At 44.6% G+C, this 144179-nt stretch overlaps 1 protein-coding gene and 11 non-coding genes across 13 annotated transcripts; 11 read left to right on the top strand and 1 right to left on the bottom strand.

The window, feature by feature from the left end:
- The first annotated feature begins 2598 nt into the window (after positions 1-2598).
- Positions 2599-2670, top strand: TRNAC-GCA (transfer RNA cysteine (anticodon GCA)). The gene has a single exon. It is a non-coding gene; the product is annotated as a tRNA-Cys (tRNA).
- A 4848-nt stretch (positions 2671-7518) lies between these two features.
- TRNAC-GCA (transfer RNA cysteine (anticodon GCA)) lies at positions 7519-7590 on the top strand. Its single transcript has one exon. It is a non-coding gene; the product is annotated as a tRNA-Cys (tRNA).
- Positions 7591-8119: 529 nt separating this feature from the next.
- TRNAC-GCA (transfer RNA cysteine (anticodon GCA)) lies at positions 8120-8191 on the top strand. Its single transcript has one exon. It is a non-coding gene; the product is annotated as a tRNA-Cys (tRNA).
- A 3254-nt stretch (positions 8192-11445) lies between these two features.
- On the top strand, positions 11446-11517 carry TRNAC-GCA (transfer RNA cysteine (anticodon GCA)). The gene has a single exon. It is a non-coding gene; the product is annotated as a tRNA-Cys (tRNA).
- A 237-nt stretch (positions 11518-11754) lies between these two features.
- On the top strand, positions 11755-11826 carry TRNAC-GCA (transfer RNA cysteine (anticodon GCA)). Its single transcript has one exon. It is a non-coding gene; the product is annotated as a tRNA-Cys (tRNA).
- Positions 11827-14472: 2646 nt separating this feature from the next.
- On the top strand, positions 14473-14544 carry TRNAC-GCA (transfer RNA cysteine (anticodon GCA)). Its single transcript has one exon. It is a non-coding gene; the product is annotated as a tRNA-Cys (tRNA).
- Positions 14545-16885: 2341 nt separating this feature from the next.
- Positions 16886-16957, top strand: TRNAC-GCA (transfer RNA cysteine (anticodon GCA)). The gene has a single exon. It is a non-coding gene; the product is annotated as a tRNA-Cys (tRNA).
- A 228-nt stretch (positions 16958-17185) lies between these two features.
- Positions 17186-17257, top strand: TRNAC-GCA (transfer RNA cysteine (anticodon GCA)). Its single transcript has one exon. It is a non-coding gene; the product is annotated as a tRNA-Cys (tRNA).
- Positions 17258-17488: 231 nt separating this feature from the next.
- On the top strand, positions 17489-17560 carry TRNAC-GCA (transfer RNA cysteine (anticodon GCA)). The gene has a single exon. It is a non-coding gene; the product is annotated as a tRNA-Cys (tRNA).
- Positions 17561-18084: 524 nt separating this feature from the next.
- Positions 18085-18156, top strand: TRNAC-GCA (transfer RNA cysteine (anticodon GCA)). The gene has a single exon. It is a non-coding gene; the product is annotated as a tRNA-Cys (tRNA).
- An 843-nt stretch (positions 18157-18999) lies between these two features.
- On the top strand, positions 19000-19071 carry TRNAC-GCA (transfer RNA cysteine (anticodon GCA)). Its single transcript has one exon. It is a non-coding gene; the product is annotated as a tRNA-Cys (tRNA).
- Positions 19072-57339: 38268 nt separating this feature from the next.
- ABHD3 (abhydrolase domain containing 3, phospholipase) lies at positions 57340-121864 on the bottom strand. Of its 2 annotated transcripts, XM_066579635.1 has the most exons (10): positions 121642-121864; positions 121406-121569; positions 110821-111003; positions 101531-101576; positions 89645-89757; positions 68110-68283; positions 63827-63875; positions 59851-60016; positions 58100-58274; positions 57340-57742 (listed from the first exon to the last, which is right to left on the bottom strand). In XM_066579635.1, the coding sequence occupies exons 1-10, from the start codon at positions 121798-121800 to the stop codon at positions 57571-57573; spliced, it is 1401 nt and encodes a 466-aa protein (XP_066435732.1). In that variant the 5' UTR covers positions 121801-121864; the 3' UTR covers positions 57340-57570. The 2 variants fall into 2 exon arrangements, with proteins under 2 accessions (XP_066435732.1, XP_066435731.1); XM_066579634.1 differs by having other exon boundaries at positions 57662-58274.
- Between the last annotated feature and the right edge of the window lie 22315 nt (positions 121865-144179).

The following is a 144179-nucleotide window of genomic DNA, read 5'->3' as shown; positions in this document are numbered from 1 at the left end:
TGCTTACCTTTCCAAGAAAGCTCTTCTTCAACTTGTCACCCTTGAGCACATTTCTGATGCAGAACTAAACAGGAACTGGTCGTCCACTCTCTCACTGGCCATCTTCATTGGTAGGGATTTCAACAAGCATCCTACCTTTTGAGAAATTGGTTTCCTCAGAACATTACTTTTTAAGAACCAGTGAGGACATTCATAAGCCAGGGGGGGCATAGCTCAGTGGAAGAGCATTCGACTGCAGATCAAGAAGTCCCTGGTTCATAATCCGGGTGCCCCCTTCAAGTGCCAGCTTTACTCATGCTATTCAACAATATGCTTACCTTTCCAAGAAAGCTCTTCTTCAACTTGTTACCCTTGAGCACATTTCTCATGCACAACTGGTCATCCACTCTCTCGCTGGTAATCTTCATTGGTAGGGATTTCAACAAGCATCCTTACTTTTGAGAAATTGGTTTCCTCAGAACATTACTTTTTAAGAACCAGTGAGGACAATCATAAGCCAAGGGGGCATAGCTCAGTGGAAGACTGCAGATCGAGAGGTCCCTGGTTCAAATCCGGGTGCCCCCTTCAAGTGCCAGCTTTACTCATGCTATTCAACGAGATGCTTACCTTTCCAAGAAAGCTCTTCTTCAACTTGTCACCCTTGAGCACATTTCTCATGCAGAACTAAACAGGAACTGGTCATCCACTCTTTTACTGGCAATCTTCATTGGTAGGGATTTCAACAAGTATCCTTACTTTTGAGAAATTGGTTTCCTCAGAACATTACTTTTTAAGAACCAGTGAGCACAGTTATAAGCCAGGGGGGGCATAGCTCAGTGGAAGAGCATTCGACTGCAGATCAAGAAGTCCCTGGTTCATAATCCGGGTGCCCCCTTCAAGTGCCAGCTTTACTCATGCTATTCTACGAGATGGTTACCTTTCCAAGAAAGCTTTTCTTCAAATTGTTACCCTTGAGCACATTTCTCATGCAGAACTAAACAGGAACTGGTCGTCCACTCTCACACTGGCAATCTTCATTGGTAGGGATTTCAACAAGCATCCTTACTTTTGAGAAATTGGTTTCCTCAGAACATTACTTTTTAAGAACCAGTGAGGACAATAATAAGCCAAGCGGGCATAGCTCAGTGGAAGAGCATTCGACTGCAGATCGAGAGGTCCCTGGTTCAAATCCGGGTGCCCCCTTCAAGTGCCAGCTTTACGCATGCTATTCAACGAGATGCTTACCTTTCCAAGAAAGCTCTTCTTCAACTTGTCACCCTTGAGCACATTTCTGATGCAGAACTAAACAGGAACTGGTCGTCCACTGGCCATCTTCATTGGTAGGGATTTCAACAAGCATCCTACCATTTGAGAAATTGGTTTCCTCAGAACATTACTTTTTAAGAACCAGTGAGGACAATCATAAGCCAAGGGGGATAGCTCAGTGGAAGAGCATTCGACTGCAGATCGAGAGGTCCCTGGTTCAAATCCGGGTGCCCCCTTCAAGTACTATTCAACGAGATGCTTACCTTTCCAAGAAAGCTCTTCTTCAACTTGTCACCCTTGAGCACATTTCTGATGCAGAACTAAACAGGAACTGGTCATCCACTGGCCATCTTCATTGGTAGGGATTTCAACAAGCATCCTACCTTCTGAGAAATTGGTTTCCTCAGAACATTACTTTTTAAGAACCAGTGAGGACAATCATAAGCCAAGGGGGCATAGCTCAGTGGAAGAGCATTCGACTGCAGATCAAGAAGTCCCTGGTTCATAATCCGGGTGCCCCCTTCAAGTGCCAGCTTTACTCATGCTATTCAACGAGATGCTTACCTTTCCAAGAAAGCTCTTCTACAAATTGTCACCCTTGAGCACATTTCTCATGCAGAACTGAACTGGTCGTCCACTCTCTCACTGGGAATCTTCATTGGTAGGGATTTCAACAAGCATCCTACCATTTGAGAAATTGGTTTCCTCAGAACATTACTTTTTAAGAACCAGTGAGGACAATCATAAGCCAAGGGGGCATAGCTCTGTGGAAGAGCATTCGACTGCAGATCGAGAGATCCCTGGTTCAAATCCGGGTGCCCCCTTCAAGTGCCAGCTTTACTCATGCTATTCAACGAGATGCTTACCTTTCCAAGAAAGCTCTTCTTCAAATTGTCATCCTTGAGCACATTTCTCATGCAGAACTGAACTGGTCGTCCACTCTCTCACTGGGAGTCTTCATTGGTAGGGATTTCAACAAGCATCCTACCTTTTTAGAAATTGGTTTCCTCAGAACATTACTTTTTAAGAACCAGTGAGGACATTCATAAGCCAGGGGGGGCATAGCTCAGTGGAAGAGCATTCGACTGCAGATCAAGAAGTCCCTGGTTCATAATCCGGGTGCCCCCTTCAAGTGCCAGCTTTACTCATGCTATTCAACAAGATGCTTACCTTTCCAAGAAAGCTCTTCTTCAACTTGTTACCCTTGAGCACATTTCTCATGCACAACTGGTCATCCACTCTCTCGCTGGTAATCTTCATTGGTAGGGATTTCAACAAGCATCCTTACTTTTGAGAAATTGGTTTCCTCAGAACATTACTTTTTAAGAACCAGTGAGGACAATCATAAGCCAAGGGGGCATAGCTCAGTGGAAGAGCATTCGACTGCAGATCGAGAGGTCCCTGGTTCAAATCCGGGTGCCCCCTTCAAGTGCCAGCTTTACTCATGCTATTCAACGAGATGCTTACCTTTCCAAGAAAGCTCTTCTTCAAATTGTCACCCTTGAGCACATTTCTCATGCAGAACTGAACTGGTTGTCCACTCTCTCACTGGCCATCTTCATTGGTAGGGATTTCAACAAGCATCCTTACTTTTGAGAAATTGGTTTCCTCAGAACATTACTTTTTAAGAACCAGTGAGCACAGTTATAAGCCAGGGGTGGCATAGCTCAGTGGAAGAGCATTTGACTGCAGATCGAGAAGTCTCTGGTTCATGAATCCGGGTGCCCCCTTCAAGTGCCAGCTTTACTCATGCTATTCAACAAGATGCTTACCTTTCCAAGAAAGCTCTTCTTCAACTTGTTAGCCTTGAGCACATTTCTCATACTGAACTGGTCGTCCACTCTCTCACTGGGAATCTTCATTGGTAGGGATTTCAACAAGCATCCTTACTTTTGAGAAATTGGTTTCCTCAGAACATTACTTTTTAAGAACCAGTGAGGACAATCATAAGCCAGGGGGGCATAGCTCAGTGGAAGAGCATTCGACTGCAGATCGAGAGGTCCCTGGTTCATAATCCGGGTGCCCCCTTCAAGTGCCAGCTTTACGCATGCTATTCAACGATATGCTTACCTTTCCAAGAAAGCTCTTCTTCAACTTGTCACCCTTGAGCACATTTCTGATGCAGAACTAAACAGGAACTGGTCGTCCACTGGCCATCTTCATTGGTAGGGATTTCAACAAGCATCCTACCTTTTGAGAAATTGGTTTCCTCAGAACATTACTTTTTAAGAACCAGTGAGGACAATCATAAGCCAAGGGGGCATAGCTCAGTGGAAGAGCATTCGACTGCAGATCAAGAAGTCCCTGGTTCATAATCCGGGTGCCCCCTTCAAGTGCCAGCTTTACTCATGCTATTCAACGAGATGCTTACCTTTCCAAGAAAGCTCTTCTACAAATTGTCACCCTTGAGCACACTTCTCATGCAGAACTGAACTGGTCGTCCACTCTCTCACTGGGAATCTTCATTGGTAGGGATTTCAACAAGCATCCTTACTTTTGAGAAATTGGTTTCCTCAGAACATTACTTTTTAAGAACCAGTGAGGACAATAATAAGCCAAGCGGGCATAGCTCAGTGGAAGAGCATTCGACTGCAGATCGAGGGGTCCCTGGTTCAAATCCGGGTGCCCCCTTCAAGTGCCCTCTTCAAGTGCCAGCTTTACTCATGCTATTCAACGAGATGCTTACCTTTCCAAGAAAGCTCTTCTTCAAATTGTCATCCTTGAGCACATTTCTCATGCAGAACTGAACTGGTCGTCCACTCTCTCACTGGGAATCTTCATTGGTAGGGATTTCAACAAGCATCCTACCTTTTTAGAAATTGGTTTCCTCAGAACATTACTTTTTAAGAACCAGTGAGGACATTCATAAGCCAGGGGGGGCATAGCTCAGTGGAAGAGCATTCGACTGCAGATCAAGAAGTCCCTGGTTCATTATCCGGGTGCCCCCTTCAAGTGCCAGCCTTACTCATGCTATTCAACAAGATGCTTACCTTTCCAAGAAAGCTCTTCTTCAACTTGTTACCCTTGAGCACATTTCTCATGCACAACTGGTCATCCACTCTCTCGCTGGTAATCTTCATTGGTAGGGATTTCAACAAGCATCCTTACTTTTGAGAAATTGGTTTCCTCAGAACCTTACTTTTTAAGAACCAGTGAGGACAATCATAAGCAAAGGGGGCATAGCTCAGTGAAAGAGCATTCGACTGCAGATCGAGAGGTCCCTGGCCTTTCCTCAGAACATTACTTTTTAAGAACCAGTGAGGACAATCATAAGCAAAGGGGGCATAGCTCAGTGGAAGAGCATTAGACTGCAGATAGCGAGGTGCCTAGTTCAAATCCGGGTGCCCCCTTCAAGTGCCAGCTTTACTCATGCTATTCAACGAGATGGTTACCTTTCCAAGAAAGCTCTTCTTCAACTTTTTATCCTTGAGCACATTTCTCATGTAGAACTGGTCATCCACTCTCTCACTGGCAATCTTCATTGGTAGGGATTTCAACAAGCATCCTTACCTTTGAGAAATTGGTTTCCTCAGAACATTACTTTTTAAGAACCAGTGAGCACAATCACAAGCCAAGGGTGTATAGCTCAGTGGAAGAGCATTCGAATGCAGATCGAGAGGTCCCTGGCTCACGTCCAGGTGCCCCCCTCAAGCGCCAGCTCTACTCATGCTATTCAACGAGATGGTTACCTTTCCTAGAAAGCTCTTCTTCAACTTGTTACCCTTGAGCATATTTCTCATGCAGAACTGGTCATCCACTCTCTCACTGGCAATCTTCATTGGTAGGGATTTCAACAAGCATCCTTATTTTTGAGAAATTGGTTTCCTCAGAACATTACTTTTTAAGAACCAGTGAGCACAATCACAAGCTAAGGGTGTATAGCTCAGTGGAAGAGCATTCGACTGCAGATCGAGAGGTCCCTGGTTCAAATCCGGGTGGCCCCTTCAAGTGCCAGCTTTACTCATGCTATTCAACGAGATGCTTACCTTTCCAAGAAAGCTCTCCTTCAACTTGTTACCCTTGAGCACATTTCTTACGCAGAACTGGTTATCCACTCTCTCACTGACAATCTTCATTGGTAGGGATTTCAACAAGCATCCTTATTTTTGAGAAATTGGTTTCCTCAGAACATTACTTTTTAAGAACCAGTGAGCACAATCACAAGCTAAGGGTGTATAGCTCAGTGGAAGAGCATTCGACTGCAGATCGAGAGGTCCCTGGTTCAAATCCGGGTGCCCCCTTCAAGTGCCATCTTTACTCATGCTATTCAACGAGATGCTTACCTTTCCAAGAAAGCTCTTCTTCAACTTGTCACCCTTGAGCACATTTCTGATGCAGAACTAAACAGGAACTGGTCGTCCACTCTCTCACTGGCCATCTTCATTGGTAGGGATTTCAACAAGCATCCTACCTTTTGAGAAATTGGTTTCCTCAGAACATTACTTTTTAAGAACCAGTGAGGACATTCATAAGCCAGGGGGGGCATAGCTCAGTGGAAGAGCATTCGACTGCAGATCAAGAAGTCCCTGGTTCATAATCCGGGTGCCCCCTTCAAGTGCCAGCTTTACTCATGCTATTCAACAATATGCTTACCTTTCCAAGAAAGCTCTTCTTCAACTTGTTACCCTTGAGCACATTTCTCATGCACAACTGGTCATCCACTCTCTCGCTGGTAATCTTCATTGGTAGGGATTTCAACAAGCATCCTTACTTTTGAGAAATTGGTTTCCTCAGAACATTACTTTTTAAGAACCAGTGAGGACAATCATAAGCCAAGGGGGCATAGCTCAGTGGAAGACTGCAGATCGAGAGGTCCCTGGTTCAAATCCGGGTGCCCCCTTCAAGTGCCAGCTTTACTCATGCTATTCAACGAGATGCTTACCTTTCCAAGAAAGCTCTTCTTCAACTTGTCACCCTTGAGCACATTTCTCATGCAGAACTAAACAGGAACTGGTCATCCACTCTTTTACTGGCAATCTTCATTGGTAGGGATTTCAACAAGTATCCTTACTTTTGAGAAATTGGTTTCCTCAGAACATTACTTTTTAAGAACCAGTGAGCACAGTTATAAGCCAGGGGGGGCATAGCTCAGTGGAAGAGCATTCGACTGCAGATCAAGAAGTCCCTGGTTCATAATCCGGGTGCCCCCTTCAAGTGCCAGCTTTACTCATGCTATTCTACGAGATGGTTACCTTTCCAAGAAAGCTTTTCTTCAAATTGTTACCCTTGAGCACATTTCTCATGCAGAACTAAACAGGAACTGGTCGTCCACTCTCACACTGGCAATCTTCATTGGTAGGGATTTCAACAAGCATCCTTACTTTTGAGAAATTGGTTTCCTCAGAACATTACTTTTTAAGAACCAGTGAGGACAATAATAAGCCAAGCGGGCATAGCTCAGTGGAAGAGCATTCGACTGCAGATCGAGAGGTCCCTGGTTCAAATCCGGGTGCCCCCTTCAAGTGCCAGCTTTACGCATGCTATTCAACGAGATGCTTACCTTTCCAAGAAAGCTCTTCTTCAACTTGTCACCCTTGAGCACATTTCTGATGCAGAACTAAACAGGAACTGGTCGTCCACTGGCCATCTTCATTGGTAGGGATTTCAACAAGCATCCTACCATTTGAGAAATTGGTTTCCTCAGAACATTACTTTTTAAGAACCAGTGAGGACAATCATAAGCCAAGGGGGATAGCTCAGTGGAAGAGCATTCGACTGCAGATCGAGAGGTCCCTGGTTCAAATCCGGGTGCCCCCTTCAAGTACTATTCAACGAGATGCTTACCTTTCCAAGAAAGCTCTTCTTCAACTTGTCACCCTTGAGCACATTTCTGATGCAGAACTAAACAGGAACTGGTCATCCACTGGCCATCTTCATTGGTAGGGATTTCAACAAGCATCCTACCTTCTGAGAAATTGGTTTCCTCAGAACATTACTTTTTAAGAACCAGTGAGGACAATCATAAGCCAAGGGGGCATAGCTCAGTGGAAGAGCATTCGACTGCAGATCAAGAAGTCCCTGGTTCATAATCCGGGTGCCCCCTTCAAGTGCCAGCTTTACTCATGCTATTCAACGAGATGCTTACCTTTCCAAGAAAGCTCTTCTACAAATTGTCACCCTTGAGCACATTTCTCATGCAGAACTGAACTGGTCGTCCACTCTCTCACTGGGAATCTTCATTGGTAGGGATTTCAACAAGCATCCTACCATTTGAGAAATTGGTTTCCTCAGAACATTACTTTTTAAGAACCAGTGAGGACAATCATAAGCCAAGGGGGCATAGCTCAGTGGAAGAGCATTCGACTGCAGATCGAGAGGTCCCTGGTTCAAATCCGGGTGCCCCCTTCAAGTGCCAGCTTTACTCATGCTTTTCAACGAGATGCTTACCTTTCCAAGAAAGCTCTTCTTCAAATTGTCATCCTTGAGCACATTTCTCATGCAGAACTGAACTGGTCGTCCACTCTCTCACTGGGAGTCTTCATTGGTAGGGATTTCAACAAGCATCCTACCTTTTTAGAAATTGGTTTCCTCAGAACATTACTTTTTAAGAACCAGTGAGGACATTCATAAGCCAGGGGGGGCATAGCTCAGTGGAAGAGCATTCGACTGCAGATCAAGAAGTCCCTGGTTCATAATCCGGGTGCCCCCTTCAAGTGCCAGCTTTACTCATGCTATTCAACAAGATGCTTACCTTTCCAAGAAAGCTCTTCTTCAACTTGTTACCCTTGAGCACATTTCTCATGCACAACTGGTCATCCACTCTCTCGCTGGTAATCTTCATTGGTAGGGATTTCAACAAGCATCCTTACTTTTGAGAAATTGGTTTCCTCAGAACATTACTTTTTAAGAACCAGTGAGGACAATCATAAGCCAAGGGGGCATAGCTCAGTGGAAGAGCATTCGACTGCAGATCGAGAGGTCCCTGGTTCAAATCCGGGTGCCTCCTTCAAGTGCCAGCTTTACTCATGCTATTCAACGAGATGCTTACCTTTCCAAGAAAGCTCTTCTTCAACTTGTCACCCTTGAGCACATTTCTCATGCAGAACTGAACTGGTTGTCCACTCTCTCACTGGCCATCTTCATTGGTAGGGATTTCAACAAGCATCCTTACTTTTGAGAAATTGGTTTCCTCAGAACATTACTTTTTAAGAACCAGTGAGCACAGTTATAAGCCAGGGGTGGCATAGCTCAGTGGAAGAGCATTTGACTGCAGATCGAGAAGTCTCTGGTTCATGAATCCGGGTGCCCCCTTCAAGTGCCAGCTTTACTCATGCTATTCAACAAGATGCTTACCTTTCCAAGAAAGCTCTTCTTCAACTTGTTAGCCTTGAGCACATTTCTCATACTGAACTGGTCGTCCACTCTCTCACTGGGAATCTTCATTGGTAGGGATTTCAACAAGCATCCTTACTTTTGAGAAATTGGTTTCCTCAGAACATTACTTTTTAAGAACCAGTGAGGACAATCATAAGCCAGGGGGGCATAGCTCAGTGGAAGAGCATTCGACTGCAGATCGAGAGGTCCCTGGTTCATAATCCGGGTGCCCCCTTCAAGTGCCAGCTTTACGCATGCTATTCAACGATATGCTTACCTTTCCAAGAAAGCTCTTCTTCAACTTGTCACCCTTGAGCACATTTCTGATGCAGAACTAAACAGGAACAGGTCGTCCACTGGCCATCTTCATTGGTAGGGATTTCAACAAGCATCCTACCTTTTGAGAAATTGGTTTCCTCAGAACATTACTTTTTAAGAACCAGTGAGGACAATCATAAGCCAAGGGGGCATAGCTCAGTGGAAGAGCATTCGACTGCAGGTCAAGAAGTCCCTGGTTCATAATCCGGTTGCCCCCTTCAAGTGCCAGCTTTACTCATGCTATTCAACGAGATGCTTACCTTTCCAAGAAAGCTCTTCTACAAATTGTCACCCTTGAGCACATTTCTCATGCGGAACTGAACTGGTCGTCCACTCTCTCACTGGGAATCTTCATTGGTAGTGATTTCAACAAGCATCCTTACTTTTGAGAAATTGGTTTCCTCAGAACATTACTTTTTAAGAACCAGTGAGCACAGTTATAAGCCAGGGGTGGCATAGCTCAGTGGAAGAGCATTTGACTGCAGATCGAGAAGTCTCTGGTTCATGAATCCGGGTGCCCCCTTCAAGTGCCAGCTTTACTCATGCTATTCAACAAGATGCTTACCTTTCCAAGAAAGCTCTTCTTCAACTTGTTAGCCTTGAGCACATTTCTCATACTGAACTGGTCGTCCACTCTCTCACTGGGAATCTTCATTGGTAGGGATTTCAACAAGCATCCTTACTTTTGAGAAATTGGTTTCCTCAGAACATTACTTTTTAAGAACCAGTGAGGACAATAATAAGCCAAGCGGGCATAGCTCAGTGGAAGAGCATTCGACTGCAGATCGAGAGGTCCCTGGTTCAAATCCGGGTGCCCCCTTCAAGTGCCAGCTTTACTCATGCTATTCAACGAGATGCTTACCTTTCCAAGAAAGCTCTTCTTCAAATTGTCACCCTTGAGCACATTTCTCATGCAGAACTGAACTGGTTGTCCACTCTCTCACTGGCCATCTTCATTGGTAGGGATTTCAACAAGCATCCTTACTTTTGAGAAATTGGTTTCCTCAGAACATTACTTTTTAAGAACCAGTGAGCACAGTTATAAGCCAGGGGTGGCATAGCTCAGTGGAAGAGCATTTGACTGCAGATCGAGAAGTCTCTGGTTCATGAATCCGGGTGCCCCCTTCAAGTGCCAGCTTTACTCATGCTATTCAACAAGATGCTTACCTTTCCAAGAAAGCTCTTCTTCAACTTGTTAGCCTTGAGCACATTTCTCATACTGAACTGGTCGTCCACTCTCTCACTGGGAATCTTCATTGGTAGGGATTTCAACAAGCATCCTTACTTTTGAGAAATTGGTTTCCTCAGAACATTACTTTTTAAGAACCAGTGAGGACAATCATAAGCCAGGGGGGCATAGCTCAGTGGAAGAGCATTCGACTGCAGATCGAGAGGTCCCTGGTTCATAATCCGGGTGCCCCCTTCAAGTGCCAGCTTTACGCATGCTATTCAACGATATGCTTACCTTTCCAAGAAAGCTCTTCTTCAACTTGTCACCCTTGAGCACATTTCTGATGCAGAACTAAACAGGAACTGGTCGTCCACTGGCCATCTTCATTGGTAGGGATTTCAACAAGCATCCTACCTTTTGAGAAATTGGTTTCCTCAGAACATTACTTTTTAAGAACCAGTGAGGACAATCATAAGCCAAGGGGGCATAGCTCAGTGGAAGAGCATTCGACTGCAGATCAAGAAGTCCCTGGTTCATAATCCGGGTGCCCCCTTCAAGTGCCAGCTTTACTCATGCTATTCAACGAGATGCTTACCTTTCCAAGAAAGCTCTTCTACAAATTGTCACCCTTGAGCACACTTCTCATGCAGAACTGAACTGGTCGTCCACTCTCTCACTGGGAATCTTCATTGGTAGGGATTTCAACAAGCATCCTTACTTTTGAGAAATTGGTTTCCTCAGAACATTACTTTTTAAGAACCAGTGAGGACAATAATAAGCCAAGCGGGCATAGCTCAGTGGAAGAGCATTCGACTGCAGATCGAGGGGTCCCTGGTTCAAATCCGGGTGCCCCCTTCAAGTGCCCTCTTCAAGTGCCAGCTTTACTCATGCTATTCAACGAGATGCTTACCTTTCCAAGAAAGCTCTTCTTCAAATTGTCATCCTTGAGCACATTTCTCATGCAGAACTGAACTGGTCGTCCACTCTCTCACTGGGAATCTTCATTGGTAGGGATTTCAACAAGCATCCTACCTTTTTAGAAATTGGTTTCCTCAGAACATTACTTTTTAAGAACCAGTGAGGACATTCATAAGCCAGGGGGGGCATAGCTCAGTGGAAGAGCATTCGACTGCAGATCAAGAAGTCCCTGGTTCATTATCCGGGTGCCCCCTTCAAGTGCCAGCCTTACTCATGCTATTCAACAAGATGCTTACCTTTCCAAGAAAGCTCTTCTTCAACTTGTTACCCTTGAGCACATTTCTCATGCACAACTGGTCATCCACTCTCTCGCTGGTAATCTTCATTGGTAGGGATTTCAACAAGCATCCTTACTTTTGAGAAATTGGTTTCCTCAGAACCTTACTTTTTAAGAACCAGTGAGGACAATCATAAGCCAAGGGGGCATAGCTCAGTGGAAGAGCATTCGACTGCAGATCGAGAGGTCCCTGGTTCAAATCCGGGTGCCCCCTTCAAGTGCCAGCTTTACTCATGCTATTCAACGAGATGCTTACCTTTCCAAGAAAGCTCTTCTTCAACTTGTCACCCTTGAGCACATTTCTCATGCAGAACTAAACAGGAACTGGTCATCCACTCTTTTACTGGCAATCTTCATTGGTAGGGATTTCAACAAGTATCCTTACTTTTGAGAAATTGGTTTCCTCAGAACATTACTTTTTAAGAACAAGTGAGCACAGTTATAAGCCAGGGGGGGCATAGCTCAGTGGAAGAGCATTCGACTGCAGATCGAGAGGTCCCTGGTTCAAATCCGGGTGCCCCCTTCAAGTGCCAGCTTTACTCATGCTATTCAACGAGATGCTTACCTTTCCAAGAAAGCTCTTCTTCAAATTGTCACCCTTGAGCACATTTCTCATGCAGAACTGAACTGGTTGTCCACTCTCTCACTGGCCATCTTCATTGGTAGGGATTTCAACAAGCATCCTTACTTTTGAGAAATTGGTTTCCTCAGAACATTACTTTTTAAGAACCAGTGAGCACAGTTATAAGCCAGGGGTGGCATAGCTCAGTGGAAGAGCATTTGACTGCAGATCGAGAAGTCTCTGGTTCATGAATCCGGGTGCCCCCTTCAAGTGCCAGCTTTACTCATGCTATTCAACGAGATGCTTACCTTTCCAAGAAAGCTCTTCTTCAAATTGTCATCCTTGAGCACATTTCTCATGCAGAACTGAACTGGTCGTCCACTCTCTCACTGGGAACCTTCATTTGTAGGGATTTCAACAAGCATCCTACCTTTTTAGAAATTGGTTTCCTCAGAACATTACTTTTTAAGAACCAGTGAGGACATTCATAAGCCAGGGGGGGCATAGCTCAGTGGAAGAGCATTCGACTGCAGATCAAGAAGTCCCTGGTTCATAATCCGGGTGCCCCCTTCAAGTGCCAGCTTTACTCATGCTATTCAACAAGATGCTTACCTTTCCAAGAAAGCTCTTCTTCAACTTGTTACCCTTGAGCACATTTCTCATGCACAACTCGTCATCCACTCTCTCACTGGTAATCTTCATTGGTAGGGATTTCAACAAGCATCCTTACTTTTGAGAAATTGGTTTCCTCAGAACATTACTTTTTAAGAACCAGTGAGGACAATCCTAAGCCAAGGGGGCATAGCTCAGTGGAAGAGCATTCGACTGCAGATCAAGAAGTCCCTGGTTCATAATCCGGGTGCCCCCTTCAAGTGCCAGCTTTACTCATGCTATTCAACAAGATGCTTACCTTTCCAAGAAAGCTCTTCTTCAACTTGTTACCCTTGAGCACATTTCTCATGCAGAACTGAACTGGTTGTCCACTCTCTCACTGGCCATCTTCATTGGTAGGGATTTCAACAAGCATCCTTACTTTTGAGAAATTGGTTTCCTCAGAACATTACGTTTTAAGAACCAGTGAGCACAGTTATAAGCCAGGGGTGGCATAGCTCAGTGGAAGAGCATTTGACTGCAGATCGAGAAGTCTCTGGTTCATGAATCCGGGTGCCCCCTTCAAGTGCCAGCTTTACTCATGCTATTCAACGAGATGCTTACCTTTCCAAGAAAGCTCTTCTTCAAATTGTCATCCTTGAGCACATTTCTCATGCAGAACTGAACTGGTCGTCCACTCTCTCACTGGGAATCTTCATTTGTAGGGATTTCAACAAGCATCCTACCTTTTTAGAAATTGGTTTCCTCAGAACATTACTTTTTAAGAACCAGTGAGGACATTCATAAGCCAGGGGGGGCATAGCTCAGTGGAAGAGCATTCGACTGCAGATCAAGAAGTCCCTGGTTCATAATCCGGGTGCCCCCTTCAAGTGCCAGCTTTACTCATGCTATTCAACAAGATGCTTACCTTTCCAAGAAAGCTCTTCTTCAACTTGTTACCCTTGAGCACATTTCTCATGCACAACTCGTCATCCACTCTCTCACTGGTAATCTTCATTGGTAGGGATTTCAACAAGCATCCTTACTTTTGAGAAATTGGTTTCCTCAGAACATTACTTTTTAAGAACCAGTGAGGACAATCCTAAGCCAAGGGGGCATAGCTCAGTGGAAGAGCATTCGACTGCAGATCAAGAAGTCCCTGGTTCATAATCCGGGTGCCCCCTTCAAGTGCCAGCTTTACTCATGCTATTCAACAAGATGCTTACCTTTCCAAGAAAGCTCTTCTTCAACTTGTTACCCTTGAGCACATTTCTCATGCAGAACTGAACTGGTTGTCCACTCTCTCACTGGCCATCTTCATTGGTAGGGATTTCAACAAGCATCCTTACTTTTGAGAAATTGGTTTCCTCAGAACATTACTTTTTAAGAACCAGTGAGCACAGTTATAAGCCAGGGGTGGCATAGCTCAGTGGAAGAGCATTTGACTGCAGATCGAGAAGTCTCTGGTTCATGAATCCGGGTGCCCCCTTCAAGTGCCAGCTTTACTCATGCTATTCAACGAGATGCTTACCTTTCCAAGAAAGCTCTTCTTCAACTTGTTACCCTTGAGCACATTTCTCATGCACAACTCGTCATCCACTCTCTCACTGGTAATCTTCATTGGTAGGGATTTCAACAAGCATCCTTACTTTTGAGAAATTGGTTTCCTCAGAACATTACTTTTTAAGAACCAGTGAGGACAGTCATAAGCCAAGGGGGCATAGCTCAGTGGAAGAGCATTCGACTGCAGATCGAGAGGTCCCTGGTTCAAATCCGGGTACCCCCTTCAAGTGCCAGCTTTACTCATGCTATTCAACGAGATGCTTACCTTTCCAAGAAAGCTCTTCTTCAAATTGTCATCCTTGAGCACATTTCTCATGCAGAACTGAACTGGTCGTCCACTCTCTCACTGGGAATCTTCATTGGTAGGGATTTCAACAAGCATCCTACCTTTTGAGAAATTGGTTTCCTCAGAACATTACTTTTTAAGAACCAGTGAGGACAATCATAAGCCAAGGGGGCATAGCTCAGTGGAAGAGCATTCGACTGCAGATCGAGAGGTCCCTGGTTCAAATCCGGGTGCCCCCTTCAAGTGCCAGCTTTACGCATGCTATTCAACGAGATGCTTACCTTTCCAAGAAAGCTCTTCTTCAACTTGTCACCCTTGAGCACATTTCTGATGCAGAACTAAACAGGAACTGGTCGTCCACTGGCCATCTTCATTGGTAGGGATTTCAACAAGCATCCTACCATTTGAGAAATTGGTTTCCTCAGAACATTACTTTTTAAGAACCAGTGAGGACAATCATAAGCCAAGGGGGCATAGCTCAGTGGAAGAGCATTCGACTGCAGATTGAGAGGTCCCTGGTTCAAATCCGGGTGCCCCCTTCAAGTGCCCCCTTCAAGTGCCAGCTTTACTCATGCTATTCAACGAGATGCTTACCTTTCCAAGAAAGCTCTTCTTCAAATTGTCATCCTTGAGCACATTTCTCATGCAGAACTGAACTGGTCGTCCACTCTCTCACTGGGAATCTTCATTTGTAGGGATTTCAACAAGCATCCTACCTTTTTAGAAATTGGTTTCCTCAGAACATTACTTTTTAAGAACCAGTGAGGACATTCATAAGCCAGGGGGGGCATAGCTCAGTGGAAGAGCATTCGACTGCAGATCAAGAAGTCCCTGGTTCATAATCCGGGTGCCCCCTTCAAGTGCCAGCTTTACTCATGCTATTCAACAAGATGCTTACCTTTCCAAGAAAGCTCTTCTTCAACTTGTTACCCTTGAGCACATTTCTCATGCACAACTCGTCATCCACTCTCTCACTGGTAATCTTCATTGGTAGGGATTTCAACAAGCATCCTTACTTTTGAGAAATTGGTTTCCTCAGAACATTACTTTTTAAGAACCAGTGAGGACAATCCTAAGCCAAGGGGGCATAGCTCAGTGGAAGAGCATTCGACTGCAGATCAAGAAGTCCCTGGTTCATAATCCGGGTGCCCCCTTCAAGTGCCAGCTTTACTCATGCTATTCAACAAGATGCTTACCTTTCCAAGAAAGCTCTTCTTCAACTTGTTACCCTTGAGCACATTTCTCATGCAGAACTGAACTGGTTGTCCACTCTCTCACTGGCCATCTTCATTGGTAGGGATTTCAACAAGCATCCTTACTTTTGAGAAATTGGTTTCCTCAGAACATTACTTTTTAAGAACCAGTGAGCACAGTTATAAGCCAGGGGTGGCATAGCTCAGTGGAAGAGCATTTGACTGCAGATCGAGAAGTCTCTGGTTCATGAATCCGGGTGCCCCCTTCAAGTGCCAGCTTTACTCATGCTATTCAACGAGATGCTTACCTTTCCAAGAAAGCTCTTCTTCAAATTGTCATCCTTGAGCACATTTGTCATGCAGAACTGAACTGGTCGTCCACTCTCTCACTGGGAATCTTCATTTGTAGGGATTTCAACAAGCATCCTACCTTTTTAGAAATTGGTTTCCTCAGAACATTACTTTTTAAGAACCAGTGAGGACATTCATAAGCCAGGGGGGGCATAGCTCAGTGGAAGAGCATTCGACTGCAGATCAAGAAGTCCCTGGTTCATAATCCGGGTGCCCCCTTCAAGTGCCAGCTTTACTCATGCTATTCAACAAGATGCTTACCTTTCCAAGAAAGCTCTTCTTCAACTTGTTACCCTTGAGCACATTTCTCATGCACAACTCGTCATCCACTCTCTCACTGGTAATCTTCATTGGTAGGGATTTCAACAAGCATCCTTACTTTTGAGAAATTGGTTTCCTCAGAACATTACTTTTTAAGAACCAGTGAGGACAATCCTAAGCCAAGGGGGCATAGCTCAGTGGAAGAGCATTCAACTGCAGATCAAGAAGTCCCTGGTTCATAATCCGGGTGCCCCCTTCAAGTGCCAGCTTTACTCATGCTATTCAACAAGATGCTTACTTTTCCAAGAAAGCTCTTCTTCAACTTGTTACCCTTGAGCACATTTCTCATGCACAACTGGTCATCCACTCTCTCGCTGGTAATCTTCATTGGTAGGGATTTCAACAAGCATCCTTACTTTTGAGAAATTGGTTTCCTCAGAACATTACTTTTTAAGAACCAGTGAGGACAGTCATAAGCCAAGGGGGCATAGCTCAGTGGAAGAGCATTCGACTGCAGATCGAGAGGTCCCTGGTTCAAATCCGGGTACCCCCTTCAAGTGCCAGCTTTACTCATGCTATTCAACGAGATGCTTACCTTTCCAAGAAAGCTCTTCTTCAAATTGTCATCCTTGAGCACATTTCTCATGCAGAACTGAACTGGTCGTCCACTGGCCATCTTCATTGGTAGGGATTTCAACAAGCATCCTACCTTTTGAGAAATTGGTTTCCTCAGAACATTACTTTTTAAGAACCAGTGAGGACAATCATAAGCCAAGGGGGCATAGCTCAGTGGAAGAGCATTCGACTGCAGATCGAGAGGTCCCTGGTTCAAATCCGGGTGCCCCCTTCAAGTGCCAGCTTTACGCATGCTATTCAACGAGATGCTTACCTTTCCAAGAAAGCTCTTCTTCAACTTGTCACCCTTGAGCACATTTCTGATGCAGAACTAAACAGGAACTGGTCGTCCACTGGCCATCTTCATTGGTAGGGATTTCAACAAGCATCCTACAATTTGAGAAATTGGTTTCCTCAGAACATTACTTTTTAAGAACCAGTGAGGACAATCATAAGCCAAGGGGGCATAGCTCAGTGGAAGAGCATTCGACTGCAGATCGAGAGGTCCCTGGTTCAAATCCGGGTGCCCCCTTCAAGTGCCAGCTTTACTCATGCTATTCAACGAGATGCTTACCTTTCCAAGAAAGCTCTTCTTCAAATTGTCATCCTTGAGCACATTTCTCATGCAGAACTGAACTGGTCGTCCACTCTCTCACTGGGAATCTTCATTGGTAGGGATTTCAACAAGCATCCTACCTTTTTAGAAATTGGTTTCCTCAGAACATTACTTTTTAAGAACCAGTGAGGACATTCATAAGCCAGGGGGGGCATAGCTCAGTGGAAGAGCATTCGACTGCAGATCGAGAGGTCCCTGGTTCAAATCCGGGTGCCCCCTTCAAGTGCCAGCTTTACTCATGCTATTCAACAAGATGCTTACCTTTCCAAGAAAGCTCTTCTTCAACTTGTTACCCTTGAGCACATTTCTCATGCACAACTGGTCATCCACTCTCTCACTGGTAATCTTCATTGATAGGGATTTCAACAAGCCTCCTACCTTTTTAGAAATTGGTTTCCTCAGAACATTACTTTTTAAGAACCAGTGAGGACATTCATAAGCCAGGGGGGGCATAGCTCAGTGGAAGAGCATTCGACTGCAGATCAAGAAGTCCCTGGTTCATAATCCGGGTGCCCCCTTCAAGTGCCAGCTTTACTCAAGCTATTTAACAAGATGCTTACCTTTCCAAGAAAGCTCTTCTTCAACTTGTTACCCTTGAGCACATTTCTCATGCACAACTGGTCATCCACTCTCTCGCTGGTAATCTTCATTGGTAGGGATTTCAACAAGCATCCTTACTTTTGAGAAATTGGTTTCCTCAGAACATTACTTTTTAAGAACCAGTGAGGACAATCATAAGCCAAGGGGGCATAGCTCAGTGGAAGAGCATTCGACTGCAGATCGAGAGGTCCCTGGTTCAAATCCGGGTGCCCCCTTCAAGTGCCAGCTTTACTCATGCTATTCAACAAGATGCTTACCTTTCCAAGAAAGCTCTTCTTCAACTTGTCACCCTTGAGCACATTTCTCATGCAGAACTAAACAGGAACTGGTCGTCCACTCTCTCACTGGCAATCTTCACCGGTAGGGATTTCAACAAGCATGCTTACTTTTGAGAAATTGGTTTCCTCAGAACATTACTTTTTAAGAACCAGTGAGCACAGTTATAAGCCAAGGGGGCATAGCTCAGTGGAAGAGCATTCGACTTCAGATCGAGAGGTCCCTGGTTCAAATCCGGGTGCCCCCTTCAAGTGCCAGCTTTACTCATGCTATTCAACGAGATGCTTACCTTTCCAAGAAAGCTCTTCTTCAACTTGTCACCCTTGAGCACATTTCTGATGCAGAACTAAACAGGAACTGGTCGTCCACTCTCTCACTGGCCATCTTCATTGGTAGGGATTTCAACAAGCATCCTACCTTTTGAGAAATTGGTTTCCTCAGAACATTACTTTTTAAGAACCAGTGAGGACATTCATAAGCCAGGGGGGGCATAGCTCAGTGGAAGAGCATTCGACTGCAGATCAAGAAGTCCCTGGTTCATAATCCGGGTGCCCCCTTCAAGTGCCAGCTTTACTCATGCTATTCAACGATATGCTTACCTTTCCAAGAAAGCTCTTCTTCAACTTGTTACCATTGAGCACATTTCTCATGCACAACTGGTCATCCACTCTCTCGCTGGTAATCTTCATTGGTAGGGATTTCAACAAGCATCCTTACTTTTGAGAAATTGGTTTCCTCAGAACATTACTTTTTAAGAACCAGTGAGGACAATCATAAGCCAAGGGGGCATAGCTCAGTGGAAGAGCATTCGACTGCAGATCGAGAGGTCCCTGGTTCAAATCCGGGTGCCCCCTTCAAGTGCCAGCTTTACTCATGCTATTCAACGAGATGCTTACCTTTCCAAGAAAGCTCTTCTTCAACTTGTCACCCTTGAGCACATTTCTCATGCAGAACTAAACAGGAACTGGTCATCCACTCTTTTACTGGCAATCTTCATTGGTAGGGATTTCAACAAGTATCCTTACTTTTGAGAAATTGGTTTCCTCAGAACATTACTTTTTAAGAACCAGTGAGCACAGTTATAAGCCAGGGGGGGCATAGCTCAGTGGAAGAGCATTCGACTGCAGATCAAGAAGTCCCTGGTTCATAATCCGGGTGCCCCCTTCAAGTGCCAGCTTTACTCATGCTATTCAACGAGATGCTTACCTTTCCAAGAAAGCTCTTCTTCAACTTGTTACCCTTGAGCACATTTCTCATGTAGAACTGGTCATCGACTCTCTCACTGGCAATCTTCATTGGTAGGGATTTCAACAAGCATCCATACCTTTGAGAAATTGGTTTCCTCAGAACATTACTTTTTAAGAACCAGTGAGCACAATCACAAGCAATGGGTGTATGACTCAGTGGAAAAGAATTTGACTGCAGATCGAGAGGTCCCTGGTTCAAATCCGGGTGCCCCCTTCAAGTGCCAGCTTGTCTCATGCTATTCAACGAGATGCTTACTTTTCCAAGAAAGCTCTTCTTCAACTTGTTACCCTTGAGCACATTTCTCATGCAGAACTAAACAGGAAATGGTCGTCCACTCTCTCTCTGGCAATCTTCATTGGTAGGCATTTCAACAAGCATCCTTACTTTTGAGAAATTGGTTTCCTCAGAACATTACTTTTTAGGAACCAGTGAGCACAATCACAAGCCAAGGGTGTATAGCTCAGTGGAAGAGCATTCGACTGCAGATCGAGAGGTCCCTGGCTCACATCCAGGTGCCCCCCTCAAGCGCCAGCTCTATTCATGCTATTCAACGAGATGGTTACCTTTCCAAGAAAGCTCTTCTTCAACTTGTCACCCTTGAGCACATTTCTCATGCAGAACTAAACAGGAACTGGTCGTCCACTCTCTCGCTGGTAATCTTCATTGGTAGGGATTTCAACAAGCATCCTTACTTTTGAGAAATTGGTTTCCTCAGAACATTACTTTTTAAGAACCAGTGAGGACAATCATAAGCCAAGGGGGCATAGCTCAGTGGAAGAGCATTCGACTGCAGATCAAGAAGTCCCTGGTTCATAATCCGGGTGCCCCCTTCAAGTGCCAGCTTTACTCATGCTATTCAACGAGATGCTTACCTTTCCAAGAAAGCTCTTCTTCAACTTGTCACCCTTGAGCACATTTCTCATGCAGAACTAAACAGGAACTGGTCATCCACTCTTTTACTGGCAATCTTCATTGGTAGGGATTTCAACAAGTATCCTTACTTTTGAGAAATTGGTTTCCTCAGAACATTACTTTTTAAGAACCAGTGAGCACAGTTATAAGCCAGGGGGGGCATAGCTCAGTGGAAGAGCATTCGACTGCAGATCAAGAAGTCCCTGGTTCATAATCCGGGTGCCCCCTTCAAGTGCCAGCTTTACTCATGCTATTCAACGAGATGCTTACCTTTCCAAGAAAGCTCTTCTTCAACTTGTTACCCTTGAGCACATTTCTCATGTAGAACTGGTCATCGACTCTCTCACTGGCAATCTTCATTGGTAGGGATTTCAACAAGCATCCATACCTTTGAGAAATTGGTTTCCTCAGAACATTACTTTTTAAGAACCAGTGAGCACAATCACAAGCAATGGGTGTATGACTCAGTGGAAAAGAATTTGACTGCAGATCGAGAGGTCCCTGGTTCAAATCCGGGTGCCCCCTTCAAGTGCCAGCTTGTCTCATGCTATTCAACGAGATGCTTACTTTTCCAAGAAAGCTCTTCTTCAACTTGTTACCCTTGAGCACATTTCTCATGCAGAACTAAACAGGAAATGGTCGTCCACTCTCTCTCTGGCAATCTTCATTGGTAGGCATTTCAACAAGCATCCTTACTTTTGAGAAATTGGTTTCCTCAGAACATTACTTTTTAGGAACCAGTGAGCACAATCACAAGCCAAGGGTGTATAGCTCAGTGGAAGAGCATTCGACTGCAGATCGAGAGGTCCCTGGCTCACATCCAGGTGCCCCCCTCAAGCGCCAGCTCTATTCATGCTATTCAACGAGATGGTTACCTTTCCAAGAAAGCTCTTCTTCAACTTGTCACCCTTGAGCACATTTCTCATGCAGAACTAAACAGGAACTGGTCGTCCACTCTCTCGCTGGTAATCTTCATTGGTAGGGATTTCAACAAGCATCCTTACTTTTGAGAAATTGGTTTCCTCAGAACATTACTTTTTAAGAACCAGTGAGGACAATCATAAGCCAAGGGGGCATAGCTCAGTGGAAGAGCATTCGACTGCAGATCAAGAAGTCCCTGGTTCATAATCCGGGTGCCCCCTTCAAGTGCCAGCTTTACTCATGCTATTCAACGAGATGCTTACCTTTCCAAGAAAGCTCTTCTTCAACTTGTCACCCTTGAGCACATTTCTCATGCAGAACTAAACAGGAACTGGTCATCCACTCTTTTACTGGCAATCTTCATTGGTAGGGATTTCAACAAGTATCCTTACTTTTGAGAAATTGGTTTCCTCAGAACATTACTTTTTAAGAACCAGTGAGCACAGTTATAAGCCAGGGGGGGCATAGCTCAGTGGAAGAGCATTCGACTGCAGATCAAGAAGTCCCTGGTTCATAATCCGGGTGCCCCCTTCAAGTGCCAGCTTTACTCATGCTATTCAACAATATGCTTACCTTTCCAAGAAAGCTCTTCTTCAACTTGTTACCCTTGAGCACATTTCTCATGCACAACTGGTCATCCACTCTCTCGCTGGTAATCTTCATTGGTAGGCATTTCAACAAGCATCCTTACTTTTGAGAAATTGGTTTCCTCAGAACATTACTTTTTAGGAACCAGTGAGCACAATCACAAGCCAAGGGTGTATAGCTCAGTGGAAGAGCATTCGACTGCAGATCGAGAGGTCCCTGGCTCACATCCAGGTGCCCCCCTCAAGCGCCAGCTCTATTCATGCTATTCTACGAGATGGTTACCTTTCCTAGAAAGCTCTTCTTCAACTTGTTACCCTTGAGCATATTTCTCATGCAGAACTGGTCATCCACTCTCTCACTGGCAATCTTCATTGGTAGGGATTTCAACAAGCATCCTTACTTTTGAGAAATTGGTTTCCTCAGAACATTACTTTTTAAGAAACAGTGAGCACAATTATCAGCCAGGGGGGCATAGCTCAGTGAAAGAGCATTCGACTGCAGATCGAGAGGTCCCTGGCCTTTCCTCAGAACATTACTTTTTAAGAACCAGTGAGGACAATCATAAGCAAAGGGGGCATAGCTCAGTGGAAGAGCATTAGACTGCAGATAGCGAGGTGCCTAGTTCAAATCCGGGTGCCCCCTTCAAGTGCCAGCTTTACTCATGCTATTCAACGAGATGGTTACCTTTCCAAGAAAGCTCTTCTTCAACTTGTTATCCTTGAGCACATTTCTCATGTAGAACTGGTCATCCACTCTCTCACTGGCAATCTTCATTGGTAGGGATTTCAACAAGCATCCTTACCTTTGAGAAATTGGATTCCTCAGAACATTACTTTTTAAGAACCAGTGAGCACAATCACAAGCCAAGGGTGTATAGCTCAGTGGAAGAGCATTCGAATGCAGATCGAGAGGTCCCTGGCTCACGTCCAGGTGCCCCCCTCAAGCGCCAGCTCTACTCATGCTATTCAACGAGATGGTTACCTTTCCTAGAAAGCTCTTCTTCAACTTGTTACCCTTGAGCATATTTCTCATGCAGAACTGGTCATCCACTCTCTCACTGGCAATCTTCATTGGTAGGGATTTCAACAAGCATCCTTATTTTTGAGAAATTGGTTTCCTCAGAACATTACTTTTTAAGAACCAGTGAGCACAATCACAAGCTAAGGGTGTATAGCTCAGTGGAAGAGCATTCGACTGCAGATCGAGAGGTCCCTGGTTCAAATCCGGGTGGCCCCTTCAAGTGCCAGCTTTACTCATGCTATTCAACGAGATGCTTACCTTTCCAAGAAAGCTCTCCTTCAACTTGTTACCCTTGAGCACATTTCTTACGCAGAACTGGTTATCCACTCTCTCACTGACAATCTTCATTGGTAGGGATTTCAACAAGCATCCTTATTTTTGAGAAATTGGTTTCCTCAGAACATTACTTTTTAAGAACCAGTGAGCACAATCACAAGCTGAGGGTGCGGGCAGACGAGCGTAGGCGTATTTACGTTCGCACGAGCGCAACGTATAATCGCCCGAGCGATCGTTTTTCACCGATCACGACCAGAGCTAGAAAGCGTATTTTCGTTTGTTCCTACTTTGCAAACGGTCTTTTCGGCGATCGAATATGCGTTGGCGTGTATTTCGGTCGCATATGTTCCGTTTTTTTTCGAATTGCCGTTTTTACGCGCCGTAAAATCGCCCATGTGAACGAATACATTCGAAACCATTGCCTCAGATGGTCACGTATATACGTTTGGTCGCAAAAACGCGCCGTTTATGCGCTCGTCTGCCCGCACCCTAAGGGTGTATAGCTCAGTGGAAGAGCATTCGACTGCAGATCGAGAGGTCCCTGGTTCAAATCCGGGTGCCCCCTTCAAGTGCCATCTTTACTCATGCTATTCAACGAGATGCTTACCTTTCCAAGAAAGCTCTTCTTCAACTTGTCACCCTTGAGCACATTTCTGATGCAGAACTAAACAGGAACTGGTCGTCCACTCTCTCACTGGCCATCTTCATTGGTAGGGATTTCAACAAGCATCCTACCTTTTGAGAAATTGGTTTCCTCAGAACATTACTTTTTAAGAACCAGTGAGGACATTCATAAGCCAGGGGGGGCATAGCTCAGTGGAAGAGCATTCGACTGCAGATCAAGAAGTCCCTGGTTCATAATCCGGGTGCCCCCTTCAAGTGCCAGCTTTACTCATGCTATTCAACAATATGCTTACCTTTCCAAGAAAGCTCTTCTTCAACTTGTTACCCTTGAGCACATTTCTCATGCACAACTGGTCATCCACTCTCTCGCTGGTAATCTTCATTGGTAGGGATTTCAACAAGCATCCTTACTTTTGAGAAATTGGTTTCCTCAGAACATTACTTTTTAAGAACCAGTGAGGACAATCATAAGCCAAGGGGGCATAGCTCAGTGGAAGACTGCAGATCGAGAGGTCCCTGGTTCAAATCCGGGTGCCCCCTTCAAGTGCCAGCTTTACTCATGCTATTCAACGAGATGCTTACCTTTCCAAGAAAGCTCTTCTTCAACTTGTCACCCTTGAGCACATTTCTCATGCAGAACTAAACAGGAACTGGTCATCCACTCTTTTACTGGCAATCTTCATTGGTAGGGATTTCAACAAGTATCCTTACTTTTGAGAAATTGGTTTCCTCAGAACATTACTTTTTAAGAACCAGTGAGCACAGTTATAAGCCAGGGGGGGCATAGCTCAGTGGAAGAGCATTCGACTGCAGATCAAGAAGTCCCTGGTTCATAATCCGGGTGCCCCCTTCAAGTGCCAGCTTTACTCATGCTATTCTACGAGATGGTTACCTTTCCAAGAAAGCTTTTCTTCAAATTGTTACCCTTGAGCACATTTCTCATGCAGAACTAAACAGGAACTGGTCGTCCACTCTCACACTGGCAATCTTCATTGGTAGGGATTTCAACAAGCATCCTTACTTTTGAGAAATTGGTTTCCTCAGAACATTACTTTTTAAGAAACAGTGAGCACAATTATCAGCCAGGGGGGCATAGCTCAGTGAAAGAGCATTCGACTGCAGATCGAGAGGTCCCTGGCCTTTCCTCAGAACATTACTTTTTAAGAACCAGTGAGGACAATCATAAGCAAAGGGGGCATAGCTCAGTGGAAGAGCATTAGACTGCAGATAGCGAGGTGCCTAGTTCAAATCCGGGTGCCCCCTTCAAGTGCCAGCTTTACTCATGCTATTCAACGAGATGGTTACCTTTCCAAGAAAGCTCTTCTTCAACTTGTTACCCTTGAGCACATTTCTCATGTAGAACTGGTCATCCACTCTCTCACTGGCAATCTTCATTGGTAGGGATTTCAACAAGCATCCTTACCTTTGAGAAATTGGTTTCCTCAGAACATTACTTTTTAAGAACCAGTGAGCACGATCACAAGCAATGGGTGTATGACTCAGTGGAAGAGCATTCGACTGCAGATCGAGAGGTCCCTGGCTCACATCCAGGTGCCCCTTTCAAGTGCCAGCTTTATTCATGCTATTCAACGAGATGCTTACCTTTCCAAGAAAGCTCTTCTTCAACTTGTTACCCTTGAGCATATTTCTCATGCAGAACTAAACAGGAACTGGTCATCCACTCTCTCACTGGCAATCTGCATTGGTAGGGATTTCAACAAGCATCCTTACTTTTGAGAAATTGGTTTCCTCAGAACATTACTTTTTAAGAACCAGTGAGCACGATCACAAGCAATGGGTGTATGACTCAGTGGAAGAGCATTCGACTGCAGATCGAGAGGTCCCTGGCTCACGTCCAGGTGCCCCCCTCAAGCGCCAGCTTTACTCATGCTATTCAACGAGATGGTTACCTTTCCTAGAAAGCTCTTCTTCAACTTGTTACCCTTGAGCATATTTCTCATGCAGAACTGGTCATCCACTCTCTCACTGGCAATCTTCATTGGTAGGGATTTCAACAAGCATCCTTATTTTTGAGAAATTGGTTTCCTCAGAACATTACTTTTTAAGAACCAGTGAGCACAATCACAAGCTAAGGGTGTATAGCTCAGTGGAAGAGCATTCGACTGCAGATCGCGAGGTCCCTGGTTCAAATCCGGGTGGCCCCTTCAAGTGCCAGCTTTACTCATGCTATTCAACGAGATGCTTACCTTTCCAAGAAAGCTCTCCTTCAACTTGTTACCCTTGAGCACATTTCTTACGCAGAACTGGTTATCCACTCTCTCACTGACAATCTTCATTGGTAGGGATTTCAACAAGTATCCTTACTTTTGAGAAATTGGTTCCCTCAGAACATTACTTTTTAAGAACCAGTGAGTACAATCATAAGCCAAGGGTGTATAGCTCAGTGGAAGAGCATTCGACTGCAGATCGAGATGTCCTTGGTTTTAATCCGGGTGCCCCCTTCAAGTGCCAGCTTTACTCATGCTATTCAACGATATGCTTACCTTTCCAAGAAAGCTCTTCTTCAACTTGTTACCCTTGAGCACATTTCTCATGCAGAACTAAGCAGGAACTGGTCGTCCACTCTCTCACTGGCTGTCTTCATTGGTAGGGATTTCAAGAAGCATCCTTACTTTTGAGAAATTGGTTTCCTCAGAACATTACTTTTTAAGAACCAGTGACAAAAATCACAAGCCAAGGTGGTACAGCTCAGTGGAAGAGCATTCATCTGCAGATCGAGAGGTCCCTGGTTCTAATTCGGGTGCCCCCTTCAAGTGCTAGCTTTACTTATGCTATTCAACAAGACGGTTACCTTTCCAAGAAAGCATTTCTTTAACTTGTTACCCTTGAGCATATTTCTCATGCAGAACTTGTCCATCCACTCTTTCACTGGCAATCTTCATTGGTAGGGATTTCAACAAGCATCCTTTCTTTTGAGAAATTTTGAGCGATAATCGTTGCGTGTAAATGTGTCTATCTTTCACTTTTCTGCCAAAATCCATTGTTTGGCAGAACAGCTGATAAGATGGACCGCACACTGTGTTCTGCCCGGGGGGGGGGGGGGGGGGGGGGGCGGGGGGAGGGCACTGATTACAGCTAATTACATTGTCATAGCTGTCAACCACAGGGCAGCACAAAGGGAATTCATTCAGAGAACAGCGGGTGGTGTGTTCTCTGAATACAGCTCCCGGTGGCTCACATGCTACTAATTGGTACTAACAGGCATTAGTACGAAGTAGTAGTTTATGTAAATGATTGCTCAAAAGCCTTTTGAGCAATCATCTTTGTGTCAAAATGCACCCTATGTTTGAACGTATTTGTCTTTAAGGGCCGCCTGTGAGAGGCTTTATCTTTCAAATCAATTGTCTGCTTAATGATAGGCCTCCAAGGTCATCTAACAAACATTCGTACATGGTCAGATGGGGTGATGTGCTTACAAAGAAATACCTAGCCTTTCCTGTAGTCAGCAATTTGGTCTGATTCTAAGAAAGACTCATTGCGTTCATTACATAAGGAAAACCAGTATAACATCCTGATGACATGGTATTATATGCTTGCTCTACTGCACAAGGCTAATGGTGCCATCCCAGCAACTTGCTGGTGCTATAACTCTCAAACTGGTACCCTTCAACATATCCTTTTTGGGTTACAGTACAGTCCATAATTTTGGATTCATTTAAAGTCATTGTGCCACTGGACCCACACACCTACTTATTGAATGTTCCCCTTTGGAAATTTGCATACAAAGCTGTTCCTCATTCCTACTGCAACAAAACTGCTTATTACCCTCATTTGGAAGCAAGCCACTCCCCCCTCAAGGTCCAATCTTTATGGCCGCATCCAAGAGATGCGGTCTCTGACCGTCTCCATCTGTAATACTGTAGATAAGTTCTCCGTGTTTGTAATGGCTGCTACCTTTCCATTATCTCTAGAAATGCTCTATATCAGCGACTGTGCAACCATAATTTTGTTCCCCTTTCCTTTCAACAGTTTACTCTTGTTATATATTTGTTGTATATTGTTTCTGAGATGCTCCTTGTACCATATAAGCTTTCACGTTAGTACAGCTTGAATAGGTAATTCCTGAATAACTTGCCTGATATTGTACACATTTCGCGCTGTCTTTATCTCTCAGCTCCCATCCTGAGTCTTGATACTTTTTTTCAAGTACTCCGGAATATGTTACTGTTCTTGAATCATAGAATGGTATACTTGGAAGAGACCTCCAGGGTCATTGGTTCCAGCCCCCTACTCAATGCAGGATTCACTAAATAATCCCAAACAGATGTCTGTCCAGCCTCTGTTTTGAAGACTTTAATTAAACGAGAACTCGCCACCTCCTGTGGCAATCTGTTCCACTCATTGATCACCCTCACTGTCAGAAAGTTTTTTCTAATATCTACTTTGTGTCTCCTCCCTTTCAGTTTCATCCAATTGTTTCTAGTCTTACTACTGTTACGGATTTATGGATTGTGGGTCCACTGGACCAACCAACCAGGCCTAGACCTGTCCTGAAGTGGTTGTCAGCTGACTTCTCAGATAAGGGACTGTTGCCGGGAAAAGGGAGACTGACCCTTGGCTGCAGAGAGAATGGCAGACCCCTATCTGTAAGCTAGGCGATCGCCCAATAAGGGCGGCCATGCGCTGGAACCTCAGATCTCACTATCCCTGATGGAGTAGCAAACATAGGAACTGGCAGAAGACAGAGGAGCACACAGATGCAGGACAGAGCAAGGGCAACCTAAGAGGGTTCGAGCGCAGGTTTGTGTGAGGCCCTATTGATATCAATGGGAGTGTTGTACCGTGATTAGCGCGGGGTAGATGGCAATATTCGGGAAGGGGATGCACTGCTTTTTTAGTGGCTAAGACATCAAGCTGGGAAGATCAGTGAATTTCATGCCCTCAGTTATCTCTTCCTTTACCTGTATTTTAAATGGCGGGGGTCATCATTTTCAGGCCAGACCAGGCCTTTATTCCCAAAGTGTATTCAAAGTTCCATTGTACCTAGTAGAGATTATTTTACCCTCTTTTGTAGCAAACTGAAGTCCCATAAAGAGATAAAATTTTATTCTCCCAATATCAGGAGGCTCCTAGAACAGTACTTTTAGGCTGAGGCCTCGGTCACATGACCGTTTTTTGGTTCGATCTGCAGACGCGCTTGCGATCTGCAGATCTATAGACCAAATGCATCCCAATGAGATTGGTCACATGTCAGCTTTTTATGCGGATGTGCGATCAATTATAGGACACAACGTTTTGCAGAACGCGCCTATCTGTGTTCTACGCATCGCTGTGTTCTATATATGCGCTCAATGGGGCCGGCGGCAGCAGCGCCGACCCCATTGAGAACATATACTAAAGATCGTTCTCCTCTGCCACAGCTGTAACAGCTGTGGCAGAGAAGAACAATGTTCGCCCATTGAATTCAATGGAGTCGGCAATACAGCCGGCTCCATTGAAAGCAATGCGCTGCCGGCGAGCACACGTTGAATTTTCGGGAAGGGCTTAGAAATATAAGCCCTTCCCTGAAAATCATCCTAAAATGTGTAAAAATAAAAAAAAAAATGTATACTCACCTTTTACCTGCAATCGGAGTTCAGCCGCGTCAGAACTGCCATCCGGGCGCGGCTGAACTCCGGCTGCAGGAAAAAGGTGAGTATACATTTTTTTATTTTTACACATTTTAGGATGATTTTCAGGGAAGGGCTTATATTTTTAAGCCCTTCCCAAAAAAAGTCATCCTGCGCTCGCCGGCAGCCCATTGCTTTCAGTGGAGCCGGCTGTATTGCCGACTCCATTGAATTCAATGGGTGAACATCGTTCTCCTCTGCCACAGCTGTGCCACAGCTGTGGCAGAGGATAGCGGGCAGTGCAGGGCGGTTTCACTGAAAACGCTGCTAGGTGCAGCTTTTTCATCGAATCGTCAGCCCCGGTCACGTGATTTGCGGATGCGCATCCGTTATGCGATCTGCAAATCGCGGGAAAAACCACCTGTGTGACCGAGGCCTAAGTCTTCATGCAGAAAGTCTCTGTCTCTTTTTGTTACCCTCCGGGGCAAACAGGGGCAAAACAGGGGCAAATTTGGTAATTTGTAAGGCCTATAATAACTCAGTAGGGCACTTAGCCCCTAGTGGCTTGAAGACTCACTCTACTAGGGCTGTAACCACCTCCTGGGTGGAAAGGGCTACTACAGAGCAAATTTGTAAAGTCATATGGTCATCTCCTACGTTTTTCAGACACTACTGGCTGGACTTGAGTTCTTCTGATCGGTCCTTTGGGAGAAAGGTGCTTCAAGCTGTAGTCCCCCCTAGAGCTCTTCCTATTATATTCTCTTGCTTGGTCTCGTCATGGGTGAAGGGAAAAGTGATTATTACACTCACCGCTAATTTGATTTTCCAGAAACCATGACAGCACCCTCCTTGTTCCTTCCCAGCTTATTATTTCCCTCTGAAGTTGGGATTATTTCCTTCTTTCTCATGAGGTAAAGTGGTTAAAAAAATAATAGGTTAGTTCATAACAAATGTTGTACTGTAATATGTAGTAATAAGTGGGGGCATCTCATGCTCTGAAATTCACTGATGCTTGTATCTGTAGGTTTCCTGCCCTTGAGGGTGAATTCTCTTTCTCACTTGGTGCCATCATGGGTTTAAAAAAAATCAATTTACCAGCAAGTATAATTATCACCTTCTGATTAGCCAAAGTGGCCTAAAAAATATTAAACATGTACATAACAGCCTATCAATCTCTGCTGAGAGAGGAGTACTCCCGTCACGAATATAGCGGACTCATAAGTATCAGTCTACTGTATTCTTTGACCATGCTTATTAGCTAAATGACTCAATACGTTTTGTGTCTTGTCTAATAGAATAATAGACCTGTCCCTGAAATATGCTACCATTACAAAGTTTGACCAGTTTTCTTTAAAGTGCATACGGGAATGGAAAATCTGCACACAATACAGATATATGATCTGTGCATGCACTGGTTTGCAAACTTCCGGCACATGCATGAAAGTTCAAATCGCTCTGTGGATGACGTGGAACACAGCAGCTAAGGTGGGCGGATTTATGCTGAAAACTCCATCTAGAAGAGAGTTAGGGCCCACCAACTGGACTGGACCACAGACATTAGCATACAATGTGGGAAATCTTAAAATACTTTTTTTGAAGGTATGCCTTGAAATGGAAAAATAACAAACCTATTTTTGGAAAGAGCTGTAAACCAATTGTCTGCCCCTATAGTCACTGTAGTAGGGATGAAACCACTGACAGATTCCCCTTAAAGGGGTTCTGTCATTTAAAAAAATTAATCAATACTTACCTATTCCTCCCCAGGTAGTCTTCTTACCGCATCTTCTCCAGTTCTCCGAGTCACCTCATCTCCAGCCGGACAGAACCACTTCTTCTTGTTATGTAGCATCCATTTTCTGCATTATTCTTCCTACAGGTCAGTGTAGGTTACGTCACTAGTCTAGCAAGGAATGCCCATCTACCGCCAAGACTGTGCATGCATGCTGTCTCGCCACGAGTGTTCATATACTACCGTATTACAGAGAGACAGCATGCATGCGCAGTGTTGGCAATAGCTCGGCATTCCCTGCTAGGCTGTGAATGATACATTGCCCTGCAAGAAGGAAAATGCCAGCAATGGACACTTCAACATCGGCAAGGAGAAGATGTGGTAAGAAGACTGACAGGAGAGGAATAAGTAAGTATAGAATTTTTGTTTTCTAATGACAGAACCCCTTTAAGGGAGCTTTCACACTGGGGAGTTTCCCGTGCAAGTTTTGTTCGTTGAGAGACGCACAAAACTTATGACGATACAACCCATAATATGTAATGTTTTTACATTGACAATACCGTGAGATCAAAGAATCTCAGCATGTTCTATTTTTCTGCGGGTCTACAGAAATCTCGCCCATTATTTCCATTGGGTAAGAAAAAACATTGCATCGCACACGCATGTACATGCAAGTGCAATGCAGTTTCTAATTTTTCCTATGTTCAGCGATGCAATGTGATTTTCTTGCAAAACGCATTCACATAGAAAATTGCAACTTTACAAACGTGATATCGGTCTGAGTTTCTCGGACGGCTGTGTAAATGGAAAAAATAAATGAAACAGAGCCTCATTTCAAAACTTGTAAAGACAAAATGTATGGCAACCAATCAGATCACTGCTATAAGGGCGCCCACCCACTGGCGTTTGCGATTTTTGTGCGTGAAAAACGCAGCGTTTTCGTCGCGTTTTTCGCGGCGTTTTCGCGGATTTTTCGCGGCATTTTCGCGGCTTTTTGTTTTAATTTACATTGACATTCATGGGTGCATTAAGAGAAAAATAAGGACACATATGCAACTGACAGTTCCTATGTTAAAAATTGCAACGGACTGAAACAAAAAACGCCAGTGGACAGGAGTACATTCAAAACTAATTGCTCTTGAGAAAAAACGCAAAGGAAAAAAAATCGCCAGTGGGTGGGCGCCCTAAGGGCGAGCACCCACTGGCGTTTTTTTACCTGCGTTTTGCGTTTTTCCTGCACAGGCATAGAGATAACATGTGTTCCTGTCCACTGGCGTTTTTTTTTGCGTTGCGTTTGCGTTTTTAACATAGGAACTGTCAGTTGCATATGTGTCCTTATTTTTCTCCTAATGCACCCATGAAAGTCAATGGAAATTAATGGAAAAGCCGCGAAAACGCCGCGAAAAACGCGCGGAAAAATCGCGGGAAACGCTGCGTTTTTTTCCCGCGGAAAACGCAAGCGCCAGTGGGTGGGCGCCCTAAATCTGCAAGTTTTAGACCTGCCTAATAAAAATGGAAGCTGTGTGAGAGTCCCTTATTAGCAAATAACCCCCCCCATCCCCAACCCAAATGTTACATCCAAGGCAGCTGTCCTTATTATCTGTAAAGTAAGACAGACCCACTACAAACATCGTATTACTGCAAGTAGCATTCCAATTTAAGGGCGAGCACCCACTGGCGTTTGCGTTTTCCGCGGGAAAAAACGCAGCGTTTTCGCCGCGTTTCCCGCGTTTTTTCCGCGCGCTTTTCGCGGCGTTTTTCGCGGCGTTTTCGCGGCGTTTTCGCGGCTTTTCCATTAATTTCAATGGAGAAAAATAAGGACACATATGCAACTGACAGTTCCTATGTTAAAAACGCAAACGCAACGCAAAAAAACGCCAGTGGACAGGAACACATGTTATCTCTATGCCTGTGCAGGAAAAACGCAAAACGCAGGTAAAAAAACGCCAGTGGGTGCTCGCCCTAATGCTAATTATCAGTGGAATTCTGACTACATTGGGACGAACTTTCAAGGTAAGGGCGAGCACCCACTGGCGTTTTTTTACCTGCGTTTTGCGTTTTGCGTTTTGCGTTTTTCCTGCACAGGCATAGAGATAACATGTGTTCCTGTCCACTGGCGTTTTTTTGCATTGCGTTTGCGTTTTTAACATAGGAACTGTCAGTTGCATATGTGTCCTTATTTTTCTCCATGGAAATTAATGGCAAAGCCGCGAAAACGCCGCGAAAACGCCGCAAAAAACGCCGCGGAAAACGCGCGGAAAAACCGCGGGACACGCGGCGAAAACGCTGCGTTTTTTTTCCCGCGGGAAACGCAAACGCCAGTGGGTGCTCGCCCTAATTGTATAAAAGCCCCAATACAATGTATGATAAGTACTGTTTTATTCTCACTTTCTTGTGATAAACAAGTCTATATTTTATACATTTCAGTCTTGTATTCTACAATACTAACGCATTACCGTAAGCATCATGTAGCATGTAATGATGTCAGCAAAGTCGCCCTGTTTCCATATAAAGAACGGGCACAATAAATTCCCTAAGGGTTACCTGCAGCTGAATGTAGCAAAACTGTATGTGCAGCTTTCTGGAAACAACACAATGTGCACTTGTGATACAGTCAGCATTTTTGACAATATACTGCTTTTTCAGTTTATGAATATGCTCACTCCTAATTTAGTAATCTTTATTATGATGTCGCCATACAGCGCAGTAATGGAAATCTCAGTATCATTTAAAGGGAACCTCTCACCCGCCTAAAGCACCATAAATTAACTTATGGTGGTGTTAGGCGAGGTGACAGGGAGCAGGGTAATGTATTTTTTTGTTTCAATCATTTTTATTATGCATTTTCAATAAACAGTAAACAGTGTTACATTATGATGATCTGCAGTTACCATTCTGTTTAAGCGTAGCCACGCTGATTTCTCCTAAGTCGTGTATCACGGTCTTTTTCTGCAGAATACATTTATTTTTTAAAACAGAAAATATAAAAAATAAAAAATTGAAGGGAAAATATGACCTTATGGTGCATTAATAAGTAAAGGCATGTAATTGGCTGGGGGGGGGGGGGGTAAAAGGTAGGGGGGATGTTGGGATAAGGGGTCAGGGAGAGGGTGGAGATCCTGCTTATGAGCTTTTTTGGGCTTCCGGGGACCCTAAAGGTCCATAGTACCTGTATTCAACCAGTTTTCAAAGGATTTAGACGCTCTCATGGCGATTCACGGGCTCCAGAGATCGTAGGACCTTTTGCGGTCTTTTTCTTCCTCTGCTCCCTCTATTTCGTACCTCATAAGAGTATTGAGTTTTTCTGTCCATATAATCCTTGTGGGAGGAGCCGTGGAGCGCCATAGGCCCGGGACAGACATCCTAACTGCCAGGATGACCAATCTCAGGAGATCAGCCTTGATCTTTGCCATGGACCCCGGGAGCATTAACAGTAAGGCCATTTTTGCTGTGAAGGACACCGTCGATCTGACCATGCTATTGTAGAGGAGTTCTACATTTTTCCATAGTTCGGCTACTAGCGGACATTCCCACCAGATGTGCAACATTGTTCCTATGCTACTCTGGCATCTCCAACATGTATCCGGGACTTGTGCATCCATTTGGTGCAGTCTCGACGGTGTCCTGTACCATCGTGATAAGATTTTAAAATTTTGTTCTTGTATTCTGCCAAATTTGGTACTTTTGTGACACATGAGGAAAGCCCTCTTCCAGTCCGTACTGGTGAGCGTTATTCCCATTTCCCTTTCCCACTGTGCCACGTAACTGGGAGGGTCGTCCTCTGTCTCGCGGGCCGCCAACAGTCTGTATATCAGCGAGATCCCGTGTGTCACTGGGGACGACGTCATGCATGCGGTTTCAAACTAGGTCAGCGGTAGGTTACCACATCCCCTGGGCGTCAGGGACTCCACATACCCCCTTACCTGAAAATATTTTAACCAAGCCCCTGGTGGGGGTCTAGTTCCTTCGTAAAAGTCTCTTAGGGGTCTCACTCCTGTCTGTGTAATTATGTCTCTCACTCGTGGGACGGGGGTGCTAGGTAGGGACAAGACCTGGTTCCCTCTCTCAAAGGCTTGGAACTGGGGGTTGGCTGCCAGTGGGGTCAATGGTCCCGGGATGGAGATCAAACCCATTTTCTGGGCAAATGTGCCCTATGCTCTGAGCACTTTTCATAGTTGCGGTGAGAGGGAGTTTATCTCCTTCATATATTGTCTCGGGATCCACGGGGCCCCTTGTACCGTCATAGATGCGATATTGTGCTCCAGCTCTACCCATAGCTTCGTGCTCTTATCCCTTAGGAGTGATAGTACAAAGTTGCCCAGGCGCGCCCTATAATACAGGGTGAAATTTGGAAGTCCCAGTCCTCCCTGTTCCTTAGAGCGTGTGGGGAGCGTGTGTCTGAGTCGGGGTCTACGGCCCCTCCAGACAAAGTTGTTTATTAGCGAACGTATGTTAAGCAGGAATCGTCTGTTGAGATGAACAGGTAGCGTCTGACACAGGTACAGAAATTTCGGCAAAGTGTCCATTTTTACTGCGTTTATTCTGCCTGTCCAGGATATATAAAGTGGGCTCCACTTTTCCAAATCCTCTTTAAGTTTGGCCAGGAAGGGTTGGAAGTTTAACCCCTTGAGTGGCACGCCCGGAAAAGTTCCGTGACGAGCTCCACTGCTCATAGTGACATAGCCCGGAAGATTTCCGGGCTATGTATCACTATGGGAGCTGCAGAGCACAATGCCACAAGCTGTGACAGTGTGCTCTGCCTGCACAGACCCACAGAGAACAAAGCAAGGGCTTTGAAAAAACAGCAGAAGATATTGCCGACATGTCGGCAATGTCCTGCTTTGTTTACAGGTTGCCATAGAGACCATCGGCTTGTCAGAAGCAAGCCGATGGTCTCTGTGGCAGGGAGAGCTGGTTGTTAGCTGTCAGAGGACAGCTAGGTACCAGCTCTTACAGCAGAGATCAGAGAAAACCTCCGATCTCTGCTGTGTTAACCCTTTACATGCTGCAGTCTATGTGACTGCAGCATGTAAAGGGCTGTCACTGCAGCATGTAAAGGGCTGTCACCATCGGACCCCTGGAATGTGATCAGGGGTCCTGATGGGTCCCTGTGGAAGTCCCCTAAAGGGACAAAAAAAAAAAAAAAAAATTTTTAAATTTAAAAAAAAAAAAGTTAAAAAATTATTAAAAAAATTAAAAAAACACTTGTCTCCCTTTACTTTGTAAAAAATCAAAAATACAATCACACATGTGGTATCCATGTGCGTCGTAATGACCCAGAGAAGGAAGTTAATACATTATTTAACCCCTTAATGACATGGCCCCTTTTTTCTTTTTTCCCCATTTCTTTTTTTCCTCCCCCCTGTTTAAAAAATCACAACTTGTCCCGCAAAAAACAAGCCCTCATATGGCCATGTCAATGGAAAAATGAAAAAGTTATGGCTCTTGAGACGCAACTGCAAAACTAGTTGAAATTCAATGATTAGACCATTTTAAAAAACCTGCCCTGGTGGGCACGACAGGGTGGTAGGAAACCTGCCACTCAAGGGGTTAAGTCAAAGGTCTGGGCAGGGTTTGCAGGGAGTTGGACTCCAAGATATTTTATAGATGTGGACTTCCATTTAAACGGGAAAGCCTCTTCTAGGCCTAGAGCTTCTCTCTGGGGGATCGTTATGTTTAGTATCTCAGATTTTTGTAAATTTACTTTGAAATTGCTCACCCTCCCATACCTTGCAAATTCTTTCATCAATACTGGTAGGCCTACCCTGGGATTTGACACGAACAGAAGAAGGTCGTCCGCAAACAATGCCATTTTATGTTCAGAGATACCGTCATGAGTGCCTCTGATTGATATGTTACTCCAAATTGCATTGGCTAGGGACTCCATTGACGGGATGTATAGCAGGGGCGACAGTGGGCATCCCTGTCTAGTACCGTTACGGATCATTATGGGTTCTGATAGGGCTCCATTTATTTTAATCTTGGCTGAGGGGCCGTTGTACAGAGCCATGATCCGTTTCCTTGTCCTCTGTCCAAGGCCTACTTGTCGTAGGGTCCCCTCCAGGTATCTCCAACTGACCCTGTCAAAAGCCTTTTCTGCGTCTACTGAGAGTAGACACAGTGGCTTGTTTTGTACTCTAGCTAGGTTGATCAAGGATATAGATTTAATGGTGTTGTCCCTGGCTTCTCTTCCAGGGATAAAGCCCACTTGTTCCTTGTGGATCAGGCCTGGGATATGCTTGCCAAGCCTATTAGCAATCAGCTTAGCGAACATTTTGATGTCAATGTTTATCAGTGATATTGGCCTGAAGTTGGAACAATGTGTTGGATCTTTTCACGGTTTTGGGACTACTGCTATGTGTGCTTGGAGGGCTTGAGAAGGGAAAGGGTTTTCCCTGGACACCTCGTTAAATGTTTGTACTATGAGGGGGGATAGTTCGTCTTTGAACTGCTTGTAGAAACGCGCCGTGTAACCGTCTGGGCCTGGACTTTTGCCTAGTTTTAATTCGCCAATACATTCTAGGACTTCTTCTTGGGTGAAGTCCTGGTCTAGGTTCTCTGCTATTTCCTGCTCTATTGGGCCTAAACCGAAATCTTTTAGGTACTCCTCTTCTTCCTTACTGTTGGTCCCGTTAAGTTCCTGTTCTTTTGCTATATTATAAAGTCCATCATAATAGCTGTGGAATTCATCTAGTATATCTTGTGTTGAGAAAGCTAAGTCCCCCCTAGATTTGTGGAGTTTTGCAACAAATGTCTGGGGCATTCGTGGATGTAGGGATTGCGCTAACCTTCTACCGCATTTGTCCCCGGATTCAAAGTCGATTCCCTGCATCCTGTCTCTGTAGGCTAAAGTTTTCTGGTCCAGGATTGCCTTAATCCGTTGCCGTAGAGTTGATATCTCCGCCTGTAACCCAATATTTGGCGCTCTTTTATTTGCTAACTCTCGTTCCTGGAGGTTTGCCAGCAAGTCTCCCAGCTCACGTGCTCTCTCTTTTTTAAGCCTTGTCCCGTGTGAAATTAATATTCCTCTCACTACACATTTGAGCGCTTCCCATTTCAGCGGGGCCCGGGTTTCATCATCCTTAGGGCGAGCACCCACTGGCGTTTGCGTTCTCCGCGGGAAAAAAGCAGCGTTTTCGCCGCGTTTCTCGCGTTTTTTCCGCGCGTTTTTCGCGGCGTTTTCCGTTAATTTCCATTGACATTCATGGGTGCATTAGGAGAAAAATAGGGACACATATGCAACTGACAGTTCCTATGTTAAAAACGCAAACGCAACGCAAAAAAAACGCCAGTGGACAGGAACACATGTTATCTCTATGCCTGTGCAGGAAAAACGCAAAACGCAAAACGCAGGTAAAAAAACGCCAGTGGGTGCTCGTCCTTAGGGCGAGCACCCACTGGCGTTTTTTTACCTGCGTTTTGCGTTTTGCGTTTTTCCTGCACAGGCATAGAGATAACATGGTAAATTGCGATTTTGCGCGATCGCGATTTTAACATTACAAGTCCCATAGACCCCTGCAGAGAAATAAATGCTGAGAATTTCGCAGGGAAAAAAAAATCGCCAGTGGGTTGGGTCCCTTATGGTCAATTATGTAATTTGCTATAGTGGCTTTAATTTCTTGTATGCACAGGGGATCCTTTAGGAGGTTGTCATTTAATCTCCAGTTCTTTTGTCTAATGTCTCCCTGTGTGTCTGCGAATTCTGCGTATACTGGCGCGTGGTTTGACCAAATTAGGGGTCCTATTGAGCTGGTCGGCTGGGCGTCTAATAGCGAGTGAGAGACCCATACATAGTCTATTCTGCTGTAGCTGTTATGCGCAGATGAGTGGTATATGTAATCCCTGTCATCCGGATGCATGACCCTCCATAAGTCAACCAGACGCATCCTCCCCAATTCCTTGAGAAGGGCGCTTGTGGCGGGGCTGGTGCATGTAGCAGGCTGCAGTTTTGAGGTGGTTGTTCCCCCCTGGGCCATTACTTGCGCACTGCCTTTGCTTCTCATAGGAGTGCTGGTTTTGCTGGGGGTTATGGTGCTTCTGGGACGCTTCGCCTCTTCTGTATGGGGGTATTCCTGCTGGGCTCGTGTCTGTCTCTGTGGGAGGGGGGCTTTGGGGTCAGTTTTGGTTTTCTGCCTTGCCCCTGCCACGGGGTTCATCTGCCCCTCTTCTGTATTTCCCCATGCAGAGTGGGGGGGATGGGAGTCCCTTATTCTGGCTTTGCTGGTGTCTTTGGGGGTTTCTGTGCAGGTCTCTGGGGGTATCTTCTCCCCTGTGTTGCCCTGTGCCTCAGGGTTACTGGTTTCTGCTGGGTCTGTGGCCAGGGGTGGGGGCGGGGGGGGCGCTCTTTGCCTGGTGTGTGGCTGCTTCCCCTCTCCCCCTCCGTGGCTCCCGCCGCTTCCCGCTTGTACCTGGAGGTTTGCTTGGTCTCCCTCATGCCTCCCTTGCCTGTCAGCCTCTCGGTCCTCCAGTGCTTCACTGCGGTGAGTGCCTAGGCTTTCTCTTTCTCTGTGCTCTGCTGCTGCTGGTCTCCCCTCCTCCTCGTGTGCGGCGGTGTGCGGCGCCATCTTGGCTGTACCTCGCGGCGGTTGCGGTCCTCCCGGGGAGCGGAGGAAACGTTCCATTGCGGCCGGAGATGGGTTCTTCTGCTGCTCCTGGCTGTCTGCCCCTTTTCTCCTTCCCATATCAGACGATTCTTGGGGTTTGCGGCGGCTGGATCGTCTCTACAGGCGGTGGTTCGAACGGGAGCTGGGAGCACACGCTACCTACTCCAGGGTAATGTATTTTTTTTATGCTCACTGCTTCTTGGTTCCGGCGGTGCCCACCACTGAAGTCCACGTGCCGGATGAAAATCTGACATTTTTCAGGGCCCCCTGCGCACACTCTTCCATAGACTTGAATAGTAGAATGTGCACATTGGACTCTGAAAAGAGAGAGATTTTTGTCCGGCATGTAGACCACAGTGGCAGGAACCAAGACGCTGGTGAGTATAAAAAATACATCACCTTGCTCCCTGTCACCTCGCTTAACAGCATAGTAAGCTAAGGTCCTTTTTTTTTTCTTTGATGCAACAACTGGGAAAAAGGTCTTTATTTTAATATTTTTTATTCATTGTGAGGGCGAGCACCCACTGGCGTTTGCGTTTCCCGCGGGAAAAAAACGCAGCGTTTTCGCCGCGTGTCCCGCGTTTTTTCCGCGCGTTTTCACGGCGTTTTCGCGGCTTTGCCATTAATTTCCATGGAGAAAAATAAGGACACATATGCAACTGACAGTTCCTATGTTAAAAACGCAAACGCAATGCAAAAAAAACGCCAGTGGACAGGAACACATGTTATCTCTATGCCTGTGCAGGAAAAACGCAAAACGCAAAACGCAGGTAAAAAAACGCCAGTGGGTGCTCGCCCTTAGTTGCATATGTGTCCTTATTTTTCTCCTAAATCTCCCATGAATGTCAATGGAAATTAACGGAAAAGCCGCGAAAACGCCGCGAAAACGCTGCGTTTTTTCCCCGCGGAAAACGCAAACGCCAGTGGGTGGGCGCCCTAAGGGTGCCCACCCACTAGCGTTTTTTTACTGCGAAATCCGCAGCGTTTTTTTTTTTTTTTGCAGGGGTCTTTGGGCTATGGGACATGCAAAGCTAAAATCGCGATCGCGTAAAATCGCGATATCGCGGTAAATCGCGATTTTGCGCGATCGCGATTTTTACATTACAAGTCCCATAGACCCCCTGCAGAAAAAAAAAAACCTGCGAATTTCGCAGTGAAAAAAAACGCCAGTGGGTGGGCACCCTTAGGGCGAGCACCCACTGGCGTTTGCGTTTTCCGCGGGAAAAAAACGCAGCGTTTTCACCGCGTTCCCCGCGTTTTTTCCGCCCGTTTTCCGCGGCGTTTTTCGCGGCGTTTTCGCGGCTTTTCCATTAATTTCCATGGAGAAAAATAAGGACACATATGCAACTGACAGCTCCTATGTTAAAAACGCAAACGCAACGCAAAAAAAAACGCCAGTGGACAGGAACACATGTTATCTCTATGCCTGTGCAGGAAAAACGCAAAACGCAGGTAAAAAAACGCCAGTGGGTGCTCGCCCTTAGGGCTCCTTTCCACTGGCGAGGTAATCGCACGTTTTCAGTGCGATGCGACAGTGTGAGCTCTTGCAGGAAAGTCCCACACATGTTGTTCTATGACAGCCTTTCCACTAGCGATGTTTAAGGGCAAGCTGCGATGCGAGGATTAAAAATCGCAGCAGGAGGATTGTTTCAGCGTTTTGCATTTTTCTCTCGCCCATACAGTGCAATGGCAAAACAGATTCTCGTATCGCAACGCAACAGCTTGCGATTTTGCAGCGTTGCGATGCGATTTTAACATTGCGATTTTCTCGCAGCGATATCGCTATCGCCAGTGGAAAAGAGCCCTTAGGGCGCCCACCCACTGGCGTTTTTTTTCACTGCGAAATTTGCAGGTTTTTTTTTTTTTTCTGCAGGGGTCTTTGGGCTATGGGACATGCAAAGCTAAAATCGCGATCGCGCAAAATCGCGATATCGCGGTAAATCGCGATTTTGCGCGATCGCGATTTTTACATTACAAGTCCCATAGACCCCCTGCAGAAAAAAAAAACCTGCGAATTTCGCAGTGAAAAAAAATCGCCAGTGGGTGGGCGCCCTAAGGGCGAGCACCCACTGGCGTTTTTTTACCTGCGTTTTGCGTTTTTCCTGCACAGGCATAGAGATAACATGTGTTCCTGTCCACTGGCGTTTTTTTTGCGTTGCGTTTGCGTTTTTAACATAGGAACTGTCAGTTGCATATGTGTCCTTATTTTTCTCCATGGAAATTAATGGAAAAGCCGCGAAAACGCCGCGGAAAACGCAAACGCCAGTGGGTGCTCGCCCTAAGGGCGAGCACCCACTGGCGTTTTTTTACCTGCGTTTTGCGTTTTGCGTTTTTCCTGCACAGGCATAGAGATAACATGTGTTCCTGTCCACTGGCGTTTTTTTTGCATTGCGTTTGCGTTTTTAACATAGGAACTGTCAGTTGCATATGTGTCCTTATTTTTCTCCATGGAAATTAATGGCAAAGCCGCGAAAACGCCGCGAAAACGCCGCGAAAAACGCCGCGAAAAGCGCGCGGAAAAAACGCGGGACACGCGGCGAAAACGCTGCGTTTTTTTCCAGCGGGAAACGCAAACGCCAGTGGGTGCTCGCCCTAAGGGCGAGCACCCACTGGCGTTTTTTTACCTGCGTTTTGCGTTTTGCGTTTTGCGTTTTTCCTGCACAGGCATAGAGATAACATGTGTTCCTGTCCACTGGCGTTTTTTATGCATTGCGTTTGCGTTTTTAACATAGGAACTGTCAGTTGCATATGTGTCCTTATTTTTCTCCATGGAAATTAATGGCAAAGCCGCGAAAACGCCGCGAAAACGCCACGAAAAACGTCGCGGAAAACGCGCGGAAAAAACGCGGGACACGCGGCGAAAACGCTGCGTTTTTTTCCCGCGGGAAACGCAAACGCCAGTGGGTGCTCGCCCTAAGGCTGGTTTCACACGGCTGAGAATCTCAAGTGTGTTTTGTGTATTGCGAGACTCACAAAACTTGCGTGTATTGAGGTTTTTTTTTTTCGTTTTTTTTTCCCCTCAATGCAATTCGGCAAAGAAAAAAAATGTTAAAAAATCACTACATGTTCTATTTTTTCGCATTCCTCAGAACACACCACTCATTGATTTCAGTGGGACCTTACATACATCGCATTTGAAACACTTTGATCCTCGAGAGAGGATCGGAATTTCTCGGAAGGGATGCAAAGTGATTTTGCCTGAAAAATTGCCTCATATCCACAGGTAAAATGCAGGTTGACTAGTGCGATATCGGACCAAATCTCTTGGCCCCATATTGCGCTCGCCCATGTGTAGCTAGCCTTAGGGCGAGCACCCACTGGCGTTTTTTTACCTGCGTTTTGCGTTTTGCGTTTTGCGTTTTTCCTGCACAGGCATAGAGATAACATGTGTTCCTGTCCACTGGCGTTTTTTTTGCATTGCGTTTGCGTTTTTAACATAGGAACTGTCAGTTGCATATGTGTCCTTATTTTTCTCCATGGAAATTAATGGCAAAGCCGCGAAAAACGCCGCGGAAAACGCGCGGAAAAAACGCGGGACACGCGGCGAAAACGCTGCGTTTTTTCCCGCGGGAAACGCAAACGCCAGTGGGTGCTCGCCCTTAAACTGCCTTTTGGAAGTCAACATTTTCCTGAAGCTTCTATTTTCCGAATGGGAGGAGCATGTTAGTGGACGCATGCCAACTGTCACCAGCCACATTCCCATCCCACAAACCTGTGTTTTGGTGTGACGGGACCTAGTTAAACAGGGAGGATCTGGTGCCACAGACCAATGAGGATGCTGAGGCATACAGGGGAATGAGCCATGAGATATCCAGAACATGGTTTATGCATTGGATATGTGGGGCTGGTGACTGCTTCCATTTTGGCCTTGCAGTCCTACCTGTCCAGGCTCCTTTTGAATTTCAGCTGAAAAAAATCTGCTTCCCATCATTCAGAGTTAACTTCATAGATCTTGGCCCAAGAGAAAGGTGAGCCTCTTTGGTGTATGGAGCCATCCATATGAGTTCACCTTGTGGGCTCACGCAATTTGATCAAAATGTGGGTCAAGAAGCTCAGATATGTAAGCGTTGTATATTATAGCAGTAGTTTAGCTTATTGCTAGAAGAATTGATGCTGTTTTGAAGGCAAAGGGTGGTCACACCAAATATTGATTTGATTTAGATTTCTCTTTTGCTCATACATTTAGCATTTTGTTATTTGACATAAATAAACTTCACAGTTCTATTTTAACTTCTGATAAGAGTTGTAAATTTAGACAGAAAAAGGAACACCGGTCTACTTACTGATATGTAAACTGCCTTAGGCTACATGCAAACGGCACATCCGGATTCTGGCTGCGATACCTGTTGTTGTCTTCTTTCTGCATAGCGGATCGTCCGGATGTCTCACCGTTGAACATGTGTAGTACAGATTTTCCCGCGCAGTTGATGACAGTGCCTGCAGCCAATAGGCTGCAGGTTGGACGGCTTCCATTGACTTCAATGGAAGCCGTACCTGCAGAGCCCACACAGTATTGGAGCATGCTGCCATTTTTCCTCCGCGAGTGGAAACCACAATTGTTTACCATTCGTGTGCATGAAGAATCAATTATCCATAGCATGCTATGGGCAGTATTTGCTGCGGAATACGGGGCCAGATGCCTGTCGCAGATTCCGCAATTAAAATCCGCCCGTGTGCGTGAGGCATTAGGGCGTTATTACATGCAGCATTTCTCCCCTGAAAAACACAAGTGTAGAAATGTGGATTGCAGTTGGCTCCTGGACTCGTCTATTCAAACAGTATGACTCCATATGCCGGCCGCAATCAGTGGAGCTCTGCCTTCTGTCTGCAGTGGAGGAACGCTGCAGTCCATGCTGTCCGATATACACGGACTCTGCACATTGACATGCATTGGCATCTCCTATTTCTCATCGGTGAAATTGACAAGAGTATCATTTTTGTAATCTCATACAACTTGTTTCAATGTTTTCATCTCCATTTAGAACATCTAAATTCAGAAAGTAGTCAGTAGCTTGATACCATAATCTGGTGAATTTTCTCAATTAGTGGCCAAAAATCAGAACTACGCTACACTGTATTTGCAATCCTTTATATGTAAAAAGCAAGGTGATGACCCCCTTTAAGAAAATTTTAGTAAAAATCCACATGTAACATGTGCATTTCACACCTTTAGTTGAAGAGATGATATTCACACTGAAGGTCTGCAGCCTTAGGGCGAGCACCCACTGGCGTTTGCGTTCTCCGCGGGGGAAAAACGCAGCGTTTTCGCAGCGTTTCCCGCGTTTTTCCGCGCGTTTTTCGCGACGTTTTTCGCGGCGTTTTCGCGGCGTTTTCCGTTAATTTCCATTGACATTCATGGGTGCATTAGGAGAAAAATAGGGACACATATGCAACTGACAGTTCCTATGTTAAAAACGCAAACGCAACGCAAAAAAAACGCCAGTGGACAGGAACACATGTTATCTCTATGCCTGTGCAGGAAAAACGCAAACGCAAAACGCAAAATGCAGGTAAAAAAACGCCAGTGGGTGCTCGCCCTAAGGACGAGCACCCACTGGCGTTTTTTTACCTGCGTTTTGCGTTTTGCGTTTTTCCTGCACAGGCATAGAGATAACATGTGTTCCTGTCCACTGGCGTTTTTTTTGCGTTGCGTTTGCGTTTTTAACATAGGAACTGTCAGTTGCATATGTGTCCCTATTTTTCTCCTAATGCACCCATGAATGTCAATGGAAATTAACGCAAAATGCTGCGAAAACGCCGCGAAAAACGCGAGAAACGCTGCGTTTTTTTCCCGCGGAGAACGCAAACGCCAGTGGGTGCTTGCCCTAAGGGCGAGCACCCACTGGCGTTTTTTTACCTGCGTTTTGCGTTTTGCGTTTTTCCTGCACAGGCATAGAGATAACATGTGTTGCTGTCCACTGGCGTTTTTTTTGCATTGCGTTTGCGTTTTTAACATAGGAACTGTCAGTTGCATATGTGTCCCTATTTTTCTCCTAATGCACCCATGAATGTCAATGGAAATTAACGGAAAAGCCGTGAAAAACGCCGCGAAAACGCCGCGAAAAACGCCGTGAAAAACACGGGAAACGCGGCGAAAACGCTGCGTTTTTTCCCGCGGAAAACGCAAACGCCAGTGGGTGCTCGCCCTAAAATTGTACACGCTGCAGATTTAATAAGGGTTTTAACCCACAGTCAGCAGTATAAAAAAAAAAGCCCAGTACTATGATAATGTATATATATATAGGCTGCCCAATGCCAAAATAAACCTAATATGCCCTCCCTTTGTATGTATTTAGCTCCTCTTTCATCTGTGCATGCAGCCTTCTTCATAGAACAGAATGGGGGGTCCTTCTTCTAATATCACAGGACCACTGAGAAGCTGCAGTTCCCAGCAGCACACTAAATCTTCTCTGGGCTGTAAGTAGCACGTTTCGCCAAAGAATCAAATACAATCCGATATATAATTGAAGCAAGTTGGGGTATTGAGCGCAACGGATCGCCATCTTTGTTCTGCTAGATAGATGGCAGAACACCATGTAAAAGCTGGGTAAATCAGCCCTTTTATTGCAGAAGAGCAGCGGCAATAACAATCTTCACACTGTTAATGGTCACAGTGCACACAATGCAAACATGTTCCTGGTCATATGGCCGCTAAATAACAAAGTCTTTAATCCTGGCTATTATACAGGCCTAATGCCTTGGGCCGAATGCACACGGCACGGTGGCATTCTGTTTCGGGATCACGCAGCGAAATCTGACACGGTGCCCGGACGGTGACCCATGTGTACCCGTCCGCAGCCATCTTTTTGGTATTGCACATGTGTCGGGCGGCGCACATGTGCAGTACAGAAAATGCCGCACCGGCACTAGGCGATGACATGGATTCCGCGGCCCATCTGCTGTGACAGCTGCGGACGGGCCGTGGATCAGACGGCTTCCATTGACTTCAATGGAAGCCGTGTGTATGGATTTCGTGCTGGAATAGGACATGCTGCAATTTTCCCTACACGAGCGGAAAATCGCAATTGATTTCTGCTCGTGGGCATGGAAAAGCGATTTTCCATAGCATGTCTATGGGCAGTATTTGCCACAGAATCTGGAAGTGGACGCCCGCTCCGGATTCTGCGATGCAAATACGCCCTTGTGCATTGGGCTTTAAAGGGGACTTGCCAGAACAGCAAGCTTTGGAGATGACTTGCTATTCAGTGAGAAGACCCCCCCAACAATCTCAAGAATGGGGTGCCGCTCAAGTATCTTGGCAGTCTCTTTGAAAGTGAATGGGGCGCTAACCACGTGTGCTCTGACAGCACTCAATTTAGAGTGATGTCATTGCTGGGGAAGAAGCAACCACAACAGTGACAGGAGAACAGGATGCCCGTTCCGGATTCTGCGATGCAAATATGCACATGTGCATTGGGCTTTGAAGGGGACTTGCCAGAACAACAAGTTTAGGAGATGACTTGCTATTCAGTGAGAAGACCCCCCCCAACGATCTCAAGAACGGGGTGCCGCTCAAGTATCTTGGCAGTCCCTTTGAAAGTGAATGGGGCACTGACCACGTGTGCTCTGCCAGCACTCAATTTAGAGTGACGTCGTTACTGGGGAAGAAGCAACCACAACAGTGACAGGAGAACAGGACATGGTAGTCTTCTTTGAGATCGGAGGGCATCTCAACTGTGAAACCACAACAGATCAGCAAGTTATATCTTGTTATTCTGGTAAAACTCTTGTATACCGGTATATCCATCAAATCATACCCAGCCAGTTTAGAGGCATCCTCCCCTGTCAAACTCATGATTCTTAGACTGGGTCCCAGCATCAGACTCCCAGTCTGTACCTCATCATTGTGTAACAGCAGCTGTACCAAATGGACCTCTCAGGATGCTCTCAGTGGACCTAATGGATATTGAGCTCAGAAACTCATAAGCTTTTCTATACTGCAACCACACCCACCCAGGTGTTAACTGATTAATTAGGAACAGAAACTCCTTCAGTGCTGCATATTTCCTCTCAAAGCATGTTCCCAAGCCCCCTAGGGGCTACTTCTGATACTGCATTCCTACAAATCCCCTCCACCCTCTGTTAAAGGATGTAGGTATTATCATAGTACAAGGGGTCAAAGGTCCTACCTTGGGGGAATTATCAGCCCTATTAACTCAACTAGTTGAGCTGTACTAAAAGACCTGTCTTTCGACTGTCTCCCTTTACATGCAATGTCTGGAAGACTTAAAGGAGATGTCCCGCGCCGAAACGGGTTTTTTTTTTTTTAAACCCCCCCCCCGTTCGGCGCGAGACAACCCCAATGCAGGGGTTAAAAAAACCACCCGCACAGCGCTTACCTGAATCCCGGCGGTCCGGCGTCTTCATACTCACCTGCTGAAGATGGCCGCCGGGATCCTCTGTCTTCATGGACTGCAGGGCTTCTGTGCGGTCCATTGCCGATTCCAGCCTCCTGATTGGCTGGAATCGGCACGTGACGGGGCGGAGCTACACGGAGCTACACGGAGCCCCATAGAGAAGAGGAGAAGACCCGGACTGCGCAAGCGCGGCTAATTTGGCCATCGGAGGGCGAAAATTAGTCGGCACCATGGAGACGAGGACGCCAGCAACGGAGCAGGTAAGTATAAAACTTTTTATAACTTCTGTATGGCTCATAATTAATGCACAATGTACATTACAAAGTGCATTATTATGGCCATGCAGAAGTGTATAGACCCACTTGCTGCCTCGGGACAACCCCTTTAAACACTTTTCTTGTCTAGAGCACCAGCTACTCTCTCCCTTTTCTATGTCTTGTGTATTTTGGGCTTTTATGCCATGTTTCTTCTTGTGACCTCAAAACTTCCATCAACTCTTCTCAGGTTATTTTGAAATTTGTCAATTGACCAACACCTACAAAATCCATCTTCTTGAGCATTTTTACCTTCTACAGTCGTCATGGCAACCTCCAGTTCCACCGCTAACACTAATTCACACTTACTATAATTTTTGCTGGATACAATCACTTGAGTCTTCCAAAATTTTAATCACAGACACCTGTACAGTATCCTGAACTTCACTGCAGTCTGTTCTCAGCCCTGTTTGGTTTTGTGTCACCACCCCATCACATTCAACTGAAAACTTCACCTTGGGTCTCTGGCCAACATCATCTTCTTTCACCATTTTCACTATTGAATTTTTTCCACATTATTGATTAGTCACCCAACTCTGAAGAGATTCCCCTGGCGTGGCTAAAGAATTTTCCCTGCCGGGATGGAAGGAACGAGTATGAAGGGGATTCCCCCTGTCAGGATTAAAAGGGATTCCCCCTGCCGCGGCTGTCACAGCCACTGGAGAGGATCACAGAGTTCTGCCATTGCTTTCTAAGGGGCCAGCACTGCTGCCGCCAGCCCCGTTGTGAACAATGGGCAATATCGCAGGAAGATAGTACATACTGTGATGTGCCATGTTGGAAAACATTGCTCGTGTGTATTACCCCATTTAAATGAAGGGGGTTCATATTTGTATGTTTTGCAATGCACAAATCTCGCACGATTTTCTCAGCCGTGTGAAAGCAGCCTTAGGGCGAGCACCCACTGGCGTTTGCGTTTCCCGCGGGAAAAAAACGCAGCGTTTTCGCCGCGTGTCCCGCGTTTTTTCCGCTGCGTTTTTCGCGGCGTTTTCGCGGCGTTTTCGCGGCTTTGCCATTAATTTCCACCCACTGGCGTTTTTTTACCTGCGTTTTGCGTTTTGCGTTTTGCGTTTTTCCTGCACAGGCATAGAGATAACATGTGTTCCTGTCCACTGGCGTTTTTTTTTGCGTTGCGTTTGCGTTTTTAACATAGGAGCTGTCAGTTGCATATGTGTCCTTATTTTTCTCCATGGAAATTAATGGAAAAGCCGCGAAAACGCCGCGAAAAACGCCGCGGAAAACGGGCGGAAAAAACGCGGGGAACGCGGCGAAAACGCTGCGTTTTTTTCCCGCGGAAAACGCAAACGCCAGTGGGTGCTCGCCCTCAAGGAGACTTCAGCCAACCTCTCTTCCAGGAGCCTTCCTGTTTCAGCCTTCTGTCTAGTGTCCTCTTCCTCTGCCACAGATCTTCGCCTCTCATCTTCCTCAGTGAGAGCACATAATCTGGCAGCTTCCGTTTCTGCCAACAAACATTGCCTCAATGCTTCTTCTAAGTGAGCCCTTCTTCTGCAAGTTTTCTTATCTTGCTTTCTGATTCCAGTATCCTCAGGTTACATTTGTCTTTCACAGAACGACACTCCTCTTGTGCTTCAGCACATACCTTCACAACTTTACTTTTGAAGTAGGCACACGCCTCTTGCAGAACCATGCGCTGCTGCTCAACACCATTCACAATTCTAATTGCCAAAGGCAAAAAGTACCCATAGGTAATCCCCTAAAATATAATCCTAATACTCTATTATTCAAAAGAGACAAAGACAACATCGGATGAAATTTAAAATACATGTTTCACCTTGCTGTGTCCTCAGGAGGAACAACCACCAGGGTTATAGTGAGCCGAGTGCTGAACTGATAAGTCTTAAATAGAAGAGAGGCGGAAAATTTTTTTGAGTAGCCAATCCAGACCAGAGACAAGACAGCAACAAATCATGATGTGAGAAAATCTTGACAGACAGCTAATGGTGCTAAAGTTTGACCAATCCCATATCGATGGCTCCACCAATCATAGTGTGTTGCCAGAGCGGGCACAGTGCAGAACAGGCATGGCTATCTCAATAGAACATGTGCAGACACTTGGAAAAATAATTAAATGTTGTCCGAATCAACTGACTGTGCCCAAGTACTTAGAAAATGGCAAGTGCAGCTAGCTCAGATCATGATTTGTTGCTGTCTTGTCTCTAGTCTGCATTGGCTACTCAGAAGAATGTTTATGCAGTCTTCCTGCTTTCATTTTTTTAAATATTTCCTGCTTTGTCGTTTAGCAACATTGCGTATAAACATCGCACATACGCAATGTATTTACATATGTACAGCATTTATCACGCACCCATAGAGAATAGGGTTCTATCACGCATAATACACAATCAGATAAAACATGCTGCGTTCTTTTACGCATGGATTACACGCAATGTGCATATGCAAGTGTGAATGGATCAATGAAAATCAATGTACTTTCAGTGACTCCATTCACCATTGTTGTAGTAATAATATAAATGTATTTCTTATATCAGCCTAGGCAAACATATATATATTCACATATCCACCTTCATAGGACATAGCTAGCAGTTAAATGGTTAACGTGCTCAATATTATGTCATGGTATGTACAAGTACAATGTTGAAGCTAAACCCCTACGTATCTTCTCAGCCTTGGCTCACAAAAGGAAGAACGTCTTATCTTTTACTGCATTCCTTTGGTCCAGATTGGAATATTAATAAATGTCTATGCTACTTGAATATATAGGAATTACGTGTTCACATAGCGACCTACACCTGGAGCGTAAACATATGTTAATCATTAGCATCATTACATACTAGGTCAATCATGAGTTGTTATGATGTTGGAAGGGCGTGCATGTAATTAGTGTGTCATGTTCAACTATATCTGTATTGTATTTCTTTGAATAAATCAGAAGGGTATTGGAGTCTGACAGATAACACAACTCAGCTCAAATACATATATTCATGCATGAAGCTTCTCATTATAACCAATTTGGAGCAGATCAGTGAAATCTTCTGGAATATGATTTATTCCCACAACATCTGGCACCTGACTTGGAAAAATTGACGAGTGATCTTTGGAAATGTGACCTCAACCGATGGGCATGCGGTTTGCCGGATGCCTACAATGGGGAAACACAGCAAAGGGTGAGTTCTGTTCTTCCCTCCCCCATTGTGCATCGATCATTCCGCTTGCCAAATGTGATTGTTCTCAGCAAGAGAAACGACGTAATCTTGTAAATATGATACCTTTTAATGGCTAACAAAAATACATGATGTAATAATAGCGAGCTTCCGAACCAACGCAGGGTTCTTCTTCAGGCTTATGGATTGGATCTGAAGAGGCATGCATATTTATACATGCTTATAACATACATACTTATGACAAGGCACAGATATGGTTGTGATTGGTTTGCACTCAAAAGGAATTCTGCAACAGCAAACAAACTTTTTTGTCTAGGCACTGATAGCGGAGTGAAAGTTTTATGGTCCCTAAATTACTGTTGGAGGGGGGAAAGTCAGCAGGCTTGAATTGCTACAAGAGATACACAAACATTTTTAGCTAAACACTGATAAGGGAGTGAAAGTTAATGGTCCCTGAATTACTGTTGATGGGGGTCTTATCTGTATAATAAATGTCTCACACTTCCCATTCACGCATAAATCCTGGGGAATAATTTAACCCAGTATTCAGCGTGTTAAAGGTTGTTATCAATTTATATTCCCAAATTCTTCTGTGGTTTTGTGACTTGAAACCACCCTTGAATATCAAAACTCTCATATCTCCTATGTTATGTCCATGGTTAGAGAAGTGCTCGGCCACAGGTAATTCTCTTTTTCTGTGTTCAATCATGTGGCAATGGGATCTCATCCTGGCTTTCAGTTTCTGTCCTGTTTCTCCAACATAAAGACCCCCAACAGGACATTTACTGCACATGATCAGGTACACAACATTGGACGAGGAACATGTAAATGTCCCTGGGATCTTATAGTCCTGCTGTGTGTTGGGGATCCGTATCCTGTCCGCAGTCAGTATATGTGAGCAGGTCTTACAGCTCCTTACATTACAGGGATAAGTTCCTTTTTGTGTGTCACAGGGTAATGCACTCCTTTGGTTCCAAATCTGGATGCAGATTTGATGGCTTCTTAAGATAAGGTGATCGTATCTTCAGATAAGAAATGTTTCTTCTCAAGGTTAATTTAACTGCTTCGGGCATTAGATTGCAAAGTAGTTGCTGGTGAAAGCAGACCATAGAGGGTTTCTTTCCGGCTGTGAATAATGGGTAACGCTAATTTTAGATTCAATTAAATTTATTGAATTTTACATGTTAAACCAAGATGATGCATTACAATAAACAGTGATCTCTTGCAAAGTCTGTCTTAACATTTTGTCATTACATCACATCCACTTGTCCAATGGGAATAATTAGGCAGTCTTCATCTGCATCGCATATAAGTAATACTTAACAAATGAATGTAGTTAAAACTATAACTAAATAAGGGGGAGGATAGGGGGGGGGTAAGGCTAGGATTGAGGGGGTAGGGGAAGGTGGGTTTTAGGGGATAATGAACCACCTTGTCTGTTTGTACTGATATTCTCTCACGTTTCGAGTTGGGTAACGCTAATTTTAAAGTGGAAGATGATGACGCTAGGATGTTCACAGCAGAAGAAATAGTGCAAGCTGTTGCAAAGGAAATGATTGATGGCAAAAACGGACTGTTTAGATGAGAAGGTTTGAAAAATGTTTTAGCTGATAGACGATTGGTCAAGGTTGCATAGACCCGGTGAAGAATGTTTCAGTAGGATGACTTAAAGTTTTAAGTAAGATAGTTGCAATTGCAAGATGGCGATTGTGTCATGTACTTTGACTTAAAGACAAAGAAAGGCCAGCCCTTCTTCACCATCTGGGGCACAGCCCTGGCCGTGTCACGGATGATGTTTTTCTCCCTATTGCCCTGCCCCTAGATTGCCATGTTGTTATTATTGCCAATAGCAGTCTCCATACCTTGATACGTGTCTAGTATGCAGTATTCCTGGACCCGCCCATCACCATCGCCCAGTCAGGCCACACCTTCAGTGGCTGTTTCAGTGCCAGCCATAGCCCAGCAGCCATTTTAGAATCTGCTGTAACAATATCTCCGGCCGCCAACCAGGCACCATCTTAGCTCTGCAGCAGGAATGAGCTGGCTTCTCATCTACCATCAATGTATCTTTTACCTGGTATCCAATTGTTTGCACTGCAATGATGGGTGCCTTTTCTGAATTTTGCATAAGAATATTCAAATTCCCTCCATCCTGGCTGCAACCCCCCCTTCCCGCTTATCTGCCCTGCAGTCTGTGTTTTGCACCCACCTCAAGTTGTTTTGTCTAGCATTGTGCTTAAATTGCCCACATATGTAGTTGTTGCTGGAAAAATCTTTTCCACTCCACAAGGGGAAAAATTGGGGAGAAAGAGAGTCCTTTTATAGTCAGTGTCCCCCTATGACATGAAGCAAGTTCAGACAGAATCTGTGGACTAATATGTGACCGTTTGTTCTGTATGTTTTGATGTTTTAACACTGATATTCGTTGTCTGTCTTTGCCTCCTTCATACAAGTGTTAGGTAGTGTCTGCAATGAGAGGACAGGTCACTATGAGTGACAGTAGCAGTATAAAAATCAGAAGATAGCAGACAGCAGTAGAAAAACTTTCAGAGAAGGATCAACATGTGATTATAGATATATACACAGTACAAGCGTGTTATTGTGTCACCTATAGATATATATAGGAAAAGAAGTATGATGATATATATATATATATATATGAATAGATAAATGGTTAATGCTTGATCTGTGCAAACCTCTTCGCCCCCTTCAGAGTTCAATGAGAGAAGGAATGTGTGTGCTTGTACGGAGCTGTGGGCACAGGCCCCCCTTCTCATAGTCAAACTACTAATGACCACTTGTCTGTATGTATGTGTGTAAGTGATTATTATGCTCCACCGCTGGTAACATCATCGCTCCGCCCCCCCCGGGGACGCCATCGAAGGTCCTACAACATATATAAAACACAGAGTCTGACTGACAGAAGAACAACAGAGTTAGGGCTCTTGGAAATGGGAGGACAAAAATAACAAAATGAGAATACAACTAAGCCATTATTATCTCAGAAGACACAACTCAGCAGTCCTGGCAGAACACACTGACCTACCACCACCACAGAGATCCGGTGGGCTGAAGGACCTGTGGTGATGTCACTGCTGTGGGAGGACCCAAGTTGTGTTTGTCTTGTGTGGTAATCACGCTGCTGTGTGTGATGTGCCACCAGAAACACTGCTACTATAATGTCCTAATAATTACTAGTTAGATAGATAAGCAGCAGAGAGGAGTGAATGACTGACTTCGTAATTCTTGCAGCGGTACTCATTCAGTGAATGGAATAGAAATTTGTAATGAATCCAGTGAATTATAATGTCCTAAAAATAGGAAAGAGGAATTTTAAGGTACATTCTTGCTGTTATTTGTGTAGATGTCAGTTCTGTGATTGGTTGGACGTGTGTATAATTGCTAAATGGTGTTACTGTTGTGTTTTCTCTGTGAGAATGTCCTGTAGGAGAAATGAGTGTTCCTATTATGAGAAAATATTAGTGATACTGGTGTTTGCTGTGGAATCTGTTGTTACAAACAATTAAAGGTTGAATGTTTTTCTTCTGTTTGCTGCTCCTGATAACAGGAATCCCAGAGGGAGATGGAAGCGATTGAATGCATTAGTATGCGGGATGAGGAGAGTTGTAGCACTTCTGTACATTTTTCTTTGTGTGATGCTGTTGCGGCTTTTATCCAGCACTGAGAGGGTTACCCAGCTCTCTCCTTCAGAGCTCACCAGAGGGGTTCATTAGTCATTACACCCCTATTTAAGCAGAAATAATGCACTTTAATGTCTTTCAATTGATGTTTGTTTGTTCATCACACTCAGCCTTCTCTGTGTTATGCCTGTTTCAAGCATATCTGTATGTCCTGGTGTGAATGGTGTATATCCTACTGCGTTCTGTGTGAACTATCCCATGCTTCTGTGTCTCTGTGAGTCTACTCTAGGCTTTCTGAGCTGGCATGGTCACCAGTTCTGTCTATATATGTGTGTCTTCCTGCATCTGTCTGCTGCCAGTTCCTTCTGGTCCTGAGTTTCTTCACTGCAGTAATAGTCAGATCCAAGGTTCCAGCTCAGGGCCACTCTTATGAGGACAGTCACTGTGCTTATAGGTAGGGGGTCTGCCATACTCCCTGCAGCCAAGGGTCAGTTTCCCTTTCCTTGTCTACAGTCCGTCTATCTGAGGAGCCAGCTACCAACCACTCAGGGACTGTCCTCAGCTTGGTTTGGTTGGTCCAGTGGATCCACAATTTCCTGAAATCCGTAAAAGCAGTAAACATTATGTGTGGAGGAGTATATGGTTTTTAATATTTATATAAGAGAGACAGACTTGACCACATGGATGGATGAGAGTTAATGACCAGTGACCGGTCACTTCATAGACGTCGGAGCAGAGACTTCCGCTCCAACCCCTGCGTAATTAAATAAATAAATCTTGTTATTTGTATAGCGCCAACTTATTCTGCAGCGCTTTCAGGTAATTATTATTTATCACCCCCCACCAAGCTGGGTACTCATTTTACCGACCTCGGAAGGATGGAAGGCTGAGTCAACCTTGAGCCAGCTACCTGAATCATGCAGGGATTGAACTTGCAACCTTCTAGTCGTAGGCGAGAGCTTACACTCTACGCCACACGAGGGTCTGTTTGTGGTGCTGTCATTGGTTGGGCATTTTAAGATCAACTGTGCAATTCTCAGCCAATGTATATCGGCTTTGTTCAGTCAAGCAAAGCAATAAAATTTATTGAAAGATTGAAACGCACGTTGCGTTGCAAATTCCCCAGCTGCGTACAACATTCACGCTAGAGTGGAAAATTGTTCTCTACGCTTGATTATGTCAGTACTGGGTGGTGCCACTGATAAACGCCACGAGTTGTAAGTTATCCCGTATGTATTTAGGAATGTTTATGTACTTTGTATGTCTAAAGCTTGAGAAAGGCATGCTGTTTATGCCGAAACACGTTGCTATTAAACGTTTCCATTGTGATTGAAGGTCTATTCCGGATCACTAAGTTATATACTTTTGGCTTGTTAAAGAGCACGGGCACAATTGTTTTTTTATTTTTTCTTTATATCTCTTACCTTTTTATTTTTGTCTCTTGACATGTTCTTTAATATAGAAATTCAAATATAATGAATTTTAAAAAATGCTGTAAATTTTCTAGAGCTAATTCCACTGCAGAAAATGTTTGCATTTACACCCACTTTTCACCCACATGGGGAAAGTCCTCTTCCCCTTTCACTATAGTCTTTGTTCACCTACAACCTGCTCAAGTTCAGTCGGTCTTCAACAGCAGATGAACAAACATTTGTTCTCTCGCTCTTCCACATTTTGTGCTTTAATATTTCGTGAAAAATGAAAGAAATGGCCAACAACATTTTTCTAGGGGGCGCTGTATTTTCTTGCACAACAGGCTTTATTTCCAGCCAAACTATAATCCACACACATGCACCACAATCACTATCATATTATGAAATAATGCAAAGCCAGTAGTTTCTAAAATTACAATTTTTATTTGTACGGAGTAAACTAAAAATATATTTATTTGAATCAGTTATAAAATAAATATGGAAAAGGAACATGGAAAATAAAATAAGTTATACATGGTTTTACAAGCTGTATGAAATAAGTTAATAAGCTTCTAGCCAATACTGCTACAATTTTCATGCTTTCTTTCACTCTAAGGGCGAGCACCCACTGGCGTTTGCGTTCTCCGCGGGAAAAAAACGCCGCGTTTTCGCCGCGTTTCTCGCGTTTTTTCCGCGCGTTTTTCGCGGCGTTTTCCGCGGCGTTTTCGCGGCGTTTTGCGTTAATTTCCATTGACATTCATGGGTGCATTAGGAGAAAAATAGGGACACATATGCAACTGACAGTTCCTATGTTAAAAACGCAAACGCAACGCAAAAAAAACGCCAGTGGACAGGAACACATGTTATCTCTATGCCTGTGCAGGAAAAACGCAAAACGCAAAACGCAGGTAAAAAAACGCCAGTGGGTGCTCGCCCTAATGCAGATTGTTAATCATTCCTGCAGTTTTAGCATTATTGTTTCACGTTCTGATTTTTTACAATGCCCTCATGAGCATGCATTGCTTTAAATACATATCAGGATGTGGAAATCCGTCACACTGCATTATGGTAATGCTTGCAGTTCTAGGCAGAGGAACTGGTTGATGTGATAACCCTGAGGAATGTATCTTTCTGTACATAATAGTTTTGTTATGTGCAATTGAGCGTCTGCAAAGCGTAATTATGATTAAGGTCATTTTTGGTAAAATAAAAAAAAAAAAGAAAAATGAAATATAAAATGCTAACATTCCTGTATGAAAGTACTTGCTAGAAAACAATATATTTATATTTATTTGCAAGCGTTTGATGCTAGATGCTTACATCTAGCTCGCTGCTTACCGGCTTGCTATAGTTGAATGTTAACCCTTGTGCTTAGTTAGAGGTATAGTTTCGTCATTCATCAGCATCTAAAGGGTTAACTTGTGCATAAGCTGAACCTACTCTTTAGAACCTGCCATTGTAAACTGATGATCTCAAAAAAAAAAAGGAAAGAAAAAAAAGATCAGCATCTCGATGGAAAGCTACATGCCGGAAAGCTCACTTCCATGCTCAAACATCGCTTGTACAAATTGCTTGAAAATCCGATCCATGTAGGTCTGCTGCCTTGGCCAGATGCCCTCCAAAAATCCTATATGGCCTCCGTAAGATGTAAGCACCAGTGCAACATTTGGATTTTGTTTGGCACTTTCCACTGGGATTGCTGAAGAAAAGAAGAAAAACCCATTCATTGATGAAAAATACATATGGATTTTATCTTATGGCTGAAAGTCAACTTATGTGACTTTAAAGGGAACCTGTCACATTGCCAAGGCAGTTTGATCTGCACAAAGTATATTATAAAGCAGAAGGAGATGATCAGATTGATATGTAGTTTTTGAGGGAATTGTGGGAGTATTGTTACTTATTAATCTCTGCTTCTTCTGGGCTACGGAGTCCAGTGGGCGGGACTAATCAGCAATTGCCAGTTTTACTTGTATCAATGTGCATACAGAGATAACTGTCAATCACTGATAAGACCGCCCACTGGACTTTACATGAATAAATGACAAGTTATACTTGGTTTTCCAACAAAACTACCTTCCCAATCTGCTCAGCTCCTCCTGCTCTAGAATATGCAGTTTTCAGATCACACTGAATTTTGAAGTTGACGGGTCCCCTTAAGAAGTAACCACATCAGTGAAAATCATTTAAAAATGTAAAGAGTCTCCGCAGAAGGTAGGGAACGTTTAACACAATGTCAGGGGCTGAACAGCTACATTCTGATGTAACATTTTATTGGAACAGTAAGTGCTCACACAGCAAGGAGCTACTAGTGAGATTACTTAGGTTGTCATCATAATGAATGACTATACGCTACTGCGAACTCCAATTGGCATGGCGATATACATAAATCTAACACACCTCACACAGAAACTGCTGCCGCTAGGCATTAGTACATTGAACGGTGAAGGCAGGCAGATGTATGTTGTTATGTCATGCAAATCATCTCTCCAGCCAGTTCATCAGGGTGGAAGAAAGGCACCTAGTTAGGAGGCATGATGGTCGTAGTAACATAGTATGTTAGGCTGAAAAAAGACACATGTCTATCCAGTTCAGCCTATTACCCCCCAATATTGATCCAGAGGAAGGCAAAAAATAACCCAATGAGGAAGAAGCCAATTTTACCCATTTAAGGAAAAGAATTCCTTCCTGACTCCAATCTGGCAATCGGAATAATACTTGGATCACTGACCCTTCTGAAGTAATTAGTAATTATAACATGTAATATTGTTACACTCAAGAAAGGCATCCAGGCCCCTCTTAAACTCTTTTATTAAATTCACCATCACCACGTCCTCAGGCAGAGAGTTCCACAGTCTCACTGCTCTTACAGTAAAGAACCCCCTTCTATGTCGGTGTAGAAACCTTCTTTCCTCTAGACATAGAGGGCGTCCCCTTGTTACACTCAGTCCTGGGAATAAACAGATCATGGGAGAGATCTCTGTATTGTCCCCTGATATATTTATACATAGTTATTAGGTCGCCCCTCAGCCATCTTTTTTCTAAACTAAATAACTCTCTGGGTATTGTAGTCCGCCCATTCCATTTATTACTTCAGTTGCCCGCCTTTGTACCCGCTCAAGCTCTGATATGTCCTACTTGAGTACCGCATCCCAAAACAGTCTACAATTTTCCAAGTGTGGTCTGACCAGTGACTTATAAAGAGGAAGAACAATGCTCTCGTCATGTGCCACTAGACCTGCATAGCAAATGTAGGACATAGCAGATAGACTCACCATGTCCAGGGGAGAAGACATCATCTACAGCATTCAGACATAACACTGGTATCTCAATAGATTTCATCCTGTGACACGGGCTCGCATCTCTATAATAGTGATCATTTGTTGGATAACCAAACATAACTGAGGTAAATCTGGTGTCAAACTCTCTAATGGACTTTGCCTGCAATGTAAAGATCAAAGGTGAAAGAAAAATTAGATCTAGTCAAGTCCAATGCGACTGAATATATGGTAACAATGAGGATCATTGCTGACAGTAAATCTCCAGTGCACATGTACAATAAAACTACATCACTCATATAATTTGTCTTACATCTACTAGACAGATACTATGATTAATGCCCATCCTGAACAGCAATGCATAGTGCTGTGCCTTGAAATGAAAGAAGCTATGGAAGCCTTATTATGACATGTCATTGTTTGGGTGGGGTAGCGTGTAACAATATTACTCTACACTTCACCAGGGTCAAACTGGCCCACATGATTACATGATAATGAGCCTAAAGGCTTCAGCAGAATAGAAGCCCTTTTTGGGCTAACTTTGAACACAGTTACTAGAACTACACTCTATGTCTTATGTGCATTTTTGCAGATAATCTGTTAGACATATTGGTGTTCTGTGTCTGTAACTATAACAAGTAGTATTAGTTTTGTAGATGGACAGTGGTACTTTCTAATACCCAGGAACCACGGATGCCCAGTCCTACACTGCCCTCTACTAAACACAAACGTAGGGTCAAGCCCTTTGCCCAAACTAATAGCATTTACCCTACAGGCTCAGAAAAATGATCATGTGTGAAATGAAGCTGAATGGATTCAGCAAATTGTGGCAATCCTTTAATCATCTTTTCATCATTGGTGGTTTAGCTGCTTGTAGTTTATAATCAGCTCTTCATGCACTAGTTTCTAGACCGCTATAAAGCTGATAATCTGAACAAGCAGTACAAAGCATGAAGGAGGGACACAGCAGTAGTCTGAGGGTCTGATGAAATAGTAGCTTTCCCAATGCCCCGGACCCTGTGGCTGTACCTGAGCGGTCAACACTGCACTTTGATATAATCAAAGCCTGGACTGACTTAAAAACCATGTCCAAATATAGACCAAGAATGGTTTGCGTGAAGTTGAGAGGTCTTAATATGTTAGCTTTTTCACTAATGCCCCATTTAGATGAAACGATTATCGTTAAGAAAATCCTTTAAACTAATGAAACAATAATCGTTTGGTTTAAATGCAGGCATTGACCGTACGATGAGCGAGAATCTCGAGGTTCACGGCAATCGTTCAATTTCAGCCGCCATAAAAACCGAGACAACTTCATTAATAAGTCGATGCACAACCTTCTAACAGCCATGTAACAATGACTGGGAATATAAGCCAAAACTAGAGTCTTCTCCAGAAGGAAAAGATAACCATGTACAGACAGACTTACATGGTTATCAGTGTCAGCAGGTTCCTAGTTGGTTGGGTGAGAGGCCTGTGATGTGGGTCGGAAGGGGTACAGTTTCTCCTTGTGGAGACCACCAGAGGAGTAAGGAAACTCCTAGGGCATGCAATGCTCCTCTGGGAAATTTGGTATGCAAATCTGCTGTTCACTGATGAGGGGCAAAATACCTGAAACACCTCACCTGTACCTGCTATCTTTTCTTTCTGGAGAAGACTCTGATGTGGCTTATATTCCCAGTCCTGTTACAAGGTCTGTTAGAAGGTTGGCCATTGATTTATAAGGAAGCTGCCACCAATAGGTGATGCTGTAGAGGTGTTGTACATTCCTTTTTAAGAGCAGAACAACAGTAGCAATTCTGCCATTGTTTCCTTTTACCACGCTCAATGTGTGGGATAAATTATACATCAATTACATTGTGTTTGTTGTTACTGCTGCGACGATACAAATTGTGTCTTTTTTATGTTTAGATTTTTTTCTAGAGAGGGAGAGTGGATTTTTTTTCATTTTTTTAATGACGTTAAATAAAGTGTACCATTAGGGCGAGCACCCACTGGCGTTTTTTTACCTGCGTTTTGCGTTTTGCGTTTTTCCTGCACAGGCATAGAGATAACATGTGTTCCTGTCCACTGGCGTTTTTTTTGCGTTGCGTTTGCGTTTTTAACATAGGAGCTGTCAGTTGCATATGTGTCCTTATTTTTCTCCATGGAAATTAATGGAAAAGCCGCGAAAACGCCGCGAAAACGCCGCGAAAAACGCCGCGGAAAACGGGCGGAAAAACCGCGGGGAACGCGGCGAAAACGCTGCGTTTTTTTCCCGCGGAAAACGCAAACGCCAGTGGGTGCTCGCCCTTATATAGAAAACCAGTTCTATTGTAGGTATTTTTTTTTTTTTTTTTTAGAACCCATTGATTTTAATTGGTTTGTTTTTCTTGTGCATTTCAGTTGTACAAAAACAAAAACACAGAATGTAGTATTTTTGTATGCATTTGCGCAGCAAAGTCAATGGGGGTATGAAAATGTGAGTGCAATAGGCTAGGAGATGTGTGAAAAGCTGCATAATTCCGCAGGAGAAAGCCTAATGAGTTCCAGACGTGTTCTAATTAGCCATTTAAATTGGTGCGTCTTTATTTGCCGCACCCAAATGAACATACCTTGCAGGTGGCAAAAGTATGGGAAATATGCCGATATGTGCTCAATAATGCCAATTCAAAAAAGTTGCACAAATGCACTTAGGCTTGTGTGAATAGGATGGTATTTCTAAAGATTGTACAGACGATTTTGCTTCCAAATGAAAACACAGACTGGGTGGTCCGAGTTGCTCATAACTACGCATATGGCTCCCATATCCAGACAGAAGCCAGCTCTGTGGAATCGCATTATGTTCTACAGGACTATAACTTTTAATTACAATTTTTAGTAGGCAGACTATTAGATTTGGACATGAGATCACGGAATCATTTTTGCAGTGTACATTGCCTGTTAGTTTTACACTGATTGTCATCCTAATAGACTTAAATCCATTGCATACCTGGGAGTCTATGTTAGGCCCCTGATTTTATGGCAACCCATCAGCACCCTACAATCTCCGACTTGCACGGACATGCTCCACTGTTTCCAGACTTACTGGTGTACGGCAGGATGATTTTCGCTTTTAGATACAACTTTTTTCCTTAAAATTGGAGAACCACTTGGGTGCCTACTGGGTGGATCCTCACCAAACTTTGTTCTAATAACAGACTGGTAGACGTGAACTTCAAGGACACAAAATACTCTCCTGTGCTCACTGGCAGCTATTTTGTCTCATATATCCCTAGCGACAACGACGTTAGAATAAAACTTTTTAGGCCTCATTTAACAAAAAGTTTAATTTAACAAAACTGTCTAATAGTAAGCCCGCCCATAGCAACCAATCACAGTGCAGTTTTCGTTTTACCTCAGCAGCTTGGGAAATGAAAGCTGCGCTGTAATTGGTTGCTATGGGCAACAAGAGTGGTCTTACTATTAGACAGCTTTGTTAAATTAAACTTTTTGAGTATATGTCTCTATTAATATAAAATGTCTGTATCTGTGTCATTAAACAGGAGTTATGAGAGTTTCAAACAATGGAACATCATTTGTAATAACTCTGTATGAGATACGATTGTCTTAAATTACCTAGTTTATTGTGGCAAAACAATATAGGAAATGGCCACTAGAAAGTTGGTCCAGCAGAGAAAGGGTGCCTCTATTGGTTTATCAAGATGTACCTGTGACGTTTTTGTAAAAGGAGCAGGCGTGCCACTTCTAGCTAGCCTGAGCTTGGAGTTTAATGTATAGTTAGAGGTCAGACGGCCAGGTGGTTATTTGTATACCACTTTCATGTCAAGTGTGGAGAGCTGTAAACTTGTGATGTAATGGAATAAACCCGACAGGTGCCACTATAAGAAAGTTATTGTTGTCAGGTGAGTTTCTGAGAAGGATGCCAACCACTCAGATGGCGATCCTCAGTTGTGATTAATACCCTAATATCACATACAACAAAAATACCTACCTTCATGACATAATCAATGTCAAATTGTTTCTCCAGCACACTGCGGTGCCTATAAAATAACAAATAAATGCATTTCAATAAAGTACTATCCAGTACAATACCTGGACTTATGAAGAGGATAATGCACAAGGGGCGTCACTTGCCTAACGTATTCTGCAACCTGCACTGCACAGAACAGCCACGTGCCAACAAGCGCTGTATATACTCAAATAGGATTACATTATTCACATCTAGGCATAATCACATACAGCGTGGACCTTTAGTGGTTCTACTATCCCGATATGTGTGAAATTATAAGGATTTAGATTTTAAGTTAATACCATGCATTAAACTGCAAGAAAAAGTGAGTGAACCCTTTGCAACTGGTTACTAACAAAATGTGACCTGATTGTTTTCTAAGGCTGCTTTTATATTTATTGTTTGGATTTCAGCGATCCAGCTAGAATTGGAACAATTACACTGTGCAACAAATTTGTAAAAAATTGTAGTAACAGAAAGTAATTTGATATGTTTCTGAAAATTTAAAACACACTGATTACATCGGTAAAACTGAATAACCCGTTTCCCTGAAAATAAGACCTACCCCCCAAAAAAGCCCTAGAATGGTTTTCAAATAGTGTCCAGGCAGCTATATATGTAAAAAATAAATATTTTGGAGCAAAAATTAATATAAGACCCTGTTTTAGTTTCAGGGAAACACGGTAGCAGCACATCTCATTTTCAAGTTATTTAACCCCTTAGTAACCAAGTATTTTTTTCGTTTAAAAAAGTCGTAACGCCTCTAATTATCCATTAACGTAGCTGTTTTTTGCGGGACGATTTGTATTTTTCAATAGTACTATTTCATGTACCATATTATCTACTGAAAAACGTTTAAAAAGTTCTAAGTGCAGTACAATGAAAAAAAAGCAATGAAATTCCACCATCTTCCGGTGCATCTTGTTTCTACGGCCCACAAACTGCACCAAAAATGACATGATAACTGTCACGGCTTGTCGGTTCCAACAGCATCGTGGCATGGTGGCCTCGATGAAGGCCAAGACCTGTCACCTTGTTATGCAGGACAAGGGTTAATGCACCATGTGCAGAGACTGCTTGGTGCTGTCTCTCTTTGCTGCATGGATGCATTCTGGATTAGTCATGCCTGGGAGAAGGTTGAAGGAGGGGTTCTCTAATTGCTCTGCCAGTCGTCAGGTGTAGAGTAGCTTTATATTCTCACCTCTCCCTCTGCTTAATTCTGCTTATTCGGCTCCATAGAGGATTATTGGAGTTCCTCTGTGCTGGGTGCACTGCTATGTCCAGATAAGTTGCTGTGGTTTACTTTTCAGTCGTATTTCTGCTTTGCTTTGCTGTTCGGTTCGTCTCTCCAGGGGTCTCTCTAGGACGATCAAGGCCCAGGAAGAAGACCCTGGGGCTGCCTCTATCGAGGCGATTACTCCACTTCTAGGCAGAGACCCTTCACCTCCCCTGCTAGGTTAGGGCCAGGCTTCCTTCTCCCTGAAGTGGTGCTACTGTTCAGCATAGTGTGGTGCGCACTGTTCTATAGTGCATGGTATTGTCAACTGCAGTGGTTGTGAAAAACCCTGCGTCCGTGCTGAGCGTGGTGCTTCTGTGCCACATGGACAATAACTTTATTCTATGGCTCAGTATGATTACTACAATACCAAACTTATGTCATTTTTTTTTTGCTGTACTAGTTGTATTTTATTTTCAAAGACATCTAATTTTATTAAAATTTTTAAAAATTCTTTTCTGCTGCCATCTTCTGCGCACAATAACTTTTTTATTTTTCCGTCCACATAGCTGTACAAGGGCTTATTTCTTGTGAGACGTCCTGTAGTTTGCGTTACTGCCATTTTAAAGTAAATACGATTTTTTTGATCACTTTTGATTACATTTTCTTGGAGACAAAATGACCAAAAAATTTCTGGCTTTGTTAATTTTTTTTTAGAGGACATTCACCGTCTGTGGTAAATAATGCAACACTTTGATAGATCGGACTTTTACGGACGCAGCGATTCTAAACATGTATTTTTGTTCGATGATTTTGATTCTTTTGTTTAGGCTGCATTCACACGAACGTATATCGGCTCGGTTTTCACGCTGAGCCGATATACGTCGTCCTCATCTGCAGGGGGGGAGGATGGAAGAGCCAGGAGCAGGAACTGAGCTCCCGCCCCTTCTCTGCCTCCTCTCCGCCCCTCTGCACTATTTGCAATGAAAGGAGGCGGGGCAGGGCTAAGTTCAGAGAATTGGCCCCGCCCCTGCCCCGCCTCTCCCCATTGCAAATAGTGCAGAGGGGCGGAGAGGAGGCAGAGAGGGGGCGGGAGCACAGTTCCTGCTCCTGTCTCTTCCATCCTCCCCCCCTGTACACGAGGACAACATATATCGGCTTGGCGTGAAAACCGAGCCGATATACGTTCGTGGGAATGCACCCTAAGGGCGCCCACCCACTGGCGTTTGCGTTTTCCGCGGGAAAAAAACACAGCGTTTTCCACGATTTTTCCGCGCGTTTTTCGCGGCGTTTTCGCGGCTTTTCCGTTAATTTCCATTGACATTCATGGGTGCATTAGGAGAAAAATAAGGACACATATGCAACCATTTTTTTCCCGCGGAAAACGCAAACGCCAGTGGGTGGGCGCCCTTAGTCATACAATCTGTAATAACACAGTTCGTTAATTACATCTTACTGGTGGACGATCCGCAGTGTTTACACCACGTGAAAACATACCCTATATGTTACATAAACCTACCCTAAGGGCGAGCACCCACTGGCGTTTTTTTACCTGCGTTTTGCGTTTTGCGTTTTTCCTGCACAGGCATAGAGATAACATGTGTTCCTGTCGTCCTGCACTGGCGTTTTTTTTGCGTTGCGTTTGCGTTTTTAACATAGGAACTGTCAGTTGCATATGTGTCCCTATTTTTCTCCTAATGCACCCATGAATGTCAATGGAAATTAACGGAAAACGCCGCGAAAACGCTGCGAAAAACGCCGCGAAAAACGCGCGGAAAAAACGCGAGAAACGCGGCGAAAACGCTGCGTTTTTTTCCCGCGGAGAACGCAAACGCCAGTGGGTGCTCGCCCTTATAGTGTTCAGTCAGCACACAGTGTGTAACAGCGACAGCAAAATAGTTGTGAAATCACTTTTGTTATTCTTTGTATTAAGCAGGGTTAATGGCGAGCCGACTGGATTCATTGTATAAGCATATTTCCAAAAAATGCAATACAACGGCAATTGGATTACATTATTCCTCATAATTGAAAAATCTTACATGGTAGAAAAAAACGGATATCATATTCGAATTCAGCACACTAAAGTTACTATAAGCCGCCTACTTGCTTATCTGTTACAAAAATTGTGTTGCACAGTGTAATCATTCAGTGTAAATGCATGCACTGACTGAGGGTGCGGGCAGACGAGCGTAGGCGTATTTACGTTCGCACGAGCGCAACGTATAATCGCCCGAGCGATCGTTTTTCACCGATCACGACCAGAGCTAGAAAGCGTATTTTTGTTTGTTCCTACTTTGCAAACTATCTTTTCGGCCATCGAATATGCGTTGGCGCGTATTTCGGTCGCATATGTTCCTTTTTTTTTTCGGGTTGCCGTTTTTACGCGCTGTAAAATCACCCATGTGAACGAATACATTCGAAACCATTGCCTCAGATGGTCACGTATATACGTTTGGTCGCAAAAACGCGCCGTTTATGCGCTCGTGTGAACGCACCCTGAATGACGAACGAGAAGTTGTTCACCTCTCGTTAGCCGTTCAGTTTCTGCAGAGCCTAGTGAAAATAAGACACTTCCTATAATGTAAGTCACCAGAACAATGTCTGTATGACATTCAGCCCTGAAGCCTAAAGAATCGTGACTGCATCTATGGACTATGATATCGGCTGTAATCCGGGGACACTACAAGATAAGTAATGGTATGTATCTACAATAAGGGCGAGCACCCACTGGCGTTTTTTTACCTGCGTTTTGCGTTTTGCGTTTTTCCTGCACAGGCATAGAGATAACATGTGTTCCTGTCCACTGGCGTTTTTTTTTGCGTTGCGTTTGCGTTTTTAACATAGGAACTGTCAGTTGCATATGTGTCCTTATTTTCCTCCATGGAAATTAATGGAAAAGCCGCGAAAACGCCGCGAAAACGCCGCGAAAAACTCAACTTTTTATGTAGATTATATGTATATGGAAGCGGTAAAATAGCGATCAGAAAGTGAAAAAAAGGCCTAACTACAAAGGCAAACAACAATGCTAATTAAAGCAATTCAGGCTCACCTAATAATTGATGCTTGGAGACATGTCGTTAGATAGTAATTGAAAAGTATCCAATTGAGAGGTTTCTCTAAGACAACTGCAGATTCAAACACTTCCCACCCAGCAGAGAACACAGCGGCACCCAGCAGCGGGGTCTGACGCCCGGTCTTTCCTAAGTAGTTCAGCAGCAGCATTCTAGAAAAAAAACATGAAAGTGCAGGTTACTTTTAATGAAGGAAGAAAGAAAAAAAAATAGATTAGATTTGGGAATGTTACTGATATGACAGCAGTTACAAAGTCTCACGCAGAATAGACAGCTGTTTGAGTATTCTTCATGGGTGACATTTAGTACACGTATGGTTACCCAGCTTTCCAGAAACTTAATGGCTTTTGGCTAAAAATCATTTTTGCAATTGACTTGATCATAAAATCAACACTTAGGGACCTTTCACACAGTATGGAATAGGCCGCATGACGCACTGCGGTATATTCCGCACCAAAATCTGCAGGCTACCTACGAGTTTTGATGTGGAATTGAAAATAGCTTCAAACCTGCCTGCAATTCCGCATCAAAATCTGCAGTAAGACCTGCGGATTTGGGCGTGGAATTCCACAGCTGCGGATTTGGCAGAGTCCTGTGGCGTAATTCCGTCCCGTGTGAAAGGTGCCTTAGAAGGTCGTTCTGAAATGGAGAGAGATGACCATCAGGGAAAGCAGCATGAGCATATAAAATTTCAATGCCAGATCCTATTTCCTCTGGAGATAAGCTGACGCTAGAACTGTCTGGCTGCGGCTTTCTCCATAAGGGCGAGCACCCACTGGCGTTTGCGTTTTCCGCGGGAAAAAAACGCAGCGTTTTCGCCGCGTTTCCCGCGTTTTTTCCGCGAGCTTTTCGCGGCGTTTTTCGCGGCGTTTTCGCGGCGTTTTCGCGGCTTTTCCATTAATTTCAATGGAGAAAAATAAGGACACATATGCAACTGACAGTTCCTATGTTAAAAACGCAAACGCAACGCAAAAAAAACGCCAGTGGACAGGAACACATGTTATCTCTATGCCTGTGCAGGAAAAACGCAAAACGCAAAACGCAGGTAAAAAAACGCCAGTGGGTGCTCGCCCTAAGGCAGTTTTCACATGGCCATGAAAAATCGCGTGAGATTTTTGTGTTGCGAGACGCACGAATATGAATCTTATTCTTTTAAATTGGGTCATATACATGAGCGATTTTTTTTTTTATTTTCCTGCATTGCATCGTGGTGCAGGAAGAAATCGCGGCATGGCCTATCTTTGGGTATTTCCTCGTAACGCCTCACCCATTGTTTTCAATGGGGCAGTAAAACACATTGCATGGCTTCCGCTGTGCACATGAGTGCGATGCAGGGTTTCCCATTAAAACCAATGGGAAACACTTGCCAATCCTCCGACACAGCTGTAAGCCGCACTGGAGGATCGTAACCTCATTAGGGCGAGCACCCACTGGCGTTTGCGTTTCCCGCGGGAAAAAAACGCAGCGTTTTCGACGCGTGTCCCGCGTGTGTATTACCCCATTTAAATGAAGGGGGTTCATATTTGTATGTTTTGCAATGCGTTTTCCGCGGCGTTTTTCGCGGCGTTTTCGCGGCTTTGCCATTAATTTCCATGGAGAAAAATAAGGACACATATGCAACTGACAGTTCCTATGTTAAAAACGCAAACGCAATGCAAAAAAAAACGCCAGTGGACAGGAACACATGTTATCTCTATGCCTGTGCAGGAAAAACGCAAAACGCAAAACGCAGGTAAAAAAACGCCAGTGGGTGCTCGCCCTTAAAGCAATGGGAGGTGTTTTTTACCGAAAAACACTTTGCATCCGCCGGTACATCGCACAAGCGCGATATCGGGCCAAGTTTCACGGCCCGATATCACGCTCGGCCGTGTATAGGAAGCCTGGTGTAAGCACACAAATGATTTGCCAAACCTAGTGTTTGTGTGTTTGGGGCAGTTGGGAGACATAGCTGTTAGCTATTGAAGGTGTATGAGGGCTATTAGGCTGAGTGCACATTGCACGTTGGCCCTGTGTATAACATACATGTCAGGAAAAGCTCCTGGGGTATACGGTTACAACAAACCCTTAGTACTTTTTTTTGACTCTCGAGTGAATGAATGCCCCATTGGCCTCTATGTTGTTGCATTTAAGAGATTTTAGTGAGTATTTTGTATTACACTGTATATACAGATAAGCCATAGCATTAAAACCATCTCCCTAATATGGTCTAGTTTCACTTTGTGACGCCAGAATGGCTCTGACCTGCAAAAATGTCCTGCGGTATATGGCACCAAGATGTTAGCAGCAAATCCTCTAGGCTGCTATTAGGGCCCTTTCACACGGGATGGAATTACGCCGCAGGACGCAGCCAAATCCACACCAAAGTCTGTAGGTCTAACTGCGGATATTGATGCGGAATTGCAGGCAGGTTTTAAGGCATTTTTAATTCCGCATCAAAATCTGTAGGTAGCCTGTGGATTTTGGCGAAGAATTTACCGCGGCTCGCAGTGTGTCGTGCAGCCTATTCCGTCTTGTGTGAAAGGTCTGTTACACAGCAGCGTTACAGCGTTACTGCCCTGCAAAACGCAGGAGGAGCTACGCAGATTACAGACAGAGTAACAAAGACATCCAGGTGCCGGCTGTAATCAGTGTAGCCCCTGCTGTGTTTTGCAGGGCAGTAACATTACTGTGTAATGGCAACCTTAAGGGCTCTCACACATGAGTGCGGCAGTGCGGCGCTATGCCACGTTTTTACTTCCGCTTTCGGAGGCAGCGCTTATAAGCCTAAACCAGGTTTTCTTTTCCAAATAGGTTTTTAATTACTGTAGTTGAAACAGACAAAAGTCCAATACACAAGTAAAGAATATATTGTGCAACGCGTTTCGGCGCACAGGGACACCTTTCTCAAGGCTCACTGTGGCTCACACTTGCACTTTCCTGCTGGATTGCATCATTACCATCTTTATTGGTCTGCATTTCGTTTTTAGGGGTGTCTGTCATTCATGAGACCCCCACTTAAATAAGCGATTTTACTTTGTTCAGTTATTCATGTTTGACTCTGCGGGTGCGTTCACACGAGCGCATAAACGGCGCGTTTTTGCGACGAAACGTATATACGTGACCATCTGAGGCAATGGTTTAGAATGTATTCGTTCACATGGGCAATTTTACGGCGCGTAAAAACGGCAATTCAAAAAAAAACGGAACATATGCGACCGAAATACGTGCCAACGCATATTCGATCGCCGAAAAGACCATTTGCAAAGTAGGAACAAACGAAAATACGCTTTCTAGCTCTGGTCGTGATCGGTGAAAAACGTTCTCTCGGGCGATTATACATTGTGCTCGTGCGAACGTAAATACGCCTACGCTCGTCTGCCCGCACCCTTACAGTAGTGTTTGTTCCACTGTTTTTCTGCGGATATTTGGGATGTGGTGGGAGTATAATTAATAAGACCTGGCTCTAGCCCAAGGTTCTCGGAGAATCCTAGCACTGTTATATGTTCCTTTACTACTGAATCAGATTATTACATTTAAAGTAACTTCCAAAAATGGAAATTCTATTTAAATGTCTACACAATTCTGGAGGACCTGGGAGAGAACTGAGCAGAGAAGTACACCCATAAAGAAGCTACACCCATAAAGCATTAATGCTGGCTCCCAGGCCTTGGCTAAGTTGGGGAAACATGTGCTCTGTCGGATACACTGGGTCTAAGTAGAAAAAAAAGAGGTAATATGCCTAGCACTAGCGGTCTTGTTGGAGGACAAGAAAAGCGATAGAACGGCACTATCTTTCTCTAGAGTTCTGTCATACGGGTCTTGCAATCCAAAAGGGAGACTGGATTTTTGTGAAATGTCAGGCAGGTTGTATAAGGGGCCTGTCATTCTTTTCTGTCTAGTCCGGGTTTTGCCTGTAGCCCATTACTTGGCTTTAAAAGGTCTGCACACAGAGCTACATAGGAAAGAAGCTGTGTGCATGTGGAGCGGACCCTATGGAGAAAGGACAGTTTCTCACGTCAGAATGTGCACCCAGAAAGTAATCCAAGTTATAGTATTTTGGGATCGTTGGTAGTATGCCATCCAACTTCAAGAAAGTCTGATATAGGGCTCAGAAGAGCAGCTATTTTACTAGATTGACCCGATTCCCTACGCAAACATAAAATGTTTGGAAAAATGGTTGTAAACGTTATAAGAACTATAGAGCCAAGGATTCGGCTTGAACTGCTCGCCATCCTCGGCTTGGTCTTCTACGTTTTGGGGACATGGAAACAGTCAAATTGGTAAGCACTTGATATGAATGTCACTCAGTAACGCTTGACTCTCCGTAGCGGCGCTGTTGGCTGAAGCACAACAGCGCCGCTGACAGATCACTCAATGTATCAAACTCACATTTTATGATTTTACGGCAGTGGTGAGGATGTCACAAATCTAATGACACCAAAATCATCCACCAGAGGTCACGCAAAGAGGTCAAAGTGCGGTGCAAGGAAAAGCTGGTAGGCTTTTTTATATTAGATGTGTATTTGCCTAAAGTGAAAAGCCTAAGAATTTTTGCCACAATAAAGCCTTTATGGATTGAAATCTATACGTATCCCCACCTGACTACGTCCTATTTACCAAAATTGCGCTAATTTTCCACAGTATACTCTTACTTTGCGGTGTGAATTCAGTTTCTACCTTAATTAGTTTGAAAAATGCAGCAAACTGCAATGTAAGCACAACATGAATGTGGATAGTGTTAATAATGTTGAGAAAAATTCAAAAAGGAAACTAGTGATACTGGACACAAAGTCCTATCTGTTGGATGCAGGGTGCATATTAGGAGGAGCCGATTGGACTAATATATGGTTTTACTTTTTCCCCATCTTTATGAGTCCAGTGGGAAATCCTATTCAGTGAACAGAAAAAGGCGTTGGCGCGGTGTTAGCCAGTAGAACACAATATATTTTGTGTGATATACAGTAATTAACACAAACATGAAACCCATTCTGTTGAATGGATTTGGTCACACGAATGATTCTCCCCCCATTATTTTCAATGGGACCTTAAAAGAAATCGCATGGTACTCGCATGCCATGCCATGCGATGTTTCTCATTGAAGTCAATGGGAAACAATTGCGATCATTTCACATGTTTGATGTTCTAAATTTCACAGAAGCGATCCTACTTTTAATCCAAAATGCTTCATATCGCCGTGAAAATTGTACGTTGGCAAGCACTATATCAGGCCTCGTGTCTTAGGGCGCCCACCCACTGGCGTTTGCGTTGTTAGTGCGTGAAAAACGCAGCGATTTCGCATCTACGCGTTTGCGTTTTTCGCTGCGTTTTTTTTACGCAAAACGCGGAGAATGTCTCATCCTAAAACGTTGCATAGCTGTTAACATACAGTGCGGCATGGGGTCCCGCGGTCGGCGCGCGTCGCTCCGGCGTCGGCTCCAGCAGCCTGGAGCCCTGTGTCGAGGTCATCCCAGCAGCTTGGGTTGGCCAGTGGGCGGCGGCGTGGGCGTGCCCGCCCGTAGGGTGCCGCCCGCACTCCTCTGTGCTTCTTATACAGCAGTGGGTGGAGTTGCCTCCTCCCACTCTCCGCCCCTGGGCGGAACCTTGTGGTTAAAAGACTGGCAGTGAACTGAGCTCATTGCCAGTTATTGGTTCTGCATGTACCTAGCCAGTCTGTCTGCGGTTCTCCTCAGTCAGTCCCTAGTTGTCGGTCAGCTCCCTCTGGTCCCCTGTTACTCAGTCTGTTTTAGTTGGTTCTGTTTGCCTCTAATCTAGTCTGGCCCAGTCAGCACTAGTTGCTATCCAGCACCCTGCCAGTTTGCCTGTGAGTTCCATCTCCAGCCTAGTCAGTTTTGTTGGTCTGATTCATCTGCCTCCTCTGTCGGCACTCTGTTCCCCCCATTAGGTAGGTTCCTGCTTGTCAGTCGCCAGGTCCCTAGCCAGGGCAGGGACCGCCGTCCAGTTGTCCGCCTGGGGTTAGCCAGGGCCGAGGCAAGTAGGCAGGGACAGTGGGGGTGCGGGAGATCAGGGCACCCCAACTGGCGCTCGGGGGGCAGAGTGCCGTAACATAATAACTGGCCCTTAAAATACTGCTTTTCTTTTCATGGCGGCGATCAGCGCCCTCGCAAACCAGCTGCAAGACCTGGTGCCGGTGATCCGGGATTTGTCAGCTCGCATGGTGGCCCAGGAGCAGTGGGCATTGTCGCAGGAGCAGAATGCCGTTACCAGTCCCGAACCCAAGTGCCCTCTTCCCGAGGTGTTCTCTGGGGAGAGGAACAAGTTTTTTGTTTTTCAACAGGCGTGTCGCCTGTTTTTTCGGATGCGTCCCCGCTCTTCCGGCTCGGAGGTCCAGAGGGTCGGGCTCATAATGTCCCTGCTGCGGGGCTCTGCCCAGACTTGGGCCTTTTCCATTCCCGAGGGTTCCCCCTCCCTGCATTCGGTGGACTCCTTTTTTCAGGAACTTGGGGGCATCTTCGATGAACCGGACAGAGTGGGGTTGGCGGTTTCTCGGTTGCTGGCGCTGCATCAGGGGTCGCTTTGTGTGGAGGATTATTGCTCCAATTTCAGACGCTATGCGGGTGATACTGCATGGAACGATAGTGCCCTGAAAGACGTTTTTATGCAAGGTCTCTCAGACGCGGTCAAAGAACTGTTGATCTCCCATCCCGTTCCCGGGTCCTTAAAGGAGGCTATGGAGTTAGCAGTGAAGGCAGATAGGAGGCTCAGGGCTGGGAAGCAAGATAGACCGACCCATAGAGTCAGGGAGGTCATTTGTCCTGTTCCCTCCCCGTCCGTACCAGTCTCTGTTCCCGAACCTATGGAACTGGACCCGCTGGACCCCAAGGAGCGACGCCGGATTCGGTTATTACATAATCTCTGTCTCTACTGCGGGAAAGCTGGACATCGGGTGATAACTTGCCCCTGGAGGCCTCAGCGTCCACAGTCTGAATCGGCAGAAAGACTTCCAGTCCTAGGCGACTGCAGGGAGGGTCGCCTAGGACCTCAGGTACGTCCTAGACTTCTGATACCCTGCCAGGTTAGATTCCGGAACTTCTCCCGCCTAGGGCAGGCGTTTATTGATTCCGGAGCAGCTGCTAACCTGATAAGCATGCGTCTCGTTGAGCCCCTGAGGGCTGAATTTGTGGCGCTGAAGACGCCAATTCGTTTTGCTAGCATTGATGCTACTCCTCTTGCTTCGGGCTTGGTTCGATGGAGGACCCCAGTGTTACAACTCATGGTGGGGGGTCGCCATTCGGAAGGTCTATCATTCCTGGTGATGGAGAAAATGTCGGTAGACATGGTACTAGGGATGCCGTGGCTGGCGTTGCACAACCCCCAATTCGATTGGGCCACTGGGGAGCCAACCCAGTGGGGGCCGTCCTGCCATAGCCATCACGCTCCCCCTCCCCCCTGCTCAGTCGAACAGAAGGGGTACCGGTCCTCTGGAAATCGCAAAAGGAGGGGTCGCACGGGGTGCCATAAGTCTTTGTCGAAACCTGTTGTCTCCACTAGTTGCTATCCAGCACCCTGCCAGTTTGCCTGTGAGTTCCATCTCCAGCCTAGTCAGTTTTGTTGGTCTGATTCATCTGCCTCCTCTGTCGGCACTCTGTTCCCCCCCATTAGGTAGGTTCCTGCTGGTCAGTCGCCAGGTCCCTAGCCAGGGCAGGGACCGCCGTCCAGTTGTCCGCCTGGGGTTAGCCAGGGCCGAGGCAAGTAGGCAGGGACAGTGGGGGTGCGGGAGATCAGGGCACCCCAACTGGCGCTCGGGGGGCAGAGTGCCGTAACAATAGCGTTTCTATACCAACACACCCTACAGCACCTGTGAAGAATGCCCGCCCTTCCACAGTCTTCAGTAATGTTGTCTGCAAAAACGCCACGCGGCGCGTGCGAATTGCGTTGCGTTGCGTTTTTTCCGGGAGCATTGAAAACCATGGGAGAAGTTAGATTAAAAAAAGGAGCCAGAGTGTAAGGACAGCTGCGATGCGATTTTGCGGGGCGGGGCGATTTTAAAAACGCCAGTGGACATGAGCACACTTTATCTCTATGCCTGTGCAGGAAAAACGCAAAACGCAGGTAAAAAAACGCCAGTGGGTGGGCGCCCTTAGCCCGATATCTCGCTCGCCTGTGTGAATATAGCCTAAAAGAAACAAAATCTTATAGATATAAATACATTTTAATGGCTAATAGTAATTCTGTTAATGTAAACTGAATGTAGACACAGAAAGCAGCAACATAGGGGAATGTCTGCTCTGCAGCCACACTAACCAGGTGCTGGCTGACTAGAAACAAAGGGTGCTCTCACACCTGCGTTGGGGTCAGTTCAGGGTTTCTTTCTCTCTGCTCAGTTTTTGAAGGATGTAAAACTGAAATGAACTGATTTGTCTTTTTCCCCCCATTAATTTCAGTGGTTTTTCCAAAAAAACTGAAGGCTGTTGCATTTTTGTTCCAGTCAAAAAAACTGAAGCAAAACGGAACTGAAGCAGACTGACAGCAAACTAAAAGCCTTCAGTTCTTATGAAAACCCATTGAGATCAACGGGAAAAAACTGATCAGTTCATTTCAGTTTTACATCTTCCAAAAACGCAGCAGAGAGACGGAAACCCTGAATTGAGTCCTAAGAGGGGTTCCACACGGGCGAAAAAAATTGCGCGATTTTCGTGTGATGCAAGAGTCAGTAAAAAAGCAGATTATGAAACGAATGATTTACAATGGTTTCCTTTAGATTTGCGATGTTTTCACTCATGCATTGTTACGAAAGCAAAAAATCGCGGCACGCTCTATGTTTCTGCGATGTGCGTTTTTTTTTCTTCCATGTTTCCCTATGGACCCTCCTTTTTATTGCATTGCAATGCAACAAACGTTGAGATGTGATTTTAACCTTAGAAAGTCCGATCGACTTTCACAAAAAAAAAATGCGGCAAAATCGTGAGCGGCAGCAATGATTTTGCGAGAAAAAGCAGGGCTGATGCTCAAAATTCGTGGGAAAAAGACGTGATTTTGCTGTGATTTTCTTGCGGCAAATTTGCAATTGCCCATGTGAAACTAGCCTAACGTAGGTGTGAAATCACCCTTCTGTGCTGAAGATTTCCTTAGACCACCTGCCCAAAATACTGGCCACTTTTGGTACTGCATTGCTACATATCCCCCTTCTAATAAAGGCCATATCTTTTATCACAGAACCCAATCACATGGGTTCCTGGCTTGGGGAACTCCTTCTACAGTACCCTTTATTGGCTGGACTGTTTATGGTCCAACAGTTCTCAGAGTACCTGCTACTCTTTTTACTACCGTGTTTCCCTGAAAAGATTACCTACCCTGAAAATAAGCCCTAGCTTGATTTTTCAGGATTTTTGGTAAGGCTTGAAATATAAGCCCTAACCCGATTTTAAGCCCTAGTTACAGTTCATAAAAAAGGTCAATAGGAATGCATTAGGTGCGTGTAAAGGGCCATACAAATGCAATTGCTGAATTTTTAGAGTGCTTTTCACACAGTTCAGCCGAGACACTTACCGAGCAGGCTCAGTCCAGGGCCTTCCCGCTGCTCTCCAAAGCACTGGCGCGATTCCCGCAGTCCTTGTAACTAACAGACAGTGTTTTTACTTTAGTGCTGAACTTCCTCAGCAAGAGTGCATAATCTAGCAGCTTCCTTTTCTGCTAACAAACGATGCCTCGGTGTTTCTTTAGCGTGAGCACTCAGAATGAGAACTTCTTGCTTCCAGTATCCTCACATTATACTCTTTTTACAGAGTGACATTCCTCCTCTGCTTCAGCATATACCTTCACAATTCCACATTTTAGGTGGGCACACTCCTCTTCTAGAACCATACGCTGCTGCTCAACATTACTTACTTTTGTCTTCAGCCATGTAATTTCTTGGTCAACTCAAAACTTGTGGGAAAACCTTTATTCAACTCTCTCTATTGCTCTAATTTTTTTCCTAGGCTGGAACGGACCTTACACTCTTGGTCTAGCTCTGCCCTATCACTAGCTAGCTCCTTCTTGAAGCCTTCCTACCACTGTCTCGCTCTCGATACAAATGGCTTTTTTCCCATCCCACTATGGATCTACACATCCCACAAAACCTAGAAAAAGGTTAGGCCAGTTACCAGGGGCAGCTGCTCTATTGCTATTCTGGGCAGATGTGGGCGTCGCCCTGCTCCTCCTGCAGGAGTTAATTCTTCCCAGTGCTGTGTACTTTCTATTAGCACTACAGGAGTTTTTTCCCAGTGCTTTCAACCAAGCTGCAGGGTAATTGGTTATTATCTTCCTATTTAGCTGCACTAGGGATGCTCGTCCTTGCCTAAGTATTGGTGTTAGTTTGTTTCTTGCTCCCAACAAAGGTATTCTGTTTCTGATTTTCATGCACTGAACCTTGAACTTGTTATTTGGATTTCCTTGAACTCTGCCTGTCCTTACCCTTGAAACCATTACCTGGATTTGGTTGAACTCTGCCTGCCGACCCTCAGACTTGTGACCCGGATCTCGTTTGTATATCGCCTGCCATGACATTGGACTGTATTCTGACTGAGCGCCTTGTCTTGTCTTGTGATTGTGTTGCAGCATTATCGCCGACCCCCGTGGGTCAGCTGCCAACTACATCGGGACTATTCCAGGAGGTAGCGGTCTGTTCAGTTCCCCGCAACGAAGACCAGATCCCTGTACAGGGGTTTCAAGGTGAATATCGGGCAGCCGTCGGGATAACGCCCTTAGGTCTAGCCCAAAGTCAAACCAGTTTGTTGGCAGAGTGGGTCCACACACGCTGGTCGTAACATGAACACATAACTTTTCTCTATTTTTGTTTTCCTATCTGTCCCCTGTACTTTCAAGGAAAATTTCCATGCCTTGCAGTTACTGTACCACAGTCCAGGCAGGAACAAAAATTAACATTTTTAGTACATATTAGTACCCCACATATTTTTATTACATCACATTTGTCATTATATTTTTGGCTACCAGTAGCAACACGAGTTTCACCTGAAACTGAACTGACTAAATCATTCCTTGATTGGACAGCAATCACATTAATTTCATCACATGTAATTTTCACAATACTACACTTTTCTTCATCATCTCTCATTTCATCCTTTAGAGGAATTGTTACCACAGCAACTGTAGGCCATAAATCTGGAGATCTTTTTATTATAAAATTGAAAAACATAAGAAAAAGAAAAACAGGGGTCACAAAGCATATAACACGAAAAAAAACATACAAAAATTATTACTGATACTAAATACAAAATAAGCTGAAACAGAAGGCACTCAGCCAACTAACATCACCAAAGTGAGGACCAAAAGGTCCATCTAGTCCAGACTAATACACAAACAGACATACACTACACGCATACCCATCACCGCACCATGAACAACCACAACTCTTGTAACTAAAAAAAAAGGTAAAAAAAGAAAAATTAGATAACTTGACATTAAACAAATTCAGAGATCCAGTCTGACCCAAAATTAGACCTATATTTGGTCCAAAAAGAAACCTAAACAACTTAAATGAAAATTACAACACAGACATTAACTTAAATTAATATTTCATTACCATTTTTCTTAACAACACACAAACCTAAAAATAAATCTTTAAGTAGAAGAAGGAGATTAGCGCTCCAATGTGAGGTGGAGAAAATGGCAGGGTAAAGAAAAATAAACGGAAATCCAATTGGACTCACCCCAGACGTACCGGACCCTGTGTAAGGTCACGGTGCGTCTAATGATCCTGGCAGGCAGTAATATCCACGGTCAGAGCTATGATGTCATCAAGGGGTCCTGATCGCTGGTCTAAATGACATCCCAATGGGGGAGAGCATCGCAGGGTGACTCTAGGTAGAATATATACCAGAGGCAGCAAAGGCAATAGACAACAATTTAGAAAAAACCCCCGTGCTCCAGTGATCGGATAGGCGAAATGAGAAGGCAGAAGGAACTTACTTAGCAGGGGTGTCAGTGCAAATGACACCCCTGAAAATCCAGGTCAGCTCGTAGAAATAAGGCTTGTCCAGGTTATGACGTTTATAAAGGTTCTTTATTCACAGGGTGCAACGCGTTTCGGCTGAAACATCAGCCTTTATCAAGCATACAGGGTGGTAAAACATGGTTACATTTATAGTGAACATGACTGAATGAGTGGAGGCAGCGTCTGCTAGTTACCGCCCCTTTTGGGTCACGTGTGTGGTCACGTGGCTCGGGGGGTGGAGGATGATATAGGATGGTGAAAAAAAGGTGAAAAAAAGGAAATGACTGATGGCTAAATAGATCCCCTGGAGAAATGACAGAGGAACGCTGTATGAGAAGGGCTCTAGGAGGAGCAGGGGAGTCACTGCAAGAGAACGTTGGGTATCACATGACTGCTGGGGGGGGCGGGTGTTGGGCTGGAGAGTGACACAGCAGGGGCACATGACTAGTCATGTGCTCCGCAGGTCCTGTAGACACATATCAAGTAAACTGTGTCCGGACGTGGTAACGGCAGGGCTTCAGTGTGTGACTACGTCAGAGCTGGAGGAATGCAGGAGCTGTCAGCTGGTAGGCTTAGACAGCGCATTATGCAGTCTGTATGCACAGAGGATCTGACTTGTCTGGGAAAGGTGGATTAGGTGAGTAACATATGATGATGAGTTTAGACTATGCTTGGTTAAAAAATGTATGGGTTAGGCAGGAAAGCACTAATAGATAGGAGGTGTATTGTAGTGACAAACATGTTCTAGGATGACGGAGGGAGGGGGGGAGGGGCAGAGGGTGAGCCATGCTGCAAAAAATGTAATAAATAACAAAAAATGCTTAATAGAAATAAAGAAATATATATAAAATAGCATATTAAGGACTAATAAAAATATAAATGCTTATAAGTATAGATATTAAAAATGTATGTAAATACATATAGATAATTTAAGAGTTGTTATACATAAAACAAATAAGATATAAAAACTACAATGCATCAAGCAATGAATCCATAGAAATTTGCATAAAAAATAGTAGTATTGTTGCATAAAAGACTAAAGATGATACTAAAGCATGCAATTACTATAAATAATATACATCCTAGTGGTAGCATGAACATAGTGGGTACATATAGCTGGAGTGTTACACCAAACTTATATAGATAATTAGATGGTTGGTTGTTATTAGATTTGTTCTCAAATTTTTCTTCTCCTCAGATTCTTTTACTCTTAGATTTTTTCAAGGACCTCATTTAGGCCATGAGGATGTAACGTGTTAAAATGATATATATAAAACATCTCTTTGGCTTTTAGTCTAGAGAACTCACCCTTGGGGATTTGCTCAATAGGGGTGACTTTCAATAAAGAAGAATCAGAATTGTGGTGTAAAAAGAAATGTTTCGATAAACTATGTTTGAGAAAATTTTTATTAATATTGTGTCGATGGTGGTTGGTGCGTGTGCGTAATGAGTTGATTGTCCGGCCAATGTATTTGTTCGGGCATGGGCACTCAATCAGATAAATCAGGTGCTCAGAGGCACAATTTAGATACTGTTTTATTTCAAAGGGGTTGTTCGGTTGCCCCACATCCACGTGTTTTCTCCTGTGGCAGATGTTCATACAGCATTTGCATCCTGAGGCTCCACACTTATAGGTCCCTTTTATGGTGGAAAAAAGTGTGGGATTGGTGTTTGCATTTCTATTTCTATTCTTGTTTCTTGGACATGATGGAGCTAGAATATTACCCAGTGTTTTATTCCGTTTGAAAATTAGGTTAGGGTTAGTGGCTAGGGTATCCATGATAAAAGGGTCGCTCTTTAAAATTTTCCAGTGTTTTTTAAGGATCTCTCTAAGGTCTTTTTGTTTAGAGTTATACCTTGTTATAAAACAAAGGTCGGGGGGATTGGTCGAATGTGTAGGTGTCCCCTTTTTGGTCGAGAGGGATCGTTCTTCCAATTTGGCTCTATTAAGGGAATGATCTAGGAGAGTTCTGGGGTATTTTTTCTCCTCAAATCTTTTATATAAAATTTTGGATTGTTCATCAAATGTCTCCATGGTTGAGCAATTTCTACGTATCCTCTTAAACTGGCTAAATGGTACATTTGTCTTCCACTGTTTTGCGTGGCAACTCCTAAAGTCCAGAAAGCTATTTGCGTCCACTTGTTTAAAATGGGTCTTTGTATGTAGGTTTCCTTCTTTGATATATATATCAAGATCCAAAAAAGTGATTTCCGTCGGGCTGAAGGTCCCAGTAAATTCTAGGCCACAGGTGTTCGTGTTTAATGTGTGTAGAAATTGTTTGGCTTCTTCGATGTTGCCATTCCAGATGATAAAGATATCATCAATGAAGCGTTTGTAAAGGACCATTCGAGGGTCCTTTACAAACGCTTCATTGATGATATCTTTATCATCTGGAATGGCAACATCGAAGAAGCCAAACAATTTCTACACACATTAAACACGAACACCTGTGGCCTAGAATTTACTGGGACCTTCAGCCCGACGGAAATCACTTTTTTGGATCTTGATATATATATCAAAGAAGGAAACCTACATACAAAGACCCATTTTAAACAAGTGGACGCAAATAGCTTTCTGGACTTTAGGAGTTGCCACGCAAAACAGTGGAAGACAAATGTACCATTTAGCCAGTTTAAGAGGATACGTAGAAATTGCTCAACCATGGAGACATTTGATGAACAATCCAAAATTTTATATAAAAGATTTGAGGAGAAAAAATACCCCAGAACTCTCCTAGATCATTCCCTTAATAGAGCCAAATTGGAAGAACGATCCCTCTCGACCAAAAAGGGGACACCTACACATTCGACCAATCCCCCCGACCTTTGTTTTATAACAAGGTATAACTCTAAACAAAAAGACCTTAGAGAGATCCTTAAAAAACACTGGAAAATTTTAAAGAGCGACCCTTTTATCATGGATACCCTAGCCACTAACCCTAACCTAATTTTCAAACGGAATAAAACACTGGGTAATATTCTAGCTCCATCATGTCCAAGAAACAAGAATAGAAATAGAAATGCAAACACCAATCCCACACTTTTTTCCACCATAAAAGGGACCTATAAGTGTGGAGCCTCAGGATGCAAATGCTGTATGAACATCTGCCACAGGAGAAAACACGTGGATGTGGGGCAACCGAACAACCCCTTTGAAATAAAACAGTATCTAAATTGTGCCTCTGAGCACCTGATTTATCTGATTGAGTGCCCATGCCCGAACAAATACATTGGCCGGACAATCAACTCATTACGCACACGCACCAACCACCATCGACACAATATTAATAAAAATTTTCTCAAACATAGTTTATCGAAACATTTCTTTTTACACCACAATTCTGATTCTTCTTTATTGAAAGTCACCCCTATTGAGCAAATCCCCAAGGGTGAGTTCTCTAGACTAAAAGCCAAAGAGATGTTTTATATATATCATTTTAACACGTTACATCCTCATGGCCTAAATGAGGTCCTTGAAAAAATCTAAGAGTAAAAGAATCTGAGGAGAAGAAAAATTTGAGAACAAATCTAATAACAACCAACCATCTAATTATCTATATAAGTTTGGTGTAACACTCCAGCTATATGTACCCACTATGTTCATGCTACCACTAGGATGTATATTATTTATAGTAATTGCATGCTTTAGTATCATCTTTAGTCTTTTATGCAACAATACTACTATTTTTTATGCAAATTTCTATGGATTCATTGCTTGATGCATTGTAGTTTTTATATCTTATTTGTTTTATGTATAACAACTCTTAAATTATCTATATGTATTTACATACATTTTTAATATCTATACTTATAAGCATTTATATTTTTATTAGTCCTTAATATGCTATTTTATATATATTTCTTTATTTCTATTAAGCATTTTTTGTTATTTATTACATTTTTTGCAGCATGGCTCACCCTCTGCCCCTCCCCCCCTCCCTCCGTCATCCTAGAACATGTTTGTCACTACAATACACCTCCTATCTATTAGTGCTTTCCTGCCTAACCCATACATTTTTTAACCAAGCATAGTCTAAACTCATCATCATATGTTACTCACCTAATCCACCTTTCCCAGACAAGTCAGATCCTCTGTGCATACAGACTGCATAATGCGCTGTCTAAGCCTACCAGCTGACAGCTCCTGCATTCCTCCAGCTCTGACGTAGTCACACACTGAAGCCCTGCCGTTACCACGTCCGGACACAGTTTACTTGATATGTGTCTACAGGACCTGCGGAGCACATGACTAGTCATGTGCCCCTGCTGTGTCACTCTCCAGCCCAACACCCGCCCCCCCCAGCAGTCATGTGATACCCAACGTTCTCTTGCAGTGACTCCCCTGCTCCTCCTAGAGCCCTTCTCATACAGCGTTCCTCTGTCATTTCTCCAGGGGATCTATTTAGCCATCAGTCATTTCCTTTTTTTCACCTTTTTTTCACCATCCTATATCATCCTCCACCCCCCGAGCCACGTGACCACACACGTGACCCAAAAGGGGCGGTAACTAGCAGACGCTGCCTCCACTCATTCAGTCATGTTCACTATAAATGTAACCATGTTTTACCACCCTGTATGCTTGATAAAGGCTGATGTTTCAGCCGAAACGCGTTGCACCCTGTGAATAAAGAACCTTTATAAACGTCATAACCTGGACAAGCCTTATTTCTACGAGCTGACCTGGATTTTCAGGGGTGTCATTTGCACTGACACCCCTGCTAAGTAAGTTCCTTCTGCCTTCTCATTTCGCCTATCCGATCACTGGAGCACGGGGGTTTTTTCTAAATTGTTGAAAAATAAATCTTTGCTATTCCTATTCCTAAACCCAAGTCACCACACACCCATATGGTGCAGCCTGGGTGCCACGCCTGAATCCCAAGCCCGGACTCAATGTCTCTGTTCATCACGAGGCCACAGTTCTGTAGTTACCTTCATTGAAGACAGTGTGCACTCAGAGTCACCTAACTGAACACTGTCTTCAATACCAACACACTTGTCCACATGGCAGTCTAAGGGCGAGCACCCACTGGCGTTTGCGTTGGTAGTGCGTGAAAAACGCAGCGTTTTCGCATCTACGCGTTTGCGTTTTCGCGCGTTTTTCGCTGCGTTTTTTTAACGCAAAACGCGGAGAATGTCTCATCCTAAAACGTTGCATAGCGTTTCTATACCAACACACCCTACAGCACCTGTGAAGAATGCCCGCCCTTCCACAGTCTTCATTACTGTTGTCTGCAAAAACGCCACGCGACGCGCGCGAATTGCGTTGCGTTTTTTCCGGGAGCATTGAAAACCATGTGAGAAGTTAGATTAAAAAAAGGAGCCAGAGTGAAAGGACAGCAGCGAGGCGATTTTGCGGGGCGGGGCGATTTTAAAAACGCCAGTGGACATGAGCACACTTTATCTCTATGCCTGTGCAGGAAAAACGCAAAACGCAGGTAAAAAAACGCCAGTGGGTGCTCGCCCTTACTCAGCTGCCTACGTATAAACAGCTTTATGTCCAGTTTGGTCACCTAGCAGAAATGTCTCACACACTTCAGCCATGTCAAGGTTAATTTCGCTTCCCCTGGAACCTCATCACTCACTGTAGCAGGATCAGCACTCTGCTCCATCACCGGCTCACAGTGTTCAACACTCACAACTCGTTATCTTTTGTAGGTATAAGAATTCGAGTGAATTCAATGAATGGCCGAGCGCTGCCTGTTATTGGCTGAACCCTGTGACCAATCACAGGCAACGCTCAGCTATCATTTATTGAATGGCTTAGCACTGCCTGTGATTGGCTGAGCGCTCAGCCAATCAGATACAGATCTTTCAGCAGGCTGGGATTTTAAATCCCCGCCTAATGAAAGAACTTCAGAGCAGTGCAGGGAGAAGATGCTGGGCCCTGGCAGCGGTGAACAGGTGAGTATATATTTTCTTTATTTTTTACACATTCTATGGATGATTTTCAGGGAAGGGCTTATATTTAAAGCCCTTCCCCAAAAATCACTGCAAGGTTGCCAGTAGCCCATTGCATTCAATGGGGCCGCTGGCAGCAGTGGCAGGCCCACTGAAAGGAATGGCAGAACAGATTAACGCCATTTTCATTCATTTCAATGGGGAAACTGGTTTTGATATATGAGTGTTTTGGGTTAAGAGCTTCGTCAGGGAACGAATTAAACTTTTAACCCATGGCACCACTGTATCTACTTCTAATTTAGTAGTCCACTCTTGCTGCTGCACCAGGTACATCTGTAGAAGTTTCTCCATTGTAACACCACAGCAATGACCGTCTTTCATCTAGAGCAAAGACTCTCTCATACACACTGCAATTTGAGCTTCTGGCCCAGTAAATCTCTGCAATCCCCGCAGCAGATTTTTCACATGCAGTTTTTTCAGCTTTCAGACATCCCAGCTCTTAAACTGCAACAGATTTATCAGTGGAAGTCAGCCCTTTCCACTCACCACGGGATACCAGGCCTTTCTGGACACCGTAATAATGTTGCGCACCATTTTGTTCCCCGCATCCAAAACACCATATGTGACAACTCAGGGGTTGTTAGATCATCAGATTGCCATTTTTCCTCCACCAGATGGATGGTTCTACACCAGTAAACCACGTCCAGGCGAGATGTTTAGTAAATCCATCCTTTATGGTGGTAAATCAACAGCAGTCCTAAGACAATCCTCACACTGTTATTAATCATCATAATGTACATAAATAGAAAGAAATCCCTGACCGTCTGGTCGCTGAATACCATCAACTTTAACCCCTCAATGCCCGCCCATATGTCTTTTGACAGCATCCATTAAGGGGCTTTATACTGCAGCGCCGTCTTTTGACGGCACTGCATTAGAAGCCCGGCGTAGATTTCCCATGCCAGGGAGAGCAGGTGTTCGGCTGGAAAATCGCAAGTTTTTGCGATGCGGGAAATCTTTTTCCCCATTGCACTGCATGGGCGACATAAAAGAGCAAAATGCTGAAACAATTTTGCTGCTGCGATTTTTATTCCTCGCATGGCAGCCTGCCCTAAAACATTGCAAGTGAAAAGGTTGTCATTGAACATCATGTGTGGCACTTTCTTGTGAGAGCTCGCACTCTTGCATCACATTAAAAACGTGCGATCTCCTCGCTAGTGGAAAGGGGCCCTTACAGGGTTATTCAAAAAGGAGCAGGTTTGGGGATTCAATTACAAATAATCCTTTATATACAGTGTGACATTTTTATGGTCTTTAAATTGATGTAGGTTCACAGACTTGGTGCCCCCACTGTTCCTTGATCAGAGTGCTTAGATGTTATAAATTATAATCTGTTATAAATCTTTTGGAGAGATTTAAGGCCCATTTAGACACAACAATTCTCGCTCAAAATTCACCCAAAGCTGTCTTTTGAGTGATAACCGTTGCGTCTAAATGCACAGACCGTGCAGTTTTTGTGCACAAGTCATTCACTGTTCAATTCTAGTTTTCTTGAATTGAGCGATGAACTCTTATTAGCGGTGCAGGCTGTTATCACAGTCGGCAGCGCTAATAAGATTCTTTCAGCTCGTGTCCTGCTGGTAGTTCACAGCGGGACGTGAACTGTAAGTGCGGAGAAAAATGCAGCTGTTGCAGTGCTTGAGGGGGTTCAAAGAAGGGCTTCAAAATTATTTAATGGAATAAGAGGACTGGAATTGACAGAGAGGCTATGAAAATTAGGAAAAGATGGCTAAGGGGTGACCAAATAACTATGTATAAATACATGAGAGGACAATACAAGGATCTCTCCCAGGATCTGTTTATACCCAGGACGGCTACGGTAACAAGAGGGAATCCTCTACGTCTAGAAGAAAGCAGGTTTCATCACCAACACAGAAGGGGGTTCTTTACTGTAAGAGCAGTTAGACTGTGGAACTCTCTGCCTGAGGACGTGGTGATGGCAAAATCCATAGAGGAGTTTGAGAGGGGACTGGATGTCTTTCTTGAGCGGAAGGATATTACAGGATATAGACATTAGGTGACCAGCAGGTTGTTGTTCCAGGTCTTAAATTCAGGTAGGAACTATCAAACGTTGATCCAGGGATTATTCTGACTGCCATTATGGAGTCAGGAAGGATTTTTTCCCCTGAATGGGCTAATTAGCTTCTGCCTCTTGGGGTTTTTGCCTTCCTCTGGATCAACAAGGGGGTTGAAACAGTCTGAACTAGATGGACATTATCTTTATTCAGCCTAACATATTATGTTACTATGATTGCTTATGCAGAACAGCTGTATTATTCGCCGAGCTATAGTGGCGGTGTCCCGCTTTGCCTGCATAGCTTTTAAGTAGCTACTTAGCTACTATAGAGCAAAGATGATCGCTCACAACTTTCACTCACACTGTCGTTTGAGCGATTTTTTTGAGCGATCATCTGTCAGTGTAAATGTGGTTTCAGTCCTGTATTCAAAGAACCAAACAAGCCTGGGATGCATCAGGTCTATGAATTGGCAAGCTATCAGCTATAATTTATGCTAGTTTCTGGTGTAAGTTAAAATACTGCAAATCACATAGAAGGTGGAGCGCTGAACGAGAAGCCCATGATCCAGCAAGACGTTTTTCAGTGTAAAAGCTCTGCACGAGTAGTAACGACCTTAGCGGTGATGTCAGCGCTCGTACAGTCGTTTAAACAACTGTCGGACCATGTAAATGCCCATTATACACCTTCTCAACCAACTTCTTTTATTGCTTGATTCAAATCATCCTACCATTCTGTGTCCACAGCTCCCATGCAGATCTATGAGTTTACATAGTACCAGACTACAAATACATTCTGTGCACTCAAGTCCTTCAGGCAAATATCCCCTACTTCTTGCTAACATATGTTTAGCGGTAAACAAGAAGTAGGGAACAGAGAAAAGGTGTGTGATTGCAGCATGAGTCTACAGATACGTCTTTCACTTCTTCATCATTCAGTTACTGCAGGCAGAAAACGAAATGACATATCGTTAGGTATAAGCAGGCAGTCATTAACTTATGGACTGCCTGTTTACTGTGAATGGAGGCGGGCGGGCAGGAATGACCTCTGGACCGCTCCGCCACCATTCATTAGCGATGACAGTTCCTATGTTATCATTGGGATGGCTGGTCAGGCATCTGTTGCCCGACATATTGTCCCATGTAAAAGCATCCTCAGGGCTCAGTCACACAGGCGCATCGGCACCCGTATACCAGCGCCGATGCGCCCGTGTGACTGACAGACGACGGCCGTACCTGAAGACGGCAGTCTCTCTCCAGCGCTGATCATAGAACACATGACCGGCAATGGAGCCGGTCACATGTTCTTCCTCCCGGCGCTGCAGAGTGACGTCCATCTTCAGGTACGGCCGTCTGCTGGCTGCAGTAACATGGGCGCCGATGCGCCTGTGTGACAGAGCCCTCAGACTGCATAGGAGTTGTAGGAAATATTTAATCACAGCGCAAACCCTATAAGTAGGATTGTTCTTTTTGTTTCTCTAATATGAGGAACAATTCATATGGATTTTTGTGCAGAACAGCTGATCATATCCATATGCAATGGAAAATAACATATGTCATAGAATATTTTACAGTAAGCAGATTTAAATGAGATTGCAATGGATCTTACCCGCCCATGGAAACACCAGCTGCCATAAGGGGAGCTTCTGGGTATAGTGTATGCACATGCTGTACAACTGTCTCCAGATCTTCTGTGTTAGCAGCACAATATGTCCTTGGTGTCTAAGTTAGAAGACACTACAATAAGAATAACTGCCAGTTAAGGTCACAGTCAGTCTTAAAGTTAACATCAAGGACACAGCAATTATAAACTTGTTCACATGCCAGCATATGTGTAAAAGCTTTCCACAGCACTGTTTAATCAAGAGGCCGTTAGCATGTACGTGAAGAAGGTTCCCAACATACATGCTAGACATTTCCCATAAGATGTTCTTTTGGCCTCCATCAGCCCAGTATATATTAGTGTACCACAAGGAAAAAAATATATGGAATAATAGAAGAGATTACACTATTCCATGACAGAGAGTCCAGATAAGAAGTTTTTTTAGCATGGTGAAAAACAAGTTTGGTACAGTGTTAGGGCGAGCACCCACTGGCGTTTTTTTACCTGCGTTTTGCGTTTTGCGTTTTGCGTTTTTCCTGCACAGGCATAGAGATAACATGTGTTCCTGTCCACTGGCGTTTTTTTTGCGTTGCGTTTGCGTTTTTAACATAGGAGCTGTCAGTTGCATATGTGTCCTTATTTTTCTCCATGGAAATTAATGGGAAAGCCGCGAAAACGCCGCGAAAAACGCTGCGGAAAACGGGCGGAAAAAACGCGGGAAACGCGGCGAAAACGCTGTGTTTTTTTCCCGCGGAAAACGCAAACGCCAGTGGGTGCTCGCCCTTAGCCAGTAGACTAGAATGTGATTGTTCCCAGCAAGAGAAACCAAGTAATCTTGTAGATATGATACCTTTTAATGGCTAACAAAAATACATGATGTTATAGTGAGCTTTCAAATCTACTTGAGATTCTTCTTCAGGCTTCTAACACGATAGATCTGAAGAATTATACATATATACATGCACATAAAAGGATATAGACATAGTATGATACATTTGTGTTAAAACTGTGACAGATATTCAGACCTGTGTTCAGAGTATCAAAGATGGTCATTATTTTGTATTCCCACACTCTTCAGTTTGTTTGGAATCTGAAGTTGCTTTTTAATAAACGGTAATAACCCCCATGTGTGCTATTTTGTCTTTGGCTACAAAAATGCTTAGGTACAGGTGAGCTTGTCTCTGGTGCTGTATTTATGCTATGAGCTTGGTTCTGGTAAACAGTTCTGGTGGTGGCATGCTGCTAACCTGCAGTCTTCTGCACAAGCAGAATACGTTGAGTCTGCTTATTAGTGATATATACATATATATATATATATATATATATATATACCTTTTGGCGTTGTTTAATGTTTACATTGGGATCTTTTTTCCAGTGTACAGTTACCATTATGTTAAGGCAGACAAAAAAGTCTAGTGAACAAAGCTTTAGAATAGATATACAGATAGATGTCATACTCTCAAAACAAACATGACAGGATGAGAGGGTCTGTAATATGTAAAACAAGCTGTTCCTTTAGGCACAGGGGTCACTTGCCTATAGGTGACCATGCTTCAGCGATCCCAATAACTAAAGGTCCACTTACACGGGACAAATGGTGGGGCAAACGATGCACGACACTCGTCCCTGTGTGTCTTCGCTCCCGTGCTCCTGCACAGGAACTAGTATCACTGGCTTGCTCATAGAGTTGCCAGCAGGGGGCAGGGCAGTGAAGGAAATTTCACTCCTTGCTCTCCCCCGCCCCTCTGCATTGACTTAACACAGCGGCCAATCAGTACTGAATGACTCCTATTTACACTGAACGATCAGCAATCAGCTTATTGTCCATTTTTTATGATGCATAAACAATGGACGATCAGCTGATCGTTCAGTGTACATAGCAGCCGTTCAGTACTGAACGGCCGCTGTGTTAAGTCAATGCAGAGGGGCGGGGGAGCGCGAGGAGATAAATCTCCTGCAGCCGCCCCGCTGTCAGCCAGCGATATTAGCTCCTGTGCAGCAGCACAAGAGCGAGTATGTGCGGGGACGAGTGTTGGTCATCATTTGCCCAACATTCGTCCCATCTAAATGGGCCTTAACTTTCCCATTCCTGATCCACTCCTAAAGCTGGAGAGGGATTAAAGAGGGACAACATTTCAAGTAATAAGAAGTAGCCCAGGTACCCGATAAAGAACGCGTGCAATACAAAACGTGACATTATAAGTATGAAAAGATATTATCAGAACATACGCATAAATACGTGGAAGCACACCGATGATGATTAATGCTATGTTACTGTATTTACTTAAAATAGTCAAATTCAATGATCCTTGCATTGAACATTTTTATTATATAACTTTAGTGTGCTCTGGCGCTGCAGCTACTCGAGCAGCGGCTACTTTAAGTTTGGCTGTTGTCCTTCTGCCCAAACAGGTCCTTCGCTCGCTTGGCATCTTATATCTAAAACACAAAGTCTGTTTCTTTGTGTCGCATACAAATCCCTAGTTCTGGTCCGATTTGAGTAAAAGTTGGCATTTTTTGTTGCCAATAGCAACCACCTCTCAGACAGGTGTTTTTGAACCGCGTGTTCAAAAGGGTTCTACAGCGTTTTTAACGCACCTGATCTTTGCAATGGGTGATGTGGTGCGTTAATAATCGCTGAAACGCACTAAAATGGAGCGTTCAAATGCTCCATAGAAATCAATGGAGGCACTTTGCAGGGTTTTTAGTGGGCGTTTCAAACGCTGCGCTAAACACTGTAAAAAAAAAAAACACATGACATTCTTATATATGAATTGGCTTGAGCTGCAGTACCAAACACATCCAAAGAACATGAGTGGCGCTGTTTCAATTAAATGTTCAACTATGATCTTGCTAGGTGAATGAGATATTTTCTCAGCAGACATTAACAGGTTAAATCTTGGCTCTTTAACCGTCTTATCTATCTATTGTAATATGTATTACGCTGAGAATGCTGGATGGCGGAGCGGCCACATGGAGATCTCTGGAGACCTCCTTGTATTGTCAGGAAGCATTTGATCAGTGTATAAAGAAGATGCTTCCTCCAAACAGAAACATTTCCCTGCGAGCCAACATATATTTCACCTTTCTCTATTTTCTCGCAGCACTTCACAGCCGCAGCAACTCCAGTGAGAACATCTAAATTTAATATGGGATTAACACCTTGGGAAACAGAACATTAAACACAGAGCAGGCGCTTAACATAGCGAGATATTTAAAGCTGATTACCATATCTGCTCACACTGCGGGTTTATTTAGTGAATGGACTTGAGCTGTGTTAATAAGGATTTCAAGCAGCTTGCCACAAATGTGCATTATGGCCCTTTCTAAAGCATACTGAGCGCTTCATTATCCAGGTAAAAAAAGCTTCCACAGGTTTAAAAAGCTTTGTGCAACTTTGTGGGGGTAAAGTTGATGCTTTTATGAAATATAAAGAAAAATTCCTCTGCTCTTTTGGGGGTAGATGCACACGGATACATTTTACGACTGATTTTCGGACTGAAAAATTGGTCCACAATTCGACCAATAGTACCCGTTCGTAACAAGTAGCAGCGTGTGAGCCGCCAGGAGCTGTATTCAGGGAACAAACCTCACGCTGTTTCCTGATTACTTTTGCTTTGATCTGCCAGTGGGGCTGACAGCTGAGAACAACTGATACAATGTTATCAGCTGTTATCAGCTCTCCCCCAGCAGAGCACAGCATGCGGTCCTGCTTATCAGCTGTTCTGCCAAATTATGGTTTTCAAGCAGAACTGAAAACCGTCGTTCGGCAGAAAACTTAAAGATGGGTCCATTTAGACAAAAAGATTATCTCTCAAAAGACGGCTTTTAAACGAATTTTGAGCGATAATCGGTGTCTAAACGGGACTTAAGTATACGTAAGGAAGTGGTAGAAATCAGATACTGTATCTATATACACATTACCCCATGTGTTTCAGAAAAAGTATATTTTGAAGTTTCACTGAGGAATGAAGCTCCGAGTTACGGAACGGGTTAGGTTAGGGCATGCTGACTGACAGCTCTCTTCCTATGCTCAAAGGGGGAGAGAGCTATCAATCTTCATGCTGCAAGTGGGGTGACTGGGAACTTAGTTCCTGAGTCAAACTCAACAGCTCATATATGTTATCTGTATAGCAGTATTGTTCATAGAGGAGAGACTTTACCTTGTAGAAAGCATTACCTCTATGCAATGGAGGAGTAGGGGACAGAGAAGACTGGGGATTTAATGGATATAGGTCCACTTTATAGGTTATCAGTGGAGCTTTATTGATTATCCATCTTTCCCTTATATATTAACCCCTGTTTGGGTGAGAAACCCTACTCCTATTTGGAGTTTAAAAGCTATGGAAACCTTTATGCACGAAAAAAATCAAAATACCCATATGCTACTGCAAAAATAAAAATGATGCATTTATCTGTTTTTTGCTTTGAGTTTTCATTTTCATGCACTTAGAAAACCTCATAATTGCTTTGCCTCAAGTCCTCTATTTAGATTTCTGTCTGGGGATCACTCTTAGCACTGATCAGCACAAGCTCAGCTCACCCTCCGCTCTGTCAGAGGCAGTATAGCCAAGCCAACTGCAACAATACTAGATGATGCTCTCTATCTATTTCTTTTACTTTTTATTACTGGGTGTAGATTGGTAATGGTGGAACAGACAAGTACAGTGTAGTTGATCACAACATAATGTTATCTCTAGATCAAATGATAGGGTGGTAGGAGATGAGCTGGGCAAAAAACGGAGACTAAGGCCGGCAGCACACAAATGGACTTGCATTGCGAAATCTGCAGCAAATATCATTCGTTACATCCTATGGAAAACTGCTGCTTCCTGCACACTTGCGGAAACCAATTGCGGTTTCTGCGAACGGAGGAAAAATCGTAGCATGTTTCATTTTTGTGCAGATTCCGCAAAGAAGCTGTCCGACTGACGGTCCTTCTGCAATGACATTATGGAAAAGTCGCAGGTACTCGCGTCATTGCCCAGTGACAGCAAGGGAAAAGCAGGAATTTAAAAGAAAACTGTATTGTGCATGTCCAACGGTGAGCCGTGTGGACCATCCGCAGTACAGGGGAAAAAAGTAGCAGGTAAGTGCGGACGGCAGACAGGCAAAGGGTCGGATTCTGCTGCAGGCTCCCACATGCGAAATCCGACCTGTCCGTGTGCAAGTGGCCTAACTATACTATGGGCAGGTGGGAGGGGTGCAGATGATATGGATGTAGAGAAAAGTATAATAAAGCAGTAGTACTAGAAGGTGCAGCATGTTAGGGCATGGAGGCTGGTGAGAGTGATCAGCATCTCCCCACACTGTCAAAGCTATCTGCAATACGTTTTCACCATCCAGACATATCAAAGAGTTTGTTATCCTCTTTCACTACTTATGACTTATAGTGGCTGCAATAAACAATTAAATATACGCTTTCCACAGACTGCACTTCCCTGTGTGGAAGACTCACATGAACTTAAAAATCATTATGTGCTGCCTTCTTCCTGCCACAAAGTGGTCGTGTCTCACAAATCCCTAACTGTGTAATGTGCTACTCTAACAGAATGATGGATTTTGCTAATCTAAAAAAAAATGGCAACTGCATTGGACCATATAAATGGTATGCTACTTTCCCTGGTTTTATTTGTAGGTTTAGTCCCAAGAGAGGTGCATTCTTAAAGGTAGGTACCCATCTTTTCCAGGTTAGTGTTCGGACCCTCCTGAAAGCTTAGTTATTTGGACATTGGTAGATGGGCCAATATGATTTGATCAAATTATATACCAAGAACCTTGCATTATTTAATGTGGTTAGAGTATTTATTATAGATCTGTATACTTCTGATAGCAAATGTATTTTGAGTGCAAACATAGTAACAGATGAAAAAATCTGTATAAACTTGATACTGCTACGATTGAGCTGATCCAGAAGGTTCACCGTAATGCATCTTTTACTGCATGGTGAACGCCAATAAAACAAGAAAACAGGTGGAATTTGTGTGTGTGTGTGTGTGTAGGGGGGGGGGGGGGGGGGTTGTTTCTTTTTTTTAACATACCCCTGCCCTCCCAAAAAAGCTGTACAACACATTATACGTACCCCAAAATAGTGCAATTAAAAAATGCAATTTGTCTTGCAAAAGACAAGCTTGTTATGTCGATGATTAAATAAAAACGTTGTGACTCTTTCAATGGCCGATAAAAAAAGTGCATTAAAGTGCAAAATAGGCCCGTCACTTAGGGGTTAAAGGGGTTTTCCAAGTTATATTTTTTCTAGGCTGTCTGTAATGAAAAACAATAAAACAGCCTATAATCACCTGATCCAGCTACCCGATGCTCCAGCGCTGCCTCTGTGCTTACCTCACCAGATCAAGCCGCAGAGTCAGCCTGACAATTGAACGTCACAGACTGCTGCAGCCAATCACAGATCACAATAGTTGGCCACTGAAGTCCATGATTGGCTACAACAGCCTGTGACATCCCGTCAACAGATAAATACAGCCGGCAGGGTGAATGGAGAGGGGTACTGGAGCAACAGGAATCCGGAACCAGTGAGTATAGGCTGTTCTATTGGTTTTCAGCACAGCCAGCATACTTAATGGGAATAAATATAACTCGGAAAACCCCTTTAAGGGCGCCCACCCACTGGCGTTTGCGTTGTTAGTGCGTGAAAAACACAGCGATTTCGCATCTACGCGTTTGCGTTTTTCGCGCGTTTTTCGCTGTGTTTTTTTTACGCAAAACGCGGAGAATGTCTCATCCTAAAACGTTGCATAGCGTTTCTATACCAACACACCCTACAGCACCTGTGAAGAATGCCCGCCCTTCCACAGTCTTCAGTAATGTTGTCTGCAAAAACGCCACGCGGCGCGTGCGAATTGCGTTGCGTTGCGTTTTTTCCGAGAGCATTGAAAACCATGGGAGAAGTTAGATTAAAAAAAGGAGCCAGAGTGTAAGGACAGCTGCGATGCGATTTTGCGGGGCGGGGCGATTTTAAAAACGCCAGTGGACATGAGCACACTTTATCTCTATGCCTGTGCAGGAAAAACGCAAAACGCAGGTAAAAAAACGCCAGTGGGTGGGCGCCCTAAGGGCTCCTTTAAAAGATTACTCAATTCTCATTTATGAATAAAATATACTATTTTTCAGCATCCTAAATTCTTTTATTAGTGTCTTAATAAAAATTCCAAATCCGTATCCCATTCTCAAGCGAGGAAGCAATATGTGATCTCAGGAATGTACAAGCTATGAGCGGTATTTCCACAAGCTCAGCGCACAAACAAACCAGAGTTCACTGCACGTTTCTTCCAGTTTGCATATAGTGAAAAGACTTTCAAGCCAATGCCTGGTACTGTCTGCATACTAAACCACTGTGAATAGGCTAACAGGGAGAAACAATGCAGAAAGGAAGGGGTCTGCAGAAGCCTCAGACAGTGGGGGCATCCGGATTGGTCTCTATGGTCACAGTTTGTCTCAAATTCTACAGTGGTGAGAAATCTTTTTTTAAAGGAAAAACCTAATAGAAGTAACCTCCTGATATGTCATAGGTATGTAGTGACCCAGCACATCATCCTGGTCCCCTCCATAAATGTCATACATGTTTGTCTCATGTAGATGCACTGTGAAAAGCCTGTCTTGTGATTTCCAGTGTGTGTGTTGCACAGCTGCGGCGCTTGAAAGGTTAAAGGAGATGTCCCGCGCCGAAACGGGTTTTTTTTTTTTAAACCCCCCCCCCCGTTCGGCGCGAGACAACCCCGATGCAGGGGTTAAAAAAACCACCCGCACAGCGCTTACCTGAATCCCGGCGGTCCGGCGTCTTCATACTCACCTTCTGAAGATGGCCGCCGGGATCCTCTACCTCCGTGGACCGCAGCTCTTCTGTGCGGTCCACTGCCGATTCCAGCCTCCTGATTGGCTGGAATCGGCACGTGACGGGGCGGAGCTACACGGAGCCGCTCTCTGGCACGAGCGGCTCCATAGAAGACTGCTGAAGACCCGGACTGCGCAAGCGCGGCTAATTTGGCCATCGGAGGCCAAAAATTAGTCGGCTCCATGGGAACGAGGACGCTAGCAACGGAGCAGGTAAGTAAAAAACTTTTTATAACTTCTGTATGGCTCATAATTAATGCACAATGTATATTACAAAGTGCATTATTATGGCCATACAGAAGTGTATAGACCCACTTGCTGCCTCGGGACATCTCCTTTAACTTTAATAAAATCATTGCCTGCATGTAAATGTATCAGTTTGTCATGTCATGTGGTATGAGTGAAGTTATACATAGGAGTGCTTGAGAGTGGGAAAGAGTGGTCTTCGATCTTGTCTGCTGAGAGAGTCTACAACACAGAGCCACATGGAAGCACCTTCAGCTTCCTTGTGGTGAAGATGGAAGCGGAGGAGAGATATCCCGTGATGACTGAATTCTGGATGTGAGTGGAGTGAGCCCCAATCAGAGAGTGAGCAGTTGTGAGTAATTCTCCAGACAAGGCCAGTTCAGAGGTACTAATTAAATCCTCCAGTTTTCCAATGCGGCCGTCCAGAGCCAGGTCCACCACGTAGAAGTACTCCCTTCAAGCTAATAATTGCTGACAGAGTGTCTGTGGAGTGAACCTAGCCCTTTTCTTCCTCCGGAGTGTTCCCCTTTCAGGAGCGGTTCCTGGCAGATAACATAGACTGCAGGACCGGTGTTATCCTGAGTTTTCTCCCTGACCTCAAACTTCTTGTCTTGCCTACACTGCACAAACCTCAATGAAACTGCCTTGTAATAATTGTTTTGCAAGTTTGCCAAAGTGAAGTTTATACCGAGCCCTAACCGTTCCTAGGGACCCGAGGTACTCAAAGACTGTCTGTCTGAAATTATTCTCTACCGTGTATTATTCCGGTGTGTAGGAACGGTGGCCTCACCCGTGACAATTACTACCCCCAATCTCCTGTTTATTGGCATTCCCTATCCTAGGGGTTATACTCTGGCCTTGACTGCGTGCTGTCCCTCTGGGAAAGGAGTCTGGTAAGTGCCGCCGTGACAAGCCATCACTTAACCCTCCCAACTCTCTACGTATTTCAGGTGTCAGGGGTCTCCCTATGGGACGCTTCAGAATCCCGTTTTTTGACATCACTACGAACAGGATCAGAGCTGTTGCACCATTTATATTCAATGGACTGTTTAATGGGCTGTTACTTAATTTTTGGTTGGGTTACCCAAGATGGCACCCATTGCAATATGCTTCTCTCTGACTCACTCCCGCCAAAGCTCTTGGCGCCAAAAGGACTACACCCTGGCCTGGCACAAAGTAGGGGGGGGGGGGACCACCCCTACTAAATGGACACGTTGGAGCCCAAAGGGGGAGGAGCTACCATCCGCTGCAGACTCCTGGGCTCAGAACACCTTTAGGTGGGCTGAAACAAAAATGGACTCTATGCATAGACGACAGAGACTATGCCCAGTCCCAGTGGCTACGGTGGAACCAGTTCCAAAGAGGCAACTCCTGTACTGGAAGGAGGATCCACAGCTAATCTGGTTACACAGCAGCCCAACGCCGATGGACGGAATTTTATACCGGGCCCTAACCGTTCCTAGGGACTCGAGGTACTCAAAGACTGTGTGTCTGAAATTATTCTTCACCATGTATCATTCCGGTGTGTAAAAACTGTGGCATCACCCGTGACAACTACTAACCCCAATCTCCTGTTTATCGGTATTCCCTAACCTAAGGGTGTCTTCGGTGGTCTGCAATTATACTCTGGCCTTGTCTGCATGTTGTCCATTCAGGAGAGGTGTCTGGTAAGTGCTGCCGTGACAAGCCATCACTTAACTCTCCCAGCTTCCGAAGTATGTCAGGTGTTCTGGGTCTCCCTATGGGACGCTGCAGATACATGTGGGGATTACCTTATTTAGGAGGGCACCCTGTGCAGAATTTACTTTTTAACACCCCTTTCCCGAGTAATTTTTCAGAATAAATACTGGACACATTCATTGGAACTCAGCAGATGATGATCACGAGGAACCCCAATCCCGTTCTCAGTTTGAGAGCTGGTTACTCATGTGCACTTGGTGTCTACAGAAGTATAAAGAAGCTGAGTGGGTTTTCTTAGTGCCTCTTTTTCTCAGCATCAGTGAAGAGCCTACATGTTGAACCTCCATCGGTCACACTTTTATGACCAGCCTAATTTGGCCATTCACATTATATTGCCTTAAAAATAGTTGTCCTGATGAGGACAGCCCTTGTCCATAAGTCCTACTGGGACATATGGATGTGATGGTGGGAATTCACCACTTGATACCTCCTTTTGTTAGCTACAATTGAGAGCCACGGAAAAGAGCTAATCTCATAGGTCGCTAGCAGCTTCTTCCCGGTAAGTTTTTTAGTATGACCTGTGCCATTCAATTGATAGATTTTTAAGAGGTTGTCTGATTAAATAAAGCCTTTAATTTATACCAGACAAGACTGCAGGAATATTCCAACAATACAATTATGGAATAGGAGTCACCCATGTATTGGGAAAATGTTTTTTTGTCTCCACTGTTGTGCATTAAAAAAGGTCCTGCTTCAGCCTCAAATGAAAGGAAAAGGTGCGCTCAGATGTTTGCAGAACCAGTGTCTCTGGGCAGTGTCTGCTGTTTTTGACAGCAGCCATCTGGTCGCCATGGCCACAATTGTGACTGTTAACCCTTTAAATGCCTCGAATGGCCCTCCTGTGATGAAATTGTGAGGTGCTGTTCAGGTGTCACAGCAGCCAGGGGCCTTCTGAAGGCATGTGGCCTGTCTTAATAGAATGCCAGCAGAAATACCATAGACTGCAATTCTGAAGTATTGCAGTCTATGGTATAAGTTATCAAACAATCACAAGTTCTTGTCCACTATGGGGACTAAAAAAAAGTTAAAATAAGCGGAATTAAAAAAAAAATTATTATTGTAAAAATAAAGAATATTTAACCATTATTACAGGCCGTTAAAAAAAAATTGTAACCATTTCCAGGCACTTGGCTGAAGAACAGTTGATCTCACTCTGTCTCTGTTTACAGTGGTGTCTCGAACAACGAAACTGAACTGCCATGGAGTGCAACTGGGTTGTCTTCAGCTATGAATCCAGGTTTAGTATGGGCACTGACAACAGCTGTTTTTGTGTCTGGAGATCTAGAGATGAGCACCTCAATTCTGTCTGTGCTGCAGGTATGATGGTCTGCGGGGCCATGGCATATGACAGTCGGTCACCCCTAGTGTTGGTACGAGGGACAATGACAGCTCAGTGATATGTTCAGGACATCCTGCAGCCACATGTGTTCCTCTCATGGCAGGGCTTCGAAGAGCTAATTTCCAGCAGTCGCTTTCCAATAGGTTGCGCTGTGGAGGTACTCTTCCATCGGCTATTTGTATACATGAATTTGTGACAACTGTTGAAATGCTTTAGAATTCTAATAACTACCCTAAGGCCTCATGTCCACGGGCACGCACATATCATGAGTGCAGAATCCCGCAGCGGATTCCTGCCGTACCCGCAGACATGAGGCAAAAAATACATTTAACTCACCTGTCCGGACCCGGCGCGGGTCTACTTTGTCACGGCTGGATCTTCTTTCTTCTGCACGGGGGATGCACTCGGCACATCGGGCGTCGTGCCGCGCGCATGCGCCGGGCCTTTATATATTTTTTTAATTCTGCTGCTTTCCTGTGAATCTGCGGCACGTCCACAGTGTCAGCTGCGGGTGTGCCGTGGGCCGAACGGTTTCCATTGACTTCAATGGAAGCCATCCCCGTAAGATCCGCAAAAAAATAGAGCATGCTGCATTTTTTGCCCCGCATGCGGGGGGGGGAAAAATGACATCCGCAGCTATTTACATATAAGCAAAAAAACAATAAGTGCACAGAGCCAAAGACAGAAAACATTAATATATTAGAGAAAATGCTTACCAAGAGGTCTTCCCCAGCAACACCTCGATTATTGAAGACAACACACCTAAAACAACAAAATGTTAAATAAATATACACTAGCAGTGCTAAATAGCAATAGTATGATTATTGCCATAAACAGCCCCCGTCTGCCGATATGTCTAATAGCGCATGTAAGCAGGTCATTGACATTGACAAGGCTACCAATGATGGCAACGACAATCTTTTAAGTCCTGAATCCCCCTTTGGTTACATCTGCAGTTCAACCAATTATGACAAAAACACAATATACCGTAAATGTTTCAATAGATTTATAATGTATATAACTGATGAAATTACTGATTACATTAAAAAAAAAAAATTATATATAAAATATCAAAGTTCACTATAAAACATAAAACGTAATTGAGATCTGGGGAGTTTCTTGGCCATGGACCCAAAATTTCAATGTTTTGTTCACTGAGCCACTTAGTAATCACTTTTGCCTTGTGACGCGGATCTCCAGCTCGCTTGAAAAAGTATTATTCATCACCAAATTGCTCTCGGATGGTTGGAAGAAGTTGCTCTTGGAGGTGGTTTAGACACCAGTCTTTATTCTTGGCAGTGTTCTTCGGCACAACTGTGAGTGGGTCGGCTCCCTTGGATGCAACGCAATCCCACCCGTGATTGTCAGATTTCCTATATGCACATAACCTTAAGCTCTATGCACATGCATGTTTTCCAGCAATTTACAGTAGCATCCAAATATTCTAAATGCATAAGTAGGACTTTTTGAACTCTGTTCCCCATATTCACAGAAATATTAGCACATTTCATTGTCATGATGTGTTTCAGAACGCATTGTGGTTCATAGATTGCAGAAGCATATCTTCCAGCTATGAAGTATCTGCTTTGACTGGAATGACAGTGCATTATTTCAGTATAATGATTCAGTGCTTAATCTTGTGAAGGCGCCAAAAGCAATGCAAAGTTGAAAGCATCACTGCACCATCTGCTGTGTGGGTGAGATGTTTAATGTGCCAAAATGTATCTGCTGTATAACTCAATAAAAGAACATCATTAATATACTAGGAGAAGGTAAGTAAACCTTTTGGAAGTACATTGGTCTCTGGCCTGATACAATGTAGCTGATTGCTATCTAACTCATAGACCCCAAGGAAGCCAGGCACTATAAAGTTCTGTGTTAATGCCCATAAGGCAAACAAAAAGCCGGATTAGCGTCCCACCAAAGCATAACCCTCACATAGGAGCAAGGATCGCTCAGTGAATGGAGGCGGAGCAGGCCGGAGATCGCTCGAGCCGCCTGCCTCCATTCACGGTAAACAGGCAGTTGTTTATAGATGAACGACTGCCTGTTTACACGGGCTGATCGTTATTTGATTCTTATGCCTGCAGAAACTGAACGACTAGCGAATTATTATTCAGCGTTCAGTCCCTGCCGGCATTAACACTGAATAATTATCGCCCAGATTCCTGTGATCTGAGCCATTGTCATTCACTGTAAAAGAGCCGTTATTGATTAAATTAAGAACCACCTCATAACTCACAGAAAATGGAGTTAAAAATGCACCATAAACTGCAGGGCAGGCTCAATCACCATAGACCAGTGATGGCGAACCTTTTAGAGACGGAGTGCCCAAACTGCAACCTAAAACCCACTTATTTATCGCAAAGTGCCAACATGTCAGGGGGCGGAGCTTATCACGACGTATGATTTTACCCCCGTCGTTATAAAAAGCACACGGACGCTTCAAAATAGACCGGGTGCAGATTGTGACTGCTTTTTAGATGCGGAAATACTGCGGAATTTTCCACGGTAATTTCTGCCATGTGTAAACATACCCCAGCGGTAATAGGAACACCCCAAGGCGGCCCCGGCGGTAATAGGGACACCCCACGGTGGCCCCGGCGGTAATAGGGACACCCCCGAGTGGTAATAGGAACACCCCACAGCGACCCCAGGGACACCCCATGGCGGCCCCGGCAGTAATAGGGACACCCCCCAGCGGTAATAGGGAGACCCCAAGGACACCCCACGGCGGCCCCGGCGGTGATAGGGACACCCAAAGGCGGCCCCGGCGGTAATAGGGACACCCCCCAGCGGTAATAGGGAGACCCCAGGGACACCCCACGGCGGCCCTGGCGGCGATAGGGACACCCCAAGGCGGCCCCGGCGGTAATAGGGACACCCCCCCAGCGGTAATAGGGAGACCCCAGGGACACCCCACGGCGGCCCTGGCGGCGATAGGGACACCCCACGGTGGCCCCGGCGGTAATAGGGACACCCCACGGCGGCCTGCAGTAGTAATAGCGCCCCTTCCCCACCGAGACCCATATACGTACCATCCTCCTCTACTCGCCGCTGCTGCTAGCGCTGATCCCAGGTACATACTGTGACATCATTTGTGCTGCCGGACGCCTTCGGTACTGGCGTATCTTGTCACCACCCGAAGCTAGGGGTATGACAGGGTTTCCATGCAGGAATGCTTTTGTTACACCCCTAGCTTCCGATTGGCTACTTGCAAGCAGGTTCTCGCAGCAGCGTGTGCCAAGCTTTTTGCCTGGCCTCCAGGGTTACGCCAGTGCCCCCACACTCATGACACAGCCACCCCCGCTGCTGACACTGTGCTCCCAGCGCATCACACTCATGATAGTGCGCTCCCAGGCCCACCTTACCCCTGTGGCCGCTGTCACTGTACTCCCCGCTGTCCCACTCAATGCCGGCTGTGTATGGCCATGTGCCCCCGCGGCCACTGTCCTTCCCACTGTTAGCCTGCATGCCGCCGCTGTTGTTTCCCCCGCGCGCCGGCCCAAGAGGACACTGACAGCGGGGGACGAGTCCCGCTGGTGAACACTGACAGTGGCGCAGCAGCCATGGAATATGCCGGCCCGCCGCTGCAGTGAAGAAGGGAGCGTGCCGATCCGCCGGGACTAACAGCGGGGGACCAGTCCCTGCCGCGGAGCAGGCAGGGAAGATGCTGGGCTGCTACTGCAGTGAAGAAGGGAGCGCGCCATGGACACTGACAAGGCAAAGAGGGAAGACCGTCAGGGAAAGGTGAGGGAGTACGCCGAGGACATATCTCACCTGCCAGGGCCATTGGTCCTTTCTGCCGGTATTCAGTAAGTGATGAGCGGCCGATGGTGACGCGTGCCAGCAAGGAGGGCTCTGCGTGCCGCCTCTGGCACGCGTGCCATAGGTTCGCCACCACTGCCATAGACCCTGGTAGTATCAGTGTTTTTGTTTTCATGTAGTGTGCTATAGATACTGAGCGAGCCAGTGTGGCACAATGTAGTGATACAGGGCAATCCACTGCTTTGCCAGTTGGGGTTGCATTTTTGTATGGTGTGGCGCAGTTATCTATGGCTGACATCCTTGGTATCAGTTCAGATGTGCAGACTATGTTTGTTAGCAGTCACCCCTCCTCTTACCTGGGCTGGGTTGAGCTGGGTGGCTATTTATTAGTCTGCATTGAACATTTAGCTCGCTCATATTGCAATCTGGCTCTCTGCATACTACCAGGGTTCGTGGGGATTGAGCCTGCCCTGCAGTTTATTAGGTGGTGGATTTTTGGCTCCCTTTTATGTCTTTGTACATTTTTTCTCTCACCTCTCATAACACCTAATAAGAGAGGGGCTATACTGCAAACTTAGGTCTCATGTTAGGTGACCGAGGTTCGATATCTGACATTAAAAACTACATAAGCCCCCCTGACATGCTTCACCATATCTTGGTATCATCAAAGGGCAGGACGCGTGTCACCACCCGTTCTGCTGGCATCAGCGCTGAAATCCTGGACAGGGGCGTAGCTAAAGGCTCATGGGCCAGGGTGCAAACGTTTATATTGGGGCTCCCAACTTCTCTGAACCCCTTAACGCAGAGGAGCAACTTGAAGCTCCTGGGCCCCAATGCAAAACCTGCAACAGGGCCCCCAACTATAATGCTTTATTCCTAGTACTAGGCTCCCTATATGGAGAAGAGAGGCCTTATGGGCCCCCTAAGGCTCCTGGGCCCGGGTGCAACCGCATCCCCTATAGTTACGCCAGTGATCCTGGATGCCAGTTCAAAACAATGATGCTGCAGCAGTCAGGTGACTTCCGCTGACATCATCTTCCATAACAAACACCGGGACCACAGCGGGGCTGTAGTGCTAGATTGCAGTCAGAAAATCAGTAAGTATTGCTCCTTTTGTTATTTTAGCACAGTGGCGCGCTATAGGTGGAATATTGTCTGGTACACAGACAACAACTATAAACAATGAGGTGGTTCTTAATTTAGCCAATAAAGATAATGTTATAGTGAGGATCCTAATTCAGCTTTTTCTTTCCTTACGGACAATTAACACAATGATTGTTATCCAAGTCACACAAACTAAAGTAAACATCCACAGTGCAGTGAGAAAAAGTAATGGCCCTTTTACACGGGATGACAGTCGGCTAAATGACTGCATGAGTGCTGACGTCACCGTGCAGAGCATTTAGGTAGGCAGACTTCACTGCTGGATCATGGGCTTCTCGCTCAGCGCTTCACCTTCAATTTGAAGCACTGAGCGGGGAGCGTTTACACGGAACGATAAGCCTGCGATCCAGCGATGGTTTTTATGCTGATTGGAAGTCAGTGATATCAAATAGTGAATGAGTAGTAAACAACGTTTTTGTATTTACACTGGACGATTATCGCTCAATTTCGTCGATTTGAACGAATTTTGAGCAATAATTGTCCTGTGTAAATGGGCCATTAGAGACACATTAAACTGGAAGAGGCTGCAAAAGCTTTGCTAAAGACCTAGGTCTACATCAATCAATGGTTAGTCAAATTATCTACAAATGGAGAAAATTCAGCGCTGTTGCTATTCTCCCTAGGAGGGCAGAGCCTGTTAAGATTACTCTGAATATACAACAGGCAATGCCTAAAATGGTGAAAAATACACGGCCATTACAAGAGGAGAACTGTACGGCGTCATAGAGGAGCATCAACCCAGCATCAGGACTGGTCTCTGCTCCTCTGTGTGAGGTGGGCTACCGGTCTGCATGTTTCAAAGCTGCCAGAAACAGACTGTATGACTGCAGCATGAGGGCCCGATGTCCTGTAGTGGGAGCTGTGCTCACAGCACCGTGCAGCTTAATTAGCATTAACGAGAAAACACCAAGCCTGGCAGGTCTGCCATCAGTGCCAAGTTCTCTTCACAGATGACAGCAGATTCACACCAAGCACGTCTTTTGTTCATCGAGAGGCGAGGTGTGATTTAAGTGTTCCCTTAATGTTTTTCAGCAGTGTATAGGTTTACAGACGTGTATATTGAAATACAGAATTGAAGAGTCTATAAAAGCCTATTAAGTTGATTATTTACTCTTTGTATGCTGTCTACATGTTATATTGGATACATTTTGCATCTTCGGTCTTAGTGTAAAGGAGCTGCGCAAAGGTAGATGGAGGAAAGGTACGGACGAATTTAGAAGTTCCATGTCTTCCTGCAAGACCTTAAGGATGCTCTCACACGGGCGTCTGTAAAAACTGCATTTTCAAACGTGTTCAACAGCTTTTTTAACGGACCTATCGTTGCAGTGGGTGATGAGGTGCTTTAAAAATCGCTAAAACGCCCTAAGATATAGCACAAAGCGTTGGAAAATCATGGAGCTAGAAATGCCACGCTCCAATGCTCGCCTGAGAAGCCCCATTGAAATTAATGGAGGCACTACACAGCGTTTAGTGCGGCATTTGTTGCGTGTTGATATTGGCACATGAACACCTCGCTCAGCACGGACGCAGGGTAATGTTCATCACTACAGTAGCTGATAGACTTATGCACTGAAGAACAGTGCACACCAAAACTGAAGTACGTAACCCAGATGTAAGGACCGTGTGGCATCAGAGTAGACACTCAGCACGGCAACAGGGAACGTACACACAGTAGGAAATAGCCACACACCACACTATGCTGAACGGTAGCACCACTCCAGGGAGAGGGAAGCCTGGCCCTAACCTAGCAGGGGAGGTGAAGGGTCCCTGCCTAGAAGCGGAATAATCGTTTCAATAGAGATGACCCCACGGCCTTCATCCCGGAGAGATGAACCGCACAGCAAAGCAAAACAGAAATGAAAAGCAGAAATACAACTAAAAAGGAACCTGCAGCAACTTATCTGCAAGTAGCAAAACACCTAGCACAGCAGAGCTCCAAACTCCAAGTTCTCCACTATGGAACAGAATAAGCAGCACTGAGCAAAGGGAGGGGTGAGAATATATAGCCACTATGCACCTGGGAACTGGCAGAGTGAATAGAAAACCACACCTCCACCCTACTGCTAGGCATGACTAATCCAGTATGCATCAATGCAGCAAAGACAGAAAGCACCAGCAGTCTCTGCACATGGTGCATTAACCCTTATCCTGCATAACAAGGTGACAGGTCTTGGCCTGTGTCGAGGCCACCATACCACGACGCTGTCGCGACCAACAAGCCGCGACAGATATGTTGTGTGTAGGCACCAGTTGGCAAAACTAACCAAAATTTTGGATCACTGTGATTGACGTGTTCATGACTGAAAGTTAGTGCCGGCTGAATATGGTTGTAGGCAGCCCAGGAATCACTGTGCACCATCGAACCTGCATACACCACACGTCAAATAATTAGGAAGGAGGGTTTTTTTCAGCACTCCTGTCAGGAACAGCTTCCATATACTCATATATTTTGCAATCCAGGGCACGATGGCGATGGTACTTTATTTTATGAGTAAAATTAGACTTGCCAACTTGAACATAATGACCGAGGCCACCGAGGAAAACAAGGTTAGCATGAAAATAGGCACTACATACTTCACGAAAAAAGTTATAAGAATCAACTATGGTGTGCTCGGATATACCAATTAGTTATGCAGCTTGCTTTTTAGAGGTTTTCAAAAACACCGGAGGTCAGCAATGTGCAGCCACTTTCAGAGAGATGAATACCCACGATGACACACAGTTCTTGTTAACACACTTCCAAGAATATCCATCAGAAATTGACGACAAGCGATCCAAAGCAGAGGCTAATGGCAGCTTTCAGAGTTCAGATTGTTTGCAAGTAACTAGCGCTGTTTCATGAACCCAATGACATCGGTGTATCTGTACCTGCTATACTAGGCTGGAGCGTCTTGCAATGTTGAGCGATTTTAGTTGAAAGTTATAGTAAGAATGTCCTTTGTTGCCCATAGCCATCAATCAGAGCTCAGCTTTCATTTTACCACAGCTCATTAATATATCAAAGCAGAGTTCGGATCGGTTGCTATGGGCAACAAATGACATTCTTATAATAAGGGCTTATTCACACGGCCGTATGCTGTGCATCACGCAGCGTTTTACTGCCGTGTTAGTCGCCTCTTGATGCATATGGCAGCGATTGTGCACTGCGCATGACAGCGTATGTCACGCACGCTGTCATGTATAGTGTAACTAGTTTCTTCTGTTTTCTTAAATTCCCCGCTTTGTCTCATAGCGGCGTTGCATGCGCAATGCCGCCTGTACCCAATGTATTTCATATATGTACAGCGTTTAATACACAACCTATATAGAATAGGGTTGTACGTGCGCAATACGAGGAAAAATAGAACATGCTGCGTTCTTTTTTGTGCGCGTATTACATGCAATGAATTTTGCGCGAGCGTGAATGGATCCTCAATGAAAAATTCCACAGCATTTCGGTATCCAAAGCAAATAGTCAAATAAACGCCGCCTGGTTTTGGGCTTTAATCATAGTAAAAATACGGTGCAGAATTAAAGCTCCAGCAATCCAGCAGGAGAGGGTCTGGTGCTTGGCTGTAATAGACTGCTGAGGATACGAAGGAGAAGACAGAAGTAGTTTATAATCGCTTCTGCCTTCACTTTTGCAGGCAACATGGCTCCCTATGTGGAGAATACAGGAAGCGGCAGTGGGGGACAGAGATGTTAAAACAAGTTACGAAAATAAGTTTAAAACATTACCTAAAAAATTATATATATAAAAAAAGAAAATGACCCAACGCCCACACCAATCCAAACCAACGTCATGCCCCCCCTGGAATCCAAGACTATACTAATTTTATGTATTAAAATGTACAAAACGAAAATGGCAAACCCATTCATGTAGTTTATTGTTGCGTAAATATAATAATTGTAAAAAATAAATAACCATAAATGTGAGAAAAGTCTTTTTTTTTTTACTTTTTGTACACATTGTCCTTAATAAAACAAAAAAGGGGAAAAATAAGTGACTAAAGACCCATTTAGACACAACGATTATCGCTCAAAATTTGCTCAAAAGCCTTCTTTTGAGCGATAATCGTTCCGTCTAAACGTGCGGCCATCGTGCACTTTTCGTGCACTATTTGTTCAACGGTGATTTCTAGCAAGCAAGAAATCACCTTTGACTCTTATCAGTGCCACACACTGATTTTCTCAGCGGGCAGCGCTGATAGTATTCTTTTAGCTGATATCCCACTGGCAGTTCTTAGCGGGACACCTGCTGAAATCTCTGAGAACAATACAGCTGTTTGCATATACAAAACAGCTGCTGTTCTCAAAGCTATAGCGGCGGTATCCCCCTCTGCCTGCATTAGCTCTTAAGTAACTAATTAGCTACTTAGAGTTATGCAAAGATGATCAATCAAGACTGTCACTCAAACTGTCGTTTGAACATTTTTTGAACGATTCTTTCAGTGTAAATGGGTCTTTAGGTATTAATAATAGCCCTATATGCCCCTAAACCAAAAGAATAATGGGCCATAAGACCATGACATGCGTATAATCACTAAAAAGTGTCTGGTTCTTTGGGACCTAAACATTCTGGTCTTTAAGAGGTTGACAAATAAAATCATCAGTTTAACCCTTTGCAATCCAATTTTGGATTCAGTGTTTCCTAGGGGACTTTCTCTTTCTGTCATTATACAATGGCGCCGTCTGCTGGCCAGAGCCAGTACTGCGATATGGGACATGCTGGGGAGGCCCCCGACAACAGAGTGGCCAGTAATACACAGTAAGAATACCCTGGCGGACGTCTTCCGAAGTCGGAGCTGTACAGCCTTCAATTAGAATGTCTTCAGACGTCAGACAGTGGATTGGAAATGGCTAACGTCTGTTGCAAATGAATTGGCAGCTTTAAACCCTTCTATAATTCACTCCAATTGTGCAATCCATTAGCATTAATTTGTAGGAATGCAGCTATCTTCGCCCCGCGTAAGGTAACCGTCTTGGCCCCATCAGATACAGGGACACTGGTCATCTAGTTCATCTCTATTAGGTTGCAAGTTAGCACAGCTGCTAAAAACAGTTTGCATTTCCATTCTGCATTATTGAGTATTACCTGTATCCAAGAGCTTCACTGTGCTTAATCATATGAAGAATATAGGATTCCCGACTTGTTCCTGTGAGGCCAGGCAGTAAAAGGATTGTAGGTCTTGTGCCAGCATCAGGGTAATGTGTATTATCATCATTACTAAACCAATCCAGTGAAATCTGTCCTCCATCTGCTGTTTTAATAAGCTCACTGTAAGACACAATAGAAAAAAGTATACTTGACTTATAAGAAGCGGTAATGATATCTAGTCAGCAGAAGAAAGGTTATGAGACATCCAAGGAAGAAATGTCAGCAAAGCCAATGGGGAAATCAAGTAGAAAAGGCCCAGGTAAACAATAGATTTGCACAATATCTTTCACAATTAAAGTCTGCCAGTTTTCTGCAGTTACAGCATTGAAAAGACAAAGATCATCAATGCAACATCCAGGAAAATACCTTTAATACTCCCCAGCATCCCTAGGATATCAGTTCTTTTCCTTTTGTGAAATAAGTCACCTTAGCAAAACAACCTGAATATGTTGCAAATGTTTTATATAAAACCGAAAATTCTTGAAGATGAGGAAATATGGAAAAAATGGTGGCGAGGTGCTTTATGAATATTACACACTCCAAAAACCTATGATAGTTAATGTGCCTATCTGTCTTGCAGTGAATGTTTTCCTTCCCAGTAAAGTGACCATCCAGTCCTGTAACTAAATTTGTTTAGAGACCAGAGGAGGAATGTCATACTACATGGTGTTCTCCTTTATGTGCATACTGCCAAAGATCTGTCCCAGGACCCCTTGACGGGTTTTCCAAATGGCCATGCGGCTTCTCATTTGAGCAGCACTGGGCAATCAGCGTAGACTACTGATTAACACTTTATTTATGTTACGCAGCACTTTACAGCACTTGGTATTGGGTTCTGTGCCCATTGGGGCCCACAATCTATATCCACCTGTTTGTGGTGTGGCCATGTTTTAAGACCACCGAGGGAATTCAGGAAAAGATAGATCCCTCGTCCTTATATTTGACACATAATACGTTGTCCTGCATCGTGCCGATTCTCACCCTTTCTGAGAATTTGCCCAAGCAGCAATTTAGGGAGGCTTTTCTGTTCTTTTTTCTAACATTGCCACATGCCACAGTTTTTCTGGAAGCAAGGCTCTGGAATATGGGAAGACTCGTGTAAAAATTATCCCGGTACAGGTGGTAACCCTGGTCTAGCAGTGGGTGCATCAATTCCCATACAGTTTTTACAGGGACTCATCTATGCCTGGGCAAACTTAGCATTAAAATGCTGAATTACCAGCCTGATTTTAAGAGGTGATCATAATTAGAGTCATCACTGGGTGTGCACTGCGTGTTGTCATTAAAATGCAGAAATTTTATGAACACTTCAAAATGCGTTCTTGACATAACCATGCAGAACATTGGGGTGTAGTCTAAGATATTCGTGCTCCAGTGGGCCCTAATGCTAAACTTCTTTATTAGCCCCATATATAATACAATGTCCCCAAATTTTTCTGATTTCTGATGCACCCACAGGAGTCCACTTGTGGGGTTTTCAAAAACTGGAATTGGGGTTTTCTCGGCTGAAATTTTGGACATATGTAGTGTCCCAGCGGGCACTACAACAACACATACAGCACACTGTCGTGTCTTAACTGTCTGTATGCCATCCTTGAATACAGAAGGTGCCATCTGTGGGAGAGACCCTGTGTCTCCCCCTTCTACTCTAGCAATGAGCCCATCCCTGATGTCAGCTGGTCCCCAATTGGCTGACAGTCAGGTTTAATCTGACTGGTGCAGAGCCCAAGGGCAAGGAAGCAGCTCTATTAGTCTCTATACAGGATGAGGAGTTGAGAAAGTGCGGGAAGGAAATAGAGAGGTGATAAATAAAAGAAGCAGTTAGTGAGTCGTTGTCAGAGTCAGAAAGGAGGAGGACGTCAGACAGTGAGAGCGAGGAGTTCAACATGTTTTGTTCCCAGGACAGATGAGGTCGATACCCGTCCCCTGGGCACCACACAGCAGAGGAAGAGAAGCATCTCTCCGAGATCAACTTCTACAAAAATAGTGAGTCATAACTTTCTGGTGAAGTCAAAGCCGTGATCAGTCTACTAGCCACCTATCCTTCTGCTTCAGTTATTCTTCACTTAAGCTAAATCAATCCTTCAGTCAAATCTATTAGTGGGGAAATTGTCTAAGTCCTCTATCTACAGTGAATAATATAGAGAGAGCGTTGAAGTTAAAGTGTCATCATTACAACTGTATTTTCACTAAGTACTGTAATCTACTGTGTTCATTACAAATTACCTCAATTATTAAATCTGCTCATTCTCGGATTACTAATTTACCGGACTCGTCTCCGTTATTTTTGCGTCATATCATCTGGAGAGTTTAATCAAAGTGTGGCGTCACAGTGACAAGGACTAGGCCTCTGGCCATACGCACAGTAAGTGTATTGGGGTGTTACACATATACATTTGTTTGGATAACAATGTGGGCAATAAAATCATTTGAAAAAAAACCTTTAAGTCCCTCCTTCTAACCCCTGTTGTATCAAATTGTATTTCTGATTTCCCAGTAATATTAGGGATCTGGGGTCTGAAATTTTCTGGGATGATCCACTGAGCATCAGATGAATCAGGCTGCTCAGTAGTGGCAGTCCTTGGATGCCTTCTTGGGGGTCAGGGGGTTCAGAATTGCTTGATGATGAAGAAAATAATGCCTGAAAAGTTGGGTCCTCCCCACTAGCTGAGTCTGACTCACATGCAATAACTGCATAAACCTCCTCCGCAGTAAACCTCCTGTGGGCCATACTATAGATAAACATATTATGCACCCATTTTTTTTTTATTGGATGGCTGACTATAGGACACTGCGGGATCACTGTGACTGGGTGACCACAGGATTGGGTCTGAAACATAACAGTAAGTTTTTTTCGTTTTTGATGGATATGCTGACACTATACTGACTAACCACACCCTGCACTATACTGACCAAGGGATGGGTGACTATGGCATGGGGAGATGGGGTTGGGAACACAGCAGGTACTTTTTTTTCTTTTATTATTACACTGATTGATACACTGACTAACCGCACACTACACTGATCAGCTACTAACTACACTGACAATGCTAACACTATACTGAGTGACCAATCAAAGCAGCAACTGGGGCAGGGCTGCGGCAAATAGTGATTAGTTGCTAACTATGTTAGCAGACATCACTAGATTGTTGCCACGATTGCCACCGCGGTGACACTTTAAACACAGAATGTAAGTTTATGTCCTGCTGCGCTAAGCACTATACACCCATGACATACACGTACGTCTAAGAATCTTAGCTTTAAAATAACACCAAAAGCATGCCCATAGCTCCGATAGAACCGGAGATAGAGATATGTAAAATAGTACTGTTTGTCCAAAACCGTTATGTCCCTTTCCTGCAGAGTGAACAGAGCTCATCCTAAACTGCTGGGGGATAAAAGGGGTTTTACAAGTTAATTATTTTTCTTAAAATCCATGTGATACCCAGGCTGGTAATGAAAGTGTCAATTTCAAAGAATGCTCCAATTCATTCAAGTGGCAGCAGAAGCCATGTGTGACCCCAATGTTTCTTTCTGAAAGCATATGGACATCCCACTGTGTAGCCATAATGCTGCCAGGCCTCAGTTACTACTTCCTATGTAAGGTTTCATATAATGTGCCGCAGCTGACTAGAGTAACTATTAGTTCTTTTATACATGTAAAATATAAGAAGAATGTTGAAAGGAACATTTGGCCATGACATGGGTCATGCATCCAGCTATGCTATCTCTTATTCAGAGAGAAGTCAATGTGGGGTACATTGTAACCCACAAGTTGCTCGCCTCCCCACCCCCGCTCCCTCCTGCTCACTCCCACAACACAGCGTTCACCCCCGCTGGCACACGAATCTTTGCGGGCGAGCAGGCAGGTACTCGGTAAGGACGATACTCGCTCGAGTATCTGTCCTTACCAAGTACGCTCGCTCATCTCTAATTGCAATGTGACAAATCTGATGTAATAAAAATGTGTGGGCTACTGAAAATATTAATTTTCCCTGCCTAGGCTGTGGTACAGTGACTGCAAGTGATTGTGAGTTAGTCAATAAAGGGGAAATTTCCTTGCAAATTCAGGGGATAGATACAGAGAAGTCCTAAGTCCCCACTAGGTACTGTAGGAGGTGTAGATCCACAGAGGAATGGAAGGAAGCCATTTGTATCGAGTAAGACAGTGGTAGCTAGGCTTCAGGAGGAGCTAACTAGTGTTAGAGTTCAGCTAGGGCGGCAGTTTGAGGTCCATTCCAGCTTACGAAAAGAATTAGAGAAACAGAGAGATAGTTGAAGGGACAGTTTTCTACAAGTTATGGGCTGACCAAGAAATTATGCGGCTGAAGACAAAGGTAAATAATGTTGAGCAGCAGGGCATGGTTCTGGAAGGGGAGAGTGCCCACCTCAAAAGTAAAGTTACAAAGGCTGAAGTCTCCCTAAGGGTGAGCACCCACTGGCGTTTTTTTACCTGCGTTTTGCGTTTTGCGTTTTTCCTGCACAGGCATAGAGATAACATGTGTTCCTGTCCACTGGCGTTTTTTTTGCGTTGCGTTTGCGTTTTTAACATAGGAACTGTCAGTTGCATATGTGTCCTTATTTTTCTCCATTGAAATTAATGGAAAAGCCGCGAAAACGCCGCGAAAACGCCGCGAAAAACGCCGCGAAAAGCGCGCGGAAAAAACGCGGGAAACGCGGCGAAAACGCTGCGTTTTTTCCCCGCGGAAAACGCAAACGCCAGTGGGTGCTCGCCCTTAAGCAGAAGGTAGATGAGAATAAGTACCTCAAAAGATTGGCTGAAGCTGACTTGAGATAGTTGCTGAAGGATCAAGTGGCTCAGTGCAAGCAAGATTATGAAGAACGAATCTTGTGGTGGAAGCAAGCCTCTGAAGTTGATAGCAAAATGAAAGACTGGAAGCTTTCCTGAGATGACATTTGGTATTGGAAAGTGAAGTACTCCAAATGAAGCAGAAGGTGGAAAAGGTCTTTAAAGAATAAGCTGTGTTATAAGGACTCGTCATGAAGTTGAGCACAAAAGTAAAAAAACACTGGATGTTAGTCGTGAAAGGAAGAGAAGTCTCAGTCTATGTTCACACAGCAAGTAAAAGTCATGAAGGTCCAGTTGAAGATGGTGAAATGTGTGACAGCAGAGATGATCCATATAAAGAAAAATAAGCTTTCTGTGAAGAGGAATGCAAAGCGTCGCCATGATCCCGAAACGCTGACCCTTACAGGGGAAGTCAAGACATTAGGGCGAGCACCCACTGGCGTTTTTTTACCTGCGTTTTGCGTTTTGCGTTTTTCCTGCACAGGCATAGAGATAACATGTGTTCCTGTCCACTGGCGTTTTTTTTGCGTTGCGTTTGCGTTTTTAACATAGGAACTGTCAGTTGCATATGTGTCCCTATTTTTCTCCTAATGCACCCATGAATGTCAATGGAAATTAACGGAAAACGCCGCGAAAAACGCGCGGAAAAAACGCGCGAAACGCGGCGAAAACGCTGCGTTTTTTTCCCGCGGAGAACGCAAACGCCAGTGGGTGCTCGCCCTTAGTCTGTTGTTTCAAAGTTAGGTGAAGATACAACAGTGTCGGAAAATTCCATGATGAGAGAAGATGTTGGCCAGAGACCCAAAGTGAAGTGTTCAGTTGAATGTGATGGTGTGGTGACACAGAACCCAACACGGCTGAGAAGAAACTGGAGTGAAGTTCAGGCCTTCTGTGATACAAAATCTGGAAGACGCAATAAATGCATTCAACAAAAGTGTTAGCAAGTGTGTGGAGGTTGTCGTGACCACTGTGGAAAGTGATAATCCTCAAGAAGGTGGCTGCACAGTAGGTGATTGTCAACTGACAAGGTTCCAGATGACCAGAGAAAAGCTGGCAGAGGAGCCTGAGGTGGCTTGCAAAGCCTTGAAGCTTCAAGAAGAAAAAAATAGCAGAAGAGTCCAAATGTTCAAGTTATAGTTAAGTGAGAGAGTAGCTGGTGCTCTAGACAAGAAGAGTGTTTAAGTCTTCCAGACATTGCATGTAAAGGGAGATTCTAGCTCGGCTAGTTGAGTTAATGAGTACAGTAGTAAGCTGGTGTTTTCTATGACAGGTTTGAATCATTGTAGCATAAACCTAAAGGTGTGTTTTTATGAGAAGTAAAGCTACATAACTACACAAATAATTATGTAATGCGTGGATGATATGAGGAATAGCAAATAAGACACCGACAATTTGATGTGTTTGCAATATCTGTTAGTGTATAAATGCAGGAAACGTGACCATTATAATAATCAGTCATAGAACGTTTGTCAGATCATAGGTCACAATTTTGTATGTAAACCAAACTTAATAGATATATTATATAGTCATGTATACATCATTTATTCATGATCAATATCTCTGCGATTCCCACAGAGTTCCACATGAGTGCTGGACCTTCTTGTTCTCAAACATGCTTTGGCGTACAACATAGAATCCTAGAATGGTAGAGTTGGAAGGGACCTCCAGGGTCATCGGATCCAACCCCCTGCTCAGTGTAGGATTTACTAAATCCTCACAGACAGATATTTGTCCAGCCTTTGTTTGAACACTTCAATTGAAGGAGAACTCACCACCTCCCGTGGTAACCTGTTCCACCCATTGATCACCCTCACTGTCAGAAAGTTTTTTCTAATATCTAATTTGTGTCTCCTCCCTTTCAGTTTCATCCCATTGCTTCTAGTCTTTCCTTGTACAAATGGGAATAGGGCTGATCCTTCTGCACTGTGACAGCCCTTCAGATATTTGTAGACAGCTAATAAGTCTCCTCTCAGCCTTCTTTTTTGCAAGCTAAACATTCCCAGATCCTTTAAGCGTTCCTCATAGGACAGGATTTGCAGACCGCTCACCATCTTGGTAACTCTTCTCTGAACATGCTCCAGTTTGTCTATGTCTTTTTTAAAGTAGGGTGTCACTATTAAGGACACTTTTGGGAAAGTGTAGTTTTGCTCTTGGGCCATGATTTACAGACTGTAATACATCATTAATGTTTCTACTTTTCATGGCTGTGTTTTAAATATGCAGCATGTGCGACTTTTGTCTATTTTTGCCTCCTTAGGCCTCCCTCACACAGGCACTTTTTTCCGCAATTACCATGGCGTTTTCAACCCCGCGGTAATCACGGTATAACGCTCCCATTGTTTTCAATAGAGCCTCTCAGACAGGCACCCGATCACAGCGTTTTCCAGCGTTGCAATTTTTGAGCGAAGTCTATTCCATTTTTTGGCATTTAGCACACCTCATCAATGATGGGGAATGCTAAAAGTCGGTGTTGGCCCCAGCGATGCTGCAGCCGAAAATGAAAGTAAATTGTGGCACTTTGCCGAACACCTGTGTAAGGGCGAGCACCCACTGGCGTTTGCGTTTCCCGCGGGAAAAAACGCAGCGTTTTCGCCGCGTGTCCCGCGTTTTTTCCGCGCGTTTTCCGCGGCGTTTTTCGCGGCGTTTTCGCGGCGTTTTCGCGGCTTTGCCATTAATTTCCATGGAGAAAAATAAGGACACATATGAAACTGACAGTTCCTATGTTAAAAACGCAAACGCAATGCAAAAAAAACGCCAGTGGACAGGAACACATGTTATCTCTATGCCTGTGCAGGAAAAACGCAAAACGCAAAACGCAAAACGCAGGTAAAAAAACGCCAGTGGGTGCTCGCCCTAAGGGAGGCGTTATTTGCATTCATTAGTATTATTTGGCAAATACGGATCTGTATTTAGCCAGAAGAAAATAAATGACAGCAAATACAGAGGCAAATACAGATCATATGCTGAGGTTCTGCATTAGGGCCCCTGAGCCTTTAGCTACACCTCTGGACTATGCTATACCCAGCTTTTAGAGACTTGGACTTATTTAATATATTTATGTCTTGGTATCTGACATATTAGTGTATTACTATTGGAATTCGCTGTAAATTTGTGACCGTCTGTTCTGCCCCAGTGGAAAAACTGTAAGGGTTCCTGTCCATGGACGAATGTTCACTGTGTTCCCCGCGGCGCTAATCCGGCCACGGGGAACGCAGTGAACGCTTTCCATAGTGTTGCTATGGAAAGCGCTGCCCCCCGTCCATGAGTGGAGAATCATAGCGATTCTCCGCTTGCGGCTGGCAATTTGCAGCATGCTGCAAATTGCCACGATTCTCCGCAGTCAGCCTATCTGTCAGATAGGCTGACTGCAGAGATCCGTCTGCTGCTCTCGGGCGGCGGCTCCCGCAACGGAGATCCGACACAAGATCTTGCGTTATCCGTGGCAATAATCCGCACGTGGGTAACGCATGAAACGCTTTTCTTAGGATAACTATGAAAAGCGCAGCCCGATGTACACGAGCAGAAATCTGCTGCTATTTTCCCCTCGCGTAAAAAAATGGGGCATGCCGTGATTTTCCGCGATGAACCTATCATACTGATAGGTTCATCGCGGAAAATCTCAGTGATTTTAAGTGCTGTCCCACAGCGGAAATCCGCTTGCGTTAACATGTAACGCCCGTGGACAGGCGGCCTTAATCTTATATGTTAAGGTATGTCTAAATGACCTTTATTTATTTTGTGCTGGTGTATAAATATGGATACATAAAATACACATTAATAAAAGAAAATGTTTATTATTATGTCTGCAAATATTTGTAAAAACATTGCATTCTGATATCAGAACCTGAGGAAGATCCAGAGGCGAAGGTTCACAGACCCTACTTATCGCTTCCTGCAGAAACAGTTTGTGGCAGATGACTTTCCTACTCCTTTCTGAACCACTGACTGACATGTGGAAGTGTCTATAATACAGTTCTGTGCCCCAGTTACTGCAAACCTACATAATACGCTTCTGATGCTTTGGCCCTTGTTATGAGATAGATAAAGGTGTTGCTTGTTAATTACTCAAAAGTCGGATGAGAAGCTCCCCTCTTTTCTTCAATAATTGGCTCGGTGGTAGCTGAGATGCTTTATAAGTAGCCCATACTGTAGTTTACACAAGTATTAGAAGTAATGGATAAATGTACTCAGCATGTATCTCATGCTTTTATATGATCACAAACTCCTTAGTGGCTGCTAATATTCTTACACTTACACTCTTACATCTGAGCTGGACGAGAAACAGCTTATCCAGATCCAACATAAATAGTTGTCTTAAAAGGACAGATATACATAGAATATACTAATGCGGCAAACACAAAATATGAAGAAGGAAACCAAAAGAGTGGGTAAGGGGTAATTTGACCCTAACTAATGCGATGAGACCCTACCGAAAAGAAGAGCACTCACCCTGATGAGAGTGACCCCATGTCAGGAACCTGGGGCGACCCTAACTCTCTCGAATTGAAAAACAGTGATAATGTTTGCTACAGAGAATAACAAAAGATACAGTATAGATGGAAACTAGCATACAATGAAGCAGACAAAATACAATAGCAATATAGTAAAGACATAGATGTCCCAACACCCCAGCATATCCTTTACATCAAACAGACCGATCTGACAATAGAGCAGGACAGCATGCGGTATATAACACTGCATCAGTTACTGTTAGGCCAGTGTCAGAGGGGCGTAAGCGTATTTACGCCGCGTATTTGTGGAATGGGTGTTATGTATTTGCAACTGTGTGTTTTACTGCTGCTGCTGTCACAGTGTTCTGTGATGAGGGGACTCCCCGCGGGGATGAAGGAATCCCCTTTTGTTGCTGTCATAGTAGCGGCAGAGGATCGCAATCTTCTCCTATTGCTTTCAATGGGGCCGCTGTTGCCGACCCCATTGGAAGCAATGGGCGATATGGCGAAAATAATGAACATGCTGCGATTTTGTTTTCACGCAGCATCGCAAGCGTTAAAACATTGCAAATGTGATGTGAACCATTGGAAACCATTTGCTTCATAGTTTTGCAATTTCTCGCAGCGCTGGGAATTTACGCACTTTCATCGCCAATGTGAAGGCGCCCTAAGGGTGCTTTTAGATAGGGAGAGAAATTGTTGGCTTGAGCAAATGATTTCAGTTTGCTCGTTCGCTCGGGTGTTCAGTTTAAATACACAGATAAATCGCTAATCTGTTTATTTTACAGGATCATCCGGTTCGCTGTATAAGCGACGGAGAACGACTGAAGGATCGGTATTTATACTGAACGATTAGAGAGCGAGCCAACAATGGTCTTCATGCTTGATGAATGATAAGTGGGTGGCTTCACACAGCTGTATACGTTTTTGCGGGCGTCTTGGTGTATTTATTGTACTTTTTGTGCTTACTGGCCATGTTTTGTTTTTTTTGCGGACGGGATACAACCACGCCCCCATTTAAATGGCTATTTAGCTTGAGTTTCAGATGTGTTCTTCTTCTCTATAAATTGCGCATGCCTTTACGCATTTGCACCCCCCAATAGACTTCTATGGGGACCTTAGCTGTGCAGATACACAATTGTGGAGCGCGCTGTGTTGGCTTTTTTCACGCATGCAAAAAAGTAAGTGATCAGGAACCCATGGCATTGGGATGCAGCAGTTCTTGCCCCCTGCCCCCTGCAGGTGACCCAGCTGTACTCACTTGCTGTAGTGCACGGCCGGCTTGACAGTGATGAAGGGTCTCAGCAGGGTCTGCGCTCTGCCCTCCCAGCACCACAGCGTGGGGTAGTAAGTTTCCGTCACGGCCGGGCAGCGCTGCTTCAGGAAGCCGCAAAAGGTTTCTCCTCCGGCCACCAGCTGAGGCTTCTGGCGACAAGAAGCGACAATGAATCACACAGGTGGGGACGAGCAGCCGGCAGACAGGTGACATTCTCTTACCTTGGCGATGACACTAAGGTAGTAACAGGCATAGGCTGCACCAAAGCCCAGCACCAAGGACAAGCCCACCCCGGAGCCGAACAGCCCCACCCGCACTTGACTCTCCAGGTAGAGGGACAGCTCGCGGGTCAGCCCCTGCAGGTTGATGATGCCCAGCATTGTCCGTCCCGCTGTCACCCTTCAGCCACATGCAGAGGACACCGGCAAGGATCAGCTCAGGAGCCGGTGCTGCACTGGGATGGGGAGACTGGGTACGCTCCACCTCTAGCCAATCAGCGACTGGGAAATCTCGTAGCTCCGCCTACTTTCCTAAGCGAGCGAATCAGCGTTGAGCAGCGCGCCCTGTGTGGGCAATTAGTAGAGAAGGAGAGGAGCCTGCTAGAAGACGGCTGGTGCTGACTGCAGCGCTCAGTGTGCCGCCGGGGGTGGCAGGTGCGCAGGGTGGGGGCACGCTCGTCTGCTGCTTCTACCTGTCAGCAGTTTGTAACACAGCTTCTTCCGTGTCAGCAGTCATTAGCGGCGTCTGTGCTGCTGCTTGTCTCCGAGAAAAGTGGTGCCATGGGAAGATCCCAGTCAGCGCTGCTGCCTGTCTCACTTGGTCAGCCTCCTTCTGTGGCAGTGCTGCTGCCTGTCTCACTTGGTCAGCCTCCTTCTGTGGCAGCGCTGCTGCCTGTCTCACTTGGTCAGCCTCCTTCTGTGGCAGCGCTGCTGCCTGTCTCACTTGGTCAGCCTCCTTCTGTGGCAGCGCTGCTGCCTGTCTCACTTGGTCAGCCTCCTTCTGTGGCAGCGCTGCTGCCTGTCTCACTTGGTCAGCCTCCTTCTGTGGCAGCGCTGCTGCCTGTCTCACTTGGTCAGCCTCCTCACCGCGCTACTTTTCATACCCAGTCAACAGAACCCTTATGGACCCTGTTATAAGTCATAAGGGTCCGTCTGCTGCCATGCTGCACCCGCACAGCGTTATGGGATCATTTGCCATCCAACCAAAGCAAGTGTAAGGGCTCCTGCAGACGAACGTGTGGCGACAGCGTATAACGCTCGCGGGTTTTGCACTTGTTACACGCTCTACCAATCTGCCATAGGCTCTCATCAGATAGATGTCTTACAGATAGATTGCATCAATCTGATAAGGATTAAAATCTATGAGCCTCATGCAATAACTAATGCACTTATCTACAGAGAAGAATGTATTCCAGCGGTCGGCTCCCACTTCCGGCACTCGGTAAAGCAGCCCTCTAATTCTGTCCTGAAACAGGAAGGGGACGGGGAATATATTACCTGCAGTTGCGCTTCTTGACTGCCTCTACAGTCCACTGGTTCTGGGCCTAATTCAAAATAGCTGCAGTGATGAAGGAATATTAATCACTGCCCTCAGAGCATGCTAGCAACGGTGGCCCAATCAGAGGACAAACCATTTATTACCACCCTCTGTTTTCTATCTCTGAGCCAGTTCTTACCCAGATACTGCCAGGGCTCTTGCATTCTAGTCCAGAGCTCTCTCTGCTAGGCTATCAGGACTTGGACAGTTCCCTTGCTGAAACCTAGCCTTGTTCTGTATTTCCCAGTTACCTAGTTCCTGTCTCCTGGTCCTGACCCTACCTTTGTTCCTGATTGCACTTCCTAAATAAGCCTAGCTCTGCTACTCCTGCAGTGCGTGATTATTGAGCTTCCAGCCTGTAATCAAGCTCCATTACTGTTTGCATCCTCTGCACTGCAACTGTGACCACCTGCTAACGACCCGGCTTCCACTTGACTACTCTTCCTGGCTCATCCTCTGTACTGCAACCGTGACCACCTGCTCACGACCTGGCTTCCTCCCGACTAATCTTCAGTCCGGCTCGGTTACTACACCTGGGCTCCAATCCAGCGCCAGTAAGACTTTACAGATACACACGTTTTCGCCCAGTCCGAGCAAGTCTCATCTTATATGTCAGCCTATTACGGTGTCAACTGCTTTTGAGAAATCCAGATATACAAGATCAATAGACTCTCCCAGGTCCAGCCTAGAACTCACTTCATTGTAGAACCTGATCAGATTGGTCTGACATGAGCGACCCTTCATGAACCCATGCTGATGAGGAGTTATACCATTGTTTTCCTTAAGGTAATTTAGGATGGCATCTTTCAGAAACCCCTCGAATATTTTTCCAATTATTGAAGTGAGACTTACCGGCCTGTAGTTATCAGGCTCTCTTTTAGACCCTTTTTTGTATATTGGAACCACATTGGCAATGCACCGATCCAATGGTACAGCCCCGGTCTCAATAGTGTCCATAAATATAAGAAATAGCGGTCTAGCTATCACGTCACTTAGTTCCCTTAGAACCCTTGGGTATATTCCATCTGGGCCCAGCGATTTATCAATTATAATCCTCTTTAACCGTCTCTGCACTTCCTCCTGTGTTAGCATATCTGGAGCACATGCTCTGGCTAGAGCACACTCCCCAGAGCATAATCAGAGTGTGCTTCATCCAAAAGCAGGGTTGAAAGCAGAAAATGTCGGCACGTAGTGCATTAGCTCTGATCCAGTTTAGGCCATTTTTACATCTGGGTCAGAACCTCCTGACGGAGGTTCCGTCGCATATCCATCTGCAAACACTGGAAGAAAACCAGACAGCTGGATTGAAAGTGGGCAGACCCCATTATAGTCAATGGGGTCCCCCAGCGCTGTTCAGTTCTTTCTGAACCATTCGGCCTTGGGGATTCCCCTTTCATGCTCCTCGAACAGAGCAGGAAAGCAAAATCCCCAGCAAAAGTGTGAAAAGACAGTTGTGCAGAATTGCAATGGATGCAGAAGCCGCGCAGATGTAGTCAGAAGCCATTTCTCTGTCTGATGATTCTTTAGAAGCATGTGCAGACTGATTGTTTGGCAAAATTTGGCAAGCAACTTGCCAATTGTGCATTGGTGGTTGGGTAGTCTGTTACGTTGTCGACTGTTGAAGTCCACTGCAATGACTCGGGTACTGTGGTCCCTGGAGATCAGCACAATCTCTGGCCTCTTATCGTGTTAATATTTTAGCCATATCTATACCTTTAACAAAGAGAAAATTGATAACTTTGGCAGAAATCACATATTGTGTCACTATGATCTGCTTCTTGGATGCCAAGTGAGGAGAGCTTTGTTTTAATTCTCCAATACATCCGTAGCGATAGACTCCCATTTACCCGATGGAGGACATAAGGGTGTAAGGGTGTCCTTTTTCCTTTTCAGGTTATGTTCGCCAAAAAAAGTGATACACAGTAGCCAATGCCAATATGTTCCATTGTATAGTTATACAGTGGCATATGTTGGGGGGATACATTAGGGAATATCCCCAATGTATACCTCTGACATATCAATAGCAGAATATGAACAGAGTCTGAACCTCCAGAGACAAAAAGAAGACTAAAATCTGGCTCACATGAACGGGTCAGATTCCGCGAGCGGTCATCTGCAGAGGAAGACCAGTGTATGATCGCGTAAGCGAATTGCCTAAGGTCTTTTATACACAGAAGAACGAACGCAAACAGGAAACTACATCAGAAAGTAGCATAACCCCCTGGAAACGCTCTTCTATCGCTCTGCCATCGTGGTGAGAGCTGCTCTGAGAGCCGTCAGAATGGGATATGGCTCCCTTGGGTCATAGACATGAGCGATATTTTATTTATTATTTTTCCTGCATCGCACTACGATGCGATGCAAGAAAAAAGTCGCGGCATCTTATATCTAGCTGCGAGATCACAGCTAGCAGCCCCATTGTTGGCTGGAGGCAGCAGCGCCGGCCCCATTGAAAACAATGGGAAAACTCCGTGATCCTCTGCCGTAGCTGTGACACAGGGCTTTCACGTGAATGGCGAGTGCGATATCGGGCCCTCACCCGTGTGAAACTAGCCTTATAGAGATGCATGAAGCTAAAGATGTCTCTATATGCATTGCTAAAGCATCAGTCTATGGTTAGAAAAAGTATCTAAAAGATGAGAAAATTCAGGACTTTTGCTGCTTTGCCCACTATCCTGTTAAGATCACTCCAAGATCAAAATCACGGGTGATGCACTAATGATAAAAGATCTAGAAATGCTTCAGAGGCTTTCAGAGAGGGGAGATAAGTGAGTGGAAAAAAAGAGAGGGGTTCTATGTCTTTCTTCTTTGCTTTGTGGGGAAGGGGTTTTGCCTAACCCCTTAATGCCGCAGGGAGTAAGTGTACGTCCTGGCAGAGGGGTACTTAACACAACAGTTACGCCCTGTCGATAGCGGGAGTGCATCGAGACAGTGACCGCTGCTGTTAACCCTTTACACCAGTGTTCCCCAACTCCAGTCCTCAGGGACCGCCAACAGGTCATGTTTTCTGGATTTTCTCATTGTTGCACAGGTGATGTAATTATTGTCCGTGCCTCAGACATTGCCACAGGTGTTCTTGCTAGAGGAGATCCTGAAAACATGACCTGTTGGTGGTCCCTGAGGACTGGAGTTGGGGACCCCTTCCTTACACGCCACGATCTACGTAGATCACAGCATGTAAAGGGCTCACAGAGGGAGGGCGCTGATGTAATCACGGAGGGCCGACAGGTTGCCATGTCAACAGGATGCCAACTACAGGCGTCCTGCTTTGCCATTGCCTATGATCGCTATTACTAGTGATAAGGCATTGCAGGACAGAAGTCCTGCAATGCTTTATCATTGCGATCATAGGTGTTATGGTACAAGTCCCCTAAAGGGACATAAAAAGTTTAAAAGATAAAAATAGTGTAAAACAATAAAAAAAAGCAAAAAAAGCCCTTTTTTGTGCTTTTTCCAAAATTAATATAAAAAAATTAAAATTGCACATATTTCGTATCGGCGTATCTGTAACGACTCGAAGAATAAATTGAACACATGTTTTATCCTGTATGGCAAAAAGCAAAAAATAAAAATAAGGAAAATTGAGGCACAATGCTTAATTGTTTTTCATTTTGAATTCCAAAATATGCAATAGAAGTAATCAAAAAAGCCGTATGTTACCCAAAATGGTACCTATAAAAACTACATCTCATCATGCAAAAAATAAGCCCTCACAGAACTCCATCCATGGAAAAATAAAAAAGCTATAGGACTTTGAATGCTGCAATTTAGAAAAAAATGTAGTTTCCAGAAAAAGGGTTTTAATTGTGGAAAAGCTGAAAAACTCGAGAGAAAAACAAGAACTTTGGTATCGTTGTAATCGTATCGATCCGCAGAAATATTGTATTGTGTCATTTATGCTGCATGATTAACGCTGTAAAAAAACAATGGCAGAATTGATGCGTTTTTTCTCCTGCTATCATTAAAAACTAAAATGTTAATAAAAGTTTTACAATACAGTTTATGTACCCAAAAATGACACCGATAAAAACTACAGTTCGCCGCGCAAAAAATAAGCTCTTATACGGCCGCATCGATGGAAAAATAAATAAGTTCTGAAAAGTGGATATGAAAATCCCCCAAAAATCGTTGCGTCCTCAAGCCCAAAATAGGCCATGTCCGTAAGGGGTTAAAGGCAATCTGTCAGCTCAAATAGGCAGTGCAAATGGCAGGCAGCATGTAAGAGCAGTTTCCCATGAGCGTATACCCAAAATGCATGCAAAAGCGTGATGTTTTGCGCCGTGCATATGACTCTCTCCTGTGCACATCTCTGTGTCTCTTACTGAACTTTTTGTGCTGACCGGGACTGTTCACACGGTGTGTTTTTTTTTCCCGCGAAATTGCACAGCATATTACGCAATTGCACAGGTATCGGTTGACTCCCATAGGGCCTTTGGAGGTAACTTTAGACAGACATACTCAGTAGATAGATTCCAATGCCAGTATGTGTGTGTGTTTTAAGCTCCTCTGTTGGTTTCTTTTGCTGATAAAAGACCAGTCTGGCCTGTTTATATAAACAATACATTGATCCCTCATTTCATATGGGGGACGGTACCTTCTCCCAGGAAGATTATGGGCTTGAGACACAAGTAGTTTCCTCCATCTTAAATCTACACAGCTGAAAAACAGAAAATACACATACCAAAATGGTGAACATCTCCATCATCTCCCACAATCCCTCCTTTTTGTGAGTATTTTCATTGCCCTGGGTAGGTTTTTTCTGCCTGTATAACATGCTGGGGGCTTTCCCTAACTTCTATAGGGGACCCTAACTGTCATATCCCACAAAAATATATATCAGTCTGCTCAGCTCCTCGTGCGCTATAACATGATGCCTGCAGCTTGGACAACATGTTCAAGCTGATGGACTCCCTTTAGAATGCCTGCACATGGGCAGATTTGCATTGCGGAATCCGGAGCGGGCATCTGAGTTCTGCAGCAAATACCTTCCCTAGCCTGCTATGGAAAAGTGATTCTTCCTGCATATGAGCGGAATCCAATTGTGGTTTCCGCTCGCAGAGGAAAAAATCGCAGCATGCTCCATTTTTGCTGCATGAAAAGATAGGACCCGACCTATCTGAGCTGAACAGTCAAATGGGCGGTCCTATCAGTGATTGACAACTGTGTATAACTGTACATACATGGTAGCTTTCAATAACTGATAGGATTATCCACTGGACTGTTCAGCTCAGGATGTACAGAGGTTTAAATTAATAAAATACAAATTATACTGAATTTTTCTCCATAAAACTGTAAGTGCAAAATGCGCTGTTCAATATACTGTGAGTGCCATATTACATGATTAATGTACAAGCTCGGAGATAGCCAATGAAAGGCACATCATTATAGAGTGTATACCACACGACATCTGCCTATATTTTGGCGGCAAAATATTTATATAGTATTCAAATAAATAAAAGGCAGGACATTCAGATACATTACAACATTTGGCATGCTGATAAGTCATTCTCAGGGTTAGGGGTTATGATGTAACACTTTATCCAGAAGAGCTATCTTTAGATAGACATACTCAGTAGATAGATTCCAATGCCAGTATGTGTGTGTTTTTTTTAAGCTCCTCTGTTTGTATCCTTTGCTGATAAAAGACCAGTCTGGCCTGTTTATATAAACAATACATTGATCCCTCATTTCATATGGGGGACGGTACCTTCTCCCAGGAAGATTAAGGGCTTGAGACACAAGTAGTTTCCTCCATCTTAAATCTACACAGCTGGAAAACAGAAAATACACATACCAAAATGGCGAACATCTCCATCATCTCCCACAATCCCTCCCTTTTGTGAGTATTTTCATTGCCCTGGATAGTCTTTTCCTGCCTGTATAACATGCTGGGGGCTTTCCCTAACTTCTAGAGGGGCAGCATGCTCCATTTTTGCTGCGTGAAAAGATAGGACCTGACCTATCTGAGCTAAACAGTCAAATGGGCGGTCCTATTAGTGATTGACAGCTGTGTATAACTGCACATACATGGTAGCTTTCAATAACTGATAGGATTGTCTACTGGACTGTTCAGCTCAGGATGTACAGAAGTTTCACAATGCGCCCTTTCAAAGCCTTCCTTGCAAAGTGATGCTTCCAGCCTCCAGACCCCCTTTATTCTTAAAATTGGTGAGGGTCCCAGAGGTTGAAGCCTGACCAATCACATAGTGTTGACATATCATAGTGATATGGGATGGGAATAACCCTTTAAAGGGCTGAATTGCTTCTGTATGCCGTGTGGATGAATGTAGGGTGGGCTAAAAAAGACCTCATCTAATTAGAAGAGTAGCAAAAATATTCATTCATTTTGGGTGTTTTGAAAAAATGTCCAGAACATTATATTGATTAATGTATTAATGAAATTCAGCATGGATACATTGCTACAGTCGCTCAATGTAGCAGAAGCTTATATGCTTTAATTATTGATTGTAACAGTTATTGCATACATTACATAATAAAATGTAAGTAGGTGGTTGTTCCAGCCTGTAGGACGTTTTAACCCCTTAGTGACAAAGACTGTTTGTGCCTTAGTGACGAAGCCAAATTTTGGAAATCTGACATGTGTCACTTTAACAGAGAATAACGCCATAAAGGTTTTGCATATCCAAATAATTCTGACATTGTTTTTTTTTCGCCACACATTGTACTTCATTTAGGTGCTGGGCCTACTCAAAAGAGAGAGTTCCAAACTGTGGGTAGAAGCAGAGCATACCCTAGTCCCGGGGACGTTATGGGCTGTGGCCTGGATACCATCTACATACATAAGTCTGTGCCTTAACATTTAACTATTCACTATTCCTGGGTCAATTACTTAAAGCCTGGTCAGAGTTTGCACCGGCCAACGATCTAGTGTTAGTGCCTGGGCCCCTTACTCCCCTGGTCTCTAGCCGGCAATTTGAAGCCTCCATGCGAGGACCTCCCATTCTGGAACTGTCAATCTTACTGCTCCCTTCACACGATTCGAGCACATTTGTATGTCCATGTTCTCACAGAGGCATATGATATCCATCCTCTACAGATTACTGCTGAATCAGGGGTCGGAGGTCCGGACGCCACCATATGTGGAGGCGTGGGAGAGGGAACTTGGGCGAAACCTTCCACAGGAAGACTGGGAGAGAGCCTGGATCCTTTGCCACAAAATTTCACCTGCTTGCAAGGCACAGGATCTAAACTTCAAAATCCTATCCCGCTGGTATAGGACTCCGGATCAATTACATAAAATCTTTTCTCAGACCTCCCCCATCTGCTGGAGATGTAACAGAGACATGGGGAACATGTCCCACATCTGGTGGAGTTGCCCTACAGTAGCTGCTTTGTGGAGGGAGACGATGGAAGTTTACAACTATATCAGAATGTCATGAGCGAAATTGACGATAAAGATGGCTCTACTCTCAGTCCTCAATCAAAAAAAGCTAAAAGGGGGCTCCTGAGATTCTTCATCCTAGTAGTCAGAAGAATCATCCCTAGACTTTAGAAGCCCTCTACGCCTCCATCTAGAACAATGTGGGTGGAGGAGTTAAATTATGCGTTTTGATGAGCTAAGAGTGGGAGAGAGTGGCAGAGCTGGATCACACCCCCCCCCCTCCATCCCAGATGCCGTCCCTGTTAATCCCATAAGAACAAAACCCAAATGATAATGTCAGAATTGTTTTTGCCTCCATACCTCCACCTCTCCCGAAAAATGATTAAATGTTCATGCATGGTCTCCATTAAAAAGTACAACCCATAAAACAAGCCATAATTCAGCTACTTGTGGAATGTGGTTAAAATGGAAAAACTTTCAGCACACTGATGGCTCACATTAGGATGTCTTAATACCTGGTCTACAGGAAAGCCTCGTGCACAAGAGCTATGGACACTCTATGTGCTGCCATTGATGACTTTGCAGTTTCCTATTGCAGAGATACAGTATTTCCATGATTTTGGGGAATGATGCTTCTATAATACCGTGCCAGATGGTACATGCCATCATTGTTTATACAATATTAAGTAAATGGTTTACAAATAGGGCTTGTAATTGAATGTTCTTAATGCAAGCCAGATGCATGGGTTCTCAAAATGCTTTGTATCAACTTATCGCTATCAGTAGGGTATTTGTAGTCGTGGCATTTCATCTACCCCTATTCTATTTTATTTCTGTAATAATCCTCCTAATTTTAAGATAATTATTCAATGACCTATAATATACATTATCCACAGAAACGCACCCTTATAACTCATTTGTTGTGTCACAGTTTTTAGTTGTACCATTTCTGTAAATCCAGTCCCCCATGCAGTAAAATAACAAATACGCATATTGTTGTGGTAACTGCAATAGGGGTATGTAAAAAAAAATTAAAAAATTTGGGTTTATTGCACCCTGGTGGCCAATCTACTGAACTACGCCGACTGCAACATGTCGTATGTCAACAGACCAAAGAGAAACTGTTAACTTCCCTCTCTTTCTATAGGAGGAATCAAGATGATAGGGCAAAATGGAAATGTTTTTTGTCTCTCCTGTAAGGTTTGATAGATTTGCTATACAACCTGCTGCAGTTACCACGATGATATACTCACCTCTCCCGGTGCCCGCTGTGTCCTGCGGTTCTGCTGTGGGTCTCCCCTCTGCCATCAGGTCTATAGACTTACCCAATCTGTTTACAAGACGTAACAGAGGCTGCAGGCAATAACAGCTGAGTGCTAAATTGCTGAGCTCTGTTATTGGCTGCAGCACCTGCGATGTAAACCGGCCCAGACTGCAGCCTGTATGCAAAAACAGGCGTCGAGGTCCATGCAGCACCGTAGGCCACAGCGGGAGCAGTGAGAGGTGAGCAATTTGCTGCATGGTGGGCTGGATTTACAGAAATGGTACAACTTGGAAAACCCCTTTAGGCATTCTGACGTGTAGCCTTAAGGGCCTATTTACATGGCCGTAGGTGTTTTACATGCGCCTGCTGGCGCCGTAAAAATGCCTAAATGGCAAAGGACCCAGTGCATATATGCCAAGGCCGCAATGCCATGGTGCCTGGGGAGGCATTCACCCTTCCCTCCCCCTTGCCGGATCACCTCCTCTCTGGCCATTTGCAATTGGAGGGGGCGGGGAGGGGGTGGAGCTAAGCTCCCGCCCTCTCCCCTTGTCCGCAGCCAGCAATGGGAGAGGGGAAGAGCTTAGTTCCGTCCCCTCCCATTGCAAACAGCGGCAAGGGGCGGAGAGGAGAAGAGAAGGGGAAGGGAGTTTACTAGTCACGCTGCTAAACTCATTCCCACCTCCCTTCTCCGGCAGCCAGCATAGGCTCCTATAGGAATCTATGTAGCTGTCCTGTGCACTGTTGTAAGCCAATCCATCAGAGGGGCAGCGTATATCGGCCCGGCGTGAAAACCTGACCGATAGATGCCGTGTAAATTAGCGCTAATCATTGCTTTCTCCCACTGAAATGAATAGAGCGGTAGAGCGCATTCATGATCACTGTTCCATTCAGTTTGGGATCCCCACTTCCCTTATGAAAAATGCAAGGGCCATATATGTCCATATGAGTCCATAGGGTATTTTACACTGAACTACTAGCATTCGGTAAGTAGCTCACCATTCTTTAGCTGTTTGCCAACATATCGTTTGCAAGTGGAGACTCAATGGAAATTTGTTCACAAATCTTCGAAGATGAATGACTGTGACTTTACACCAGGCGACTTTTGATCAACCAGTCATTACATTTTAAAGGGGTTGTCCAGTTGTAAACTATAGATGGCCTATTCTTAGGAATGCTCATCAAAATACTAATGAACACCTGTCTGTGAGTAATGTGTGACTGAGTGTCTATGTGACACATTTGACCTGAATGACTTACGACCATGGGGGTGAACCTATGGCATGGGGCTACTGTGGGGTTAATATTACTACTGGGGCTACTGAGGGGGTTAATATTATTACTGAGGGGGTTAATATTACTACTGTGGCTACTGAGGGGGTAAATATTACTACCGGAGCTACTGTGGGGTTAATATTATTACTAGGGCCACTGTGGGGTTAATGACTACTGAGGCCCCTGTTGGGGACACTATTGCTACTGGGGCCACTGTTGGGGTCACTATTACTACTGGGGCCACTGTGAGGGTCATTTCTACTACTGGTGCCACTGTGGTGGTCACTATTACTACTAGGGCCACTATTGGGGTCACATACTTCTGGGACCACTGTGGGCGTCACTATAACTAGTGAGACTACTGTGGGGGTCACTTTTACTACTGGGGCCAATATGGGGGACACTCTTACTACTGGACCACTGTGGGGAGTCACTATTATTACAGGGGCCACTGTGGGGGTCGCTATTTCCAATGAGGGCAATATGTGGGACACTGTTACTACTGGACCACTGTGGGGGTCACTATTACTACTGAGGCAAATATAGGGGACAGTACTACTACTGGGGCCACTATGTGGAGCACTATTACTACTGGGGCCAATATAGGGGACACTATTACTACTGGGGCCACTATGGGGAGCATTATTACTACTGGGGCTGATATAGGGGACACTATTACTACTGGGGCCACTCTACATGTGGCAGCATACCTCAATCTGACTTAGAGTATGTCTACATGTGGCGGAAATGCTGCAAATTCTGCAGCATTTCCGTATCCAGTCAAAATCTGCACCGTTGGTGCGGATTTTGACTAGAAATCAACCTCATGTCCACAGCTGATTTTATACTATACGGTGCTCCCCTCGCTTCCTTTGTAGCCTTTCTTCCGTCAGCGCCCCCCGCCTTCCAGCAGCCTGGTCATGTGCGGGCCTGCTAGTCAGTTGATGTTGGTCAGGTGAGGCCCCTACAGGCCGTTAGGAACTGGAAGCCGGGGAACGCTGACAGCAGGAAGCCTACGGAGGGGTTGAGGGGAGCGCTGCATAGCATGAAATCAGCAGCAGGGATGCAGCTGATTTCCAATCAAAATCCACACCAATGGCACTCTGGTGCTCCAGCTGAGAAAGAAAAAATACAGGGAGTTGGCACTTTGCTATAAATAAGTGGGTTTTGGGTTGTAGTTTGAGCACTCGGGTTTTATTTAAAAAAAAAAAAGCAACATTTTTTTCTGGCAATTGTGCATGCAGTTTTTTGAACCAAAGCCAGAAGTGGATTCAAAGGAATGGCAAATGTAAGGGAGGAAGGTATACTTTTATCCAGCTAGATCCACTTCTAGCTTTGGCTCAATAAAAATTGCATGAAAAAACAGCGTAAAAACTTGCCATTTTTCCAGAAAAACCTGTGTGTGAAACCACCTTGCTTTTAATTCCCTGTCATTGTTACAAGGCTTGTCTAAAGAGTCTGACTTTGGCTTGAAGGAATGCTGCCTTCCAATAGGTGGCACTGTGGAGGTATTATTCCATCTCGCTTATTTGCATATTACCCAGAAGAGCATGAATGGCATTTTGAGTATCCACACTCACCGTTTAGGTGCTCTCCCTAAGGAGAAAAGATAGCGTTTCTGACCCCCATCCCAGGCCTCTCACTAGCAAAGCCAGACTCCTACTGTACACTGATGAGGGGCAAACACCCTGAAACAGCTGTCTGTGCATGGAGTCTGGCTTTGCTTTTAATTCCCAGTCATTGTTACAAGGCTTGTATAAAGAGTCTAACCTTGGCTTGACGGAATGTTGCCTTCCAATAGGTGGCACTGTGGAGGTATTATTTCATCTCCCTTATTTATATAAAACCACCTTAAAACAATGAGAAATTTAAACACAAAGTATGTTAGTATGTACAAAACTTTTTATTTAAAAAAAAAGCTTTACTTTGTGATTCTGGAAAGCGCTCATTTTCATTTTAAAATCAATTTATCACAATAATGTCCCAATAGTGCAATTTTTTTTGCTGCTATCTTGTTGAAATACATATATATTTTTTGTAACACTCTGGTGCCATCTACTGACCACTTGTGGAAGTCTGCGCATAAACGTTTTATTTACATCCATGACCATCATTTACCTAATGTGTGTGGCCAGCTTTAATAGTCACTCACTGACAGTACTGCAATACAATATGTTACAAGATTATCTTAACCCCTTAGTGACCGGCCCATAGTGCTTTTATGTCCTAGCAAAGTGGGCTTTAATCCCTGAGGACGTAAAAACATGCTTTCTGCAGGGATTTAAGCCATGTGGGCTATGGACGTGACAGCTCCATGCTGTCGGTGCCCACAGGTAGCCGACAGCCTGGAGCTGTCATCCCAGACTGCAGGGAGTCCCCCCTGGCAATGCGATCGGCGCTATCCAATCGATAGCGCCGATTGCATTAATGTGCAAAAAAGTTTTTAAAAAGGTAAAGATTCAGCTGCCCTCATGGACCCTCGTCCTCCGCACTGTCCCCCACTAATCTGGTCCTCCGGGACCCGTCGCCGCTCTTCTGCGCATGCGCGCCGGCCGAACGGCACGCAAATGGCCGGGAGCCCCGGCAAATTTAAAAACTCCTGGCTCCTGAAGGCAGCTGGGAACCATGAGATGTCACCGGGTGGATAGCGGCGATCACGAAAAAGCGAATGTAGGAGGGAATAATACAGCATTTATGCACCCTCTCAACAACTGTTCCATCATTTTGGTGGATCCCTGGGGATGAGAGGGAAGTAGAAAGAATGGACCCCATATTTGCACATTATTACCAATAAAATGAAGGTCATTCATTTAAATCAAGTGTAACCATGTGGGACACATAGTGAATTTTAGGAGGGAGATGGCATAAGGCATTCTTCATAGAATGGTAGAGTTGGAAGGGACCTCCAGGGTCATCTGGTCCAACCCCCAGCTCAATGCAGGGTTCGCTAAATAATCCCAGACAGATGTCTGTCCAGCATTTGTTTGAAGACTTCTATTGATGGAGAACTCACCACCTCCCGTGGCAACTTGCTCCACTCTTTTATCACCCTTATAGCTCTTTCACACGAGCGTATATCGGCCGCCGTTTTCACGGCTGGCTGATAAATGCTACAATCTGATGCATTGGATTCCAATACATCAGATCACATGCTCGTATTCCCACGACATAACAGCACCCGGACGGCCAATATAGCGCTCGGCACTTTTATGTCGGACCAAAAAGATAGTCCTGGAACTATCTTCCCAGCTGGAATATGTCGGCCACTGCATTGACTCCTATGGGAGCCAAAGACAGCCGCCGGAGAATGGAGGTGGGAGGGAGTTTAGCAGCATGACTTAGCTTCATACCTTTTATGTCTCATTGAAATCAATGGGAGCCGTGCCTGCAATTACAAGCACCAGCCACTACACCGAGGTCGGCGTGGAGACTTCTGCTCCAACCTCTGTGTATTTGTGGCGATGACAGCATGCTGCTCAGATGATCAGTCGGGGTCCGGAGTGACAGAACCCAGCTGGTCAACTATTGATGATCTATCCTGAGGATAGGTCATTAATAGTATTTTTTCATGGAAAACCCCTTTAACTCACGTGGATCCAGCTGAGCTCACTGGGATCCAAAAGGAAGAAACGTACTAGAGTTTTATCTCACCAAGGCTTAACATTTGGGTGAAAGGTACACTCCCTCCAGTACTTCTCTTTGCACGTCTACAATATACATTGAATGGCAAAGGTTTATCTTGCTGAGATCTGTTGATTTACACTCATAAGGTGCTCTGTAGTAACAAACACAAACGAATAGCTTATGTGGTTCCAGTGAGATCCGTGAAAGAGGGAGCCCCGGTAAATTTAAAATCTCCTGGCTCCCGGCTCCTGAAGGTAGCCGGGAACTAGGAGATGTCACCTGGGACCATGGTGACCGTTCCCCGGGCCTGTGATCGCCGCTATCCAATGGATAGCGGCAACTACAAAAAAGTTGGAAAAAAAATTGAAAAAAGTCAGCTTCACGTCCCCTCATGGATCGGATCCATGAGGGCAGGTGAAAATACTCACCCCGAGTCCTCCGCAATGTCCTGGTCTTCCGGGGCCTGAAGTCCCCTTCTGCGTATGCACGCCCGACGTCAATCATCGGGCGCGTGCACAGAGGGGCTCAGGCCCCGGGAAATTTAAAATCTCTCTGCTCCTGGCTGCCATGTGTAGCCAGGAGCAGAGAGATGTCACTGGGGACATGATCACTGTCATCCAATGGATAACAGTGATCATTTAAAGTTAAAAGGGAGGATGAAATTACATACCTAAGGCCCCCGGATTTATCCGCGCCAAAACGGCAGACACATGCACAAAAGTTTTAATTTAAAATCTCCCTGCTCTTGGCTACAAAACTTAGCCGAGAGCCTGGAGATTTAACGGGGGGGGGGGGGGGGGAGGGCACGCTGAGCGGTTCCTGATCACGTGTTCGCCGTTATCCAATGGATAATGGAGATCACGTAAAAGTTAAAAAAAGGTGAAGTTTCATCTCCCCTCACCGATGCGATCGGTGAGAGGAGATGAAACTTTTTACCAGAGGCCTCTGTATTTGAACCCCGACGCATTCCTCCTTCGTGGACCTTCTCGAAATTCTGCGCATGCGACCACCGGCAAAATGCTGGACACATGCGCAGGAGGCGGGGAGCCCAGGAAACTTAAAATCCCCTTGCTCCCGGAAGTCCCTGGTCACATGATAAAAAGATAGCGATCTACCTTAGGCCGGTCTCCCATGACCGGATAGGAATTACGGATTCCACATGCATCTGATCCGCGGTAATACGCAGATCAATCGCATTGGATTACACAATTCCGCTCACATTAGCGGATTGGAATTGCGTAATTCACTCACAGAAAAGAGAACACAACAGGTTCTATTTTACCTTGGATATCCGCAGCATAGAGCCCATTGTGCTCCATGGTCGTGGATATACCTGCAGGCCATACGTAACTACATTGTGTACGGGCTGCGGGTACCCGTGTCATCGCTAAGCGACGGCGCGAGAAATACAAAGAAAAAAGGTGCACTGCGCATGACTGCCTGCATGAGTAGGCAGTTATGCGCAGTACATTACGCGTCCGTATGCAGCGCCAAAATGAACATGCTGTGGCCTGCGAATCTACGCCGCAGCAACGACTTATGCCAGCTTTGCAGCGGTGGATTCGCCATCCTGTGTGGACGAGATTTCTCGTTCACATGGCTGGCTAATGCTAGTCCAGTGTGAAACCAGCCCTACACCTTATCCCCGCCACTGAGGTCAAGAAGTAGCCTACAAAAAGTATGAGAGGAGGGGGGATACCCGGTTTTATTGCCCGATGTACCCATCCCAACCAGGCCCCCATAATTACTGCTGTCTTCGAAAAAAAACACACAGTTTACATTGTTACTTTTATCTAAGATTTGGGGAAACCAAAAAGGGTGCGGAGTGTGTGGGGGAGGGGGGGGGGTATTATTATTAGGGAGTCAATTTTTATTCCGTACAAATGGGCAATGGGGCCTGGAATTTATTTAGTTATGCCCTGCAATCCAACGGGTGTTCCGTCCTTTATAGGCCTAGCCATGTGTCCCATAAGTAGATTAGGGCCACAATGGGTATGTTTCTGAACACGAAACAAACAGGGGGATCCATTTTTGGGTGAACGTCTTCATTCCTATGTACACTGTACAAAAAAAAACCAGTTTTTAAATGGACACAATTGCCAAAAAGTGAAAATCTTAATTTTTTTCCTTCTGCTTTGCTTAGATTCATTCAAATACTGTGGGGTCAAAATGTGCAGTACACCCCTAGAGGAATTTGTTAAGGGGTCTATTTTTCAAAGTGGGGTCATTTGTGGGGGTTCTTTATCGTTTAGGCCGCTCAATGGCTCTACAAATGGGCAATGGGGCCTGGAATTGATTCAGTAGTACCCTAAAATACAACGGGTGCTCCTTCCAGTATAGGCCTAGTCATGTGTCCTGTAAGTAGATTAGGGCCACAATGGGTATGTTTCTGAATACGGCACAAACAGGGGTATCCATTTTGGGGTGAAAGTCTTCATTCATATGCATGCTGTACAAAAAAACTGTTTTTAAATTGACACAATAGCCAAAAAAATGAAAATTGTAATTTTTTCCTACTGCTTTGCTTAGATTTATTCAAAGATTGTAGGGTAAAAATTCTCAGTAGACCCCTAGGTGAATTTGTTAAGGGGTCTAGTTTTTAAAATGGGATCCTTTATTGGGGTTCTCTATGGCTTGGGCCTCTCAAGGGCTCTACAAGTGGGCAATGGAGCCTAAATCACCTTCATGCAAAACTTTCTGTTCTGAAAACCACCAACTGTTCCTTTCATTTTGGGCCCCATTGTGCATACAGACATAAGATTAGGGCCACAATGGGTATGTTTCTGAACACAGGAGAAACAGGGGGTATCCATTTTGGGGTGCAAGTCTTCATTCATGTGTGTGCTGTACAAAAAAAGCTGTTTTTAAAATGGCAGAATTGCCAAAAAAACACGAAACTCATAATTTTTCCTTCTGCTTTGCTTAAATTCTTTTAAAAACTGTGGGGTCAAAATACGCAGCACACCCCTAGATAAATTCATTAAGGGGTCTAGTTTTCAAAATGGGGTCATTTGTGGGGGTTTTCTATGGTTTTGGTCGCTCAAGAGCTCTACAAGTGTGCTATGGGGCATAAAAGGCCTTCAAGCAAAATTTCTCTTCTGAAAGCCACTGGCTGCTCCTTTCATTTTGGGACCCGTTGTGCATCCAGACATAAGATTAGGGCCACAATGGGTATGTCTCTGAACAAGGGACAAACAGTAGTATTTATTTTGGGGTTCAAGTCTTCATTTATATGTGCGCTGTACAAAAAAAGCTGTTTTTAAAATGACAGAATTGCTAAAAAAACGAAACTCATAATTTTTTCCTTCTGCTTTGCTTAAATTCATTCAAAAACTGTGGGGTCATAATGGGCAGTACACCCCTAGATAAATTCGTTAAGGGGTCTAGTTTTCAAAATGGGGTCATTTGTGGGGGTTTTCTATGGTTTTGGCCACTCAAGGGCTCTACAAGTGGGCGATGGGGCCTAAAAGGCCTTCAAGCTAAATTTCTGTTCTCAAAGACACTGACTACTCCTTTCATTTTGGGCCCCGTTGTGCATCCAGACCTAAGATTAGGCCTACCATCGGTATATTTCTGAACACAGGGCAAACAGGGGTATCCATTTTGGGGTGTCAATTCTCATGTGCACTATAGAAAAAAAATATGTCTTTAAAATGAGATATTTGTAAAAATATGAAATTTTATTTTTTCTCCTCTAAATTGCATTAATTCATGAAAAAAAACTATGGGGGCAAAATACCCATGACCCCCTTAGTAAATACATTAAGGGGTGTAGTTTTTAAAATAGGGTTATTTGTAGGGGTATCTATTATTCTGACACTCATGAGCCTTTCCAATCTTGGCTTGGTGCAGGAAAACAAAGTGTTCCTCAAAATGCTGAAAAGTAATGTTAAATTTGTACGTCCTATAAATGGTTAAAAAAAATTTTTTTTTCAAATGTGCATTCAGAATAAAGTAAACAGATGGAAATATATATCTCAGCAACGATTTGTACAGTCTGTTTGCACATATTTGAGATATTACAGTTGAAAATGTCCAATCTTTTCAAAATTTTCCCAATATTGGTACTTTTAATAAATATACACAGGTTCTATCGGTCTATTTTTACCACCTAAATGAAGTACAATATGTAGCGAAAATACAGTGTTAGAATCACTTGGATATGTAAAGCCTTTACGGAATTATGATCTGCTAAGTGACAGATGTCAGATTTCCATAATTTGGCTCCGTCACTAAGGCGCAAACAGGCTTGGTCACTAAGGGGTTAAAGGGGTTTTATCACTATTTAACGTTATCCCCCATTCACAGGATAGGGAATAACTTGCTCATCATGTGGGCCTCACATCCGAGACCCTGACGATCTTGAGAATAGGACTCCTGTGTCCCACTCTCCCGTCACTGTGGGGGTCACGTCTTCCTCCATAGTGATGTCCTTGTGAATAGAGCATTGGCCAAGCATGCACAGTCAGCGCTCCGTTACTTTCACTGGGGCTTACAGAAATAACGGCTCGGGTATCTCCGCAGTTCCATTGAAAGTGAATGGAGCACTAGTGCGCTTGCATGACCAACACTCCAGTCTGCTCCTTACTGTGAGGGGTGCAGTAACCCCGCAGTGAGGAGCACAGGGAACACAGGACCCCTGTTCTCAAGATTGGCGGGGGTATCATTGCTGAGACCCTCATCGATCGGCAAGTTATAAACTGGAGAAGGGAACAATAGTATGCCGGAAAAGGGCCATCAAAAACTGCCCTGATGAAAAATTCTCTGAAATCAATGGGAGTCGTACCTGCAGTTACAAGCGCCGGCCACTACACAGGAGGTTGGCGCGGAGACTTCCGCTCCAAATATACATTTAACCATTATGGGTAGTTGGATTTCCTCACACCTAGGCCTCATGCCCACAGTCGGATTTTTGTTGTGGAATCCTGAGCAGGCGTCCGCCTCCACATTCTGCAGCAATAACCCCCCATAGCATGCTATGGAAAAACGATTCTTCATGCACACGAGTGGAAATCAATTGCTGTTTCCACTCGCAGATGAAAAATCGCAGTATGCTCTATTTTACTGCGGTTTCCGCAGGGACGGCTTCCATTGAAGTCAATTCCGTGGGAATAGCAGGAGATTTAAAAAAACATAAATCTGTACTCTGCATGTGCGACGGCTGGCAGGTCCACACATATCCATAGTACAGAAGGAAGAAGACACGGACAGATATTCAGGGTCGTTGGCACAGGCGGATTCCATGTGAAAATCCCCATGCAGAATCCGAGCCTGCCATGTCCATGAGGCCTTATGACAGTCCTATCATGGGGAAAAAGGGATGTGATGGCCGGCTATCAACCCTTTCACACTGTAGTCTTCTTTCGTTTTGTCATTTTCTATTTTTCCTCCCAACTTTCAAAAAATCATAACTCTTATTTTTCCAGTTACATGGCTACCTACAGGCTTGTTTTTTGTGAGACAAGTTGTATTTTTCAATGTATATAATGTACTGGAAAACTTAAAAAACATTCTAAGGGAGAAATGGAAAAAATGCAACTGTGCAATTTTGGTGAGAGTTTGCTTTTACAATGTTTAAGATGCAGTAAAAATGATGTTATCTTTATTCTTTCGGTTAGTATGGTTACGGTGGGTACTGTTGTATCTCGTCTCCACCAGAATAATGGGTGGAGACACGGGTTGGCTTGGGACAGCAGCAGGGAAGGGCCAGGCTGACAGCTGTAGACGCCCCTCTGGGCTGAACGTTTCCTAGTGGCTGTTTCACAGCTGGGCTCTGTAGCATACTATGTCAGCTTCTGGCGACCCTGTGTCTCCTCTCCTGCCGCCACGGGTCTCCGACTTTTATAGTTGCCGGCTCCTGCCGACCCTGTTAGTGTCCTGCCAGCGGAGTGGCATCTCCGCTCACCACCTCCCTGTCACATTTGCGGAGGTCTCCCATGGCGTCTTTCCTCCACGCTAAAACAGACCCCCCCCCCCCATCCCCGTCTGCGCTGTGCTGGCTCATTGGTGCTACAGCCGCTGGCAACACTGACACTCTCTCCGTTCTCCCTGCGGCCGCTGCAGAGGGGGACAGCTGTCACTCCCCATTCTCCCTGCGCCCGCTGCAGAAGGGAACTGCTGCCACTCTAGCAACAGTAGCGGCCCCAGCTTCAGAGCTGGCCCTGCTTTCAGGGGCATATGTGTGTGGGGCCCGGGAGGATGAGGCAGGAGGTCCAGCTCTAGAGGGCACGTCTGTGGCAGTCAATCAGCTGCTGGGGGCGTGTCCTTCAACTCAGAACTGCCAAAGCATGTCTCTCTACCCATTATTTTGGTGGAGACAAGACACAACAGTACCGTTACGGTGATACCAAATTTATATATATATATATATTTTTTTTTTTAAAGCAGTACAACTTAAATAATAAAATACCTTCTCAAAGAGCAAAAATGTACTTTCTGATGCCATCTTTAACCCCCAAAACATTATTATTTTTGCGTCAATCGGGTTGTGTGAGTGCTCGTTTTTTGTGAGGTGACCTGTAGTTTTTATTAATACCATTTTAGGGTACATATGACTTTTGGATCACTTTTTATTAAGTTTTTTCTTATATATGAGGTGAACAAAAAAGCCCAATTCTGGCATTTTGTATATTTTTTTCTGATGATATTTACTGTGGAAGATTAATAATGCGATACTTTATTAATGTGGACTTTTGCAGATGAAGTGATACCACATTGTTGCTTTTTTATTTTTATGAGATGATTGAGAAAAAGTTGTTGTTATTTTTAACATTTACTACTTTTTATTTTTGCTAATATGTAATCAAAACTTTTTTTAACCTATTTTTACATTTTTTTACTCCCCATAGGGGACTTCAACAAGCGATCATTCGATCACTCATCATAACGTATATTGCAATACTATACTATAGTATTATCATACAATATTATTATACTGTGCAGCCTATCAAGGCATGCTACAGGTGAAATCAATGGGAGCCAAAGACAATGACTGGCCCAGATGCACTGACAGTGGGCCAGGTGAACAGCTGCCCGCTCGGGAACCCTGCCGTTGGACTGTTAGTGCCCTATTTTGGGGACAGGTCCTCATTAGTAAAAGATTGAAAACCCCTTTAATATTGCATTGAAAAGAATGATTTCAAAATAATCGTTCAGTCTAAGGGCTCCTGCCCGTCGGCGTATGTGTTGAACGTAATGTTCTACCGATTTGTAAACAGCAGCTCTGCCGGCAGAGACCACATATAGCTGCGAGGGCACTGCGCATGCCTGCGTATCACACGCACCTGGACCAGGGCAGTGCCCACACGCAATGTATTGCATATGGACAGCGTTTCATATGCAGCCTATACAAATGTACAGGGCTCACACAGAGTAGAGCATGCTGCGATCTATTTCTCTTGCAGATGGATACGCAGTGTCTACACGCACAGGTGCCTGGATCAGTGATAGGCCATTGACTTTCATTGAATACACAGTCGTGGACACGAGCCCCGAGGCCTCCTTCACACCGACGATTGTCTGCAGCTAATAGATTTCCTATGGAAACCTTCAGATGAACGATTTGTAGCCACGTCAAAAAAAAGATAGGACATCAATGGCAAAATTTGGCGACTGCAATTCCGTGCTTTGTCAAATACCTCTTGACCTATCTTTTGGCAGAAAATCGCAGAAGCCTCCATAGACTCCTATGGGAGACTATGCGAACCGGCCAGCAGAGGGAG

Source organism: Eleutherodactylus coqui, chromosome 9, assembly GCF_035609145.1.
Source record: "Eleutherodactylus coqui strain aEleCoq1 chromosome 9, aEleCoq1.hap1, whole genome shotgun sequence".
Taxonomy (NCBI): Eukaryota; Metazoa; Chordata; class Amphibia; order Anura; family Eleutherodactylidae; genus Eleutherodactylus; species Eleutherodactylus coqui.
This window is presented reverse-complemented; position numbering and strand designations above follow the sequence as displayed.

Bases quoted from the DNA above. Each gene is read 5' to 3' on its own strand.
- ABHD3 (XM_066579635.1), bottom strand. From the start codon at position 121,800: ATGCTGGGCATCATCAACCTGCAGGGGCTGACCCGCGAGCTGTCCCTC. The intron at 101,577-110,820 runs GTAATACTCAAT...TTGTTGTTTTAG, and splicing joins AGTGAAGCTCTTGGATACAG to GTGTGTTGTCTTCAATAATC. The intron at 89,758-101,530 runs GTAAGCATTTTC...CTTCTAACTTAG, and splicing joins TTGCTGGGGAAGACCTCTTG to ACACCAAGGACATATTGTGC.